The sequence below is a fragment of the Sinohyriopsis cumingii genome, chromosome 10, assembly GCF_028554795.1.
Source record: "Sinohyriopsis cumingii isolate HCF-2022 chromosome 10, ASM2855479v2, whole genome shotgun sequence".
Classification (NCBI taxonomy): domain Eukaryota; kingdom Metazoa; phylum Mollusca; class Bivalvia; order Unionida; family Unionidae; genus Sinohyriopsis; species Sinohyriopsis cumingii.
Genome location: NC_142970.1, coordinates 28,293,796 through 28,437,974, shown reverse-complemented (window position 1 = coordinate 28,437,974; position 144,179 = coordinate 28,293,796). Strand labels below are relative to the sequence as shown.

General features: G+C 37.4%; 1 protein-coding gene across 5 annotated transcripts; it reads left to right on the top strand.

Moving 5' to 3' along the window:
• Positions 1-28,744: 28,744 nt before the first annotated feature.
• LOC149789815 (uncharacterized) lies at positions 28,745-139,442 on the top strand. Of its 5 annotated transcripts, none has more exons than XM_089971810.1 (13): positions 90,642-90,782; positions 94,126-94,229; positions 99,688-99,786; positions 107,855-107,953; positions 115,029-115,699; positions 122,788-123,109; positions 125,325-125,435; positions 126,926-127,126; positions 131,838-132,134; positions 133,619-133,845; positions 136,986-137,128; positions 138,044-138,104; positions 138,904-139,442. In XM_089971810.1, exons 3-13 carry the CDS (start codon positions 99,699-99,701, stop codon positions 138,997-138,999), a joined length of 2,316 nt encoding a protein of 771 aa, XP_089827936.1. In that variant the 5' UTR covers positions 90,642-90,782; positions 94,126-94,229; positions 99,688-99,698; the 3' UTR covers positions 139,000-139,442. The 5 variants fall into 5 exon arrangements, with proteins under 5 accessions (XP_089827937.1, XP_089827936.1, XP_089827935.1 ...); XM_089971808.1 differs by having other exon boundaries at positions 90,645-90,782; positions 94,023-94,229; XM_089971811.1 differs by lacking the exons at positions 90,642-90,782; positions 94,126-94,229 and adding an exon at positions 28,745-28,810.
• The last annotated feature ends 4,737 nt before the right edge of the window (positions 139,443-144,179 follow it).

Genomic DNA, 144,179 nt, shown 5'->3' with positions numbered 1-144,179 from the left:
AATATGATTTATAGCCTGTAACTAATGTGAGCTGATTAAGAAGCTTATACTATAACTTACTGCCTGTAACTAATGTGACATGATTAAGCGTACACTTTACTTACACCCTGTAACTAATATGACTTGATTAAGCTTATACGATGACTTACACCCTGTAACTAATGTGATATGATTAAGGGTACACTATAACTTACAACCTGTAACTAATGTGACATGATTAAGCGTACACTATGCTTACACCCTGTAACTAATATGACTTGATTAAGCTTACACGATGACTTACAGCCTGTAACTAATGTGAGCTGTTTAAGTTTACACTGTAACTAACAGCATGTAACTAATGTGACATGATTAAGCTTACACTATAACGTACACCCTGTAACTAATGTGAGTTGTTTAAGTTTACACTATGACTTACACCTTGTAACTATTTTGAGCTGTTCAAGTTTACACTATAACTTACAGCCTGTACACGATATTATGCTGACATTAGAGAGCTTGTTTATACAAAATAGGAATTGTTGACTCTGAAGCCGACATAGGTGTTGCTACCCCAAGATATGATATATAATAACCGGACAAACCTGAGTGGGATACCAGCAACATGGCAAGAAATTTATCAGCGAGGGCTAGTAACTTTGAGTAGGGTGTGAACACCAGGGCAAGACTTTAACGGAGAGGGCTACTATCATACAGTGGGATGCCTACACCAGGGCAAGAAATTTATGAGAGAGAGGTAGTAAACCTAACACGCATTTTCCTCAGCAAACGAGAAAATATTTGGTGAACTTGCGAATTTAAGTTAACTTCAAACAGAATATTACTACTTTCCGGAAACTCTGATGTTCATTAGGTGTTTTACAGAGGATTGCGTGGACTTAACTCATTTATATTTGATATATTTTATCCAATATGTTTCCAAAAGTTGGATTTGGACGAAGTATTTTTACATCATCTTATTTGGTCCCCATGATGGTATACGTGACATGTGACAAACATGTGACTAAAAGATCATAAATAATGTAATAACCTGCATTAAGGGTGTGAGGTACGCTTGCGTTTATACGGTAAACACTATTCATACAAGTCGCCCAATTCGGTCAAGAGGTTTTTAAATCAGTGTGTTAGCAGTGAATTGCTCAAATGAGTTGACGTTCATATTTTATAGGTTCCTTTGTTTCGTTTACTTTGTCTATTAATAGTTAGTTGGTATAACCTACATGTTTTTGTTATAGCAAAAATAGGGATTATCGTGCCGGTGGCTGGCATCCATGATAATTCTATTAATGACTATTTCTATTTAACCGTTTAAAACTGTACAATACATACTCAATGAGCCTGTAGCCCCTGATGTTTCATTTGTATACATCATCGCATTAAAGTTTGGTTTTTCTCTTCTTTATTTCTTTGGTACATACACATGCTGACTGCCCTGTGATGCAGTACCTTGGTAATATTGTAAGAGTGAATAATACGGTTTCCGAATGATTGCTATGAGCGACAGCCTAACACGGTACGTGCCGCGAAATACATAACTGATTTTTTCTTCTTTTTTTACTTAGGGAAATATAATCGCAAGGTAGCAATGTGTACAATATCCAGCTGGTAGTTTCTATAAATAATCATTGTGAAAATTGACTAAATATACACATGTAATACTAGCTCATGCTTGTTTGAATATTCCAACAAAAATTGTGTGTTTTGTGGGTCTTGCTAGAACTGTGGGTTTTGTGGGCTCTGTTGGTTGTGGGTTTTGTCAGGAGTATATAAGGCTTTGTGGTCTGTTTTTTTGAGGGAGTTCAGTCAGCTAGCAACCTTCAAACTAGGAACATCACAGTTATTGTGAGTTCCTTTTTATTTTAAATTTTTTATTTGTTTTGTTTAGTTTAATAGTGAGTTATATAACTTAAGGCAATATTTTAGACAGTAAATATTTGTTACAGTTTATTTAAGTACAAATCAATTTTTATTTAAGTTATTTTTGTGTTATTTTTTAATCCTTTTCTCTCTTCCAAATTATATGCATTCTAGTCATTTCTAATTTATTTTTTACAAGCAAAGTAGATATTGTTATATCATTCGTTATATGAAATTCAGTTATATGGTGAAGTGAGTGTTGTCCTCATAGACCAATGATTTCATGTATTTATTTATCTATTTATTTATTTATTTAGTTTTATGAAGCTAAAGACATACAAAGAAGTTTCTCTATATTACAAATGTATAATTTCTTTTTCTTAAACTATACATCCCACAAAGTTCTTAGGGAAATAGAATGTCTAAGGTATTGTGAGTGTTTTCCTCATCGACTTGACATTCTAAATTCAATTCAACAATTCTTGATTATTCTAGCAATCTATAAAACATAAGTTATGTGTCTATTTTATAATCTACTAATTGTCTAAGTCATTGTGAATGCTTTCATAACCGACTTGACATTCTAATTTCGATTCAACAATAATTGATTATTTCTAGCAATCTATAAAACGTAAAGTAATGTGTCTATTTTATAATTTACTAATTGTCTAAGTCATTGGGAATGCTTTCCTCACCGACTTGACATTCTAAATTCCATTCAACAATACTTTATTATTCTAGCAATCTATAAAACGTAAAGTTATGTTTCTATTTTATAATGTATTAGATATTTAAGTCATTGTGAGTGTTTTCCTCACCGACTTGACAGACAATTTGCTTCCATCTATACCAGTTCACTTCCAATAGGTATTATGCTATAGTTGAAGTGTAAAGTTAAGCAAGTGTTTTCCTTGCAGTTTTACATTCACATATTACAATTAAGTCATAGTTTCTCTTCTGTAGTAAACTTTATTGCAAATAAATCCACATATGGTAACTCTAATATAACTTTTATTCATCAGAAGATATAATATAATGAACTAATAGTATAGTGCTAATGTGTACCCTGACCTTGCGTGAAATTATCATATACCATACTGTACCTCAAAACAATGATATTATTTTGGCTTAGTACAAAAACAAAAAGACTGTCATGGTTATGAACTGACTTTATTCACTGTTTCTTAATAACTGAATCATCTTGTGTTATTGTTGAAAAGAAATCAAAAGTTCGAGTTTACTCCATTTTCCCCCGCCTCAGTCAGCTGATTAGAATTATACTCATCCCTGTTGCGATACTCCAAGATAAAGTTATCAGGACCTAGCTCGGCCGTTACAATAATATTATACTAGTAGTTTTAAAAATTCATTTGTAGCAATAAAACTGTTCTGTATAATAAATAAGAATAATTTTTTGAATTATTTTGTCGTGATAAAGGAAAACTTCCTTTTATTATCATTAAAGTTTTGCAAAGATTATTCGGGTGCTTCCGTACATTCCTTACTGTCGGAAACTACCGATGTATCCATACCGTGAAAATAAAGTACTGTGATACGTACCATCTGAAAAAAAAATACCGCAATAAACCGTAATACTGGTAATACCGCACGCTTATAATAAACTGCATGTGTCTTTAGTGATCTTCACAGTGTCAGCATTATGCTATTGGTACATACAAGATTTAGGACAGATTTTAGTAGAAAGATTAACGGATATAAACTTTGAAAATCTCTTTTTTTGTTCTCTTTCTTTCTTTTAGTTGTCTCGTTGTTGCTCTAAATACTTGTTAAATGGATCACTGTGTGTTTTAGTTAATTTATATAGAGACATCTTTCTCCTAATAATTGCCAGACAGAAAGAGAAAACAAATATCACGCCATTATCATCCTGTTCTAGAAGGCTACCAAAGACATGATTCATTGTTCATCTCGTGCACTTATACTAAATAAGAGAATGAATTCCCAGTTTATACTAAATAAGACAATGAGTCCCCAGTTTATACTAAATAAGACAACGAGTCCCCAGTTTATACTAAATAAGACAATGAGTCCCCAGTTTATACTAAATAAGACAATGAGGCCCCAGTTTATGCTAAACAAAACAATGAGGCCCCAGTTTATATATTACTGTAAACATTTGCATGAAAAATTCATGAATTATTTCAAAGTCTTGAAGAATGTACATATTCTATTGTCTGAAATAAATATCTAAATAAATGTCCTTTAAATAAGAGAGAACACAAGTTTTTCAATTATATTTTATGTTAGTCTCTGTGTCCTTTAGTCTGAGTGAATACACAAAAGAAGTGTGATTTCATTGTTTGATTATTATTGCATTAAAATCCTGTCTGCCGTTAAACCTTGACAAAGTCATTATTGTACAGTGGAATGAAGTATTATCAGCAGGTAGTCAAACGTCCGGCATGTAAAGCAAACTATATTATGCATCAGAACAAAGAACATGCCAAATGTGTCCCTTCAGTAGAAACAAACTTGATCAAATCAAAAGCTTCATTATGTAGATTTAATTATAAAGAGAGATGAGATACGATAAATCAAGTTACATATATTGAAGACTTATCGATTAAGACTAGACTGTCGTCCCCATTCATAACATATACTTGGCAATAATATGGTTCACATCTGAATACCTGTATACAGAACCTTTATACCTAAGTAAATGTTGTAGACGTTTCGAAGATTACGAATTCATGGGCCCATATTTATATATATAACCTTGATCTATGTCGTTCAGTAAAAATATAAACACACCCACCCACCCCACACACGCCGCTGCTGCTTTGAATTTACGTCGGTTGTGGGGATGCCCTACCCTTTAATTTGTGATCGTTTGGGCACTGAATACTTTTTTCCCGATTTTTCTCTTATGCAGCCCAAGCTATTCACATGAAGAAAGGATGCCAACATGGACCCAACATGGACAAAACCTTCCTGTCTCCGGAAGATAAACGATCCGTACTGATCCCGCTTCCTCCACTCCCCGGATCCGAGTTCTTGTCCTACCTCCGTTCACCCATTCTCTCTTTTGCCTTTCAGCTGCTTCTCTTGTTATGCCAACTCTATTCCCAGTTGTCTATTCATGTGGGCACTCATTACCCTAACGCTGAAAATTGTACTAGTTACATCCCGGGATGAAATATTTGAGTTATGAATTTTCCTAAAAGTTTGTTTCGTTTCTTGTACTGAGCGTAAATATTATTGTCCGAAAATATACCAATCAGGTTGGCTCTTGGAGGCTGTATGATTGTTATGATCTTGATTGGTTTTCGCTTCGCCTTTAGGTGATGTCACCATCTTCATGCCAGTCGAATTTGTTTTTTTTTTTCAGGGCCACATACTTTCGCCTTAAAGAGGGCTTTCTTGAGTCACAATGACCAGTTTATTTTATAATTGTGTTGTGCGTGCTATTTTTTCTGATTTCTTTTGTGGGGTGGGTGGGATGAAATGCTATGTTTTGTATGTAGGTGTTATACAATGTGTCTGTTATATATATGTATGTCCTTTTTCTGTCTTATATTATGTGCGCTATACTCTGTGTGTGTTATTGATGTGCATGTCCTTTTTCTGGGTTTTGTGCTACGTGTGCTATACTGTGTGTTATATAGATGTTATATTCCAATGTGTGTGTGTGTGTGTGTGTGTGTGTGTGTTTGTGTGTATGCATTTGTGTGTGTTGGAGTGTATGTTTTCGTTGGTTTTTTGGTTTGGTCATTGATTCTATTTATTTGGGGTGACAATGTCTTTTCTGTTGTAGACCGCAGATGGAATATTGGGCTTTTCCTCTTTATTTGTGTTATCTTTCTAAATCAATTCGTGTTCTTTATTTTTTGTCTTCTCCCTTCTTCTCTGCTGGTTGTTTTCTTTTCTCTAGTTTCTTCCTTAGCAACAGTAACGGGAATGAGGGTCTCACAATATCTTTCATATATACCGTAACAGACGTTCATTAGTGGCTAGATGATAATATATACCGTAACAACAGACGTTCAGTAGTGGCTAGATGATAATATATACCGTAACAACAGGCGTTCAGTAGTGGCTAGATGATAATATATAACGTTACAGACGTTCAGTAGTGGCTAGATGATAATATATACTGTAACAACAGACGTTCAGTAGTGGCTAGATGATAATATATACCGCAACAACAGTCGTTCAGTAGTGTCTAGATGATAATACCGTAACAACAGACGTTCAGTAGTGGCTAGATGATAATACCCTAACAACACACGTTCAGCAATGGCTAGGTGATAACACCATAACAACAGACGTTCAGTAGTGGCTAGGTGATAATACCCTAACAACAGACGGCCAGTAGTGGCTAGGTTAACACCGTATCAACGACGTTATATATATATATATATATATATATATATATATATATATATATATATATATATATATGAATTACCTGCGAGTGTCATTCCCTAATTCAAGGATTCTAAAGTACTTAAGTCTGTTTTATTTACCAAAAACGTGCAAAGATGTGTAATATTTACCAAAGACATACAAAGGTGTGAACTATTTACCAAAAACATGCAAAGGTGTGCACTATTTCCCAAAGACAATTCGGTGAGTTTTTATTTTCATTCCGATTTAATGTATTCGTTCTTTTCATATGCCTTCAACACATCTTTGGAAGATTAAATGGAATATCGTTCTAAAATAGTGAGTAGATATAATTCATTTGTGACGATGAAACCTTGAAGCGCAAAGAGGGCAATATATGAGTAAAATTTATCGCACTTTACCTCGAATTTACGCCCTACGGGATTATCAATTAAATCCAAAGGTACGAAGAGTTTGTGATGATTCATTGGCAAATGTCTCATAAGACAGTTGAATTGGGGCCTTAACTCTTAAACATTTTGATGCCAAACAGTTAAATTTAAATTTCGCCAAAGTCCTTACGATACGAAACCCCAGTGCACAATCTTATCACGTCACATGCATACGGAATACTTCTGGCTATCGATTTGTGGCTTTATGTATCGGCTAATCTCGAAAGAGTCGATCGAAGTATTCGAATACATCAGAGCCGCTCAAACAGTAAAACAAGCCGAAATAAATATTTAATAGCTACTTCTTACATTTCGTAGATGCGCTATATCGTTTTTATAGTAATCATGTTATAGAAAACTTAAGAGCAAAAACTTGCTTTTAATAAGATGAGACATGTTCGATTCCAGTGAAGTTGGTGCCCATTTGTTTGTTTTTTCAGGCGTGAAATCGTGTTTGACTTATAAGTTTGACATTACAGTTAGAACCATGTTTTTCTACTTTGTTTTATGCATACTACGCAACCTAAGTTATCTCTGTTCTCTGAAATTGGTTCATTTTTCCTAACCCTTTTATTTTCCAGTTCCATCGATAAACTTAAAATTACGAGAAGCATCATAAACACCTGGTATCTTTTCAATCATAAACACGTGTCATCTTTTCAATCATAGACACATGCTATGTTTTCAGTAAAGTGAAGCAAATATAACTTGATCACCAGAGTTTAGATTTTATAAATGTATGCTACCTTTGATACAATATAACAGTAGCAGAGCTGAAAAACCACGAGCCCACTGTCTTGCAATACATACGAATGCACAGAGTATGAAATTTATATGGACATGTGACAGTATGAGAGAGACTGAGAGAAAGATAACGTGCAAGACTTGGTGTACAGAACAGGACAGAACGGAAGTTAAGAGGTCATCCTAAGCGAAGCACATGTATAACTATTCACAGACGTATGAGAATTACTTGTGTGATATATATATTGAAGCCATTCCTCTTTATTTCTCTCCCATTTGCTACGCATTATTGACATGCATTTGTTGTTTCTCAAAGGATATTTATCTATTTGTTTGCAGTTTTCAAGGGACGTACGTGTGTGTGTGTGTGTGTGTGTGTGATTTGGAATTTTAATGTAGCTATAATAATTGTTCAGCCATATCAAAACGATGTCTGCAGTAAGGGAATTCACATTTATGTCTAGGAATGGGGCATCATGCCGCATACATGTAGTATCATGCACCACCTAGTGACATTATTTTAACACCAGGCAGACCCGTCCTAACACCAGCGTCTTAATGCTGAGGCAGCTGTTTGTGAGTCTTTGGTATGACTCGGCCGAGGTACAAACCTGCGAACTCCCGCATCGGAGTCGAACGCTCCTAAGCAGTTAGGCCAGACGAGCAGTCTTCAAGGGAAGTAAACTGCACAAATCTTATTTTGTAGACAAATTATTTATCCTGCCACAATCTGCAGCGAATTTAAGATGTTTAAATATGTTGGCAACTGTTCTTAATGCAAGAGAGCAACGTATTATCGAAGTCCCACCAAAACACGTTTTATGTTTCCGGTGAAGTTCTACAAAATTAACAGGAGTTCGGTATAGTAACGATATTGAATATAAAGTTGTTATTGTTGTTGTTTTGGGTTTTATCCATTCTAAGTGCAAGATAATTTATAAATGACGGCCAGTGGAACTGGTGGAGGAATAATCATCTGGAATAATCATCGACCAAGGGAAGCTAATGGCAAGCTTTTTCTCACACCCACATTGGCCAATCAAGGGGTCGAACCCACGTGGATTGGGTGCGGTGGCAGGTAAAGGCGAGCGCTTTTGATCACTCCACCACACGGGTCCCTCGGATAGAAATATATCAATTGCTATAGATCAGTGAATTAGTCGGAAATGGAATTTTCAGAATCTTTTGTGACGGCGTATATTAGAGATTTGTTAAAAACATCACACTGCGCTCAGCTATTTTAAATCTTATCACAATTTCGTGTATTTTTCCAGTTTGTCATAACTTAAATTATTTTGGAAATATATAGACATCATTTATAATATTTTTAAGATGCTTCTTATTTATTGCACAAATTGGTCTGTCAAAGATATTTTCATTTATACATAATTATATACAATCTGTTACAGCTTATTTGATACCTGTATAATGTTTAACAATTTATATTTCTTGTTTCTTTTATGCGAACATAGTTTTTAATTACGCTCAAAAATATCAGTAAAATGAGAAATTCATTTCTCATACTATCTTTTTTCAAAATTAAAAATATATGTCCTTCCAACGTTTATGGTATTATTAAACTGCAATAGTTCGATTTAGAAGTCAGAATAATATTTTACAAAATGTTTTCTACAAAAGTTATGACAAGATATAAAAACGTCCTTTCTACATTCGGTTAATAGAACGTATGTGTGTGTATGTGCAAAACTTAGGTCCAAAATGTATGAAAACCTCGTATGTCTGGTTGAATGGAAAATAAACTTTTATTTCTTCATTTAGAGTGCTTTGACACCATTGTCGTATTTATGATATTTTATACCGTTGATGCAAAATTTTCAAATTCATTATTTTGAACCTACGTTCTTTATTATTTTTACAAACACGAGTCATCATGCGACTCATTCTATACTTATCTAGCAATTACAAATACGAGTCATTTTGATTTCATCAAGTGACTCTTTCCCCACTTATCTAACAATTACAAACACGAGACCTTTTGAATTCATAATGTGCCTCATTCCAATCTAATAATTACAACGAACTATGATTATTTAAAGTATTCATATTACCCGTTCCACACATATCTAAGGAAGACAAGGTACTAATTTCATATATTGTTAAATGCATTTAATAATGATATCAATATATTTAATTGCCAGAGTTTTTGTTTGAAGATTAGTTTTATACTATACACAAAGACACAGAGATCCCATTCAAGAGGCTCTCAAAGCTCACTTTTTCGACTGCAAGAACAAACTTAAAGACCTAATAATGTTTCCTACCTTAAATATTCTCAGCATGTTTTTTGTTTTCTAATTTCACGGTGTTTGTTTTTGTAATCATATCATTGTATATGTTTTTTATCTTATAGGTGTTGTCTAATGTGCTGAAGCGCTTAGAGCTTCGAAAGAGTAGGTGCTATACAAAATCCTCATTATTATCATTATTATTATTATTATTATCATTATTATTATTATTATTATTATTATCATTATTATTATTTTATTCAACGAGATAAAATATGGACTACCCAGCAAACATATCAATGTACCATTGCAGTTTTACTGTGTCAGAGTTTGACTGTCAGACACTCTAGTAAATATAATTATCTTTGCACATACGCGTTGTATTCTAACTCTCAAACGCTGTGTTAAGTTGAGTTATATGTGTACAAATGCATTGTAGTTCGATTGCGTTACAAACTGTGTTAAACAGAAGTATAGTTGTTCATATAGATTTTATTTGACTGTCAGACAATGTAGGAAGTAGTGTTAGATTTGTACATATACGTTTTATTTTGACTGTGTCAGACTAGTAAGTGGAGTTATATTTTTAATTATACTTTGTATTTAGAATGTGTCAGACTCTAATAAGTAGGTAAAGTTAAAATTTGTCCTTGTATGCTGTATTTGACTCTGTCAGACAATGCATTTACCAGAGTTATATTTTCTGCATTTACTTTAGCAGCAGAGAGGGTGAACAGACCACTTAGGGGAATGGTCACCCTTGTGTTTTACCAAAAAAAAATAGTGACCACTCATAGAGGTCAATTACCACGTCTACGATTATTGTTTGTCCCAAACAGAACCGTAGACGCCCCTCTCTGCTGCTATCAATATTGGGAATCATCATCTGAATCATGGGAATCTTCATCTGTTTCATCTTTATTTGTTTCATCTTTATTTGTTCTATGTTTCAAGTAATATTCAAGTTCTGATGGTGGTTTTTCTATTTTTGGATTTATGTTCTTTCTGTGTTTATAATATATCATCAAACTTCTGTATCGATCTCCACCGTAATTTTTACAAATCTGATATAATCCTCTAACGCCGTTGTTACATCCAACACATCTTCGTGGACCAGCATGAGGATTTTTCTTTATAAGATAATTATGTTTCTTGCAATATTCTCCACGGCATTTTTTATTACAATTGTTAGTGGTTCCTTGACGCAGCCACGCACAGTTGTTCATTATATTAATGATATCTATTTAATTAAATTTAATTTTATCATCACCCCTCTCTGCTGCTCCTCTTCTGCTGATATTAATTAAATTATTATGTTATAATAAAATGATACATCCAGAATCTCATACTGCAAGAACAGCACGAGAACGATTAGAAACAATTAAAAAATTTCTTCCTGTCAGAGACTCATTTAGAAAAAATCTGCAAGCGCAGCAAGAATCAAAAGTTGAGTACGAAGAAGACACTAAAAAACTATTTAAACCCGTCACTGCAGCTACTAAGAAAGCTGCATCGGCTGTTGAAAAAACTATATGGGGAGATATTGCGGAGGAAGATGAGAAGAGGAAAAAGGGTATTTTTCCGGTATTAGAACAAACTGCAGCGCAGGCTGAAAAAATAGCAGCGAGAACTAAAAAAACAAAGAAGATTTTACGAGACCTTCCAACTGACATAGCTGCGGCTCAGCCTCCACCTGTTGATGAGGAAATACTTGAAGGTATTGAAGAACTTCGTACTGAAGTCGCCGATGTGAGAAAAAAACTTGCATCTAAATCCAAACCAGCAGGAGAAAACGTAGAATTAATTGCAAAATTTAACGAAGGAGTTGTTGAGGAAATTAGAAAAACTGAAAGAGAGAGATTACCTGAAGCAATATTAAATAGTATATCTAATAAATCTAGTATTTTAAAACCCCGTTATGAAAAAATAAATGATGATAATTTCATTAAATGGATATATCGCGTATATTACAACAAAAAACAAGCTAGAGGTCCAGAATTTGAAAAACTTAAAGAAGAAGTAAAAAAACTTTATAGAGAGAGATGGGAACAACCAGAACAAGGCGAGTCCTACCAGTATCGGCTTCCTCCACCTCTGCAACAAATAGAACAACAACAATCTTCTTCGCCACAACAAAGGTTGATGTCGGAAATTAAAAAGGCTAAAGAGTCACTTAAATCATCCTCCTCGAAGAAAATTTCTGCACCTTTACATAAAATTCCTTCACATTTACGTACAATTTCTGCACCGAAAATGACATTTACACCGACAGGTTCACCACATGGATTTCGAGAAGGTGACTCACCCCCGGCCACCACTGAAGTACTTACTTCGGTAATGCAACCACCAGTATTTAAAACACCTCAAGATGAACCTAAAACAGGATCTGGTTTATGTCCTGATAATATCATCAATGACGTGTCACGGTTAGAAGTTCTCATAGGAGGAAAACGTGCCGGAAATAATTCACCAGAAATAACCAATGAAGCAGCTGATATTTGTCGGCGACTATTTCAAGGTGGTATCATGGATATTGGCGTTTACCGAGAACTTATTGATGAGCTCGTTGATGACTAGTTGTTAGATAAATGGTAAATAAAATAAGATGATTGTGCATGATAATCATCGTAAACCCACACAGGTTAGAGCGGTAAACTCACGATTACCAATCTATGAAGCAATTTACGGAAATGGACTTGGTGATGTCATTCGAGGATTATTCACGAGGATAGCTCCAAAAGTAGCACCTGTTGCAAAACAATTATCGATGAAGGCTATTGATATTGTTCGTGATAAAGCTCCTGGTGCAATTGTCAATGTTGCTGGTAAGGCGTTCTCGGCGATCAAGGAAAGACTAGCACGATTATTGCGACGAAAACAACAACCACCGGTGAAACTGGCAAGTACTGAGGTGATGCCCGCAGACGTAAGTAAAATAATAAATCAAGCTGCAAATCAAAAACTAGCGGCGATATCTGAAGAAGCAGAAAGAAATATAACAGCAAATTTAATAGCAGGAAGTGGTCTTCGTCGACGATGATCATCATTTGGAAAAATGGTAACTATAATAAAATGTTCAGGCGCGAATCAGACCCAGCATTTGATATGGAGGCACCTGTCCTTAAGTACGAGTCAGTACGTGATTATCAGTTTTATTCTTATGACGCAAGACAACCAAATCATCAGGGGAGAATCGAATTACAGGTTCATGATACAAGTAGATATTTCTTGCCCGCTGAAGCGTTTATTGAAGTAGAAGGTAGACTTGTAAAGGGGGATGATACGGCATATGGTGCCAATCTGCGTGTTGGTTTTGTCAACAACGGAATTATGGCACTGTTTGATAGCGCCACATACATGATTGATGGAAAAAATATTGAATCAATTCAGAAGGATGTTGATGTTGCTACAACAATAATTGGTCTGGCGAGATATTCTGACGACTTTACAAGATCAGCTGGTCCAACAATGATGTTTGCTAAGGATATTACCAACAACGCTGATCATGTTCAGTATATTAAGTTACAGACACCAGTAGCTACTGCAGATGATCCACAGCCAGTTGACTTTGAACACGCAGCCAGACCAGCTGCTGTTTTTGATATTATAAAAAGTGTTAGTGCGACTTACAACCTGGGATTTGCAGCACGTAGAAATATGTTGCTAGGAAATGATAGAAATTTTTCATGTGCAATTCCATTATCTCACATCTTTGGGTTTTGCAGAAATGTTAGAAAAGTCATCTTTGGAGCTAAACACACAATTGTGCTCGTAAGAAAAGGTAATGATAATGATGCAATCTGGCGAGGTGATGGTGTTGCTGATGCTGGTAAAGTAGATATAACAAAACTTTCATTGTGGATGCCAGTAATGACTCCATCTATTACTGAGGAACAAAAATTACTATCTTTTATGGATCAAGGCGGTAAATCATTGCTATCATGGTTAACAGTAACCACAGATGCTGCTCAAAGCAATATTAATGGTTTATTTACATGGCATATAGCATCACAACAGGGTGTTTCTGCACCACGACATATTTTTATTGCACTACAAGATAATGCTCGGACGAATAATCAACAACGTTCACATATGATATTTGATAACCTTGGAGTTAATGAAGTTTCCTTGCGAATAAATGGACATCAAGAACCAACAGAAAATATACAACTAAATTTTGTTCAAAATCATGTAGCGCGCGCATATCATCGTTTAATGTCATTCATGGGACGTGATCAAAATATAGATACCGGCTTGCAAATATCACAACTAGATTTTACAGGTCTATATCCGATTTATTATTTTTCACTAGAACATCTTGATTTATCCAAACAATCTGTTGTTGATATACACTTTCGAGCTCATGTTACTAACCCTCCTCCTGATATACCCGGTCCACCAATTGTTCGCGGCGCCTACAAAGCGATCGCGGTCATACTTAGCGACAAGGCCATGTTACTTGAAGGTGGCAGTGGTCGAATGAGGGTCGTTGATGCACCGGTGGAAAATCTTTAATCGTGTTATTTAGAAAAATATATTTTATATAAAAATGTCGTATAGTCATGTTAATGTTACTCTGACTCCTGGTCAGGTAAAAAAGCTTCAATCAAAAACCGCCAACAAATGCGGAACTAAAATATCACTAAAACGAGATCAAATTGGTGGTGGTCCAAACAAATTATCGTTGACAAATAATCAGATTAAACATTTCAATAAAGCCCTGGAATCAAAAACTGGAGTTCAATTTCATCTCTCCCCGAGCGCCATCAAAGACATGGTTAAAACAGGTGGTATATTCCCATTTCTTGCGGCCATTCCGGCATTACTAGCTGCAGCTGCTCCAGCCTTAAAAGCGGCCGCGTTAGGTGCTGTTGGAACAGCTGCTGGAATGGCACTAAAGAAAGCAACAGGGCAGGGATACAAAAAAAAGGGACGCGGTCTAAGATTACCGGGATCTCGTTGGGGGAGAGGCCTAAGGCTTCCAGGGTCATTTCGTTAGACGCTCCAGCATCAAATTTTGATTTACTTGATGCTGCTAAAAAATTAAAAATATCCGCCTTTAGAGGTGTTTTTATGCGAGATCAATTACCGAAACAACCAAACAAACTAGAAACAGGTATTATTAATCTTGACAAACGTTCCGGACCCGGTACTCATTGGGTATCATACGCGGTTGACCCGCGTGGAATTGTTTATTTTGACTCGTACGGGTTAGCTCCACCTGTTGAATTTATCAAGTATGTCGCACCACTCCACGCAACAACTAGCGGTTATAAAGTTTGGTATTCAACGCTACCCACACAAACAATGACAGATCCGCCAATATGCGGCCGTGAAGTAATTAATGTACTCGACGCAATATCAAAATCATCCAAGCCGCCACATAAAGTCGTGCACGATTATACAAGCAACCGATTTGTTGCGCGTAAAGCATTTTAAACAACGGATCTTATTATAATGGTTGACATTTACGGAAGATCTTCTACTGGTAAGAAAATAAAATCCGACGTTGATCTGTCAAAGTATGCGACCAAGGATGACCTCGCTGATATTATGAACCTTGCTGGAGTTGACCCAGATGAAGTTGTTATTTTTCAAGATCGATATGGTAAACTAAAAACCAGCAATATCAGATGGAATGATATAGTCCGGCGAGTACTCGGTGCAGTTACGGATAATATTCCCGTGTTTACTGACGGTGGTAGAATCAGAGATTCAAGTATGTCACTTAAAACCATCAGAGATGAAATTGCAAAAAGTGTTGCTAATCGCGTGAGAAACACCGGTGACACAATGACAGGTGAACTTAACATGAACGGGAACAAAATAGTAGCTGTAACAGCTCCAAAATCTGACAACGACGTCGCAAACAAACTATACGTCGACGACGTGGATGGAAAACTATCCACGCTACGGGCCGAGTATGACGTTCACACGGGCGCGTTTACAAGGCTTCGAAGAAATTTTCAGAAAACCGATGATGCCATAAATAAGTTCTTTGGAACTCCTTCCGTCATCGATATAAAACTTTCTGATATCAAAAGTAACCTAGACACGATCAAACGAACACAACTAGACATCGTAGCGGGAATTCCTGAGATTATCAATAAAACCAATCTGATTAAAATTCCAGCTGAAATAACTCCCGGGCATATCACAAACATCGTATGCACGGTATCATCGGGATTTGCAACATGGTCGCAGCAAAATAAAAATATCAAATATACCGCAACAGTCACTGGCGTGTACAGGCTATCTGTGTTTAGTGCTGCAAAATTTGAAATATTTACAACGTTTCCATGGCGTCATTCCACAGACAGGTTTTCCGGGGTTGTATCTGTTATATTAAATATCGGAACCGAAGAAATATTTATTCTGGAAGCAGCTGATAAGAAATTAACCGCAACATCTTACTGGTGGTGTTTGGAATTTGTAGCTGAAGCACATCAATTGTTTACTGTATAAAAATATATATGGACGGTGCACAATACAGATACAATCAAGCGCGTGAATGGCAGGCGACGCTAAAAGATCAAGTCGATCAATATACAGTAAAAGTAAAAAAATATCGACGACGATTGGTTATCGTTGATGTGATTGTTTATTCAGTATCCGCTGTTGTTGCTGGAACCGGTGTAATATTATCAGCGTTGACAACGATGGCACCAGTAGCTGTAACTATCTGTATTTCAGCAGCAACAACTATTGCAGGTGTGCTTGGTATCATCACAAAAAAAATATGTACTTGTACGAACGAAAAATTATCCGATTACAAAATAAAATTACACACAACGACGGTAGCATACTCGAAATTATCCTCGTTGTTATCAGCGAGTCTCAGTGATGGAATTATATCTGATTTCGAATTTTCAATGATGACCAAAATATACGACGAAGGTATTAAAGATACAAGTATCAATAATGACAGAATTACTCCAGCAGATCGTGACCAACACAACTCCGCCAAAGATAACAATGATCTCGGTAAGTTCAACTAATCCTGAATTTAGTGTTAATTTTCCTACTGCAATTCCAGTAAAAGAAATAGCACTAGCACAATTACGAGTATATTACAGCTGGCCCAATATCAGATCAAAATCATTTAATGGTACACCAGCAAATAATTCGCTTGTATTTACTAACAAGAACAAATCCGATGGAACACCTGACTGGGTTGTTGTTGGAATACCAACTGGCAGTTATGAGATCGAACAAATCAGTGAGGAATTTGCGCGTAGAATAAAATCAATAACGGGAAAGGAATCAAAAATATCAATTAATGTTCATGAGCCGACGTTGTCCTCGACGGTTGAAATAAACTCGCCTGATTATGCCGTTGATATTTATCAATCTTCAATCAGATCAGTGCTAGGATGGCCTGAAATTCTCCCGGTGCATAAAGGACCACCAGAACCGAAAAAGTCTGATTATGTCACGGATAGACAATCATATCATGAAATTAATCCATCATACGGGGAAAAACTACGTATTTTTAAAAATAAATTAATATTTAGCCATTTTCTCTTTCACGACTCCATGGAGGCATGGACTTTTCTAAGTCGGGAGGGGGAAACAGGACATGTTTTTGGTCTTCATCGAGGTGATATTATTGAATATTTTCAGGAAATCAATCAAGAATGTAAAAAACAACTAGATCAACTGAATCAATATTTTAACGAACATATTTTTGACATATCAGCGTCATCGCGTGAAAAAATCATCACGCGTGTGGAAATATTAAATCAGCTTATATCAGATATGGAATATTTTAATAACCGAATAGTTCAAGCGATGGTTAGTTTAGGATCATTTAAAAAATTTGATGCATATAAATGGTTAGAAAAATATAAATTAACAGAAGCCGATGTACCGAATTATAAATTCCCCGGGTATAGTGTAACCGAGTTAAGAAAATCTGTCAGTGATGTCATTGATGAGTTTTTTCCTAAAATACTCCATGCATGGAGAAAACTAGCACCATATCCAACCGTTCTCAGATATGATAATGATCCACATGGCGGCGGAAGACACGTATCCCCGCGGATCGTTAATATAACACCGACGGTCGCGGTCAATCTGGTTTGTGACGTAATCGATGGCAGCTATCAAATAGATCTCGGAAGATCAAATCAAGCTCAACAAGGATACATCCTGTACACGTTCACACCACAAGTTCCCCCTGGAAATTTAATCGTGCAAGAACCAACTAATCCCGTGTATTTGCGGTGTCACAATAATATGCTAACACGAATCAATTTTAAACTCACAGACCACCTTAATCGCTTGATTGACATACGTGAAGAAGAGCTTGTAATAAATCTGTATGTAAAGTCGTAAGACTTCCGTCGTAAGGACTTCCGTCGTAAGGACTTCCGTCGTAAGGACTTTTGTCGTAGATCTTCATGTGGAGGAAGGTTTTTACACACGAGGATTTCTTAACAGTTAGAAGAACATTTGTAACAGAGATCAGACTCAAATTCGATCAACTTAAAAAAATATTTTATTATTACTGGCACAAATTTGTGTTTGGTACAAATTAATCGGCCTAGGCAACTAAGGCCTAGGCAACTAAAAAAATTAGTCGATGAAAGTAAAATTAAAATTTCTATCACAAAAAAAATAATATTTATTAATTTTCCTGATTTTTACTGAAATTGTACAAATTACTTGATTTTGACTACCAACTACCCCCTCAGAAACATAAAAATGCACGAACTACTTGATTTTGACTACCAACTACCCCGTCAGAAACATAAAAATGCACGAACTACTTGATTTTGACTACCAACTACCTCATCAAAATCAAGAAAGTTCTAACCTTGTCAAATTGTTCCTAACAAATTTTATTTATTATAAATTAATTTTATTTATTAATAATATTATTTTTACTGAGATTTTTATTTGTTTTTTACTAAAATACAACGAAATTGCTCAATTTTCCTGATTTTGACTACCAACTACCCCGTCAGAAATCAAGTAGTTCGTGCATTTTTCTTTGATTTTGACTACCAACTACCCCGTCAGAATCAAGTAATTTGTGCATTTTTCTTGATTTTAGTAAAAAAAAATAAATTAATTCAGTAAATAAATAAATTAATTCAGAAATAAATAATTTGTAAAATTAAGAAATTGTACAAATTTGTTAAATTTCAGTAAAAAAAAACAAATTACTAACCCATCAAATTCAGAATAATATTTCTGATCAAAGATCTCAGTCATCTTCAAAATTACTACTTTGGATCGTTTCACCAGTAACGAAGTTACTCTGGATCGTTTCACGATCTGACATTATTTTTCTTAATAGTCTTATGCGAGTACTAATCGTTTTCTTTGCCTCGTACTCGTGGGATAATAACGACTTAATTCTTTCTACGGCGGTAGAAAGAGGAACGAACTCCTTCACATGATCATCTTCTACGGTAGCAAGCGACTGAAACATTGCCGATTGAATCCGTTTCATGAGACTGTATTCAGATGATAGTGTGTGTGTCCCCATGGTTTTACGTTCTTGTAAAATCTCAAAGTCAGAAACTATTTTTTCAGGATTAAGTTCATCAGATATATTAATTCCATCTTTTTTTAATTTTTTAATAGCGACAATTACATCATTGATATTTTCATGGTTCATTATATAATATATAAATCTTTAAAATAAAAAAAATATCCCTGGAACACCTATCGAGTGTATTAGCGAGTTCGTCGGGATGTTTCAAGGACAGCACAACCAAGAACTTGTAGCTTGCCACCGCAATCTACCAAGTTCATTAGGCAAATATTCCCTCTACGAGTGCCCCTAACCCGCCAAACAACGGTCTAGAGGCCCAAGAGGGAGGACGGCACAACCCTCATTAAACTCGTAGCTTGCCACCGCAATCTACCAAGTTTAGAGGATATACACATAACATATAACTAACTAAGGACAGCACAGTCCTCATTAAACTTGTAGCTTGCCACCGCAATCTACCAAGTTTATCGGACATACATACAATGAAATGGTTATATACAATGAATGAAGAGCCCCTATCGAGTGTATTAGCGAGCTCAGATTATGAATGAAACGGCACTAACTAAGGACAGCACAGTCCTCATTAAACTCGTAGCTTGCCACCGCAATCTACCAAGTTTATCGGACATATATACAATGAAATGGTTATATACAATGAAATGGTTATATACAATGAATGAAGAGCCCCTATCGAGTGTATTAGCGAGCTCAGATTATGAATGAAACGGTACTAACTAAGGACAATACAAACATGTACGCTCAGCAAAATCACACCCACAATAATTAATCCAGTGGGTGATACGAAAATATGTATCAACCACAAGTCAATATTGTGGTTGTGAATTTGCTGAGCGGAGGGGTTCTTGCGGTTCCCCCCACTATTATAAAAATCGCAATTATGCGCACCACCGACAAATTGTCAGCCATGGGGATTCGATCCTGGACCGCGAGCGCCACAGTCCAATACCATACTGATCGAGCTATCAAACATTGTTACGAACATATGTTTCGGAAGTTAATATATAGCTAGCTATATAGCTAAGGAACCAATATTTACACTAAAACAGCGGTTTCTGAATAATAACAGTTTCTGTATTTAACAGTTTCTGTATTTGTAGCGGTTTCTGAATAATAACAGTTTCTGTATTTATAACAGTTTCTGAATAATAGTTTCTGTATTTGTAGCTGGTTTCCTAAGCAGACTGAAAATCAATAATAACAGTAGCATTAATGCACCAGTCAAAGAACTTTCCAGAGTGTAAGTTCAGTGAACACACAACTGCAGGTCGATTACAATGAGTAACGGTTTCTGTTTCACACACAGCTTCCTACGGATCAATAATATTATCATGTGTTGTATGATGGGAAAATATTTAAAAAACATGAATAATACTTCTACGAGTAATTAGTTACGATGTAATTAGTTACGATGTAATTAGTTAAACTGACTAATTACGATCATAAAAAACCAACCATCTACGAAGAAAACTATATATTACAAAGTAATCTCCCCTTAAATCAAAAATTCAGTAGTGTATGGAGGACCTACTGTGACATAAATTAAAAAATTAATTCAATGTGGTGATGATAGTTAATAATGTGGTGATGATAGTTAATAATGTGGTGATGATAGTTATTGATACTGAAATGTAATTTTCTGCTTATATTTTTTCGAGAAAGTAGATCTGGTTATATTATCTGCGACGTATTTTACCACACGCGAGTCAATATCAAAATATGTCGCAGCAGCGTTCATAGACTGAAACATAATTTCTTCACCGGTTTCTATGTTTGTAGAAATTACCGCCCTCTTTCCGATTGTCTTACATCTTCCTGTATTACCACATGCAGAGTTCACGCTTCGAGTGACAACACGAAGGTTGTGTAGGGAGTTATTTTGAGTGTCCCCGTCAATATGATCAATAACAAGACCGTCTTTGATCAAACCCCTGTGACACTCGTATGTGAAACGATGACAATGATAATTTTTCTTTCCAACTACAAATCTAAGATAGCCAGTATTAGAAACATAACCAACTGGTCTCTTCAACTTGCAGTGTCTGATGATACCATTAATATTTGATTCATAGTTTGTTATGACAGGATGTGGGACAAATATATTTTGCTCCATTATAATAACATTATATGTTTAAATCATTGTTTGTCTGAAATCTTGATATATAATCCTTCACGGATTTTATAGCGTTTTCACCGCTATTATTTTTTTTGTCATAATATCTTTTAAGTTCTCTGAACCGTTTCCCGCCACACTTTCCACATAATTCTGTCTTTCCTCGCACTCCAATACCACACCGTAGACATGGTATTGGTCCTAGACTTCCTCGTCGTATGTTTTGTGAATGCATCCAACAAAATTCCTTTCTACAGGATTTGTTGCATCGATTTACTGAGCCGATCATCAACCATCTACATTGGGACATTGTATATATATATATAATTTTCTTTATTTAAATATTTGTTTTAATTATATGAACGAGTTTGAGAGATTATCCCAAACTAGGCCTGTTAAGTATAAATTCAACCTTGACAGATTATCTTCTGACTTGCCAGTACGAGATCTGGTTGATCCGAAAAATAAAAGTTTGATCTCGAAAATTCATGACGCTAAGAAAGAATTTTACACGGATGGTGCATCTCATACATGGTCAACGTTCAAGATTATACGCACTGACTTTGTCACGGACGCCACAATGAACGACAAGCGAGCGGCAACTATCATTAACTACATCGCTGAATACGAGGGCAATCAAAAATATTTCTTCAGAGTAAAATTTATTGTATTAACAGAAACAGATAGTTGGATTATCCGTGACAAATATGATCCTGTCCTTGGTAATAATAAAACTATCATATTAAGTAAAAATTCCAGACCGGGTCTATTGACTGGTATTGATAAACCGTATTATGAACGAGCGTATCCTGTAACAGCAGTTATTTATGGAATTTATGAGATAAATAAAAAACCCAACGTTGATAAACTAGCGCCGATGAAATTTTCAAGGTTAAATTGTGTAGCTGAACGAGTAATAGAACACTTTACAAACGCGATGCGTGGAAATGGATTAACCGATTTAAGGCGTGAAAAAATAAACTCGTGGGCTGATTCAGTTAAGGATACTGGTGCTACAATAAAAGATGTTGCTGAGTTAGGAAAAATATTAAAATTTCCAATAACCGTAGCGACAATAACGGGAGAAGTACTGTACCAGTCGAAATATAAATCGAAAGGAGCTCCAATAAATATTATTGATCATAACGCGCACGCATGGACTAACGCAGTAACAATATTTCCACGTGATCGAACTGTTAGATTTTACCCCACAGAATTATCTGTGGCAGATATGAGTATGTTTGATTTTATCAACGAAATAAGTAAAACCGATCCTGTATCGGTATGGTTATTCAAAAGTAATGAGGAGGGTGAATTTGATCAGTTTGTCAAACCGAACGGTGAAATATATCGCACAGAATCCCTCCATGACGAGATGAAAAATCTTGCGACGTTTTTACAGTGCAAGCACGCGGAAAATACTGACAAATTACTAACTAATTGTTTTACCGTTCCATCTGTTGCGGCTCATTTCGCCAGAGAACAAAATTCATGGAAACCAACACGATTTGATTTACTCGGTGACGTACGTGCAAGTTGCGTCGAATATGGACATGGCGGATTATGGAATACCAAATACAATTACAATGATGTTATTTCGGTTGATATGGTTGCATGTTATCCAGGAAGTTTTCTGGGATACGGAGATTGTTCTACGTACTTTGAAAGATTTGGTCACCCTACAAACGAGATGACGCGAGTGGCAATTAATGGACCATTACCTGATTTTGATCTGACTGGATTCGCCTGTATTGAGTCGTTCGAGTTTAACGAAAATCTTCACAAGATTTGTTATGTTTGGTTTGGCAGACATTTTTGTGAAAAACGTTGGGCACCTATAGTTTTGTTGCGATATATGCTAGATTGTATGATACTGACATCGTTGGTGGTCAGTGAGGCAATTATATCATATCATGCACAGACCAAAGTTTGGTTGCCCATGTCAGATTCTGAAGTTATCAGCGAGTTTAAGGATGATATTCCTAATAAACTCAAAACCGCAAAAGATCTCGGTAGAAAAATTATAGGTAAATTTACTCAAGGTGGTGCATATGATTATAAAAGACATCACGCACGATTAATTTTAGATGATGCCGAGTACGATTTTATAATCGCTGATACAACGGCGAAAAATACATTTGTAAATCGAGAGAGTGTTTATTTATCCGACGGAACAAAATTAGGTACGATCGTTAGTTACATAAATGACGTATCCCCGCAATATACTCATCTAAGATCTTCCATGTTGGCTTATGTTTCTATAAATTTATTATCGATGATTAATAGATTTCCTGAGACCGCAGACAGAGTCGCAACAGATTCGTTTTATATTTCAAGTAAATATTTAGAACCTGTTATGAAATTTACAAGTAATGATGAACGATGGGGTTCGTGGAGAATAAAAAAGGAACTATTACACAATTACACAGAATCAGCAGATGTTCCAGTGAGAGATGTTTATCGTGAGGGTAATAAAATATCAGAAATGTCGAAAGCACCATCGTTGAGTGATCCAATAACCAGATATAAGACAGTATATCTCAATGGACCTGGTGGATGCGGCAAAACAACTCGAACGATTAATGTTTTTAGAAATTCAGATATAATCGTGCTGACACCCACACATAGACTCGCACGTGAGATGAAACAGCGGCAAGTACAATCGTGCACGTATCATAGTTTCTTCCGATGGCGCGGGGATACATGGACTCCTGAACGGATGGGGGAAAAATATATACCTAAAATAATTATTTGGGATGAGATATGCACGGTCTCATTGGATACATTAAAAATGTTTCTTGATTGGTTGTTGACGAAAAATACCGCCATAATAATGTGTGGCGATCATGGTCAACCTCCGCCTTTTGTTGGACCATCTCCACATGATTGGTTAAAAAATTTCGTTGATTATTACGAAGAAATAGATGATGATCATAGAGCTCTTGATGCAAATTTGAAGGAGTTTAAAAAATTAATCAGATTACAATCAAACAAAATTCAGTGTGAAATAATACGTGGAGTGATCTCAGAGACATCAATGAGTGATTTTTTGAACTCATGGAGACCCACCGATTTGATCGTAGCAAGTAGAAAAATAATCAGAGACGCTTTACAACAACAGTTATTTCAACTACATAAAGAACAATATTCAGAACTACCCGTACCGTTGTGTTATAGACCATCAGATACACGAAAACAGAATATTAATGTTGATATTCCAGGACAGACAGAGTCAAGGAAACAGATTCTCGTATTAAATGATATTGTCGCCGTTGATATCAGTGTAGTCGAAGATGCATTACACGCTGACAAATCTCCATGGGTGTTGGGATACGCCATGACGATCCACTCGTCTCAGGGATTAACTATTTCTGATACACGAGTCTGGATTGTAGACGATCGCATCGAGTGGTCAAATTTAGTTTATTTAGCGGTATCGAGGGTCAGAAATATATCTCAATTACGTTGAATCATAATTCCTGAAATCGTTGATAAATTTAACATCATCGATGATGATATAATAAGAAAAAAATTAATCGGATACAAACAATCTGACAAAAAAAATAAACGTGACTTTGATCTTGATGTTGAATTTATTACCGAGTTAAAACAGCAGCAGAACAATCATTGCGCAAGTTGTAATTGTATAATGTTATGGCGGTATTCGAGTAATGATTCAAGACAATTCACCGTAGATAGAAAAGATAATAGTCGCGGTCATACACGAGAAAATACCATGTTAACCTGTCTCGAATGTAATCGACGTAGAGGCGCTAGTTAAGTGATCGAAATCACCGGAGTGATCGCGGCGGTAGTTGTGTATCCGCGGGAATTATTTGTAGTTGTTCACGTGTAAATCCACGTTGAGGAGCAGCAGAATCTAATCTGTAGATTGCAGGTCTGGAAACGCCTAAATTTCTTCCAGTGGATCTTGTCACGGTAGATATTTTGTGTGTGGTAACACTCCAAATAGGATCAGTTGCTCTCGCGCTACCACCTTCAAGTTCACCAGGCTCATATAAATATCTGACTGTGACATCACCTAATATTTTTTGTTTTCCAGCATCTTTCCGTTGTGTTGGTATATTTTTTTTTGTGACCGCGCTAATGGGTTTCATATTGGTTGTTCGTGTGATTTCATTATTTAATGCAGCTATCACGATTGGTAATCTTGCAACCCATTCACGAGATCTCTTATCCTGAATAAATTCCCTCGCGTATTGATATCCAAATAACCGTTCAGCAAGTGTTCGATTAAATCGCTCAACAATTGCTTGATCACGGTGAATTGCAGTATGACCTCGTCGTATTTTGGTATTATGTTGTTTCATCAACGATGATACTGGACCAAGAAATTCCTTACCAGGATCAACCTGTAGTAGCTGTGACCATCGCAGACCACCTTGTGGTCCAAGTCCTCGTTGATAAATTCGTTCAAACGCATCGGCTACTTCAGATGATGTGTTCGCCGATAGCGGCTCTGCTTCTTTATATCTACTTGCAACATCAACTACGGTTAGCGCGTACTTGTACGTTTTTCCACGCACAGTATCATGCCGTAAAAACAGAATATCAGCTTGATGAACTTCATTAGGAACACTGACATCGAAATACGAGTACTGAATTTGTTTAGGACGTGGTAGATAAATTTGCCATATTGCTTGTTTAGATAACCACGTTTTAGCAGTAGAATGTTTAACCGATGCTGCATCAGCGAGTTTACCAATTGCTGCTTTGCCTCTCCAGTATCCTCTCGGTGAATAATAAATTGATTCCATTATTAATTACCAGCCACAATCGCTAATTTACCTTTCATCGAGGATCTTACTAACCAATTAGCTAATGATTCTCTAATATTTTTATTTTTTATAGAATTTAATGAATGAATTAATTTTACATCTGCAATATGCCTATCTTGTAGATTTTGACTTTTATAAGCTACATCATGAGCATGACAAGCTCGATCAATAGCATTTATTGGTTCCTCGCCTGGTTTTGGTTGATCTTGATTATCGAGCCTGATATCAAGTCTGGTACCAGGACCGCAATAATTATATCCTGGTAGATGTTTTTCCCCGCTGTATTTAGCCCATGGAGCACCTGGAAACTTTGACATCAAATTAGCAATATCACCACCGCGCTTATTAGGTAAAAACGAAAATTTCTTTCTACCGCATACAGAACATTTTCCACCGTACGCTATTTTTTTGTTTTTTGTTATAACCGTAGCTAAATCAACAGTTGGAGTTTTAACTCTACAACGTAAACAATATAAATTCATGTTATAACATATATGGATATAACTGATTTCTCAGCAACTCGGCAACGAGAGCCAGTTAAGCATCATCCTGCGCTACCGAACTCCATCAGAATGATTATCATAGGACCATCTGGATCGGGTAAGACGCAATTATTACTTAATCTGATAATGAGATGGTTGAAATGGGATAAGTTGTATTTAGTAGCACCATCCGTTGATGATCAACGATGTTATGATGTACTTAAAGATTTCAATGAAAACGCGCGATTACTGGATGAAGATAATGATATTATAGAGTTTATAACCGATATTGATGAAGCACCATCCGTAGATTCCATAGACGGATTTATTAATAATTTAGTTGTATACGACGATGTGATGCTAGATAAACAATCAAATCCAGCCAGAATATTTTCCCGAGGGAGACATAAAAATACAGACGTGATCTATGTTACTCAACGATATACACAAATTCCGAAGGTGATCAGAGACAACTGCAACATTTTAGTTGTGTTTAATGGCGTAGACACACACACGTTGCGAAATATTCATCAAACCTGGTGTGGTGGTGACATGGATATAATTAAATTCAAAAATTTCTTCTCACGAGCGCAAGCTACCCCGCATGGATTTATAACAATAAATTTACATGATCCAAGAACAAGATATCGTGTGGGTATTGATAAAATATTTGGGTAACAGGGGGAGCAGCAGAGAGGGGTGATGATAAAATTAAATTTAATTAAATAGATATCATTAATATAATGAACAACTGTGCGTGGCTGCGTCAAGGAACCACTAACAATTGTAATAAAAAATGCCGTGGAGAATATTGCAAGAAACATAATTATCTTATAAAGAAAAATCCTCATGCTGGTCCACGAAGATGTGTTGGATGTAACAACGGCGTTAGAGGATTATATCAGATTTGTAAAAATTGCGGTGGAGATCGATACAGAAGTTTGATGATATATTATAAACACAGAAAGAACATAAATCCAAAAATAGAAAAACCACCATCAGAACTTGAATATTACTTGAAACATAGAACAAATAAAGATGAAACAAATAAAGATGAAACAGATGAAGATTCCCATGATTCAGATGATGATTCCCAATATTGATAGCAGCAGAGAGGGGCGTCTACGGTTCTGTTTGGGACAAACAATAATCGTAGACGTGGTAATTGACCTCTATGAGTGGTCACTATTTCTTTTTGGTAAAACACAAGGGTGACCATTCCCCTAAGTGGTCTGTTCACCCTCTCTGCTGCTACTTTGTATATTGGCTGTGTCACAAGCTGTAGTATGTAGATTCACAGTTGTACATGTACGATTTATTTTGACTGTGTCTGTAGTAAGTATAATTATAAATAAACTTCGTATTTTGACTGCTTCAGACGCAGTAATACGTAGAGTTATATTTGTTCATATGTGTTGTATTGTCAGGCGCTGTAGTAAGTAAATATATATTTGTACATATACGTTTTTTCGGACTGTCTGACGCTGTATTAAGGAGCGTTATGGATTAACATAAGGAGAAATAGTGGTAGCAGTAGTAAAATTTATATGGCAACACGAAAGAAAGTATGATTGATAGATGCAAGAACTACGCTTGACAAAAATAAACGGGTAGATATGTATAAAAATCTTGGAACCTTCTGTCATTAATTCGATCTGTATTCATCCCTCCGAGTGGTCTAAAGCGCTCTCCGTTACGGATCACTGCCATCTCACCTCTGTCTGCGTGGGTTCGAGTCCAAGGCTCGGCTAGCGTGGGTACGTGGGAAAGCCTGCCAGTAGCTTCTCGTGGGTCGGTGGTTCTTCCCTGGGTTTTTCAGGGTTCTTCCTCCACCATTAATACTGGCCGCCATGTATAGCCTATCGTGTGCTGAAAAATGGCGTTAAACACTACAACAACAACAACAACAACAATATTCATCCCTCGTTATTTTTTATTTTATATACCTTCATTTGCTTGAACGAAAACTAAGTAAACAAGGTATTATGTTATTAGATCGCAACTGAAGTTATTTGACTCGTTTTATCTCAATCGAGAAGACCGGGAAGTAATTGTTTGCAGCAGATAATCCAGCCAGATAAAGTGACATATTCATAACCTGGTTCTTTGCAAATTATATGGAATGTTGTCTGGGTTTGCTTATTGCAATAGGACTTTATCCAGGTAACCAGACACGAACCAGGCGTCCCAGTGAACACACCACACAACTTGGAAACTTACTTTTTAAGGGGTTTGAATAGACACTTTGTAAGTATCAATTTACTGTATAGTATCATAAGTTACACAAGTTTTTCTTTCTGTTTTTTGCTATAGTACAATACAAATCCAAATTCATTATCACAAGTTTCAAAATTATGGGAGTATGGACTAATCTGAAGTGGTGTACTGGGGAAGGAGGACTGATAGTATTAGTTCCAATTTTACAAGCAGTTCTAGCCAGACCGACAAAATCAAAGAAATGAAATTGATTGTCCAAGCACTCTGGCCAGGGACCAACTAGTTCCTTTTCGGATGAGTGGGTCGGGACTGGGATAATGATATTAGCAAAGCATTTTTTCTTTTACTTCCAGATAATATTTTTAACTAATATGATGGATGCAATGGGTTCTCCTTTATATAAATCTGGGTAAGAATATTCGTTCAAGCACTTTCAGAATTTTGTTTACAAAATCTCTCCCCACACCCACTCACTTGCCCACTAACATTAAATGGTGGGACCATTACCGAATTTTTAAAAAACAACAACAGGAAAGCATTTATATTCCTATTGGAATGTGCTGTTGTAATTTGATCTTATTTTCCGATCTCTTGCTGTATTCTATCAACCATTATTTGCTTGACCCAAAAGCATGAGAAAAAAAATACATGTTGCAACATTTGAGCTCTTATGATTGTTAGGGTAGTAATTGTGCTAAACTTCAGCCAGAAAATGTCACCTATTCAGACCCTTGCATTTTGCTATATGTCTGTAATGTCTCTGCAGTGATTGGTTGGTTTGCTATATGTCTGCAAAGTCTCAACAGTGATTGGTGAAGTTGCTTTTTGCCTGCACAATTTCTGTAGTGATTGGTGGATTTCAACACGTTTGCACAGTTTCTGTAGTGATTGGTGGTTTTGCTTGGTATATTATAATTCAAAGGCAATCATATTATCTATATTCACAATAGCAGATATTCATATTAAGTCGATTTAGTGACGGCAATATCGACTTGGGAAGATCTTCAACTGGGAGTGCGAGAAGATACGTGAACCCACTAGATATATTATTATTTGAATAATCTGATGTTACGGCCAATGCTAATATTTGCTTTCAGTCATATACTACAGACGATAAACGCTTTATATAAGTAAGGAATTATAAAAAATGCATTTCTCTACGCAATGAAACACTGCAATTTTGATAAAGAGAAAATGTTCCTCATTTTTAGCTGTGATATTCCTTTTGGTGTATATGCGCTTCTAATTTCTGCTACGATTGTTAATGTATCCATCTGGCTGTCATATAGACTTCATCTAAATTACACACACAAGATATATGCAGTGAAATCCATAATTTTCTATTGGACCATAACCTAGGAAATAATCAACTGCAAGGTCAAATACGTGGGTCATTTTTGATGACCTGTGCCTCTTTATCTCTTAATAAACAAGAAACGATTCAGACATGCTTTTGTGCCTGAAAAGTTTTCCGCGTTTTTAGTTCATACAAGCTCCTCTTTATAACCTACTTGTATATTTCTTTCTTTTCTTAATATAGAATATTAGATCCGATTTAGACCTGAACGACTAAAGTTGGAGCATGCCCTTTCTGTTGTTGCAAAATATAATTATATTTATACCTTGGCGCCATTAGAAGTGGCATTATCAGATACTAAATGCCATCTTCTATTGATACAATATTTGATATTGCGATAATGATAAGCAGAAAACTATGTGCTCTCTGAAGTCAGATGTTCACACATTGTTGCACATAAGAAAATGTTTTAAAGGCCCATTGCAAGAAAATTTCAATTAAAACATGAAAGAAAAAGTCATGTGGTGATTGTTCAAAAATTATTCTCTTCAAGAGTGTATGTTAAATCGTACTTGAAACTTTTTTATTTATAAATTCACTCCGTAGATAATACAAGCCGTTCGCCAATCGAATGAATCAATAACACTATTTTGTTTGAAAGTTTCATTTTGTTTGAGACTGTGTTAACGCTATCTACAACAGACCGCTCTTAAAAGACAATCGATATTATAAGTAACATAGGTGTCTAATGGCGTAATCGAAAATGTGATCTATATCTAGGGATGGCACTTTCATTAGATACAATTTCTACCCATGAATAAGCTCTACTGTATAGGGTCACTGGAATAGCTTAGCATATGGCTGATTGTTTATTCACTTTGTTTTATATTGCATTCAGCTATTTAAAAAGTCCATATATGTCTGAACAGCAGAAATCACTAAGATAAATAAGCATGGTTGTGTATGACGTGCTTACCCTCTAAAAGCCAGTACAACCAGCGGTGAAATAATGCCTTTCTGGCCTGATTACCTATCAGATCCAATACATCAAAAATAAATTAAGTCTTCGACCAATAATTGACATATGTTTTGACTTTGGGGTTTACTCTGATATCATGCAGACCCTGGTCAAAGCAAAATTGTGTACGGAAATAGACTGCGTCTAATAACTGACATCATTATTCGGAGCATTTCATATGTCAAAGTTCTGTTAATAGTTATATCCTGACATTACCAACAAAAGACAACACTGGAACACTCGACCTTCAGGATGAATAAAGCTGTTATAATTTTTCACAGATTAAATTATTGTAGCAAAATATGAATTTATTTGCGCTGCTATATCTAGCTAACATATAAATATGTTTTGTGTATTCACGAAACCTTATCTATAAGACATTAATTACTCTAACATCATTTTATAGACTGTTCTTTATTAGACCCTATTTGGAAAACAATTATTATTACAACACCCTTTGTGTGTGTGTGTCTGTGATATATCTCAAACACACTTTTTAGTTTGGGTTAAAGAGAAATAGGTTGATGTTGTGGTCATGCAATAAAAAGCAAGGTCACTGACTGAAAATAATGTTATCTCCTTCATAATGTCAGTTTACGTCACAGACGATGGCCGAAACATTGCTAATGTTATGTATTTCGGGTAAGGAGAAGCTATGTGATTGCGGAGTCAAAATGGACAAAGGTCAGTAACACCCCGACTTGAAGAATAAAAATAGTTTCTGAACACAAAATATGAGTTATTTGCATAGAGTACTTTTAAAATGGGTGGATGTGAAATGTGACGGGTTTGGTACCTGTCACGATCTCCGCTTCACACATCACCAGAAATGAATGTCTGTGTACCCTTACCAGCGGACCTATGTTCGAATCTCCGTATATTCCGAATTAAAAATATCTAACGTGTATGACAGTATTATTTGTATTAAATATTAATTCTGCTTACTATTATCAAGCAATCTCTTGTAGAACCCAAAATAGCACTTTCCGTTATGTTTAGTGGATATTTGTAATTCTATTATTAATCGTATATAACTTGATTTGTTTCATTGGAATCAAGAATGACTATGTAGCTATATGAGAATTAATTACTAGGTCGCCATGCAAGTGTGTCTGCATATAACACCAACTCAGTAGTGTGATTTTGGGGTGATGTGTGCTTAGTCGTTGCGGAATATGGGTTGGCGTACATGTAATGAGATGGGTGTCGTTTAATCGCGGGCCTATGTTCGAATTCCCGTAGAGTATGGATTAAAAATTTTCTAACCGGTACGAAAATAAATGTGAGTAATGGATTCCAACGGAGGTGATGAAATTGCGTAATTTAGCCACGTGGTATTAGACCTATTGTCATCGGATGCTAACATTAATGGCGACTTTGTTCCACTTGTCGACGAATATCTGAGTTTTGTTACCATACCCTTTAATACACTAAAATATAATCTTGTTCATAGTCAAATATAAATTAATACTTGGACCGATTCTAATGTACCAATACCAACTCGAGGTCAGATTGTGTAATAGCATTAGCACGTGAAAAGATTCGATTTCTTGCGGCACCATCAGGTGCGAAAACAAACAGGGATTGTTTCTACAATGCGGAAGTGGTAGTCACGACTGAATTCTCTTCGGTTACCTTTTACAACGAATTTGTTAAACCAGCAATAACCCAAATGAGAAAGAAAGGTCTCGACTTTTATTCAACAAGGACGCACTTGTTCGTATAACGTTTATTCGACAAAAACGAGAACGTTCGTGAATACACCAGTTACGGGTGTAACCATACATTTCTAAATGACCATGCTGCTAGGTCTCCAGAACGTAGACATGTTTGCAATCTTAAATACTCTTCAGGTATATGTTTTATAATTGTATGGCAGCTGTGGATGTACAATACGTTAAGCCTGTGTAACGTTTATCCTTGTACGTGATGAGTACGAACATTATCTGCATTTTATGCACGTGTACGATATTGCATTATTAATGTAACGGAACTTGTACGATATTACCCACTTGTAAGATACTGCATTATTAATATATCGGAACCTGTACGATATTGCAATATTAATATATCGGAACTTGTACAATATTGCATTATTAATATAATGGAACTTCGATATTACCCACTTGTAAGTAGTAAAGTGGGGCACATTAGGGACAATGGGACTTAGCATTAAAAAGACCCCTGGGTCAGATTAGGGACAATGGAAATTTAACATGGAGAAAAATCTTGGGTCACTCTAGGGACAATGGGAATTTAACATAGAGTTTGGGCTTGTCTAGGGACAAGGGAAATTAACATGAGGAATAGAGTTTGGGCTTGTCTGGGGACAAGGGGAATGGAACAGGGGACTATAGTGTGGGTCTGTCTAGGGACAATGGGAATTTAACATGGGGAATAGATCGTGGGACTGTCTAGGGACAATGGGAAATTTAACATTACGGAAACCCCTGGGGGATATAGCCTCAAGGGAATTTAACATATGGAAATTGAACATGGTGGATCTGTATAGCGTCAAGGGGAATTGAACATGGTGGGACTATCTAGGGACAATGATGTTAGAGGGTCAAACACAACAGAGACAGAAACATACATACACTAGTACAAGCGTTGGATTTATATATAAAGCATTACGAAGACCTGAAATCTTGCTGGGGTGTTCAAAAATTTACATAATTGTAATGATGCTATAAATAGCTATAATCAAGGAAATGCTCAACGACAAAATGGATGTGACTAAAAGTAACGTTAAAATGACGAAATTGTCCCAGAATTTAAAGGAAAATAAACATATCTCCGAAAATTAAGTTACAATGGTTTAGACTAAAATGGATAAAATTAGTAACTACTTACAATATCAACTTCTGTGACGATCGTGGATAAATACCTATGTATCTATAATCAGCTGAAATTCCTATGAAATCCCACTATCTATTTATAGCTCCAACTTGTGGGTTTTTCCTTTGGAAAATCCCACTATCTTTTTATAGCCTCAGCTTGAGTGACGTTCCTGTTTATGAATTCTAGTATATATGTATAGCTACAAAATGTGGAAATCCCCAAGTCGATATTTACAGTCTCAAAATTTCCAGCGTCAGTGACGTCACTGTACTGAACACTAGGGGATAAATGGCAACAGTGTTGCAAGTGGCTGACCTGAATACGCGCTACTGTAGGTAGGTAGGTAGAGTGTATCTGATAGGGATAAAGTGAGTTTTATAGGGACAAACAGAGACCAATACACACACACACACACACACACACAACATACGCGCGCAGACTCTCTCTCTCTCTCACACACACACACACACAGACAGAGGGAAGAGGAAAAAACAAACCCCAAAATATACTATCCACACTCGGGAGGAAGAAAAAAAAAACAACCAAATATACGATCTACACAACGTACGCGAACAAACACACACACACACACACACACACAACAAACGCGCGCAGACTCACACACACACACACACACACACACACAGAGGGTAGAGGAAAAAACAAACCCCAAATATACTATCCACACTCGGCAGGAAGAAAAAAAAACAACCAAATATACGATCTACACAACGTACGCGAACACACACACACATACACACACACACACACACACACACACACACACACACACACACACACACACACAACATACGCGCGTAGACTCACACACACACACACACACACACACACACACACACACACAGAGGGAAGAGGAAAAAACAAACCCCAAATAAACTATCCACACTCGGGAGGAAGAAAAAAAAAACAACCAAATATACGATCTACACAACGTACGCGAACACACACACATACACACACACACACACACACACACACACACACACACACAGAGGGAAGAGGAAAAAGCAAACCCCAAATATACTATCAACACAGAAGGGAGATAATACAAACCCCAAATAAACTATCGACACAAACGTACGCGAACGCATACAAACCCCAAATATACCATCAAGACAGAAGGAGATAATACAAACCCCAAATAAACTATCCACACAAACGTACGCGAACGCATACAAACCCAAAATATACTATCCACACAACGTCGCTAACGCATGCAAACTCCAAATATGCTATCCACACTCGGGAGGAAGAAGAAAAAACAACCAAATATACGATCTACACAACGGACGCGAACACACACACACACACACACACACACACACACACGGAGGGAAGAGGAAAAAACAAACCCCAAATATACTATCAACACAGAAGGGAGATAATACAAACCCCAAATAAACTATCCACACAAACGTACGCGAACGCATACAAACCCCAAATATACCATCAAGACAGAAGGAGATAATACAAACCCCAAATAAACTATCCACACAAACGCACGCGAACGCATACAAACCCCAAATACACTATCAACACAGAAGGGAGATAATACAAACCCCAAATAAACTATCCACACAAACGTACGCGAACGCATACAAACCCCAAATATACTATCCACACAACGTCGCTAACGCATATAAACCGCAAATATACTATCCACACTCGGGAGGACGAAGAAGAAAAACAACCAAATATGCGATCTACACAACGTACGCGAACACACACACACACACACACACACACACACACACACACACACACACACCACAGAGGGAAGAAGAAGAAAACCATTATACACTATCCACACGCAGTGAAGAAATAACCCTTTATATATATACTATCAACAGAGAGTGAAGAAAATAACCCATTATATTCCATCAACACAGAGTGAAGAAGAAAAAGTTTTTTGAAAGCACCTAAACCCTCACCTGCAATGACCAACTCTGCCAAACACCTACACCCCACCCATCCCCACTCCCAACACTACAAAACCCATTTAACCCGTTATTTTATGGCATCAGTGTGTGATTTAGGAAACATCAAGACACAAAATGATGGACGAATAGACTGACTATTGTTTACGGACTTGCATGCCTAAAGAGCGTGCGTGAAGGAAAACATCCTTCCATTTCAATTCTAACTAAAACATGATCCAGAGGGATAGAGAGAGGTGAAAGAGCACAATTTCATAAAGTGTGAGTAAAAACAAAACACGCCATCCTTATTATACAATGTCAAGACCAAGAGACACTTACGTTTTCTTTCTGGTCTATTCTCTTTTAGAAGGTAGTATGAAATTTCACATCAGGGCCAACGCATCGGCTCACATTGTCAATTTTTCCGTTTCCATGTTTTTACTGGCACAAGTTCTTCATCATCTTCAATTTCTTCTTCTTCTGAATCCCTCTTCTCTGTTTCGTCTTGTTTTTGTTTCTTCTCTTTTCTCGTAGGGCACTCTGAATTCCAGTGTCCTTTCTCCTGACAACGATATTAGGTATCTTGACTTTTGTCTCTCTTTCTTAGACGAAACAGGTATTCTGGAGACAAATACCCATTTACCTTTGCAGATATAGCAAACTTCATTAGCACTTACACACTTTCGTATGACTCTCATCAAATCAACGACAAAAGAGTAAGTTTTGTTGCCACTTTCGCATGTGAATTATGCTTTCGTATGACTTTTAGCAAATATTTGACCAGCAGGTCGATCTGTGCTGACTCTTCCATCTTCTTGATCGTTTGAGAGCGGAATGAATACTCTGACGCTAAGACACTCTCCTTATATACATGGACCTGCTGCGTATGAAACCTAGTCAAATGTAATTTTGCAATAAGATGAAACGATTTCATTGAGGAAGTAAAAAGCAATGATGTACCGTATCGTCTCACACAAAACTTGAAGTTTTAGTTCAAATCCGTGTCAGCGATTTCGAAGACGACATAACTGAGCTTTAATCAATGCTCTCCAATTATGCCACAAAACCACGAGTCCTGATTCACGCCAAAAGAAATTTCGTTCGGTCCATAAAAAATAGTATCACATCTGAGAAACGCAAAAACGAACTTCCAGAAAACTGAGAACGACGGCTTACACCTACAACGTAAATGTGTGAGTTCAAGTAGTGCGTAAAACTTAGTCAAATTAGATTTTTATAGTCAAGACGAAACGATCTCTTTTCGAACAAGAAAGCAGACACCAAGCGACAATGGCGATCCGTGTCACACAACACTTTTCAAAATGTATATTATCAGAGGTTTGTTCTAGCGATCTGCACGGTTAAATTAAATGTTGATGTATTTTGCAATAAGACGGACACAATTTCCATGGGATCGCCCATGGTACGGTTGTTCGTGCATTAGTTTAATTTTTAAAAATATTTTTTTATATAAATCGCCTATAGGATAGACCCAGTAAAGCATGGCCATTCTCGTTACTGTCTGAATAGCTACTCAAGTCAATTCGAAGCGAACGCGGTAAGAAAATAAGTATAGCCAATGAAATGGCTTACAACGGGTGATGCATTGTTTTGTTCTAGGGCTGTGTGGCATAATAATCCCTATGTTCTTGCGTTGTTACCATTACAGTGCAGACAGACTGAAATGTGAACTTACAAGCCCTCTTTGTGTGTGTTGTACCATTTCCTCTTACCACATCAAAACAATGAGCGTCATAGTATTGGTTCGCGTTTTCAAGCTGACCATTTTTTTATATCTCACTTAAACATTTCGACATAAACACTCACATCGGTAGAATCAGAACAGACGTGTTACAGTATTGAGGGGCATGTTATCTTTTCTTTTTCAAACTAATAAATTTGGGGTTTGTATGAAGTAAAGAACCGAAAGTACAGTGAAACTCAAGGATGATGACCCAATCTGTCTGTCTATTGATGCGTGTATTTACTTAAGAAGAAATATGACCTCTAAAACACAAAGAGATACGGCAAGCATGATTAGATTAAACACAACGATGTTTTCCTTCACGCCCGTGTAATTTAGAGTTTCAATCGTCTTTGAAGACAAACTTGGTCTCCTTTTGTAGGGCTTGAAATAATAAAAAAAACTGAAAAATCTTAAGCACTTTGCTATAGATAATTTCATCAACAGACCAAACAACATAAATACCGTTACAACAATAGAAAGCCTTAAATCTTCTATCAAAAAGAAATGCATGAAAAAAATTAAAGATTAACGATAACTAACCAATGAAACCGAATTTAACAAAGGCAATGACATGTGAAGAAATGCCTCTCACTTTGGAAAGGTAGGCGAATGTACTCTGTCATGCACCGTTAACTTGAAAAAAATTATAAACAGAGAGAAACCTGAATTCAAAATTCAGTTGTTTCTTTTTCTTCAAAATTATTTCGTTTCTTTTTTCTTTTTTTTTTGTGGAACAAATCTAAGCTCTAATATAGAGTGGAAAAGGGAAAATGCACATACAAGCTTTGATATTTCTGAAAAAAGGAGGGGATATTCCTAACGTTCATAACCACCTATATATGCTTGGACTTGTCTGTGACTTATCCACAAAACAAGATATACATATTTCTGGTCAAGCTGCAAGTGTGTGCGTGTTTTTGAAAATGGTAAGAATTGGATATACAATTTTCTCGTGACACTTATAAAGTGAAGAGTCTGTGCAAGTGTCAAAAGCCAAAGTCATATAAGTTTTGTATTTTGTACGGCTTGTAAAGATTTCTACTTTAGAAAATGTGAAGTATCACAAGTTATTATCACAAACAGAAGTGGAACATAGGCGCTTGCAAGAAAGAAAATAACCCAGACAGTTGGTGTCATCAAGAGTGCTAGAGACGGTACCCGAACTTGCTTGCCTACTTACTTGAATTAAAGTGATTTTCGCTCTAATGGAGCATGTATCACTGGTTTAATAACGCACCGCGTGATTTTTAATTACTCCTGGGGAAGGAAAGAGAGCCTCATCCCCCAGGCTTTTATGTACTCACAGACTATTTTTAAATTTAGCCACTCAGGTGTAGGACTAACTAGTCCTTAACAACCTGACTGAAAGACTTTAAACATGAGTGGGAATTGTCTCACCACACACTCATTTTTCTGTCCGAGCGTGGTAAAGGAGGAAAAAGGTGCTCAGCAAGACAGCCATGGATGTTAAGTACTCACCAAAACGCTAGCCCGTACTTATTTCAAATCAAGTCCCGTTTTTGCTAATGGACAATAAAAGGTACCAATAATGTGTTAACCACCTGTGCAATTAGTTCAAATCTAACGAGTCTGTTAAATTTCCTACTTCCTAACATATCTGTCTAATATTAGTACTTAGTGTACATAAAAATAGCCATACTGATCTTATTTTAAATTATTATGTCTAAGCGACATATACCAGTTTGGTCACTGTTAGGTTTAAAAAGTTAAGTTTGTTGTGGTGTTCCAATGGGTCAAGTTTGTTTCGAGAATAGTTTAGTCAAGGAGGGATACCAAGCCAAATATGGTTCCCTATTTAATAAAAAGCAATCTTTTGGAGCCCTAAAAAAGTCTGTTTTTTCTGTTAGAAGGTAACACGTCTCTCTTTTGCTTTCACGTTCTTTCCCGCACTCCTAGTCTCATGATTCTTGATATCAGGAAATGCGTAGCCATGATGGGCGGTAATGTAAGCAGCGGTTTCTACCAGTTGACTGAGGGGGTATCCAGTGTAGGCTTGTCTGTAGAATTGGGGAAGAACTCTGACCCCTAATCCCCATTGAGAAGGTCTTGGTTTAAAGGTGTCTAGAGATTTGTAGGCAACGTATTGTATGGCTGTCATAAACTGCCCTGCTATGTTGACGTCATACAATGCTTGATCTAGCCCCATTTCGGTGTACTTCTCAACGAGGGTCAGCGTCCCCCTCCTCCTCAACCGCCTCAATTTCCTCTTCTGGTTCTGATACTAATTCTTCAGTTGAGGTAGATAGTTTCAAATCCGCTGATATGGTGTCTGTCGCTGTTATTGTTGTTGTGGTTGTTCTTTCAGCTGAGATTGCCTGTAGTATCGGAGTGAGAAAAGAACGTAGTGCCTCCGATAATTACATTTGAGTTTGCCATACCGTTTGTGTAACATAATTGGACCTTTGTTTTGCCACCACTCTTTCCGGGACGGGTTGTTTGTTAGGTATAGTCAGCTGTTGACTAGCTGTTATTTGTGTTCTCGAGGTGGGTGGAGTGCTAACTGGCTAGGTCTGCATTTCTTGCTCCCGCTGCTGTTGCGTATATTTCTTCCCTCCACACCGAGTTCTGGACCTAATTCTTTAAATTTCGTTGTACCCGAACTTACATTATCCATATTATCACCAACAAAAGAAAACAAAACGCACAGACCTAAAAGAAACACTCATTCACTTTTTACAGAACATTACTATTTTTAAAATTTTGATAAGCGACGGAAACGAACAACTTAGAGTCACACTTTCTAACCAAGATAAAGAAATCATGTGCTGATAGACTCACTTCTGTATTTTTTCTTCTAACTGACTAACGTATCATAGGCAATGGAATGTGATTTCTTTTCGAGAGTATGGGGTAGCCCTGAAATTTCTTTTGGGAAGTTGAAGCTATGGCGATCGCTTAGGTTATAAGATGACGGCCTCCTCTGACGACAGGCTTTCTCACAGGATAAGGTCTGCTTCTTCGGAAAGAGAAGAAGAACTCTTTGGTGTCGATAAAACTGTTAACAAAGCCTCTGCCAGGTTCATGCTGCTGCTGCTGTTGCTGCTCTCTCTGCTGTTTATGAAGTCTGTACTTCTCCGTCCATTCTTCTTTCTCCTTCTTGAATTCCTCCTTGAAGAGCTCTTCTTTCAGGTCTTCAGTGACTTTCAACATTATGATATTGTCTATCTCTTCAGGTCTCGGTATCAGACTTGTCATGACCCTATGCAAATTCACATAGGCTTCGTTCAACTTGGCTTATCTTGAGCACATCAAAAATGTTGTGTTGTGTTGTGTCTCCAGTCTGTCCATCCATTGTCGACTCATCTTCCTACGAAGATGTGCTCAAGATAAGCCAAGTTGAACGAAGCCTATGTGAATTTGCATAGGGTCATGACAAGTCTGATACCGAGACCTGAAGAGATAGACAATATCATAATGTTGAAAGTCACTGAAGACCTGAAAGAAGAGCTCTTCAAGGAGGAATTCAAGAAGGAGAAAGAAGAATGGACGGAGAAGTACAGACTTCATAAACAGCAGAGAGAGCAGCAACAGCAGCAGCAGCATGAACCTGGCAGAGGCTTTGTTAACAGTTTTATCGACACCAAAGAGTTCTTCTTCTCTTTCCGAAGAAGCAGACCTTATCCTGTGAGAAAGCCTGTCGTCAGAGGAGGCCGTCATCTTATAACCTAAGCGATCGCCATAGCTTCAACTTCCCAAAAAAAATTTCAGGGCTACCCCATACTCTCGAAAAGAAATCACATTCCATTGCCTATGATACGTTAGTCAGTTAGAAGAAAAAATACAGAAGTGAGTCTATCAGCACATGATTTCTTTATCTTGGTTAGAAAGTGTGACTCTAAGTTGTTCGTTTCCGTCGCTTATCAAAATTTTAAAAATAGTAATGTTCTGTAAAAAGTGAATGAGTGTTTCTTTTAGGTCTGTGCGTTTTGTTTTCTTTTGTTGGTGATAATATGGATAATGTAAGTTCGGGTACAACGAAATTTAAAGAATTAGGTCCAGAACTCGGTGTGGAGGGAAGAAATATACGCAACAGCAGCGGGAGCAAGAAATGCAGACCTAGCCAGTTAGCACTCCACCCACCTCGAGAACACAAATAACAGCTAGTCAACAGCCGACTATACCTAACAAACAACCCGTCCCGGAAAGAGTGGTGGCAAAACAAAGGTCCAATTATGTTACACAAACGGTATGGCAAACTCAAATGTAATTATCGGAGGCACTACGTTCTTTTCTTACTCCGATACTACAGACAATCTCAGCTGAAAGAACAACCACAACAACAATAACAGCGACAGACACCATATCAGCGGATTTGAAACTATCTACCTCAACTGAAGAATTAGTATCAGAACCAGAAGAGGAAACTGAGGCGGTTGAGGAGGAGGGGGACGCTGACCCTCGTTGAGAAGTACACCGAAATGGGGCTAGATCAAGCATTGTATGACGTCAACATAGCAGGGCAGTTTATGACAGCCATACAATACGTTGCCTACAAATCTCTAGACACCTTTAAACCAAGACCTTCTCAATGGGGATTAGGGGTCAGAGTTCTTCCCCAATTCTACAGACAAGCCTACACTGGATACCCCCTCAGTCAACTGGTAGAAACCGCTGCTTACATTACCGCCCATCATGGCTACGCATTTCCTGATATCAAGAATCATGAGACTAGGAGTGCGGGAAAGAACGTGAAAGCAAAAGAGAGACGTGTTACCTTCTAACAGAAAAAACAGACTTTTTTAGGGCTCCAAAAGATTGCTTTTTATTAAATAGGGAACCATATTTGGCTTGGTATCCCTCCTTGACTAAACTATTCTCGAAACAAACTTGACCCATTGGAACACCACAACAAACTTAACTTTTTAAACCTAACAGTGACCAAACTGGTATATGTCGCTTAGACATAATAATTTAAAATAAGATCAGTATGGCTATTTTTATGTACACTAAGTACTAATATTAGACAGATATGTTAGGAAGTAGGAAATTTAACAGACTCGTTAGATTTGAACTAATTGCACAGGTGGTTAACACATTATTGGTACCTTTTATTGTCCATTAGCAAAAACGGGACTTGATTTGAAATAAGTACGGGCAAGCGTTTTGGTGAGTACTTAACATCCATGGCTGTCTTGCTGAGCACCTTTTTCCTCCTTTACCACGCTCGGACAGAAAAATGAGTGTGTGGTGAGACAATTCCCACTCATGTTTAAAGTCTTTCAGTCAGGTTGTTAAGGACTAGTTAGTCCTACACCTGAGTGGCTAAATTTAAAAATAGTCTGTGAGTACATAAAAGCCTGGGGGATGAGGCTCTCTTTCCTTCCCCAGGAGTAATTAAAAATCACGCGGTGCGTTATTAAACCAGTGATACATGCTCCATTAGAGCGAAAATCACTTTAATTCAAGTAAGTAGGCAAGCAAGTTCGGGTACCGTCTCTAGCACTCTTGATGACACCAACTGTCTGGGTTATTTTCTTTCTTGCAAGCGCCTATGTTCCACTTCTGTTTGTGATAATAACTTGTGATACTTCACATTTTCTAAAGTAGAAATCTTTACAAGCCGTACAAAATACAAAACTTATATGACTTTGGCTTTTGACACTTGCACAGACTCTTCACTTTATAAGTGTCACGAGAAAATTGTATATCCAATTCTTACCATTTTCAAAAACACGCACACACTTGCAGCTTGACCAGAAATATGTATATCTTGTTTTGTGGATAAGTCACAGACAAGTCCAAGCATATATAGGTGGTTATGAACGTTAGGAATATCCCCTCCTTTTTTCAGAAATATCAAAGCTTGTATGTGCATTTTCCCTTTTCCACTCTATATTAGAGCTTAGATTTGTTCCAAAAAAAAAAAAAAAAGAAACGAAATAATTTTGAAGAAAAAGAAACAACTGAATTTTGAATTCAGGTTTCTCTCTGTTTATAATTTTTTTCAAGTTGACGGTGCATGACAGAGTACATTCGCCTACCTTTCCAAAGTGAGAGGCATTTCTTCACATGTCATTGCCTTTGTTAAATTCGGTTTCATTGGTTAGTTATCGTTAATCTTTAATTTTTTTCATGCATTTCTTTTTGATAGAAGATTTAAGGCTTTCTATTGTTGTAACGGTATTTATGTTGTTTGGTCTGTTGATGAAATTATCTATAGCAAAGTGCTTAAGATTTTTCAGTTTTTTTTATTATTTCAAGCCCTACAAAAGGAGACCAAGTTTGTCTTCAAAGACGATTGAAACTCTAAATTACACGGGCGTGAAGGAAAACATCGTTGTGTTTAATCTAATCATGCTTGCCGTATCTCTTTGTGTTTTAGAGGTCATATTTCTTCTTAAGTAAATACACGCATCAATAGACAGACAGATTGGGTCATCATCCTTGAGTTTCACTGTACTTTCGGTTCTTTACTTCATACAAACCCCAAATTTATTAGTTTGAAAAAGAAAAGATAACATGCCCCTCAATACTGTAACACGTCTGTTCTGATTCTACCGATGTGAGTGTTTATGTCGAAATGTTTAAGTGAGATATAAAAAAATGGTCAGCTTGAAAACGCGAACCAATACTATGACGCTCATTGTTTTGATGTGGTAAGAGGAAATGGTACAACACACACAAAGAGGGCTTGTAAGTTCACAGTTCAGTCTGTCTGCACTGTAATGGTAACAACGCAAGAACATAGGGATTATTATGCCACACAGCCCTAGAACAAAACAATGCATCACCCGTTGTAAGCCATTTCATTGGCTATACTTATTTTCTTACCGCGTTCGCTTCGAATTGACTTGAGTAGCTATTCAGACAGTGACGAGAATGGCCATGCTTTACTGGGTCTATCCTATAGGCGATTTATATAAAAAAATATTTTTAAAAATTAAACTAATGCACGAACAATCGTACCATGGGCGATCCCATGGAAATTGTGTCCGTCTTATTGCAAAATACATCAACATTTAATTTAACCGTGCAGATCGCTAGAACAAACCTCTGATAATATACATTTTGAAAAGTGTTGTGTGACACGGATCGCCATTGTCGCTTGGTGTCTGCTTTCTTGTTCGAAAAGAGATCGTTTCGTCTTGACTATAAAAATCTAATTTGACTAAGTTTTACGCACTACTTGAACTCACACATTTACGTTGTAGGTGTAAGCCGTCGTTCTCAGTTTTCTGGAAGTTCGTTTTTGCGTTTCTCAGATGTGATACTATTTTTTATGGACCGAACGAAATTTCTTTTGGCGTGAATCAGGACTCGTGGTTTTGTGGCATAATTGGAGAGCATTGATTAAAGCTCAGTTATGTCGTCTTCGAAATCGCTGACACGGATTTGAACTAAAACTTCAAGTTTTGTGTGAGGCGATACGGTACATCATTGCTTTTTACTTCCTCAATGAAATCGTTTCATCTTATTGCAAAATTACATTTGACTAGGTTTCATACGCAGCAGGTCCATGTATATAAGGAGAGTGTCTTAGCGTCAGAGTATTCATTCCGCTCTCAAACGATCAAGAAGATGGAAGAGTCAGCACAGATCGACCTGCTGGTCAAATATTTGCTAAAAGTCATACGAAAGCATAATTCACATGCGAAAGTGGCAACAAAACTTACTCTTTTGGTCGTTGATTTGATGAGAGTCATACGAAAGTGTGTAAGTGCTAATGAAGTTTGCTATATCTGCAAAGGTAAATGGGTATTTGTCTCCAGAATACCTGCTTCGTCTAAGAAAGAGAGACAAAAGTCAAGATACCTAATATCGTTGTCAGGAGAAAGGACACTGGAATTCAGAGTGCCCTACGAGAAAAGAGAAGAAACAAAAACAAGACGAAACAGAGAAGAGGGATTCAGAAGAAGAAGAAATTGAAGATGATGAAGAACTTGTGCCAGTAAAAACATGGAAACGGAAAAATTGACAATGTGAGCCGATGCGTTGGCCCTGATGTGAAATTTCATACTACCTTCTAAAAGAGAATAGACCAGAAAGAAAACGTAAGTGTCTCTTGGTCTTGACATTGTATAATAAGGATGGCGTGTTTTGTTTTTACTCACACTTTATGAAATTGTGCTCTTTCACCTCTCTCTATCCCTCTGGATCATGTTTTAGTTAGAATTGAAATGGAAGGATGTTTTCCTTCACGCACGCTCTTTAGGCATGCAAGTCCGTAAACAATAGTCAGTCTATTCGTCCATCATTTTGTGTCTTGATGTTTCCTAAATCACACACTGATGCCATAAAATAACGGGTTAAATGGGTTTTGTAGTGTTGGGAGTGGGGATGGGTGGGGTGTAGGTGTTTGGCAGAGTTGGTCATTGCAGGTGAGGGCTTAGGTGCTTTCAAAAAACTTTTTCTTCTTCACTCTGTGTTGATGGAATATAATGGGTTATTTTCTTCACTCTCTGTTGATAGTATATATATATAAAGGGTTATTTCTTCACTGCGTGTGGATAGTGTATAATGGTTTTCTTCTTCTTCCCTCTGTGGTGTGCGTGTGTGTGTGTGTGTGTGTGTGTGTGTTCGCGTACGTTGTGTAGATCGCATATTTGGTTGTTTTTCTTCTTCATCCTCCCGAGTGTGGATAGTATATTTGCGGTTTATATGCGTTAGCGACGTTGTGTGGATAGTATATTTGGGGTTTGTATGCGTTCGCGTACGTTTGTGTGGATAGTTTATTTGGGGTTTGTATTATCTCCCTTCTGTGTTGATAGTGTATTTGGGGTTTGTATGCGTTCGCGTACGTTTGTGTGGATAGTTTATTTGGGGTTTGTATTATCTCCCTTCTGTGTTGATAGTGTATTTGGGGTTTGTATGCGTTCGCGTACGTTTGTGTGGATAGTTTATTTGGGGTTTGTATTATCTCCTTTCTGTGTTGATAGTATATTTGGGGTTTGTTTTTTCCTCTTCCCTCTGTGTGTGTGTGTGTGTGTGTGTGTGTTCGCGTGCGTTGTGTAGATCGTATATTTGGTTGTTTTTTCTTCTTCCTCCCGAGTGTGGATAGCATATTTGGAGTTTGTATGCGTTAGCGACGTTGTTTGGATAGTATATTTTGGGTTTGTATGCGTTCCCGTACGTTTGTGTGGATAGTTTATTTGGGGTTTGTATTATCTCCTTCTGTCTTGATGGTATATTTGGGGTTTGTATGCGTTCGCGTACGTTTGTGTGGATAGTTTATTTGGGGTTTGTATTATCTCCCTTCTGTGTTGATGGTATATTTGGGGTTTGTTTTTTCCTCTTCCCTCTGTGTGTGTGTGTGTGTGTGTGTGTGTGTATGTGTGTGTGTTCGCGTCCGTTGTGTAGATCGTATATTTGGTTGTTTTTTCTTCTTCCTCCCGAGTGTGGATAGCATATTTGGAGTTTGTATGCATTAGCGACGTTGTGTGGATAGTATATTTTGGGTTTGTATGCGTTCGCGTACGTTTGTGTGGATAGTTTATTTGGGGTTTGTATTATCTCCTTCTGTCTTGATGGTATATTTGGGGTTTGTATGCGTTCGCGTACGTTTGTGTGGATAGTTTATTTGGGGTTTGTATTATCTCCCTTCTGTGTTGATAGTATATTTGGGGTTAGTTTTTTCCTCTTCCCTCTGTGTGTGTGTGTGTGTGTGTGTGTGTGTATGTGTGTGTGTTCGCGTACGTTGTGTAGATCGTATATTTGGTTGTTTTTTTTTCTTCCTCCCGAGTGTGGATAGTTTATTTGGGGTTTGTTTTTTCCTCTTCCCTCTGTGTGTGTGTGTGTGTGTGTGTGTGTGTGTGTGTGTGTGTGTGTGTGTGTGAGTCTGCGCGCGTATGTTGTGTGTATGTGTGTGTGTGTGTGTGTTTGTTCGCGTACGTTGTGTAGATTGTATATTTGGTTGTTTTTTTTTTCTTCCTCCCGAGTGTGGATATTATATGTTGGGGTTTGTTTTTTCCTCTTCCCTCTGTGTGAGTGTGTGTGTGTGTGTGTGTGTGTGTGTGAGTCTGCGCGCGTATGTTGTGTGTGTGTGTGTGTGTGTGTGTGTATTGGTCTCTGTTTGTCTCTATAAAACTCACTTTATCCCTATCAGATACACTCTACCTACCTACCTACAGTAGCGCGTATTCATGTCAGTCACTTGCAACACTGTTGCCATTTATCCCCTAGTGTTCAGTACAGTGACGTCACTGACGCTGGAAATTTTGAGACTATAAATATTGACTTGGGGATTTCCACATTTTGTAGCTATACATATATACTAGAATTCATAAACAGGAACGTCACTCAAGCTGAGGCTATAAAAAGATAGTGGGATTTTCCAAAGGAAAAACCCACAAGTTGGAGCTATAAATAGATAGTGGGATTTCATAGGAATATCAGCTGATTATAGATACATAGGTATTTATCCACGATCGTCACAGAAGTTGATATTGTAAGTAGTTACTAATTTTATCCATTTTAGTCTAAACCATTGTAACTTAATTTTCGGGGATATGTTTATTTTCCTTTAAATTCTGGGACAATTTCGTCATTTTAACGTTACTTTTAGTCACATCCATTTTGTCGTTGAGCATTTCCTTGATTATAGCTATTTATAGCATCATTACAATTATGCAAATTTTTGAACACCCCAGCAAGATTTCAGGTCTTCGTAATGCTTTATATATAAATCCAACGCTTGTACTAGTGTATGTATGTTTCTGTCTCTGTTGTGTTTGACCCTCTACCATCATTGTCCCTAGATAGTCCCACCATGTTCAATTCCCCTTGACGCTATACAGATCCACCATGTTCAATTTCCATATGTTAAATTCCCTTGAGGCTATATCCCCCAGGGGTTTCCGTAATGTTAAATTTCCCATTGTCCCTAGACAGTCCCACGATCTATTCCCCATGTTAAATTCCCATTGTCCCTAGACAGACCCACACCATAGTCCCCTGTTCCATTCCCCTTGTCCCCAGACAAGCCCAAACTCTATTCCTCATGTTAATTTCCCTTGTCCCTAGACAAGCCCAAACTCTATGTTAAATTCCCATTGTCCCTAGAGTAACCCAAGATTTTTCTCCATGTTAAATTTCCATTGTCCCTAATCTGACCCAGGGGTCTTTTTAATGCTAAGTCCCATTGTCCCTAATGTGCCCCACTTTACTACTCTTGTACAATATTGCATTATTAATATAACGGAACTTCGATATTACCCACTTGTACGATATTGCATTATTAATATAAGGGAACTTCGATATTACCCACTTGTCCGATACTGCATTATTAATATAACGGAACTTCGATATTACCCACTTGTACGATATTGCATTATTAGTATAACGGAACTTCGATATTACCCACTTGTACGATATTGCATTATTAATATAACGGAACTTGTACGATATTGCATTATTAATATAACGGAACTTGTACAATATTGCATTATTAATATAACGGAATTTTGATATTACCCTCTTGTACAATATTGCATTATTAATATAACGGAACTTCGATATTACCCACGAAAGTAAATAATCGAAGCAGAACTGCAGCAGCGAGATTAAATAACGAAGATAACAGCGCTCCTTGCAAAGTATAAATGTGCATGTCTTGTCGCTTATGCAGTTTGTGGAATCGCTGTGGCATCAATTGTTTGTCATACGTCTGGCAGTAATCACGGCAAGAACAACCATGATAGGTGCCCCAATATGATGTGTTGTTGGAGGTATAGCAAGAATAGCGGTCTTAAGAGTGGTATTGGTAAAAAAAGTTCGATACAATTACACAAAATAGTCTCAATACTGTTAAGAAAGTTCTTTTGGTGGCTATCGAGATTAAAATAGTTAGGACAACACATTGATTAGTAAAATAAATGTTATCGGTGCATATATCTGATACATACTGCTTACACCACACTGTGAAATGCCAGAGGAAGTGTTCATATATTGTTTATTAGGTTTCTAAACAAAATATGTCAAGGTTACAATTTTGATAACTGCACTTTGTAAATCCTGCCAGTGACATAAAAAATAAAACATGAGAAATACTGTGTTTTTTGTTTGTCTTTAGTGCTGCTGCCTGAGATTCCTGACATATGTGAACTTAGTATTCTGGTATACTGTATGTCGGCATAGTTATGTATGTGAATTTACTCATCTGAAAATAAATATTAATTTTCTAAAAATGAACAGTAATATAGTTTATGCAAAGTCTATTCAATCCTAACTAATGAAGGCATTGCACCTTAAATGTCATCAAAAAAGCATCCAGAGGCCAGCCATATATGACATCGTACTCCGAAGGAGATCGAACAAGTATGATGATGGGGGTTGGGGTATTTAAAATTGTGATGTCACAAAGCCAACACCATCGCCAGCTACCAGAGAAATAATTTAGAATGCAATGTTGTATTGTTTTTCAAATACAAAAGTATGTCAAATAAATTTTAATTTTTGACAATTTTTATTGGTTGGGGGTGTCAAAGCTGTAATGTCATACGAGGGAGTTGAGTTTTTGTGACTGGGACACAGTACAAATAAAATCCGCCCATATTACGTGACATCATATATGGATGACTCCAGACTAAAATTATTGATCACTGTGTACAATTAAAAAGGTAGCCAGGTACTAAATCGGGTCAAGAGAAAAGGACCTAGAGTGAATTCAACAGCTAACATGATAATACGATTTTTATTTTCAACAGCTGCAGCTTTCATTGTAAGATTACAACGCGCTAACACCTTTAGGTTGACCTCATCGAAATATATCCATTTACGTAATTTAACATTTGCCGAATGTACTTCTCGAACACAACCGCTCCGGTGGCCTAGTGGTTAGAGCGTCCGCCTCGGATGCGGGAGATCGTGGGTTCGATCCCCGGCCGAGTCATACCAAAGACTTACAAAAATGGTACTAACAGCTGTCTCGCTTGGCGCTCAGCATTAAGAGGTTAGTGTTAGGACTGGTCGGCCCGGTGTCAGGATAATGTGACTGGGTGGGACATCATGCTACATGTCTGCGGCATGATGCCCCAGTGCTAGACATCACTATAAACTGCCACATTGCAGACATCCTAGCGATATGACTGAAACATTGTTAAAGCTACGTTAAAAATCAAAATCACATCACATCACATCACTTCTCGAACAGTGTATATATATAATTACTTTCTAAATGAATATGGATGTATGAGGATCCAAAAATAAAGTGATTACTCGCCATTTTAAAATATATGCAATCAAATGGTAAAACATAACACACATTGCTGAAATAGTTGGTACCGAATGCCTACATAATCTGCATGACTTATACTATAACAGTTGCCATTACTTTAGGGTATTAAACTTTTCAAACATTAAAAATAGTTCATAAAAAAACATTAAGTCTTACCCCGCTTTACATGAACGGGGGGACGGGGCTTATCTAGACATTTTTATCTATGCATTCACTCTTATAAACAGAAATACGTGAATAATGTTCCTTTCAGACTGGACAAGTAATGGACAATCTTGTCTATTATATTCACTACATATATAAATATGCGGTAGTCTGGCCGAAGAAATATTAGGTGGTCATACGAGAAATAAATATAAATAATATCTTCTTAGAACTGATGTGCATATATCAACTAATCCAAAGAAGTATTATAAACTATGACTGCGAAGGTAATTTGCCGATTCAGCCATTAATTTAACCCAACTCCCTCCCCACCCCCAAACCCCACCCTCCTGTCTGGTCTTAACCAATGGATGAAGACGTTGTATTGTTCTATTATCAAGTCCAATCTATATCAGCGGTTTTGCGACAATACCACCTATGTGCTAGTGAACACTCAGGAAGCAAGGACCAGATACAAAAACAAAAATTACATTGAAGTGAAAGTGTTTTATTACAATACGACAAGTATAGCATGTGGATTAATATGTTTTCATAGCATGTTTACACGTTAACTTCCACAAATACAAAATTCGTCGGTATCGCGTTACTTTCAACTGCTGAATTGTGGTATTCGACTCCATTCTTCGGCAAACACGATTCTATCAGGTAAAGTTAATAAGCTGGATTAAACGGATCAAAAACTGACAAAACGTTCGTTGTTAAGATCCATTGCCTGTGTATGCTCTTTCATTCTCTGAAAGGTTTTGTATGTGTAAAAAGAAAATAAATTTGTGAGTACAGTTCACTTTATTAATTATAATTATTATTTTATTTGCAGTTTTGCATTCTGATTTAACTGTTGAAACTATTTATTGGATGTGTGTTTAATTGTGTTGTTAAGTACATCGGAATTTCTTTTTGTAGGCATCTGAATAGAGACGTTATTCATGGGGCGCTAATTATATGTAACCACAGAACTAGAGAGAAACAGCATACCACTTTTCGCCATGCATAGTTCACATCCGTTACATTGTTAACTAATACACTTAAATAGATGGATATATCTACAGATGGCTGTCCTACAGGATGCAAGCTTCAAAAATTTGCCATTAACTTTCAAGAAATTCTAATTAAAAATGTTACTTTTTGTCAGCGGTCTCAATATGGTTTACAAGTAAGTTATATAGCATTTTAGAATCATCACTGATGGGCAAACACAGTTTGGAATATGAATATGGCACACTTAATATTTTTATAAGGGCCATGGGCATCGGCTATAGGATGTTTTGAGCCCTGGTATGCATGTAACCTCAGCACAATAGTAGCTATATTTGAGATAATTAATGTTGGAAAAATGTAACAATGCAAACATAATTTAAACCGAAACATGACTTAAAACAATTAAGCTGCAATGACAAAACCAAATATCAGTACACATGAGTAGTTAAGTGGGCCACTTTACCGTCAATGGGAATTAGCATTACAAGACCCCTTGGGCAACTCTAGCGTCAAGGGAAATTTAACATGGAGAAAAATCGTGGGCAACTCTAGGGACAATGGGAATTTAACATAGAGTTTGGGTCTGTCTAGGGACAAGGGAAATTAACATGGGAAATAGAGTTTGGGCTTTTGGGATTTTTTTTTTTTTTTTAAAAAGTTTTTTTAAATTTAAATTTAAATTTAAATTTAAAAAAAGGGGTAGGCAATGGAAAGGCTATCTCTTTTCGAGAAATATGGCTGGCCCTGAAAAGGGCCTTTGGGTTTTCTTCTGCTTCTAGTTTCTTCTTTTTCTCCACCAAGTTCTTATTTTATCTCCAACACTCTTTCTCTTCTTTTCTTTCTTTTTTTCTCCTGCTCTTCTTTCTTCTTCTCTTCCTCCTCTTCTTTCTTCCTCTTCTCATTTTCTTCTTCTTTTTCAATCTTTTCGTTCCATTTGCTTATTCTTATTCTTTCCTCTTCATCCTCCTTCTCCTCCTTTATCTCTTTCATGACACCACTAATCTTGTCCTTTACCTTTTTTAAGTTATTAATTTCCATCTGTACACGATGGGGACTATAGGAATAATGGTCTTCAGCCAGTCTTATCAACATCTGCTCCATCATTCTTAAGTTGTCTAAAACGTCTTGTAATGTTTGTATTTTGTCCATTTGGTTAGAAGCCATCTTCTTTTTTATTCTTTGCAGATTGGTTTGAACGACGAATACTGTGGGTTCTTATACTTAAAGCGCGTACGTGAAGGAAAACATCCCCCTAAAACGTAAAATTGATCTTACCTAGATCATGACCAAACAACGCGCGGACGTGAAGGAAAACATCCCCTACTTTTTCATTTCATATAATAAAACCCAAACTATACTCTCCACATACGCTAAGAAACAATAAACAAATCCATAATCTACTATCCACACAATCGTACGTGAGCGGGTACAAACACAAACACACAAACACAAACACACAAACACATACGCTAAGAAACAATAAACAAAATCCATAATCTACTATCCTCACAATCGTACGTGAGCGCTTACAAAACCCAAACTATACTCTCCACATACGCTAAGAAACAATAAAGAAACCCATAATCTACTATTCACACAAACATACCTTAGCTCTTACAAGCACCAACACACAAACACATACCCTCACACTATCTTAGAAAAGAGTTAGTGTTTATAATCACACTACTCTACCTACACATTGGCAAATTGATGGTTATTTCTTTTCTAGAGTATTGGGTAGCCCTGAAAAGGGCTGTTTTTTTGGAACTTCATGGACACCTGGTTAATGGTGGCACCTTCCAGGCCTGGCGCCACATACACATCTTATCCCCCAGTTACTTTTTACTTTTTTGGGGGAGAGAGCAGAGGCAGGATATGTCGCTTCAGAATCCCAATTTTCGCTCTCTGGGATTCTGAAATTTATTCTTCTTCTCTTCTTTTCCTTCTCCTCCTCCTCTTCTTTGTTTCTTCTCTCCTCCTCTTTGTATCTTCTTTCCTCTTCTTCTTCTTCTTTATATCTTCTCTCCTCCTCTTCTTTTTTTCTTCTTTCCTCCTCCTCTCTTATCCTTCCCTCCTCCACAATTGCTTCCGCGGGCAGTTCATTCAACAGGCGCCTGGCATATTCCAGATGCACATGAAGTTCCAACAGTTTAGACAGTCTCGTGTTCATTTTTGGTGTTGATCAATCAACAAGGGTAGCTAGACTGCCCAGCGAGTTTCAATTTATAGTGAAAGCGCGGACGTGAAGGAAAACATCCCCCTAAAAAACATAAAATTGATGCTACCTACATCATGACCAAAAACAACAACGCGCGGACCTAAAAGAAACACTCACTCACTTTTTTATGCTACCCATCACTATTTTAAAATTTTTTATAAATCACTTCATTAGACTATCCACATACGCAAAGCAATCCAATCTAACTCCAAATATACACCTCAAACACCAAAAAAAACCATGATTTTAATCTACTATTCATACCAACTTACTTAAGCACTTACTAACACACAAACACATACCCTCACATTTTTTAAAAAAGAGTTAGTGTTTATTTTCACACTACTCTACCTACACACATTGGCAAATCGATCGTTATTTCTTTTCTAGAGTATTGGGGTAGCCCTGAAAAGGGCTGTTTTTTTTTGTTTGCTATGGCAGTCTTTTTTTAGTTTCTAAGAATGCGATGTCCTCTGAGGATAGACTTTCTGGCGATAGGTCTGCTTCTTCGGAAAGAAAAGAAGAACTCTTTGGTGTCGATACGACAATCGACAAAGCCTCTGTCAGCTTCAGGTTGCTGCTGCTGTTGTTGTTGTTGTTGTTGCTGCTGTTGCTGCTGTCTCTGAAGTCTGTACTTCTCTGTCCATTCTTCTTTTTCCCTGTTCATTTCTTCTCTGAAGAGCTCTTATGTCAGGTCTTCAGTGATTTTTAACATTCTCACATTCTCTATTTCTTCTGGCTTCGGTATCAGACTGTGTCTGACCCTATGCAAATTCACGTAGGCTTCGTTGAGTTTAGCTAGTTTGGAGCACATCTTCTTAGGAGGATGAGTCGACAATGGATGGTTAGACTGGAAACAACCCGGTTCTTAAAGTCAAAGCGCGGACGTGAAGGAAAACATCCCCCACACGGTTTTTGAGTCGCAACGTTTAGTGAGTGTCATGAGAGGGATAGTAAGAAATGAAAGAGCATCAATCCAACATTCTTATAGCTAAACAAAAGACAAAGGCATTTTTTTACAAAACACAACATTTTTTATTCAAAAATCACTTAACACTAAACATCAACTCTAACACTTTTAACAATAATCCAACAATATAGCATCAAACAATTTTTTCAAAACACAACATTTTTTATTCAAAAATCACTTAACACTAAACAACAACAACTCTAACATTTTTTAACAACAATGCAACACTAAAAGTTTCTCCACTAGGTAAAGAGGGATAACAGTCTTCCATGGTTTCTATAATCTAGGATGACTTCTCTCAAACTGTTGATTTCTATGGTATTATCGAATTCTGCATACAGGATGACGTTCACCGTTTCATCAGGGTCTCGGTCTTTAAACTGAATTTCCACACGAATCTGGCTGGATTTTATAGGGTGGAAATGTCCCTCGTCGCTGCCTTGGTCTGGAGTGAAATCGAAAGCCCACAAAGCGTAGCCTCCTGCATAATCCTCGTACGTAATACCGTGACTGGTATTGGTTCCTAACTGGCCCGTGGCTTCGTACAAGGACAAGTACGATCTCAAGTAATTCTTCTTGGTAAAGTCAGGTTCGAAAGGTCGGGTACACAAGGTCTTGCCATCGCGACTGACTTCGATTTTGGACACGCCAAAGTGTTGAAAGTAGAAAGGATTTTTTTCGGCAGCTCCGTTGAAGGCTGTATTCTCGACGATACCAACGATCAAACGTTTGGGTAACTGTCCTTGGAACAGATGATCTTCGATCATGGATCGCTGTCCCTTGGGAATGGTGAAGGTTTTCACTTCCACGCGTCGTATGGGATACCTGGCGGTCGTTCTGCTCAACGTCTGACTGATGTCGTTTCCCACTTTAGGTAACACTTCCACACGGCGTACGTAGAGTCTGGCTTCTAGGATTTTGGTTTTGTAACCGTCACTATCAGCCATCAAATGGAAAGCGGCACTGCTACGATTCAGTCTCAGACGGACATCCACCCCGTTCAGCAAATACTTTTCTTGCAACCACATGTCCAAATGCAAACGATCCATCAGTTCTAAACTTGTGTCGGCTCCCGTGATTCTCTTTCTTCGTTCTACAAATCCATCATTGTTGTCTTTCTTTTCATCAGTTTCCAATATTTCAAACTTGGTAGGTTCGTCAGCTTCCCATACCACACAGGCATTGAGATGAGTGTTCTTGGCATCTATTCCGTACGTCAAGAGATTTTCCAGGTAGGCACGATAAGGGTAAGTATCCATGCTGCTACTGACCAGTTTGTTATTCAAATACAAGTCCACTCCACTGAATAAGGAATGCATGAAATTGTTGACGGGAGCTACTGCTTCATCGTCTATAGCACCTCCAGTCTTATCTAGAATTTTGACTTTCAGGTACAAGTAACTGCTATTCAGATCGATGTAATCTTCGGGCTGTCCTTTGATTTCAAACTCGATGGGAGCGGAATCGGTCAGTGAGGAGACGGGGTGAAATTCCACCCACTGGGATTCTTGCATCGTCATCATCGTGGGGGGCATGGCAAACAGGTCCAGTTCCGTCTTGGAACAAGCGCAAGATTCTCGGTGCATCATTTTTTTGTCTCTTTTCTCAATAATCGAAAACGTCTAAGTCTCGAACGGTTCTTCTTTTCTTGGCCTTTCTCCCTTGAAGCCTGGTGAAAGGGTGTTTTCTTCGTCGTCTCTTTCTGCCTTGTCCTTGCTGAATGCCTGACTCGGTAGCGTGCAGGGCATTTATAGGTGTTTCTCGTTGGCCTAAAATGTCTTTGCCCGTTTGCAGCAAGACATTTTTGCCTGCCCTCATGAAGGCTTCTTTAGGGTTTTGTTTGTCGATGATGACATTTTGGAGAAATTCTTTGCCTTGTGTCAGTGCCGCATCTTTCAAGGCGTGCAATCCGCGTGTCACCATCGGTTTCAACACCGGGGCCACCGAACGAAAGGCCGATTTTAACATATCTCCTAAGCCGTGTCCTCGCTGTCGAGCAACCCCTCGGTACACTGGATACATGACTTACTTACGAGTTGTGAGAGAACCGTTTTCGAAAATGGAGTTTCACCGTGACTTTTCCTTTGGTGAATGGAATATTTTGTCCCAGATCTCCTTTTATAGCAATGTTGACCGTGTCCAAATACGACTTACTGACAGGCAAATAGTGAGGATGTACAAATTCGCGGTGGACGTGGTAAGTGTTTCCACCTTCCTCGTCAGCGCCCGTGGCAGAATCTACTTTGAAAGGAATGACACGCAGTAACGGTACGGAGGTGTGTCCCACCACGTTATACTCCACCACATCGGAGTACACAAACATCAAATTCAGTCCTTGGTTCAGTTCTACCGGGGCACGAAATAACTTGCTAAAAGACTCGTTGTCGTAAACGATGGGTAATTCGTTTTTCTTGATCATGGTCTTTCTCATGTCCATGTCTCCGCCCAACATGTCAAACAATTCAGGACAAAATAAAATGGACATGATTTTACTCCGTTCAAATTTCATCAAGAAGCGACGAGCTGTTTTGTGGTACTCCATGGTGACACTTTTGTTGACATGCTCCAAAGCTTTCAGAAACACGACATTAAACCTGGAGGTTATGGTGCTGACCAAATGTTGACCACTAAAATAATAGCCTGGGGGAATGAACAAGTGATAGGTGGTGTACTTTTGATTTTGTGTACGGGTTTTCTTGTCATATTTGACATTGCTATCCATCCACTGTTGCATTTGCTCGTCATGAACTTCCACATCAAAAAAATTTTGATTGGGAAGGACATTGAGGACTTGGGTCGGGTGAATCATTTCTACTAAAGCCACTTCCCAATGGGCTTCGTGATCTAACTGGATGGCTTGAGGTAATTTGGCCGTGTAACAGCACAACGTGTTCTTGGGAAACACCTCCATGGAACTGTCACTGGGTAAGGTTAAGTAAAATTTGTTTTGGTGACTCATAATTCCAGAGTTCTGTGGCTGTCCGAGGGGATATTACTGGACGTCAGAGGCGTGTCTCCGTCTAAAATGGGGTTCTGGTTGTGGTTGAAGTGGTGACTGGCACTGGCACTGGACACAAGGTTCCCGGGGTTCCCGTTCGAGGTGAATTTCAGGGAGGGATTAGGAAGCAGGTAACCGATGCAACTGCTCAATAAAATGGTCCACAATTGTTTGCTTCCTTGTTGCAAACTCAAATTGGCGATGGCTGCCCCGATGACACAATACACCACGAAGATTTGGCAGAAAAAGACGATTTGCGTTTTAGGCACACGTTCTCCACACCACACCCACAAGGGTTGTTTTTGTAAATCTTGCACAGAAGAACTAGGTGAAGGAGGAGTGGTCGACGTAGCTGCGTCTGCTGTGTGAAAGGGCATGATGGTCACTTCTTTTTATAGTCGATGACTTGCGAAGCGTCGATCCAAGAATCGAAACTGGGTGGATATCCTTTCCAACGTACTTTGACTTCTTTGACACGTCGTTTGCCCACTTTATGGGTTCTGCGTTCGAGAATGCTTTCGATGTCGTACACGTCGTCTTCTTTTTTGGTGACACGTTGTAACTCGGGCAAATAAAACGTTCCTTTGAGCCCTTCTCCGTTCATGTCTTCCAATTTATAGACGGCAGGATGACGGCCATGCACTCGTCCAGTGACGCGAAACAATTCGGTCGTCCAGTTAGGTAAGTAACCTTTGTCGAAAGTGCGTTTGGTTTTGCCAATGCGCACCCAATCTCCTACGGCCAACATTCCACTTTTCTCGGGGACAGCCCTCGTCGGGGACGTACCAAACAGACGCTCAGACACCAACACTTCGTTGTCGGGAGTCACGTCTTGCGGGGCACGTCCGATGCTTCGATGGTAAGATTGGTTGTACGCTTGCACCAGGTGCGGTAAGATGTCGATGTACTTCAGAGTGTGGTGATGCGTAAAATATTTCCACATGCGTTCTTTCAAAGTGCGTTGAAAACGTTCCACGATGCTGGCTTTGGTTTCGGGATTCTCGGTGGTAAAAAAATGAATGTCACGTTTCTTTAATTCTTTTTGGAAAGCATGGTTCAGAAATTCGGTGCCTTTGTCCGTTTGCCATCGAAGAGAGTGACGACCGCATTGTTTCAACACCCGTTGCAGGGCTCGCACTAACTCGCTGCTCGATTTGGAAGTCAAGGGCACGACCCAGGCAAAGTTGAAAAAGACGTCGATGACACAAAACAAATATTTGTAACCACGATTGTAGCTGGCCAAATGAGAGACATCGGCTAAATCGGCTTGCCATTGATGATCGATGCCTTCCACTCGGGTGCGACTTCTGGCAAACATGCGTCGAATGGGTTTGTGTAAAGTGTAGGTAGCTTGTTCTTGTAACCATCGTTGCACTTGAGGTAAACGGAGACTTTTCAGTCGCGTTTTGGCAGGACGATACAATTTTTGAACTCCTGCGTAACCTGCAGGATGGGAGGGATCGTAGTAAATGCTGGCTAAGACTTTTTCCATTTTTTTGTGTTGGTTGGTGTGTTAATAAGACACCCACTCTTGGAGGATGCTACTCTTTTTCTCTTGGGGTATTTTCTTGGATTGCAATGCTTTGCGTGTGCGGCCAGCAATAGGTGTCGAAGAGGAGAAGGATGTCTGAGCGGGGGATATCGGTTCTTGTTTCACTTCTGTCTTCACTTCTGTCTTCACTTTCTTTTTCTCTTGTGAGGAAGAAGGGGTGGCCATCATCTTTTTAATCCATCCAATTCTGGAGGTAGGTGGTGTTGTTAACTTGCGTACTTTTTCTGGTGGAGTTTGAAACCCTTCCTCTTCTTCTCCTTTTTCTGTCTTGGTCACGGGTACTGGTGGTACTGGTACTGGTACTGGTGATGGTGCTGGACTTTTCATCAAGGTCTTAAAATCTTTCAGAGTGGGTAGAGCTGTTTCGTCTAAAGCTTTCTGGTGAAAGAGTTGCAGTCGTTGCAAGAGTTGACCGTACTTTTGCGATTTTTCTGTTTCGGACAAATCTTGGCGATCCATCAAGGACTGCAGTTCGTGTTGTAACTGGGACATCTCGCTCAAATGGGGATTGGGAGGTAAATGCGGGGTGTGTTGTTCTTGCCACCGATGGTATTCCATCCATCGTTTGTAAGGTACTAAAGCTAGTTTTCGTCCTTCCATGGGGTTGTCAGGGGTCGATTCTGAGATCTTGGAACTTCCGAGGCCTTTTTATCTTGCTCCCACCAGTCCTCCCAACATGGTTCCCAAGACTCCTTTCAGTATGGGGCCTAACAAGAGAGGTAAAATACCTCCACGTTGCACTAACATCTTCTTTTTTTGACGAATGGGAATTTTCTTTTGAACCATTTGGCAAAGAACGTGACGATGTTTGCCTAAGCATTGTTTCTGGTGTTTGGACAAAGGGATCGTGCCTTTCAAAACGTTCAAACAACATTCGCACACGGTATCGATGACCTCTTTGGAGGCTGTTTGAATGAGTTTTTTTTCGTAGGGGTGGAGAAGCTTTGGACAGGACAGATAACATGTCCCCATGTTTGGCTAAACGTGGTGGCAGTCCTTTCCTTTTCTTTCCTTGGGGTTTTCTGGAGGGTGACATCTTTGAGTCTTCAGGAGCACCAAAAAAAAACTCTGATACCCGACTTGGTCACAGGCCTTTTTATACTGGAACGCGTCGCCACTGATTGTCTTTACGTCGTATTAGTTTGAGGACAGGCATGACACGTCGTGCAGGGGTACGTAACGGACTAAATCGAGCAAGTTCTTGCTTGGACAAATCCAGCAAACTTTGTAACATGCCCGATCTTTCTTGAACTTTGATTTTGGGAGAAGGTACTTTGTGAGCAGCAGCCACTGCCACTAAATTGGAGGGTCCTGCCACTGGGGAAGTTCTTTTGGGGGTCATCAACGGAGAAGTTCTTGGTGTGATCAACGTCTGGACAAACGTGAAGCTGCCGGAGACGCAGTCACCGCCGTGGCAGGTCGTGGTTTGCGAGTGTAAGGTTGCGTCCTGGCCGAAGTGCCTCTCTTGCGACTAGTTTTCTGTGGACTTTTCTTTTTCTGGGGGCTTCTTTTCTTTTTCCGGGGTGGTGGTGGTGTCTGGTCAGAGGAGGGTCCTGCCACTGGAGAAGTTCTCCTTGGGGACCTGGTCTTTTTCTTCTTGGGGCTTCGTTGGACTTTTGTCTTGGGGATAACTTTGGGGGCATTAGGATCCCATCTTAAGAGTGAGCGAATGATGACCCCTCCTAGAGTACCGCTCCCTCCAGGTTTCAAAATGATTTGTTTTTTGGTTTGAGTGTCGATGCGGGGATCGGCCAGTTGGACCAAAGCGACTTTGTTTCGATCGAAAAAGCGTTTGGTTTGATGAGGAATCTGAATGATTCCTTGGAGTAATTGACGTGCTGTCACCGTGAACCATCGTAAGACTTCTTTGAGACTAGCTTCTAAGACACGAGCTCGTGTTTGTGGATCTTTTTCTCGACTGATGCCATACAAGGCACGAATCAATTTAACGGGAAGATGCGACTGAAGGGACGTCATGTTCGCACTGAGAGTGAGACAGACGAAAAAAGGGTCTGAGGTTTTTATAGATTTTTTTATGGGGAGTGAAATGAAGTCGAGGACGGAGACGTGTACAGGACAGGCCCTCCGTCTTGGCACCAGTGGTGAAACAAGTGGGTACGAAATCGCAAATCCTCGGGAGTCGTAGGTTTCAAATCGACGAGTAAATAGGCGTGTGGAGTTTGAGTGGCATCGTCGTACGCCTGAGTCAGCCAAGGCGTTCCTAACTGTTTGGCTAAGACTTGCACTTGCGATTTATCTCGAGGGCTTTTAAACAAGACCACGTAATGCGCATTGAGACTGATGGTGCGATGGGCTTTACTTTGTTGAAACAAATTTTGGGTGATGTAAACGACACTGGCATTACGGTGATGCCCTTTGCGCGTGAACCACAGTTTAATTTCTTCTTCGTCTTCTCCTAACATGTCGTCGAAAATGACCAAATGGGTTTGACGGGAGTCAGAGACGATGCCGTCGTCTTCTTTAGGAATGCCTTCCACAAACACGATGGAATCGCCTTGACTTTCTCGCAAGAGGCTGTACGCCGATTGCCACTCTTTGTAACACCACACGATTCGTTGAGGGGGTCGATCGATCAAATGATGTTTATGTTCGATCAAACGTTTGACGAATTCGGTTTTGCCTGAACCGCTAGGTCCAGCAATGAGCATGTTAAAGGGATGGCGAAGATACAAAGCCTCCCAACTGGCACAATCTAAGTGTTCGTCGATGACTTTGACAGTAGAGGAAGAGGGAGCAGAGACAGCAGAGGTAGCCATGGTGTGAGAAATGTCACTTGTGACACGAAAAAACAAACAAGACAAGAGTTTATATACTTTTTCAGAACACGTTTATTGAATGTTTCAAACATGAATACGAAAGACAAAAATGCATAATGGGGTAGAACAGCATGTTGATTGGCTTCCGTATTGAAAAAGTGTGGAAAGTACCCTTTAGCCATTTCTGTCATTCCAAACGTTTTAGGCATTCGGCTCAAAGGCATGGCCAAGTAACTCATCGAATCTTTAAACTGTACTTGTCCCACTTGCATAAAAATGATTTTGGCTCCGTTCAAAATCACTTTAGGACGTTCGGTGCCATATTCCGTATAGTACCTCAAAAGAAACTGTCCATCGTAGCCGGAGAAATTGTGAGCCATCACCGTGGCATGACGATGACAATCTCCGTAACGTTCGATGTCCTCTTGGCTCCACGTCTTGTCGATGGGGTCTAAAACCCATAGGGCGAAATCGGCTAGCGTGTTCGGCCCCCGAAAGATTTTTTCACGCCCGCCGGGAATCTTACTGCAGTGAGGGCAATGACTGAAGATAGGTTCTTGAATGCACTTTTCGCACGCTCGATGAGCCACGCAGAAATTAGGAATGTGAATGCCGGTCTCTTGCATGCATTCGAAATCGAAAAAGACGAAATTATCTTTATTCTTGTGTCCATCCTCTTTCTCTGGTTGGGGTTGGTATTTATGCAAGTAGCATTGATGTTCCAAGTCCACGATGTGGTGACAAATGTGACATTTTTTCTTTCCTGAACATATGTGTGCCCTGGCACTATTGGCACGTATGCCTTGTCCACATGCGGGGCACAATCTCAGGAGTTGACAAGCCCATTTCTTCTGTGAACCTTGTGTTTTCAAATGTTGTTGGTAACAGGTAGGGCTGACAAACGTGCGCAGACAAGTCGAACAAGGCACTGGTTCTTCGCTCAGACAGGGTGGAGAGGCCAAACATCCTGGGCATTTCCATCCACAATGCTTGTGTTGCTCTCGATTATTATAACCATAGTCACATTTCTCACAGTAATATCTGTATCCCAGGAATCCGGTGATACTGGTAATGGTATCGAAATGGTCATCGTGATGATAAACATGAATGTATTTTCCATCCTTAAAGTCTTGGCCTCGAAACAACAGAGACCCGCGCATTTCTTGAGGGTGCACTTTCAAGGTGTAGCGTGGAGCTAGGACATCTTGCAATTTTTGCATCTCAGGAATGCCACAGGGTGTGTCTTTGGACAGGCCAGCTTGTTGCAACAGGAGTTCTGCTTCGTTTCGTTGTTTGGCTCGGTCGGATTGTTGAATAGTGTTCCAGGTTCTTTTCCATTCTACCGTGTCGTTCTTGTTGGCATAGGTTCGTCCCACCACGATGGCCCTGGCTAAACACATCTGGTCTTGAGGGTTGTTAATTCGGACGAGACTCTTTTTGGTGTTGCGAAGGTCGTCCACCAATAACATCTTTTTGCGTCCTGTCCCTTGAGGAGGAGAGACGTGGGCCATTTTCAGTGTGGCTTTACCATCGGTGATGTCAAACTGGTCATTAGATTGTTGTACGTGTTGTATCTTGTCCATGACTTTGGAAGGGGTCAGTTCTGCGGGTTTGCTAAACTCGATCCAAACAGGGGATTTCAAACCGTCGTGATCTATGGATAGTGTCAAGCGATCGTCTTCTTTGGCTTGACATTGTCGCTTGAGTGCGGTGAGCAAAGAATCCCACATCTCGGTGATAAACCCTTCTGCTTTCTCCAAGGGTACGTCGGACTTGAAATCTTTAAACTTCACCGTGTAGGTGTAAGCCGTGGTTCTAAATTTTCTAGAGGAGCGCTTTTCCGTCTCTCGAATGGAATAGTACTTTTCAGGGTTGACTAAGGGTGGTGAACTTGGTTTAGAGGGTTCGGATTCTGGTTCACTCATGTCCTCTTCAAAATCACTGGCATGAATTTGTGCCAAGATTTCAGCCCTGGTACGAGGCGATAGATCACGTTTCTGCCTCTTACTTTCTTCTTCTTCTTTCTTCTCGAATGAATGGGATCGTTTCATCTTGAGTGCAAAACGTCAAATGACTCAAGTTTAAACACCATAGACTAATTTATAGTCTTGGCAAACCAGCGTATATAAAAAGGGTGTGTGTCTTGTCCTTTCACTATTCATTTCACTCTCAAGCTGAGCACAACGATGGAAGAGACTACCCAGATGGAACGTTTCGTCAGAGCTTTGCGAGGGGTCATTAGAAAATTCTCTTCAGACCAACCGACAGACTACTCTCCTTCCTTTCGAGATGAAAGTGAAGATACTTGCTATATCTGTCAGAAGAAAGGGCATTGGTCTTCAGAGTGTCCAGACCGTCAAAAAAGAACAAAAACAGGGGCTAAAAAAGACAAAAGTAAAGATACCTGTTATTATTGTAAAGAAAAAGGACATTGGTCTCCAGATTGCCCAAAAAAGAAACAAGAGGAGTCAGAAGAAAAGAAGGATTCTTCAAAAGAAGAGAGGGATTCTTCGGAAGAAGAGAGGGATTCTTCAGAGGAAGAAGAGGAAGAAAGAAGACAATTCTATTTAAAAGAGGCAAAGAAACAGGAGAAGAAAAGAAGAAGGGAAGAAAATGAGGAAAAAACGGTGAAGAAATTCAAAAAACAGAGAGACTAAACAAGGAGAAAGAAGAAGTGTACGAACTTTTTAAAGTGTTCTGTGGTGAATTGTGAATTGGATTGTAAAAAATGGATAAAAGAATACATGAATGATATAAGGTAAGTGTCTTTGAGTTTTGATTTTAAAATAAGAAGCTACACTCACGCACTCATACACAGACACGTACTATAAGGGTAAAATGGGTGGGTTTATTTTTGAGTTATTGGCAAATTGAAATTGTATTTCTTTTCGAGAAATATGGCTGGCCCTGAAAAGGGCCTTTTTCTTTATGGTGTAGGAGTGAGTTTAACCAATCAACTTTAACTGCCTTAAGCCTTTGCCACGGCCAAGGCCTACTTCTGATGATTGGGTTGAAATCACTAAGGTTGGTACGGTAGGCTTAGTCACAGGGTTGGCGTGTTTAGCTCGGGAAGGTCGTATTCTCTTCGGTCGTGATAAAGAAGTCTGATACATTTGTTTCAGACTTCTTAACTCCGCTAAAATGTCTAACCGTTTCTTCGCTTCGTCTCCCCACTCTGATCCAAGAGAGCTTCTATGCGATGGATCTCTTGAGTGGTTAATGGTGGACAAGAATGTTCACGCAAGTCTTTATACCACTGTTGCAACACGTCTTCTTCCGAGATGAGACTCCAAGCCTAGTCCAGATATTCGTCCAATTTTTCTTCTTGACTCAGCATCAGACGTATATCGTGTTGAATTTGACTGGGATGATCGTTGTGGCATCCATAGCAATCTTTCTTGATCAATTCCTTAATTTTGTCTGCCAGGACTGTAGCAAAACAGGAGACTAAATGGGCTTCTTGTTCTGGCCATCTCGACTTCTTCATGACGGCTTCTTCGTCTTTGTCTTGGGGTTTAACTTCCACGATCTCCTCACATTCCATGTCCAAAGTTTCTCCACTTTGTAAAGAGGGATAACAGTCTTCCATGGCTTCTAATAGTCTAGAATGACTTCTCTCAAACTGTTGATTTCTATCGTATTATCGAATTCTGCATACAGGAGCACGTTCGCTGTGTTATCTGCGGGTAGTGGATTCGCAAACTGAACTTCCACACGAATCTGCCCAGATTTTATAGGGTGAAAATATCCCTCGTCGCTGCCTTGGTCGGGAGTGAAATCAAAAGCCCACAAAGCATAACCTCCTGCATAATCGTCGTACGAAATACCGTGACTGGTGTTGGCTCCTAACTGTCCGGTGGCTTCGAACAGGGACAAGTACGATCTCAAATAATTCCTGTCCACAAACTTAGGCTCGAAGGGTCTGGTACACAGGGTCTTGCCATCGCGACTGACTTCGATTTTGGCTACGTTGTAATGTTGAAACTGGAAAGGATTTTCGTTGTGAAGTCCGTTGAAGGCTGAATTATTGACGATGCCAATGATCAAACGTTTGGGCAATTGTCCTTGAAAGATATGGTCTTCGATCATGGATCGCTGACCAGAAGGAATAGTGAACGTTTTCACTTCCCTCTTCGTATTGGATAATTGGCTGTCGTTCTACTCAGCGTGTGACTGATGTCGTTTCCCACTTTAGGTAACACTTCCACACGACGCACGTAGAGCCTGGCTTCTTGGATGATAGTTTTGTATTCGTTGGCATGGGTCATCAAATGGAAAGCAGCACTGCTACGATTCAGTCTCAGACGGATATCCACCCCGTTCAGCAAATACTTTTCTTGTAACCACATGTCCAAATGCAAATGATCCATCAATTCTAAACTACGTACTTGCAGAATTTTCTTACGGCGGTCATTAAATCCCACATTGTGAGCATCGTCATCTGCTGTCAGGGTTGTGTCGTTAAACGTGTTCTCACCCGCTGTGTCAGGTTTCCATACCACGCAAGCATCCAGATGAGTATTCTTGGCTTCTTTTCCGTACGTCAAGAGATTTTCCAGGTACGCTCGATAAGGGTAAGCATCCATGCTGCTGCTGACCAGTTTGTTATTCAAGTACAAGTCCACTTCGCTGAACAAGGAATGCATGAAATTGTTGACAGGAGCTACTCTAGCAGTGTCTGCGGGATTGGTGTTGTACGTTTTGATCACTTTGACTTTCACGTACAGGTAACTGCTATTCACATCGATGTATTCTTCCGGCTGACCTTTGATATCAAACTCGATGGGAGCTGAATCCGTCAAAGAAGAGACGGGATGAAATTCCACCCACTGGGATTCTTGCATCGTCATCATGGTGGGTGGCATGGCAAACAGATCCAGTTCTGACTTGGAACAGGCACAAGACTCTCGGTGCATCATTTTTCTGTCTCTCAATACTTTAAAAATCAACAACGTCTAAGTCTTGAACGGTTCTTCTTTTCTTAGTCTTTCTAGCTTTAGAAGTGTGAAGTCTGATGAAGGGGTGTTTTCTTCGTCGTCTTTTTCTACCGTGTCCTTGCTGCGGCTTTAGGGAAGTAGGAGTGCCTGACTCACTAGCGTTCAGGGCATTTATAGGTGTTTCTCGTCGACCCAAAATATCTTTGCCTGTTTGCAGCAAGACATTTTTGCCTGCCCTCAAGAAGGCTTCTTTAGGGTTTTGTTTGTCGATGATGACATTTTGGAGAAATTCTTTGCCTTATGTCAGTGCCGCATCTTTCAAAGCGTGCAATCCGCGTGTCACCATCGGTTTCAACACCGGGGCCACCGAACGATAGGCCGATTTTAACATATCTCCTAAACCGTGTCCTCGCTGTCGAGCAACCCCTCGGTACACTGGATACATGACTTACGAATCGTGAGAGAACCGTTTTCGAAAATGGCCTTTGGGGTATTGGTGGGTTTAAACAATCCACTTTAACTGCCTTAAGCCTTTGCCACGGCCAAAGCCTACTTCTGGACTGCGTACTGTTGATGATGATGATTTGGTTGAAATCGCTAAGGGTGATACGGTAGGCTTAGTCACAGGGTTGGAGTGTTTAGCTCGGGAAGGTCGTATTCTCTTCGGTCGTAATAAAGAAGTCTGATACATTTGTTTCAGACTTCTTAACTCTGCTAAAATGTCTAACAGTACCGTGACCGTTTGACTTTCACACCCTTGTTTCTTCGCTGCTTCTTCTTGTTTTTTCTTACCTCTTCTTCTTGTTGTTGTAGGAGAAAAGCTTGTTCCGCTTCCTTTTGCTGACGTATAAGTTTCTCCAATTCTTCTTTCTGTCTCTGTCTAAACTTTTCCACGTGTGGTAATGAAGGAGAAGGTGGCGAAGGTACTGGCTCCGGAAAAAATTCTTGCGAGGTAAGAAAATCCCCAAAATCCCAATTCACCTCTTCTGAAAGTAAATCCGGGTTCCCTTGGGTAGTCTCCACGGCCGGTGCACCCCAATTTAACGTTTTCTGAGTTTCCGTAATGTTGAAAAAACTGTCGCATGGATTGACTGCGCACAGGTGCTAGCGAATCTATATAGGGAATCTGACGTCACAGACTGCTCTCTTCGGATTGGACGTGGGCTGACTGAATTTTGTAACGCGTGTTTGGATTGGTTAACCAACTCAATCCGTTTCGATCCTCTCTTTCCCTATAAACAAGCGCAGTTCACTGCATTCCTTCACCTGTTCTCGTCACCTCAACATGTGGACCACAGTCGAATCGTCTACTTTAATCTCCTCGATGATGTTCCAGACGGACATACCGATGTATGTCCGATCCAAGTGGACTATTTTCCATAGGACAGAAACAAGCCTGTGGATGCGGAGGATTTACGTGGAGAGGCAAGGATGCCTAAAGAGGGTGTTAGTGTATGGCCCTGAAGTCAGACGTAGTTTGAGGAAAAGAAGAACACCTCAAAGATGCCCTCTATCTTAACAGTAGGGTATGTTAACATAAAACCAAAGGCCCTATTCAGGGCCCCTTCATATATCTCGAAAAGACCTTGACTTTCATGCCTACCCCTTTTTTTTCTTTTTTTTATAGAGACCCCTCCCTGTTCAAATTTTCCATGTTCAATTCCCATAGACCCCATAGGGTCGGGACCATATTAAAATAGGGTTCCATTCCCATCGTCCCTACAATGCCTATGATGTTTGTCATGTTTGTCAAGTAATAGGGACTATGGGAAAACTAGCGTTCTTTTCTCCATGTTTAATTCCCCTTGTCCCTATATTCCATATTAAAAAAGATACAAATTCTCAGGGACTATGGAAAACTAATGTTATTTGCCCCATGTTAATTTACATAGTCCCTATATTCCATATGACGCTTTTAATATTAAAGTCCCATTGTCCCTATACTACCTCACTTCACTACTATGCATTCTAACCCTTCCTTTCTTTCTCGCGTACATATTTTTCTTCATTTATTATTTACACACGTCTGTTTGATAACTTTAATTGAGGGCATATGATTTTAAGGCATAAGCGAAATAAAAATTAATCGTAGAATGAATGGAACGCAATTTCCTTAACTTCCCGTTTTATTCTGCCTAATGTTTAAACTTTAGTTGTGATATATTGTCATATAATGAGTCAAGCGCAGATTTCCCAAAGGCAACTTCAGTTCCAGTGAATTTGCATTGGGCAAACTAAATTATGACATTTGTGTTGCATTGGTGTCGACCTACATGTTTATAAATCTCATTTTTTATTTTAATAGATGAATAGAAAATTTAGATATGTTTAATATTCTTAAGTCGTTTTTTTGCACTATCTAGACTTGATGCATATTTTTGCTATAACGCTATTTCATATTTACCAACTGGATGGTAATTTTTGATTATGTCAATAAAAGAGGCCACAAAGTTGCAAAACAGTGCCTGATGCTTTGTTTTTGTCAAAATAAATTAAACTTATATATTAATAAGATTTGAACATTTAAGCTCGTGTATCTGTCTGTCTGTAGTTTTAATTGCAGATAAATTAGTTCCTAAGCTTTTAAATAAATATCTTATCATGTTTTTTGCAGGACAGGCGCAATAAAAAATATTCAGGTTCTCAGGTTGATAGTCGTCTTTGAATGTGTTTAATTAGTCCTCACAATGAGGTCCTCACAATGATGGTAGTCTTTGATTGTGTGTAATTAGTCCTCACAATGAGGTCCTCACAATGATGGTAGTCTTTGATTGTGTGTAATTAGTCCTCACAATGAGGTCCTCACAATGATGGTAGTCTTTGATTGTGTGTAATTAGTCCTCACAATGACGTCCTCATGTTGATGGTAGTCTTTGACTGTGTGTAATTAGTCCTCACAGTGATGTCCTCACAATGATGGTAGTCTTTGATTGTGTGTAATTAGTCCTCACAATGACGTCCTCACAATGATGGTAGTCTTTGTTTGTGTGTAATTAGTCCTCACAATGACGTCCTCACAATGATGGTAGTCTTTGATTGTGTGTAATTAGTCCTCACAATGACGTCCTCACAATGATGGTAGTCTTTGTTTGTGTGTAATTAGTCCTCACAATGATGGTAGTCTTTGATTGTGTGTAATTAGTCCTCACAATGACGTCCTCACAATGATGGTAGTCTTTGATTGTGTGTGATTAGTCCTCACAATGATGGTAGTCTTTGATTGTGTGTAATTAGTCCTCACAATGACGTCCTCACAATGATGTTAGTCTTTGTTTGTGTGTAATTAGTCCTCACAATGACGTCCTCACAATGATGGTAGTCTTTGTTTGTGTGTAATTAGTCCTCACAATGATGGTAGTCTTTGATTGTGTGTAATTAGTCCTCACAATGACGTCCTCACAATGATGGTAGTCTTTGATTGTGTGTGATTAGTCCTCACAATGATGGTAGTCTTTGATTGTGTGTAATTAGTCCTCACAATGACGTCCTCACAATGATGGTAGTCTTTGTTTGTGTGTAATTAGTCCTCACAATGACGTCCTCACAATGATGGTAGTCTTTGATTGTGTGTAATTAGTCCTCACAATGACGTCCTCACAATGATGGTAGTCTTTGTTTGTGTGTAATTAGTCCTCACAATGACGTCCTCACAATGATGGTAGTCTTTGAATGTGTGTAATTAGTCCTCACAATGACGTCCTCACAATGATGGTAAAGTAAGAGTAGTCCTCATAATGTTTAAAGAAGTATACGGCAAAAATGAAGTGATACAGGTATTGCCTGGCTTACAGTTAAGCTTACTTTCAAATTTCTAACATACACTTTCACTTCTTCTTATGGTCCTCGAAATGTAGTCAGATGTCTAGGTCCTCACAATTATATAAATACACGTATGTATGTGTGTGTGTGTTTGAGGAAAAGACAGATACTTGAAATTTCGTTTGCAATCGATTTATACTTCAACGATCGTTTAATATACAAGTTTTAAAACTGGGAAGTAATACATTTTCTACAGTTACCAGTGGCATGTGAACACGTTGTTTCAAGAAAAGTAGCAACTGTAATTACTGTTTTCTTCTTATTGAGTTACGAATTCAGCAAATTTATATAGGTATTTTAGTTTCAAAGGAATGAGAAACGCTAGTTGAAAAGGCATTGTCATTCGATTTATTCTAGATTGCCATGATATGCATTTGCTAATCTGTCGCATAAATATGATCTGTTGTAAGCGAATGGGCACATGCATGAAATTAAATAAATACAAACAAAGAAGCACAAAAATTAAAAATCGTTGATATAGTTATGTTTTAAACATTCGTGTATGTTCAAACATTGTGTATAATTTAAAGCAAATAGAAAACGTATGTATGTATGTATGTATGTATGTATGTATGTGTATTTATTTGTGTATGAATGTATTTTGGTGTATGCATGCATATATGTATGTATGTATGTATGTATGTATGTATGTATGTATGTATGTATGTATGCACATATGTATTGATGATTGTTAACGTATATCGATCGACCGAGAGGCTGGCGTTCGATCACAGTCAAACAATAGTACGTGTGCCCAAAGTCGAAATTTCATATTCTTAACTTAGAATACTGGTATTTATAATACATACTACTAATAGTAGTTGTGAACGTTATTTCAAAAAAAAAAAGCAAAGAAAAGAAAGAGGAACGGTTCATTTTATCAGTTTTTATCCATTAATGAAAACGCTAAATGTAAATATTGTTATGAGAGAGAGAGAGAGAGAGAGGCCATTAGCCTTAAAAACATGGAATGGATAAAATATTCCATGGAAGTGGACGGTTCACTTCAAACATGTAAAGAAAGAAAAAATTCATTATTTTTATTAGATATACGAATATTTTTCAATCGTGAAATATTTCACTGCATCTGTTTAAAAGCATTGTTGATATCCTTTATGGATAAAAGAATAATGATCCGATTGATCGATCGAAATATACAGTACTTAACTCATGCATGACTAATAAGTTCATAGAAAAACACATGTCTCGATGTTTTCAGTATTTAGGATGAATTTCAAGTTATGTGCGAATTCACTGAGCAACAATGGCGACGTACTCTAACAACAATGGTACGTCTTCATCTTGTTCTGTAATAAACAGCTATTCAATGAAATTCTGATACATGATGCCTATTAACAACTTTATCAATGATCTGGCTTGAGTATGAATTTTGTGCAGGTGTTGTCGGTTGAAGAACATTGCCAGATATCTCATTATATAGCTAAACCGCAATCACATATACACCAATAAAACGGTTTAATAACTCGGAGGATGAATCCAACGGTTTTTATCAGGTGTAACGGTACCAATTGTACAACCTAAGGTGGGCGGAGCTTAAGGTGTAGTTGTATTGAGAAATAAACAACAACACTAGCTGTGATTGGGGCATTATATAAGAGTGATACTTTCTGTTAGGCTTAAAAAATGTTGAACCTCATAGCAACATGTTATTATATGTTAATTCATATCTAGATCATATTTTGTATTTTTTTATGATTTTTTTAAAATGTGGTACACATGGCTGTAAATGTGTCTGTTGTGACTAGATAACTGTTACCCCTGTCTAGCAGCGGGGGGGGAGGGGGGCGAATCGGACATTTTGTCCAATCGTTATTTTGCTTAATTATTACTTCTGCACTCAGCGGATCCGGTGTAATCAGCGCTGGTAAAAAAAAAACGACGTAGGTCCATCTTACACGATGGTGACGTCATTTGGTTTAATTAATACCTTCTGCGCGCCGATCCCCAGCGTCGTCAGCGTCCGGTAAGCACAGCGACGAACGCGTCGATGTCATTTCCCCCCTGCTGCTAAGAAGTTATTTACAATGATCTTACAAACAGAGTAACCACTAACTCCTCCTCTTGTAGATCAATTAGGTTATTTGACTGATCGGTAAGTCTAAAATTAATTCTCGTTAAAAACCGATTATGGCATCGCATATAGACCGGATTAATCGGGCTCTCAACGATTAAGAATCCGGGAGGGGCTGTTGGTGAAAATGAATAAAGGATATACCCCTGTTGAGCTTGATTTGATTGATTGGTATCTACCTGGTAACTCCCTTCGATAACATCACACACTAGATTGATTGCTATCACCGATGCGATATTTACGTTGTATGGAGCAATATGCCTACCACCATCTCCGTTATCGTGTCTGAGGATATAAGTTGATGGACTGAGAAAATCATTAAGAGACTTTCTTAGTTCTGGCGCGTTGTATCCTGGAAACTTGAAATCGGGTAAATCGGCTTCTGTGATATTATACCCGGTTAGGAATTTTTGTTTATTATCATCGCTGCTATCGGATATTGTCTTAACGATTCGCTCATTAATATATTCCATGTCTGATATAAGTTGATTTAACACCTCAACGTGTTTTCGTGCTTTTGTTTTCCGTAGCTGTTCTAGTTGTGATTGGTAATTACGATTAATCTCGGCAAACGCACCAGTGATATCATCTAAACGAACTGTGACCTTGGCTGACAATTCAGGAGTTTTCTTATACGGAAAAAACCATTGCATGGTATTCCTGTCTTGAAATATAAACTCGCTGGGTAATAACGTGTTTCTTATAATAGACAAATCATCCAGATAACTGGGATTAATCTCATGATACGATTGCACATTCGTGTGCAAATACGCGGGGATTTCATTAGGTGGATTCTCGGGCCAACCTAGTATGGTTCTTATTGAACTGTTATAAATATCAACCATATACCCCGGTGTGCTTATTTCAATCGTCGACGATAACGTCGGTTCATGAACCGTAATATCGATTTTTGATTCTTTTCCTGTGATCGATTTTATCCTGCGTTGAAATTCTTTATTGATTTGTTCTACTTGGTATGACCCAGTTGGTATTGTAACCTCATTCCAGTCTGGGGTCCCATCGGGTTTATTTGTCCATGCAAAAACCAGCGAGTTATTAGGTTGTTGTCCGTTAAATGCTTCCGCTCGGATATTAGGCCAACTGTGATATATTCGCAATTTTGCCAGCGCTATTTCCTTTACTGGAATCGGAGAAGGGAAGTTTACATTGAATTCTGGCTTCGTTGACGTTATCGATATCATACTTGTTTGTACCGGAGTGGTGTTCTCCGCGATCCGTTGAAGCAATTGAAACCCTTCGGGGTTCAGCGACATTATTATTATTCGTCGTTTCTAGTGTTTAATTTCAACACCGAATATTAACAACCTGCTTGTTTTAAGCCCATTGAAGTTGTTTCAGGAGAATGTTTTAAGCCCATTGAAGTTGTTTCAGGAGAATGTTTTAAGCCCATTGAAGTTGTTTCAGCCACGTGGTTTCCAGCTTCCAGTTGAAAATCCTCGATTTTTGACATCGCGGAGTCATACAACTGGACCATCGTGGAGAATTCAGCATCGGATATAAACGAATTATCTATCGCCAACGAGATCAACCCGGATAATTTCGAGTACGCGTCGGATACTATTTGATGTTTTACTGTATACTCGTTGAGTTTTTTTTGAGAACACGATGATATCTTTCTAGTGATTGCGTTGGCGACTCCAGCAATTGTTGTCGCCGCGGAGATAGCGATTGGAACAGCGATCGGGGCTATCATGGTCACCGTGGATAAAATAACACCGGTACCGGCTACTATACCTGACACCGAGTACACGACCGCGTCGATGGTGGTTATTTTTCGACGGTATTTTTTTATTTTTACACGGTATTGTTCGGAAAGCGTTTTCAAATTCGCGGAGAATTCTTTTACAGTATTGAATCGATATTGATGTGACGTCGGTGATACCTCTGATTCAATTACCTTGGTGGTCATTTTTATTTTAAAAGAGCTAGTATTTTTAATTACTTAGATCCGCTACAAATTCCACATACCATGTAATGATTGCCCTGGATAAACTTTTATTATCGGTTTTAATTGTAAACGGTTCAGTTGCGTCCTTGTCTATAAATGTTGATATTATATTGTTAAACCCGGATGAACTCGACGATAATATATAAAACTGCATCATTGAAACCAGTGTCAATCGATAAATGCCCTTAACAGTTGCGGTGATATTTAATATATTTTGTGTAGGAGTCCAAGTTAATGATCCATGATTAATCGTGTATACTGTGTTGATGGTGTTTTCATGAGGGATTTTTATTTTTGTCACCTCCGGTAGTCTGTCTTTAATCGCTGTAACATCAGTTTTGATTGTTCATATTTCCTGTGTATGCGCGTCTATACTCCTTTTGTTCGCTGCAACATTAGTTTGACTGTTCCTATTTCCTGTATATGAACGTATAACCCCGCTTTGTTCGTTGCAACATCAGTTTTGATTGTTCCTATTTCAGGTCCATACGCAGTGATATCATTTATAGTTATTGTAATTTCTTCCGATCTGGTATTTTTTTTACCAAAGAATTTATCAATGGTGTTATCAGCCCTGTTAAAATTTTTTCGTAACGTGTAAAATTGGCCCGACAGCGTTGTAAACTCCGAAATAGTATTTTTTAACAAATTCGACACGGATATATAATTGTTGTCAAGTGTACTTATTTTTCCATTTATCGTCAAGATGGATTCACCTGATTTAAGTCGTCCGTCGCCGGTATACAGCGCGATAGTGTCCTCGGAGGCATCATTATTTCGTGTTAAAACGTCATTCAGCGACACATTACTGGATTTCAGTTTACCCTGGCGGTCTTGAAATACAACTATTTCGCCCGGGTCAACACTGGTTAAATTTAACGTATCAGCGATTTCATCCTCGATTAGTTTTTTTATGTCATCGGTGGCGGGCGTTTCCGTGGGCTTTTTCAGCGCCGAAACCGGTCGTCCCCAGATATCAATCATTATTATTGTAAAAAAAAAAAGCGTTTCTAATTAACCCGCCGGGCCTCTACGACCCCACTAGTGTATTCGTTTACAACCACATGAGGTGGTTTCCGCGATGATGAAATCGCCGCGAGTACGTTCAATACCTCACGGCCGCATATCGGTGGGTCACTTAATTGTTGTGTTGGCAGCGTGGAATAAAAAACCGGGGCTGAACACGCCCGGGCTGAACACGCCCGGATATACCGCATGAACTCGTTTGGCGGGGCTAACCCGTATGAATCAAAATAGACGATCGCACGCGGATCAATTGCGTATGCAACCCAATGAGTTCCCGCTCCGGAGGACCCATCGAGGTTAATTATACCGGTTTCAATATTCCTTGGTTTTGTCGGTAATTGATCCCTCATGAAAACACCTCTGAAGTTTTTTATCGCTAACGCGTTTGCGGCATCTATTAAATCAAAATTAGACATTGGAGTCATTAAACGGTTCCCGGTAGTCTTAGACCCTTCCCCGAGTACCATGAATACGGGGTTCCCGGTAGTCTTAGACCCTTTCCGGCTACGGGTCGTTTTTTTTTATAGCCTTTCCCGGTTGCCTTCTTTAATGCCATTCCAGCCGCGGTACCAACGGCTCCTAACGCCGCCGCCTTCGCCACTGCTGGGGCCGCCGCGGCAATCAACGCTGGAATCGCAGCTAACAGCGGAAATATCCCACCGGTCTTTTCCATGTTTTTAATCGCTGCGGCCGAAAAATCTATTTGAACACCCTTTTTATTCTTCATCGCATTATTGAAATGTTTTATTTGACTCGCCGTCAACGATATCTTATGATTACCACCTGCCATCTGTGACGTCTTCAGCGTTATTGTGGTTCCACATTGTTTAGCCGACTTTGATCGTAATTTCTTGACTTGACCATCAGTCAACTCTACACTGACGACACTATACGACATTTTATTGTAAACGCGTTTATGTTTTCAATTACATGTTTTCCACTGGCGCATCAACGATTCTCATTCGTCCACCAACGCCTTCCAACAGCATTGATTTATCGCTGAGAATGACAGCAACCGCTCTATAATCAGCACCAGCCGGGGCTATACGAGCTCTGAAGTGTATATCAACGACGGATTGTCTCGTTAAATCAAGATGTTCCAGCGAAAAATAATAAATCGGATATAGCTTTTTAAAATCAAGTTGTGATATTTGCAAACCAGTGTCGACGTTTTGATCACGACCCATATATGACAGCAATCGATGATACACACGTGCGACATGGTTGTCGCCGTAATTAAGCTGTATATCCTCGGATGGTTCCTGTTGTCCGTTTATTCTCAGCGAAACATCCCTGACTCCTAATTGATCAAATATCATATGGCTGCGTTCTTGATTACCCAATCGTTCCCTATTCTGTAGCGCTATGAATATATGACGCGGGGCTGAAACACCCTGTTTTGATGCCAGGTGCCATGTAAACGTATCGGCGACGTTATCCTCTTTAGCATCAGTTGTTACCGCTAGCCAACTCAACAACGATTTTCCTCCCTGTTCCATAAATGCTAACAATCGTGCTTCCGTGGTAACTGGTGGAGTCAACACCGGCATCCACAATGCCATTTTAGTTAAAACGACTTTACCGGCAGCGACGCCAGCAGCATGCCATATTGCATTGTTATCATCGCCCCTTCGCGTCATCGCGATTGTATGCTTAGCCCCATAGATAACTTTTCTAACATTTCTGCAGAATCCAAATATGTGATGGAGTGGAATCGCGCATGAAAACTGCCGGCGTGGTCTTTGCAACATCCCTACTCGTGTTGCGAATCCTAGATTGTAATCATTGTTGATACTCTTTATAATATTGAAATTAGCGCCTGGTCTTGCTCTGCGGTCTGGGTTATTTGCTTCAGCCTGTGGGTCAACTGCGGTATCTCTTTCCACTAGCACGTTAACGTACTGAAGATGATCAGCGTTATTAGTGGTGTCCTTTGCGAACATCATAGATGGGCCCGCCGATCTTGTATAATCATCTGAATACCTCGCTAACCCAATTATCGTCGTTGCAACATCAACCTCGCGTTCTATTGATTCAATTTCTCGCCCGTCAATAAGATATCTGGCGCTCTCAAATAACGCCATGATACCGTTGTTAACGAAGCCAACTCGAACACGATCGTCATCTGCGTATGGTGCATTATCGGCAGCATTTGTCACGAGTTCTCCCTCAATTTCGATAAACGCTTCACACGGCAAAAAATATTTACTGGTATCTTGGACTTGAAGTTCAATTCGCGATCGTAGGTCAGGTTGCGCTGCATAATAAGAATAATATTGATAATCACGGACAGAATCATCCCTGCGCACTGGGGCATCCATATCAAACGCGGGATCAGCGGTTCGCGCAAACATTTCTATTATTATTCATGTCGGTGTTTTCAATTGAAATCCATCAACGTCGTTTTCGTCGTAGACCACTCCCCGCTATCGCGTTAATGATCGCGTTGGTTGACGCATCGGCGGATGGCGAAGTCGCCGCCAACGACTCTAATTTTTCTTCCACGGCGTTATTTATTACTTTACTGACATTCGCAGGCATCACTGTCGTTGATGGCATCTGTTTTTTTCTCCTCACCAACGACATTAGTTTGTTCCGCGCGGCTGAAAGCGCCTTTCCGGCAACATCTCCAATAGCGCTGATTCCCTTATCACGAATAACATCAATAGCCTTCATTCCTAATTGTTTGGCTAACGGCGCTACTTTTGGAGCCATTCTTGTAAATAACCCCGCAATGGTGCTACCGAGACCATCTCCATAGTACGCGCGGTAAACAGGCAATCGCGAGTTTACCACGTAGACGAGTACTGGTTTATCATGGTTGTAGTGTATGATCATCTTTATTATAAAAACACCAGTGTTTTCCAATTAGTGATTGTGATCACCAGTGATTGATCAATCGCTGTAATGACCGTGGTCCACGAGTTCGTCTATGAGCGTTCGATATGCATTAATGTCCATAATACCGCCCGTAAATAACCGCTTGCAAATATCAGCGGCCTCATTGATTATTTCCGGAGAGTTATTTCCGGCTCGTTTTCCTCCGATTAGTATTTCCAGCCGTGATATATCACTGAGAACACTACCAGGACAGGTAACGCCGTAGGATTCTTTACCAACAGAGTATCCTTTTCCTTTTTTTGGTGTTCTACTCTTAACTTCCTTGTGGAATGTGTCGTAATCGGGATCACCACGTGGTACCGCATCTTTGTGTTTACTTGCTAAATACACTATTCTTGTCCAATCCTTTAACGTCTTTATATTTTTCTCGTAACCGCTATTGATATGCTTATCTCGTATGCTCTTAGCAAAATTAGAGACAATAAAATCAACTAATTCTTCCCTGCTGCTGAAGCCTCTAATTTTATCTATTGTGCTCTTCTTGAGTACATTACGGGGTATATTCTCCTTTTTCTCTATTTCTTCCGGTATTTCTTCCAGTAGTTCTTCCGGTATTTCTTCTTCTGGTTCTCTTGCGGTGGCGCCTGGTTCTTCCACGTCGGCCATTGTAACATAAGGTTCTTGTGGGTCCGTTATAGCGAGTGGTGGCGGCCTCCGTGTTGTAGCAGCCGCTATTTTCGCAGGGAGTGTTTCCAGAGACTTTTTTGTTTGCTCGGTCTGAGCCGCTATCTTTTCAAGCGCACCGAGGACGGGCACAGTTGCCGCCGTAACATCTTTAGTTACCGGAGCAAAGAGCTGTTCGCTTGCAACAGCAAAATCAGTTTGTAGTTGTTGCCGCGTTTGTAGTTGTTTTCGAACCCTGTCTCGTAACGGTATGAACTTTTTAAGCGCTACTAGCCGCTCTCTGGCTAGCCGAGTAGTAAGTGATTCGCCTACCATTATTGCAATTGCTCCGTAATTTCTAATTTCCCGCCGAGTGTGTCGGGGATATGTCCTAGGGGCTCCACGGAGTTTTCGTCTATAATCCTTCTAATGTTTTTAATTTTATTAGAGATTTCTCGACGTCGTTCAAAAGCCTGTCCGAGTTTTTTTTCGTACTGTCTCAACGGCAGTAAATAGTCCAATAAATGCATTTACGTCATTGCCATACAAGTTTTCATTGATCGTATATTGTAATCGCTTTATAAAAGAATACTCGCGTGGCAAGGTATATCGACCTTTCTTTGATTGCTCGTTAATAATTTCATAATCGGACAATATTTTTTGGTTATCAAGCTTATCAGATAATTCAATTCCTTGATTTTTTAATTTTAAAATCTCGGTTAATATATTATTGATGTCTTCGATATTCATATTCTTATAAAACATCTTATTTCTAATATCAAAAAAAAATGAAACCCCGCGTATCAATCCCGAGGTGTGTTAACCGTAGGATAATTTATTTTCTTCCGGAACAGACGTGACCTTGTCACGGTGACTTCGTATCTATATACGAAAATCGAATTCTGTGACCCGTTTTTTTTGAGATCGCTGTTTGATATACTCGTTCTGCAACAAATTGTATTGAGGCTCTACAAATATCGAAATATTTTCCTGCCTCATTCATCGACTGAAATATTTTTTCCTCGTGAGTTGTTGTATCAAACGATTTGACACCCCTTGCTTTATTTGCGTGTTTACCAGTTCCGCCTTTTTTACTGTTTTCACTCCGAGAGATAGCTTGTAGGTTTATAAGAGAATTATTTTGAGGACATCCATCAATATGATCAATAACGAGGCCGTCCTCGATTAATCCGTTAAACGCTTCATATACCACCCTGTGAACAAGATATTTCTTCTTTCCGGCACCAAACATCAAATACCCCTGATTATTTTTCCATCCAACTGGTTTTTTTAGTCTACAATTTCTAACAACGCCATCGCGAGATGCCTCGTAATTAACGAGCACGGGATGCGGCTGAAATTCTTGGTTCATTTGTATAATAATACTACTTGTCTAATTCATTATTTGGTTTAATTATAAACCTTGCAATGTAGTCCTGAGGAGTTTTGATGACGAAGTCTGCGGTGGGGTCAATGACGGCATTTTTTATTCGTTTATCATAATAACGTTTTAACTCTCTGTATCGCTTTCCGCCACAATTGATACACAACTGCGATTTTCCTCTTACACCAACGTGGCAAACCAAGCACGGGAGGGGGCCAAGAGAACCATTACGAACGCTTTGTAAATGATACCCGCAGAATTCACCTCTACATGATTTATTGCACGGGGTTATCGACCCAATCATCAACCATTTGCAGTGATTCATTATACTATATTCTTTCATTTAAATACTTGTTTTAATTATATGGATGAGTTCGAGAGATTAGCAGCAATTAAGCCCTGGAAAAATATTAAGTTCAATCTCGATAGAGTCCTCAAGGACGCACCAAAAGCGTTAATAAACGATAGAACCCTGTTGAATAAAATACGCGACTCTATCAATGAATTCAAGCGTGATGGTGCATCTCATAGTTGGTCAACATTTCGAATTGATGGTGTTGTTGATGCTACCATGAACGACAACCGCGCAGCAACGATAATATCACAACTTGACGGTAAAAGATATTTCTTCAGAGTAAAATTCATTGTCCGGGTGGAATCAGGTAATTGGATCATACGTGATAAATTTGAACCGGTTCTCAGCGATAAGAAAACAGTCATTGTTAGCCGCGACTCCAAGCCAGGGCTGTTAACCGGAGTTGACAGACCATACTATGAACGAGCGTATCCTGAAACAGCAGTTGTCTATGGAATATACCCGTTAAATAAGAAACCTGATATCGGAAAACTAGCGCCGATGAAACAGTCAACGGGGATAAATTGTGTAGCAGAACGAATAATAGAGCATTTTACAAATGCGTGTCGAGGAAACAAACTGACCGATTTACGACGTAGCAAAATAAACCAATGGGAGAAGACAGTGCGCGAGCGAGGAGCAACCATCAGCGACATAGCGAAATTAGAAACGTCGCTGAGATTTCCAATAACCGTTACAACGATAACCGGTGAAGTATTATATGAATCAAAGTATAAATCAAAGGGAGCCCCAATCAAAATTATTGATCATAACGAACACGCGTGGACGCCCGCGGTCACAATATTTCCAAGGGATAGAACAGTAAAGTATATCCCGGGGGAATTTATACAGGATGGTTTTCTCGCAGAGAGGAAACTATTTGATGCTATTGCCTGCTTGTGTAAAAACGACCCTGTATCAGTGTGGTTACTTCGCAGCGCTGAAAACGACATGGATACCTTTGATCAGTTTGTAAGACCAAACGGTGAATTATATCGCACTGAAGCGTTTCACAACAAGATGAAAAAAACCGCCATGGAATTTGAAGAGCATGATGAACAACTGCTAACAAATTGTTTTACGATTCCATCGGTTGCGGCTCATGTTGCAGCAAGGAAAAATGCGTGGAGACCAACGCGCAAGGAATTTCTACCGGATGTACAATCCAGTTGTTTGGAATACTATCACGGTGGACTATGGAACACTGAATACAACCGCGACGCTATGATTTCCGTTGATATGGTTGCCTGTTATCCAGCGAGTTTTCTCGGGTATGGATCCGCCGCTGAGTATTTCAAACGATTTGGACACCCCAGACATGAAATGACTCGTGTTGCTATTAATGGACCACTGCCTGATTTTGATTTAACCGGATTCGCTCGCATAGTATCATTTGAATTCGCAGCAGGACTTCATCGCTGTTGTTATATTTGGATCGGTAGACACATGGCTGAAAAGAAGTGGCTGCCAATAGCGCTGCTACGGTATATGATTGATTGTAAAATGCTTGTATCGTTGATTGCACTGGTCAACAGTGAAATCATTACTGACTTGAAAAGGCCCTAATCTGTAGTATTTTGGTGTGCCGAACACGAATATAACCGTGAAAAATTTGTATTGGCTCTCGTTTTGAAGATATTCATATACCTCATTTTCTATGTTTCACTGTGTAAATTTCTCCAGTAGGACTGCAGCAACATCCGGAATAATGATGTAACATTGCATAATACCATCATGCTCACATCATCCACAGTTGATTGCATCATTTTCTGATGCAATGCAATACTAATGCCATGCGGCTGCTGAAGTAAGTTGACGTCAGCAGTGTACTATACATGTGTAGGCCTATTATACTAATGCCAGGCGGCTGCTGAAGCTGACGTAAGCAGTGTACTATATAAAGCCCAATCAGATAGGTTCAGCATTTAAAATATTTTAGACGTTGTGCGAGACAGTTCAAGCTACTGTTACATAAAACTTATTATTTTATCCATTTACGTACAATAAAGAACAGTAATGCCTCGAAAGTGTGTTAATACCGCGGACAATTTTTGCTATATTTGTGGGGAAGTGACATTTGCCAACCAGAAGAAAAGTATCAATTCTCAAGTGAAGAAGGCATATCATCTTTACTTCGGATGCAAGGTTGGTGACCAAGACAAGCCTTGGGCTCCGCATATATGCTGTGCTACATGTACAACACAGCTTTCACAGTGGTTGAATTGCAAAAGGTCATCAATGCCGTTTGCAGTCCCAATGGTGTGGAGAGAGCCAAGCAACCACCTAAATGACTGTTACTTCTGCTTGGTTCCTCCTCTTTCCGGCGGAATAACGAAGCGAAAGAAGTCGAGAATAGTCTACCCAAACATTCCGTCTGCATTGAGACCAGTTCCACATGGTGAGGGACTTCCTATTCCAGAACCTCCAGCAGAATATTCTCTTGATTCATCTGACGAAGACAAAGGTGAGTCGACCTGTTCTTCTCCTGGTCCATCAGCATGCAGTGATCCAGATTTTCACTGTGGTGCATCATCAACCCCACACAGAATAACACAGGAAGAACTAAATGACCTGATTCGTGATTTGGACTTATCAAAGAACAAGGCAGAATTGCTAGGATTAAGACTCCAACAATGGAATCTTCTAGAAGAAGATGTCACAATTACTGCATATCGAAAGCGCCACCAGCAATTGGAGCCTTTCTTCAGAAAGGAAAGTAATCTGATATTCTGTTCCGATATTGAGAGCCTCATGAATGCTTTAAAAATCACTCATGACCCACAAGAATGGAGACTATTTGTGGACTCTTCGAAACTGAGTCTCAAGGCTGTGCTTTTGCACAATGGAAACATTCTTCCATCTATTCCAGTAGCGTATGCTGTCCACATGAAAGAGACATACGATAACTTAAGGCAGCTACTGAATTCCATTGAGTATAACAAGTACAGCTGGCACCTCTGTGGTGATTTGAAGGTAGTTGCCCTTTTAATGCGACTGCAGCAAGGATATACAAAATACATGTGTTTCTTATGCGAGTGGGATAGCCGAGCAAGGGAAATGCACTACATGAGGAAGGAATGGACTCACAGGCAGAATGTAGCCATTGGAGAGAAGAATATCCAACACCCAGCTCTGGTTGAGGCTCAGAAAATCTTGCTACCACCCCTTCACATCAAACTAGGTTTGATGAAGAACTTCGTGAAAGCCATTGACCGGACTTTGCCAGCATTCCGATACCTGCATGAAAAATTCCCTCGACTCAGCGAAGCAAAGATTAAAGAGGGAGTTTTTGTGGGACCTCAGATTCGAGAGCTTTTCAAAGATGACCGGTTCAACAACTTGCTGGAAGGTGACGCGAAACAAGCATGGAATGCTTTTCGCCTAGTTTCTACAAACTTCCTCGGAAATGTTAGGGCAGAAAACTATAAGGAACTAGTAGAAGACATGTTGATGAAGTATAAGAAACTTGGCTGCAATATGTCTCTAAAGATTCACTTCCTTCATTCCCATTTGGATTTCTTTCCTAGCAACTGTGGTATTGTTAGTGATGAACACGGCGAACGTTTTCATCAAGATATCGCAACAATCGAACAAAGATACCAGGGAAAATGGTCCACTACAATGCTGGCTGACTACTGCTGGACACTCCTCAGAGATGCTCCCGAACAGCTGTAAAAGAGACAGGCGAAGAAATCTAAGATGTAGTCAATGACTTGATTTTTTATAGGTAGGCTATTACAGTTGACCTTTTACTATTGGAATGCATTTCGTTATGTAAACATTAATTTCTTGCAGATTACAAAAAAACTAGAGCCAATTTTGCAATTTGACTGTCATATTCGTGTTCAGCACATAAAAATTGATAAGAATTGACTAATTTTATTTCAGTAACATGACTTTTGTAAAAATTTGTTGTCCAGTGTTGTCAGTGACGCGATTATATCATACCGGGCGCAGACTGAAGTCTGGTTACCAGAACCAGAGCGTCTAGATAGCATAATTGACGAATCCAGAAAACAGATTGATGCCGACGAGGAATATATCATCGAATGGTCCAGGAGGATATTCAACCAACGAAACCGCGAGGCAAAAGATCTCGGTAGAAGAATAATCGGTAAGTTCACACAAGGTGGAAAAAACCACGACTACAAACGATATTGCTCACGGCTGATTATAGATGACGCAGAATATGATTTCGTAATCAAGGACGCAGTGGCAAAAAATAGATACGTGAACTGCAAAACAGCTTTCTTGTCCAATGGAACAAAGTTGGGTACAGTTGTTACCTACTTTGATGGAGACAGCCCCGCGTATCCGCATTTGAGGGCGTCTATGCTGGGTTACGCCGCTATCAATTTATTCTCGATGATAAATAGATTTCCCGACACCGCGGTTAGAGTAGCCGTTGATTCATTTTATATAGACGTAAAGTACAAGGGAAACTTAGCCGAGTTTACTAGTCCGGACGAGAGTTGGGGTATATGGAGAATTAAAAATGAAATACGACGCGATTATTCCTCGTCAGCAGATGTCACCGTTGAAAACAATTACTTACGCGGTGATAATTTATCAGAATGGTCTAATGCACCACCGTGTTCTGATCCAATTTGTAGACACAAAACAGTTTATTTAAGCGGCTGTGGCGGGTCAGGAAAGACGACTCGGGCAATTGAATTATTTCGAACGCGGGCAAGTATAATCGTGCTTACACCGACCCATAGACTAGCGCGAGAGATAAAACAACGAAATGTTGACGCCGTTACTTATCACAGCTTTTTTCGATACAGCGGCGGTGAGTGGACTCCTGATCGAATGGGCGAAAAATTTATTCCTGAGGTTATCATCTGGGATGAGATATGTACTGTTTCGTTAGATACTTTACAAATGTTTCTTGAGTGGTTGCTGCGCGCGAATACAGCGGTAATCATGTGTGGCGACCATGGCCAACCACCACCATTTGTCGGCGAGGGTCCACATGATTGGTTAAAGGGTTTTGTGGACTATTATGAAGAAACCGATACTGATTACCGAGCACTTGATGAACAACTGCGCGAGGTTAAAAAATTAATCAGATTACAGCCGGATAGAGTTCAATGTGAAATAATCCGCGAGGTGATTCCGGAAACGCCGTTAAATGAATTCTGGGAAACATGGAGACCAAACGATTTGATTGTAGCGAGTAGAAAGATAGTCAGAGACACACTTCAGCGGAAGTTGTTTACGTTGCATAAGGAAAAGTTTCCAACGCGCCCAGTGCCGTTATGTTATAGACCCGCGGATACACGGCGGCAGAACATTGAAGTTGAAATCCCGGGCCCGACAGCGTCAGGGATAAAAAAACAAATTCTTGTGCTGAATGATATTGTGCTCGTTGATATCAGCGTCGTCGAGGACGCGCTACGTGCTGATAAATCCCCGTGGACGCTAGGATACGCAACAACAATACATTCCTCGCAGGGACTAACCATCACGGATACAATTGTTTGGATAGTTGATAATCGCATCGAATGGTCAAATCTAGTCTATCTTGCAGTGTCCCGAGTACGGAGGATAAATCAGCTTCGAAGAATTGTTATTGACGAAGTCAGTGACAACGATGACATTATTGATGCTAGCGTCATTGATAGAAAACTCTCGGGTTACCGCCAACAGGATAAAAAAAAAACAGCGGCGTTTTGATATTGATGCCGAATTAATAATTGCGTTACGACAACAACAGAATAATCACTGCGCGAGTTGCAATTGTGTAATGCGCTGGCGTTATTCGGATAAAGACGCTCGCCAATTTACCGTGGACAGGATCGATAACAGTCTCGGTCATGTCAAAAACAATGTGAGGTTGACCTGTCTTGAGTGCAATAGACGCAACGGCGCTAGTTAAGACCACGCGGGGGCAATTGAGTATCGTCAGGTATCACTTGTAGTTGCTCGCGTGTAAACCCCCGCTGTGGGGCAGTTGAATCCAGTCTATAAATCGGTGGTCTACCAGTTGATCGTGTTATCGTTGATATGTTATGTGTGGTAACACTCCAAATAGGATCAGTAGCTCTTTTTTTACCGCCTTCAAGCTCTCCTGGTTCATACAGATATCTAACAGTGACATCGCCGAGAATCGGCTTGGAAACGCTATCTATTTTTGATCTTCCGGGTATGTACTCGTATTTAATCGCGTCGCTGGGCTTCATGTTGATTGCTCGGGTAATCTCGTTATTTAACGCTGCAATTACGCCTGGCAACCTTTTGACCCATTCACGAGATCGTTTTTCTTGGATGAATTCCTTCGCGTATTGATATCCAAATAACCGTTCAGCAAGAGTCCGATTGAATCGTTCAACAATTGCCTGATCACGATGTAGCGCAGTATGACCTCGTCGTATCGCGACGCTATGATGTTTCAGCGTTGATAAAACAGCGCCGCGAAATTCACTACCAGGATCAACTTGTAATAGATTTGGCCAGCGCAGAGGACCCCTTCGGTAAATCCGCTCAAACGCATCGGCTACTTCAGTTGCTGACTTTGTTTTTAACGGCTCCGCTTGTTTGTATCGACTCGCAACATCAACTACGGTTAGCGCGTATTTGTAACCGTTGTCATGCGGCAGAAATAGTATATCAGCCTGATGAACTTCATTGGGTACGCTGACATCAAAGTGTGAGAAGTTGATTTGTTTAGGTGGTGGTAGATAGATTTGCCATATAGCCTGTTTGGATAACCAATTAGCCGCAACGGCCTTTGTTACCTTTGCAGCGCTTGCGAGTTTACCAATTGCGGCCTTCCCCTTCCAGTATCCTCTCGGAGAATAATAGATGGATTCCATGTTGTTATTATAAACGCTAGCGTTTTCAATTACCAGCGCGAGAAGCTCCGCTTCCAATCATTAATTTACCTTTCATAGCCGATTTTACCAACCATGAAGCCAATTTTTCTTTGAATGATTTATCAGGAATAGCATTTAAAGCGTGAATTAATTTTACATCCGCGATATGACGCTGTTGCAAATCACCGCTACGATAAGCTATATCATGTATCCGACATGCTTCGTCGATAGCGTTTATTGGATACTCACCGGGTTTGGGCTGATTTTGATCATTGAGTCTGATATCTAATCGTGTTCCGGGGCCACAGTAGCTATATCCTGGGAGGTGCTTTTCTCCTGGATACTTTGCCCACGGGGTTCCGGGGAGTTTTGATAACTTGGCTGCAATATCACCTCCTCGCTTTTTTTTAAAGCATCCCCGGGTCTAGCAGAAATAAATCTAAATTTCTTTGTACCGCATGTCGCACACTTACCAGTAAGCGCCGATCTGTTATTTCTTGTTGTAACGGTTGTCATATCATTTGTGCCAGTACGCACTCTACACTTCACACAATATAAATCCATAATTTATGTATAGAGATATGAATATAATTGATTTTTCGGCGACTAAAACGAGAGAACCAGTTAAGCATGTTGCAGCGTTACCAAACTCGATCCGGATGATTATCATCGGACCATCTGGATCCGGCAAGACGCAATTGTTACTCAGTTTAATAATGAGATGGATGAAGTGGGATAAGTTGTATTTAATCGCCCCTAGCGTGGATGATCAACGATGCTACGAGGTGTTGAAAGATTTTAACGAGAATGCATCAGCGATCGCTGAAAAAAATGTTATTGAGTTTATTACAGATATCAATGATGCACCAGGTATTGATGATATTGATGGCGACGTTAACAATCTAGTCGCGTACGATGATGTTATGTTAGACAATCAAAAAAACCCAGCTAGGATATTTTCCAGAGGCAGGCATAAAAACACCGACGTGATATATGTCACTCAACGATACACTCAGATTCCAAAAGTAATCAGAGACAACTGTAATATTCTTGCTGTATTCAACGGCATTGATACACACACGCTACGAAATATTTGGCAGACATGGTGCGGCGGTGACATGGACTTTAATGGTTTTCGAAACTTTTTTAGTCATGCTCAGTCGACCCCACATGGATTTGTAACGATAAATTTACATGATCCTCGGACACGATATCGTATCGGACTTGACCAAATATTCGGTTAGTTGTAAATAATTTTCATTGTAAATAACTTCTTAGCAGCAGGGGGGGGGGGAATGACATCGACGCGGTCGTCGCTGTGTTTACCGGACGCTGACAAAACTGGGATCGGCGCGCATTAAACCAAATGACGTCACCATCGTGTAGGATGGACCGACGTCGTTTTTTTTTTACCAGGCGCTGACTACACCGGATCCGCTGAGTGCAGAAGTAATAATTAAGCAAAATAACGATTGGACAAAATGTCCGATTCGCCCCCCCCCCCTGCTGCTTGTCTAGTTCCATTAGAATTATCTCTCTTCAATGCAATATAGTACCTGGCTTTGTCCTTGTCAAATTTACAACCTAACATTTTTCTCTATGATAGTGTGTGACATGCATGCTCAGGTAGGATAAAAAGTATATTTATTTCACAAAACATTAGCATTGAGGTCTTTGGAGAAAAAAAATGGTACTGTGATACCATCAATGGACATAGGTTGTAAAGAGTGTGCGTATGAGATTAGGAATTTTAACGTAGCTTCAACAATTTTTCAGTCATATCGCTACGATGTCTGCAGTGTGGCAGTTTATAGTGATGTCTAGCACTGGAACTTCATGCCGCAGACACGTAGCATGATGTTCCACCCAGACACATTATCCTGACACCAAGCCGACCTGTCGTAACACTAACCTCTTAATGCTGAGCGCAAAGCGAGGCAGCTGTTATAGTACCATCTTTTAGATGTCTTTGGTATGACTCGGCCGGGGTTCGAACCCGCGACCTCCCGCTTCCGAGGTGGACGCTCTAACCACTAGGCCACCGGAGCGGTTGTAAAGAAAATGTAAAAATAAAACGTAGGTACAAATAACACATATTGATTACGGGGTGTTCCATTTAAGCGTCATTGATTCGTGTTTCTATACATAATTGTTTGCAATTGTGTAGAACCTGTATGTGCCGTCCGATTTCTATTTACCTTTGCTTACTGTAACCATGGACAGTAATATACAACAGTAAATGAAAAGTCGATCAGTCAGCTCTAATAATTGTTTGACAATTTTACCTATGAGAGTCGCACTATTGTCACATTTTTAAATATTTATATAAAATAACATTTGTCGAATGCCGGGTATCAGTTCTTGGTAGGAAGGACAAGCGATATATGACCAGTTGCATGCATCCGGTAAGTGAGACAGAATATTTTTCAGTTAGCTTAAACATGGGGATGAGCAATAAATTCGGTTGCGGATCTAGACAGCTTTTTTTCTGCCTTACTTTTGGGGAGGGGATGACTACAATTGGAGTGCCTGACTAGAAGAATACGCTTTGCAGTTAAAATATTCACGCTTAGTGCCAAACAAATCAATGTAGTCATTTTCAAAACCCAACCATCCATAGTACGGTTAAAGGGAGAGTGAGGTTGTGGGTTGTGGTGCGGGCGGGGGTGGGGGAGATGGAAATGGAGGGAGAGAAATGGAGAGAGATTCTGAATACATATCTAAAATAATATAAGAACTCAAGAAAGCTGAACTTCCTGAATGTGTTTAGTCCTTTTCTCCAGTGTTTATGGTTCGCCCACACACGCATATATATGTGTGTGTGTGTGTGTGTGTGTATTGTATACGATGTATCAATGATATACCACAAGATGTATAAATTTTTCATTGAAAGGAAACGAGGCTTGCCGAGTTTCCTTTTAATGAGAAATTTATAAAACGAGAGTTATATCATTGATACAGCGTATATAATATTCATATATTTTATTTATGTCGGATGCAAAAACATATTTACCCTTTGAACGGAGATGACATATGCTGCGGGCAAGTGTGTATTGATCGAGTGAATGAACTCATCATATCTCTGTGTCCGCTACTAAATGTAGTTCTGTGCCTTTTCTTCTTGTTCACAATGACATTTGCTAATTGACAAGTTGATTGGTTTCTTTTTGAGTTTCTATTTTTCTTCACATTGATTAAATCAATATAATACATACTTACGATTTACACATGAAATATTGTTTTATGAAGAAAGTAGAGATTTACAAACGCTGAGGCATTAAGCCATTCACGGACTAGTGTATGAAAATTAGCGAACTGACGAACCATCAAGAGGTAATTGAAATATTTTAATATATTTACATTTGCTCTAAGTCATTATTCTGCTCTAATTAACACTACTACCGACCATAATTATTCTCTCTCTGTATTTCTTTGTCTGTCTCTCTGTCTCTCTCATGTTCCTTTGGATGGTTTGACTTAACTTTACCATCACTCAGACGTCCAGAGACACCGTCGTATGTCAAAAGCTAAAATCTCCAACGCTCGTATTTTCATGGATTTTCGTAAGTATCTTGCTACGATGGTTCAGAGAGAGAGAGAGAGAGAGAGAGAGAGAGAGAGAGAGAGAGAGAGGGTGGTGGAAGGGGGACCGTTTCGACATTTTCATATTTCATTAATCATAATCGAGTTTTAGAACATTATAATAGATGTAAGAAACAATAACAGGAACAACAACACAAAGCATTAAATACGCTACATGTATGTGTGCCTCGCAACCGGCAAATTTAACTTATAGCTTTGTGTGGACAAGCTATTGCAACTATGTATCATTTCTATTATGAACACTGTAGATAGATCCCAAGGAAAGTGTAAACATACCGTTACGATGAACCATTTTCTTGTAGGTTACTTGGTGCAAGTTCTATTTTAAGGTTTTCATCCAATGCAAATTATTTCTCTCTCTCACTCCATATTTCAGCATATGTTGCGCCTAATACACGATAAGGGAGAGAAGAACGGAAAAAAGAAAGAATTGCGATGAAATTGTGTACCATGTTAAATTTATTTAGAAAACGGAGACCATTTCAACTTTTTATTGTTATTTTCATACGTCATTAATGATTAATGAGTTGAAATTCATCATTGATCTATATTCCTGCTGTTAAAAGAATGTTTATATATTCGTATTATTGCGCCATGGGTGGATCACAATTTGATATACCAATATTTTCACGTTAACGGATGCAAGACTTTAACGATGTATTATATCCTTTTTAGGAGCACATAACATTAAATATATTGTAACCTCTGAGAGATTGATCGTTCAGAGAAGAACTCTTTCAAAACGATATATCGACATACATACATAATACCTACATGCATAGATACCTACCTACCTACCTACCTACATACATACAAATAATGATAGATAGAAGTATAATTAGTTAATTGCGCTACACGCTAAAGTCTTGCTAGACACATTTTTTGAAGCAGTTAGAAGCCTGCCATGGCCGAATTTTATTCTGTATTTTTAAAAGAATCGGAGATCTTATATAGTTAAATTTATTTATACTGACCGTGTGACTGCCTATAATCCACGAAAGCACACGATTTAAACCGTACAAGGATATATCAGTCGATGAATGTCTGCATAGTAAACCTCTCATCATCTCTTTCTAAGGTGTCCTTAAAGGATCAAAATTAAAAGGACTTCTAACCCGATCTTTGACAGGCCATTAGTGTTTCGAAATCGCAATATTTCAATGAGGTTTAAACAGATATTCTCAGCTGAAAATGAGATATTAAGCCACAAATACCACTTAGCCGCAATCCAAAATCCAGGCAATGTGGGTATGTGAGAAAGCTTGCCAGTAGCTTCTCGTGAGTCGGTGGGTCTTCCCGTTTTTTTTTTTCCGGGTTCTTCCTCCACCATTAATACTGGCCGCAATGCATAGCCTATCTTGTGCTGAAAAATGGCGTTAAACCCCACAACAACAATAACAACAACAGCAATCCAAAATCAGAAGGATCTCCAAGTAATAGCATATGTTAACAGGTATTTTGTAGAACTGACCCTATTAGTGTATTTCACAGGTTCAAAATCTTAGTTAGGGGCAACGGGTGGCCGAGTCGTCTAAAGGTCTCGCCTTCACTGATCACTACTGTCCCGCCTATGCCCGCGTGGCTTCGAGTCTTGGGCTCGGCCAATGTGGGTATGTGAGAATCCTGCCAGTAGGTTCCTGTGGGTTGATGGTTCTTACGCAGAATTTCCCAGGTTGATCTTGCACCAGCTATCCTTGTAGCCATATATAGCTTATCTTACGATGAGAAATGGCGTTAAAGGTCTACTAATGTACTCACACAACTTTCGTTTATGTGATACATTTAATCTTCTTGATGTGTATTGCAAATGTATTATGTCAAATACCTCATCATTAATGAATTTAATGACGACAAAACATCGAATCTTTCTCGAACATGACAGCACGCTCCTAGCCGATTTCGCACTCGGCAATATATGTAAGAAAAAGCAGAAGTGACGTAGTGTAGTGCATTTCTATTTTCGTTGTTAGTTGCATTCAGTAGTTGTTACCGTGCGTTATCCGACCATTATCATGATGGATAGTCTGTAGTGTCCATTTTAGAGACGAATATTTAGATACAGTCTACAAAATTGAGGAGTCACTTATTACTACGGTCATCAGACGACTCCTGCCAAATGCAGTACCAAGTGTGTTTTCTTGCCAGATAACTGATTCCGTGACATCAGATCATCAAAAAACAAGGGTTGCAGCAGGGCTAAAAAAGATGTAGACCGAGTGAAGCCTTTTCAGAAGCGAGAGCTACCGAAGGTAAAATATTTATACATCTTTACTTTGCTATATTATTGGCTGTGAGTCCCTACCCCTCGCCACAAAATTATCCAGCAAAAGAATGATCAATGGAAAAGGGCTATTTAAGTGGGAGAGTGTTTGCAAATCAAAATACCCCACCCCTAGCCCCCAAAATGAACTATGCTTTATCCTGACGAGTTTGCGCGTGTGTGTGTGTGTGTGTGTGTGTGTGTGTGTGTGTCCTATGAATGTTGATTTTGCCCACTCACCCATTATTATTTGTCCTTGAAAAAAATTAATGTGCATGCCCAGACTTATTTCATGCCTGTTCAACAATAATAATCATGACAAAACAAGTTTTATTCTAAAGCTCACATGTTGTGAATACTCGATGTATCGTGCCTAATTGTAAAGGCTAATTACCCTGTCGCGTTGAGGCAATGGAAGTGACTTACTTTGTTTGCCAGAAATACACCTCTTCGTCAATGGATTACGGTCTAGATCCGAGTCAAACACACAACACAATGATTGTGGGTGTAAATAGTAATATCCGTTAAATGTGGAGAAAATAGTATTATTATTCACAATATGTGCAGAGCCATCGTTAATCATATATATATATATATATATATATATATATATATATATATATATATTATTGTTAGGTGCTGAATGAGAATTTTGAGAACCAGCACCCGGAAGATAATGCACTAGACAGAACTGAAGACAGTAGATGGTGTGACATATCGTGTGGTGTATTTTGATGTCACAGTGAACTTTCCATTCGTTCTCTGTTTACATGGTTTGTATAGCTTCACAGTTCATATGGATTCCTAAGGCCTCACAGATTATGTCGGCATATGAGTCAATAATTAAGTTAAGCAATTGTTTATTGCAGAAAAACTACAATGTATTGGTAATATGTCAAACTTTATGGTCGACCCTTAGTTGTAAAAGTAAGGATAAAAGTTTGGTGCATTTGCCAACTATTTTTCTGACATGCAAAAGACGTCATGTGTGACTGACATATCTACTGCAAAGGCATGACACATTTTTCATACTCTTGTTGCTGGGACTAGATACTCCGTCATTCAGTAGTGCTGTTCAATGTCAGACAGACAGGATACTTAAGAAAATCAAACAAGCAAACCAAACATGTAACATTATATTAACTAAGCTCAATATGATTATGTAAACGTTTGACTCGGTAGACCAAGTACCTGTCAACTTATTATTTGGCAATGCTACACTTAATTGATACACATATTCATGAGAAATCATCATCTCTTTGAAAACCACGATGATCAGTATACACATGTCTACATTTTCACCTACTACACAGGTTGCCAAGTAAATGTCCAGTATGTAAAGAGAAGGAGCAAAGGCATAGCAAACTTTCACGTACTTGTCAGCATTCATACATGACACTCACGTAGGAAAATGAGCTTACCTTTTCGATGTTCCCTATACAAAAGTTCATTTTTAAAATGCTGGTAAACACCTTTAGGCTATGTACAGGTGACGTCATATTTCAAGAAATAGTAGTAATGTTAATTTTGCTAAACATTTTTTTTTGTTCTCTTTTCTTCAGAGCAATAAAGTGAAGAGTAGTTACCACATGGAGAAAGAGGGACTTTTTAGAGCATGCAAAACTGCAGAACCAGTGTGGAGGTGGACACTATTATTACAGACAAGCATGTTCAAATACAGAATTTGGATCAGAGAGAATATGAGAGGCACACACTATTTTGATTTGTGACATGTAGCCAAGGGTATGAATATATTGCAATTTTTACTACACCGAATGATAGCATTTGAAACTCGTATACAAGCACATATAGTAATATAACAGTTCTAGATTTAAAGTTATGTTAATGCTGGACAGTGAACATATCAATAGGAATACAGCCAGCCCACCACCATTAATATTTCTGCTCCCTCCTACACGCCACCGTTCATACACGCACATAAGGGAGAAACTAACTAAAGCAAAGCAACTCGGACTTGACAGATTTTAATCAAAACAAAGCGAACACAGTTTTATTTTGTAGCAAATATTCGAACTCACATATTGCAACAACAATTATTATTATAACTATTACTAGTCATTCATTCATTCATTAAATTATGATATACATGTATGATAAAATGAATACTGTTTAAGTCTTGTTTCCATTCTATTAATTCTCTTCAGTAAAGTATCAGTGTGAACATAGGCAGTGGATGACATCTTTCAGTTTCTTGAACCACTGGGTTAACAATTTTGTTTCAGACTATGTCGAAGAATTGAAGGCAACACTGGAGGAAGCGGTCAGAAGTCCAAGTCAGTTGACAGTTATTGCCACCTCTATGCATCCTTATATCTATTTTGACTGAAAAAAGAATGTACAGCAAATTTTTATACTGAATAAAGTTATGTTAGTTTATGTATCGCGGTGTTCTGTTACTTTTTTCATGTTTACAGAGTCAAGACCTTTTGCATAAAATTAGATTTTGCTACAACCAGTGTTAGGAAGCTAAATGAATCAAATGTAAACAAGAACAGACAGCAATATGTTTCAATGTCATAGTATAGAATTTGTTCAAGAAAGGAAATAATAGAGGATTACATGTCTTTTTTTCACAAGAATTTCCAAGATAATTTACAAATTATTTCAGCAGCATCTATTATCAACATAAAATGTATGGGTAAAAATTCCACACTCAAGTAAAGTAGTATATTTTGTCAATAAAAGAGGGACGTGATGAAAAAGAACTTTAAGCATAATTTTCACATGTGTATAACGCAGTCACTTGTCCCTAATTGACCCTGATAGTGACACCATGACTATTGTAAGAATATTTTGCCTACAAGTGTTAATGTACTCGGAGAGAATTTCCTTCCATTTTCCATATTGCTGTCTGTAGGCACAGTATGCTGCTTCCAGGACATATTCATCCAAGCAAACTGTCTGAAATCATGGTTGTCTTATCCAAAATCATACTGATCTCTTTACAGCATCTACACTTATTTACCGTTTCGTTACTGCTGCAATTTCCACAGGTACACCAATATTCATGGTAAATACACTCAATCATTCATTATTGTTTTAGACAGCAAACTTGTTGATAAAACATATGAGAAGATCTTGCATGTTAAAATATGCAGTTTATGTATATATGATGCATGGTTAGACTTTTCTTCTATCTTTTGTACCACAATAATTAACATTTAATCAGCAATGTATTATTCCCAAGATGTGTTTCCCCATAAATCTGCATACTTCCTCTGCCACTAGTATTATACGCCCAGACACTCAGATAAAATATATGCTTGCTAAACATTTGGATACAACAGGTCTATGATTACTTTTTTCTTTTTAATAAAGTTCTTCAATTTTACTATCTGTGGATGGTAGTAAACAATCACACTGAGGTCTGCATTTCATCACGGTTTAATAGAACAAACTTTAGTCATAAAATTAATAAAGTATTTATTTCCACACCTCTCACAGTCTGAATCTAAAGTGTTTAACTTTTAACACCACTAGTTACTGATGAACCAAGCCCACTCCAAGTTTCGCTTAAATTCGTGCCCTTCTCTTTTCATTATGAAATTGAAATAACATGAACGAAAGAATATTAATAATAATTGCCATAATGGTAACAGTAATTACCATAATGAATAGCCCAAACGCGGCTCAACCTCATTATGCCCCATGTTCTCATTAGGGTATTCGTTCTCGTCCACGTTCTCGTTTCGTTCGGGCTTAAAATGTTACTGTCTAACCTAGGGTAGCAGGATCTTCTTAAGATTCATTACGTCTATCATCTTCTGGGAGTTCACCTTCCTTACAAGACGGAAATGATCATGACAAATTTGAAGTAGATTCCGCCATCATCACCACATACGTTAAACTTAAGGGACTTCCCGACAGCACGTCACTTCCAAAAATCCTATTATCACCGAAAGTATAAGAATATTCCAGAGAGTAAAACATCGATAAATGCACAAATTATCTTCATTTTCTTCTCTTTTAGTTAAAATATTCATTTTTAATGCACATTTCTGAATTATGTAGCGAAAGATGAACATTCTGATATATAGTGTGTATTATACTATAGTAGAACTATATACTAAAAAAAAAAAAATAAGAGCCAATATACATTAAACTTGTCAAGCATGGTGAGTGAAAACAAAAATCTTATAGGAAAGATAATTCGAGATCAACTTCAGCGCAGAATATATGTAGTTATGGAAAGATTGTGATTGTTTAGTATCAGTATCATATGTTTCAATTTATTTTTAAATTCATTTTTGCAGTTGTGTATCAAAGTGTTCCATTTTATTTATCCATCTAAAGCAATTCAGTTCAACGTTGTTCCATGTCACTTGTGTGTGTGTGTGTGTGTTTGTATTTGTATCGTAGTTTCAACAATATAGAGTCATATCGCTACCATGTCTGTAGTGCGGCAAATTATAGTGATGTCGTGCAATGGGGCATCATGCCGCAGACATATGGCGTCATATCCAACCCAGTTACATTATCCTGACACCAGACCGACCGGTTCTAACAGTAAACTCTCAATGCTGAGCTCCAAGCGATGCCGTTTCTAGTACCACTTTTATAAGTATTTGGTATGACTTGACCGTGGTTCGAACACGCTGCCTTCCGCATACGAGGCGGACGCTTTAACTACTTAGGTCACCGAAACGGTTCATTTCACTTTTAGAACATGCATCTTTAGTTTGACTTTAGTTTGAATCTCAACGGATTTTCGTGCTTTTGGGGTCAATGTGCCTTTTCTGTAGAGAAATTCCATGTAGATAGACTAGACCTGAACTGGGCAGGGAGGGGTTTAAACCGTTATCATTCGGGTAGAGACCCAGAGAGCCACCTCACTTCCTGCATCCTGGGATACGCGGTAGCTCAGCTGGCAGAGAGCCCGATTTGTAATCCAAAGGTCGCAGGTTCGTTAATAACGAACAAGAACAGAACAAAAACTGAAATAATTGATAACCATCATCATCATAACATGTGTCTGTAACTACATGCATACTATTATTCGTCCCAATTCTCATTGTTTATTATACTATGTAGAAGAATATTTGAAAAGAATAATATTCAAAATGGAAAAGTGGCACAATGGCTATCTATCTATCTATCTATCTATCTATCTATCTAGTTCCATGGGAGATTTACACTAACTTTTCTAATATGACTATCTTTCTAGTTCCATGAGAGCTTTACATTAACGTTTCTAATAGAAAACAATAATAAAATTTAAAAAATACGGTATTATGAACAGTTTATATCACAGTAAGTATGTCACAAATGTGTTCTAGACAATAAAGAAAACTAAGCGTCCCATTCCGATTAGCCTTTTTCTTGAAAAAGGAGTATAACACATCAATACCCTAACCCTAAGCCTAACCTTATTTTGACGAAACCACTATTTAATCTGTACCACTTATGATCATTTATTGTCCTTCCAGATGTTATCAACATGGGATGTTCCGCATCACACTCATCGGGAAATCCCATCAACGAGAGGGCAATTTCGAACTTGTCACCGACTCCGAGACATAATAATGGTAAATGTACACGAACCGGTTCATGCGAATTTTTATGGTAGAAACAATAGCATGCACATATTGTCGGGGTCTGTTGCAATCCAGTTAAGCCTATTTCGAAAATGACCCCAAAGTACGCTGACAAAGAGTGAACCGGAAGTTTGGACTTTGGCCTGGGTAGCTGTTTACAAACACCATGTCCAAATGAAAGCAAGTTCTCCAATGTGTGTGTGTCTGTTTTGTTTTAATGCGATGCACGCCAGTGGTGTAAACCTTTTATTCGTCTGGTACCTTAATAGATTTAGAGACCAGTCGTTATGGAAACGGTGTTCATATTCTCTTGTGAAAGATTTTGATGAGTCCTTTCTTAAAATTCGGGTACTACATCGCCATTTGCTTGTGCAATATACACTGAAACGTTTCTAGAGTACTTGACTAAACTGGTAAACTGTTTAAATCCACAGATGATGATAGGTTACAAGCATGCATCCATTTTTTATGAAGTTATAAGCCTTTTTGTGTCGATTCCCCCTCGCAAAGGTTTGGCTCAGACAACGACCCGACCTGACCTTTCCTACTATGCGCGCAGCAGTTTATAAATATACCTCAAGAACACTTTACCTAACTATACCGTATTCATTTATTTAAAAAGAAGTCCTTGCATAATATTTTAGCAACAATAATGAAGCGCATAGTGACGTCATTACCTCAACAACGCTACATTGGTATGACCTCAATTGGCGAGAGATCACCCGGATGTAAGCTATCCGATGAATCGTACTACTATTTACTTTAATACAACAGTATGCTATTTTCTTAACAGTAACATATGGCAAACTAACTAGCACTATTTAAACAGAAATGTCTGTGGAAACGACCGTCTGTTCTGGCTGTTCGTTGCAACTTCATGCACAGTCAACCTTGAAAAACAATGACGTCACACAATGGTGAAAACTTTTTTCAGAGTGTAGTATACTTAGAACAAAAGGTCTCATTTAAACAAACGGAATAGAGTAAAGTTCTAATGTTTTCTGGTACACTGTCCTACCTAATAATTACGAATGTTGATTCCAAATATCGTAATTAATATTGTAATTAATCAAATGTCCCTCGTGAAAACAAAAGTAACATATTAAGGTTATAAATTATTCTTTTTTTATTCTCCAACAATTGCAGAAGACAGATTCTCTCTCTTTGTATGCACGTATGTGTATGTCTCTCTTAAAACACATTTAAACATACGCACATTCACACTGTAGATATTTATTCACACTAGCAATGTAATTATGTAAATATGAATTTCTAGGTGCAATGATGAATGCAAAAGTAGGACCATCATACTTTGTTTTAATAACAACGGAAATGACTAATTAAGGTGGGTGGTATAATGTGTGGCGCCATAACATAACGGTAACCTGCCTGATTTGATATCTCAGCCACAGTGTGTAGCAACGTTTATGGGTTTTATTAGAAATGTTTTCTAAACACGGTACTATTGACATAGGAATATATATATTCCTCTACTTTAATACACCCACTGGTTTTTCTCAGTTAAACTCACTTGACAAATTACGAAAAGGTTTCTATCGACACTTTTTACACCATATCGCCCAAACAGTTAAACACCCACTTTCTCACTGTTTACGAGGCTAGTAAAATTCGTTTCGGTACTTATATATATATATATATATATATATATATATATATATATATATATATATATATATATATATATATATATATATATGTGTGTGTGTGTGTGTGTGTGTGTGTGTGTGTGTGATTTGGATATGTAACGTAGCTTTAATAATTTTTCAATAATATCGCTACGATGTCTGCAGTGTGACAGATTATAGTGATGTCTAGCACTGGGGTATTATGCGGCAGACGTGTTGCATCATGTCCCATCCAGTCACGTTATTATGACACCAGGCCGACCAGTCCTAACACTAACTTCTTAATGCTGAGCGCCTAGCGAGTCACCTGTTAGTACCATTTTTATAAGTCTTTGGTATGACTAGGCTGTGGAACGAACCCGCGACCTTCCGTATCCGAAACGGACTATCTGACCAATAGGCCACCGGAGCGGTCTCATTATGTTTCTAAAATCAAAGTTTAAAATCTCCTACTGTTAAACAATAACATCTCTAGACCAATCATAATTTGCTTGTTATCTTTCTTTTCTCCTTCCTTTTTGAATCATTTAAGATAAAGAAAGCAAATTATGAGGGTGTGCAAAAAAGTATGTCAATTAAAAAAAAAAAAAAGCAAAAATAACTAACACACTAGTAACTTAGAATCGTGCGATTGTATAATAAATAATCGCATAATAAAAAGAGGACGAAAAAGTATATTAATGGAATTTTAGGAAAAAAGGAAATTAATAGAAAGACCAGTAAGAAAATATATATTATAACTATTGCTATTGAAATGTATGAATGATCATAAAATCCATACCGTACAAACTGGCGTATAAGTGGAATAATTTAGGAAAAAATAAAGACCTGTAAGAAGGGGGGTCAGCTTATCCGCGGGCCAATGTCTAAACTTGACAGTTTTTAGGTCTTTTTGTTGACTACTGTAACGGCTATAAATCTTGGGGCACAAAACAATAAAAAAAAATTCTGTGTCCTAAGAAATAGGCATGTAAAACGTAACTTTCGGTGACCTGACAATTATTAAACTATTATAAAGTACTATGACTGGTTTTATTATTGTTTTGCATGTTTATATTTTCTGATTTCTTCAACATGAAGTTAAATAAAGGTAAATACAGCCTTTTGAGTTCACCAAGGAGACCATTCTGAACTATAATGTACAGTACTTACGCACTGCAAAGCGTGCATAGCATCACATAAATCCTTACTTATTCCCAAACAATGATGCAGATTTTGCTTTATTCATTGTTTCTACCAAACTGCATTCTTCAAGATAAAATTTCAGCTAGTCCTTAATAGCTGTTTCATTTACGTTGAATCACGTACTCACGAGTTACTAATTTTCAATGATATAAGCGATCCTACAAATTGAGGTAATATTGACATAAAGGTACGCACGTTTATTTGTGCAAAGCACATAACCATCATACTTTACGTGTTCAAGGAGAGTGGTAATAATAAATGCCAAAAATCTCATAGAGATCAACTAAGATCAACATCAATCAATTTTAGTTTTGTGTTTTAGCTGAACAAACATAACTTTCCACACGATGGAAAACTTGATGCTTCGGTGTCTGCTATGTCTGTCTTTCGTTTTGCGACAGCAGTAGAGGCCAGTTAATCATTAAAACCCTGAAACTGGCTTGTGATAAGAATGTATTTTAACCGGTAACGATACCAGTTTAACATTGGTGTATACGGTATAAAAATGCCAAGTTACTCGTGTAAGTTTCTTTAGTGGGAATGGAGCTATATCATATGGAGTTACAGCATTCGTAGTGATCATTCTTGGGATTGAAATTAATTGTGTAAATTTTTGTTGTTGTGGTGTATCTTTTTGTTCTGGTTTATTTTTTATTTTTGTATTATAGTAGAGGTAAAAATAATCATTATTTTACGTGAATAATGTTTAAACTTAGCATTCATTTTAGTGAAGAAGCGAATGCTTTATACTAAAATAATTATTTCGTCACAACAATACTTCACAGGTGATACAACAGAACATGTAGGACTTTTCTTGTTTAGAAGAAATGAAAATTGAAGACATAATGTAATAAGAGGGAGTTCTCTTCAAAAATCGGAAGATATTATGAAATCGGGAGGTAGGCGTGGAGCGACCCAAAAAATCGTGAGTTTGTTTTTTCCTCCTGGCGTGAAAGTTGACAGGTATGGTGTAAGTTCGCTTACATCAAAGCAAACTACAACTCAGCTTTTACGGCATTAGCATAATTTTCGAAGCATTATTTCCAAAACTTCATAAGAAAACAGAAAATTAAATAAATTACTTTTAATAAGTTTATACCATTTCTTTTTAATAATCATGCACGCCAAACTCAAGATAAGTATAGATGTAATTTTTTTAACTACAAGTTTGCCAAAATAAATGCATTTAGAACTTATCTCGTGCATCTTGAGATGACTCGGAGTTGTAAGTCGGCTTATACGCGGGTCATGTACTTTTTAGTGTTTATACCTGTTCAGTTTGGGGTTCGGCTTATACGCGAACGGGCTTATATACGAATATATACGGTACTTGATTTACCGATCATAAATGCAGATAAAGAAAGGAAAACTCTTTTAAGAAGTTTCTCACTAAGAAAGATAATTGAGACGCATGAATAAGCAAACTTCAAGCATAATTAGCAAAATTAAAACAAGAAATATTTAGAAATTCATTTAATTTGAATGAGCGTGTATTCTGCGGTGGCAATATTCAAGCTATATCCGCATTTCAATACGTAAAATTTTCTTGAGAAATGACTTCGTTCGGATTATTTCAGAATCGGCTTCTCTTAAAGTATTGTTATACTTAATGATCAGACTAATGAGGATTCCGTTTCATCAACTATGGTAGGTCCAGTATTTATCAGTCTAACGAGGAGGCTCTCCCATGAAACCTGGCAGATACAGTGTTTTTATGACTAGTGAGGAAGCCCTGTCAAGAAGCCTGGCATGTCCAGTATTTATGGGACTGATGAGGAGGCCCTCTCCTGAAGCATGGCAGGTCCAGTATTTATCAGACTAATGAGGAGGCCCTCTCCTGAAGCCTGGTAGGTCCAGTATTTTCATGACTGATGAGAAGGCCCTAACATGAAGCCTAGCAGTTCCAGTAATTATCAGACTAATGAGGAAGCCCTCTCATGAAGCCTGGCAGGGCCAGTATTTATATCATTTCGATAGAAGACACATTAGCAAAATAAGGAGAATTGGGATATACCTAGTTGACAATTTATGTATTTGAACATAAAATAGACAACATTACAGACTGGCTGTTTGACAGAATTGAATATTTTATCTTTGCACATAGAGAGATAATAGCCAGGCAGAGGACATTAATACATTGATTTACCGAAATGGTTTTAAGAATAGAATAAAGCGTCTGTCATTGCAATAAATAAAGATAGTATGGTCTTAGGAACAAGTGTTATATAAAAAAAAATAATTTTTTCTGCAGACCATATAGATCCACTTTGGTTAGATACGGCTATTGATTCAGAAAATGTCTGGTAAAGAAAGAATATCAACGCATTTCGTATTAAATTGGAGATTCTTGTAAATCTGAATACAATACAATATTCAAGAATATGAATATACAACACGAAATAATATACATATACATATACAGTATCAAAGAAATTGAGAAAAAAATTACATGCAATTGATCAAACAACGTGCATAGATACGTTTCATCCGTTGTCATTTCACCTAAAACCCTCAAGCGCATGAAACCCCCCCCCCCAAAAAAAAACCAAACATAACGCTATGAGAACAAAGACTTATTTCCCTTCCAAGAAACATTGGTTAGATTAAAAGAGCACAAATTGAACTGTACAATAGCTATCGTGTACATTGCAAGCTAAAAACAATTATGTAATACGTCACATAATCTTTCGGGTTTAATGAGAAGAGAGTAAATTTGACTGAAAACACACAGATATATATATATATATATATATATATATATATATATATATATATATATATATATATAGAGAGAGAGAGAGAGAGAGAGAGACAGAGAGACAGACAGACAGACAGAGCGAGGGAGAGTGGGAGACAGCTATACAAGTTTGAGACAAAAACATGCTATTAATTTTGATAAATATGTCATTTTCCAGTTCTTGAATATTAAAGTATTCAGTAAGCAGAAGGAGTATTTAATGAAATGAGACTTGATTAAAAATATAAAGATTCAATTCAATGAGAGCAATCATAAATAAAGAACCAGTACACATCAGTTTCAAACAATAAATCGATATTATTCGCTAGTCAGTTGTGTATATAGTCCTATCAAATGAGTACATAGACCTATCAATCATGTACATACACATCTAAATCTTGTACATTGACCTATCCACTTTGTATGTAGACCTTAAAATTATATAAACAGAACTATCAAATGTGCATATAGACTGAACAATCGTGTACACAGACGTATCACTTGTGTATATAGACCAATCAGTCGTATACATGTACCTATACATGGCGAACAGACCTATGAATTGTTCGTATAGACCTATCAATTGTGTATATAGACCTATCAACTATATATATATATATATATATATATATATATATATATATATATATATATATATATATATATATATATATCTTGTGCATAGACCTATCAATTGTGTACATTGACCTATCAATAATGTATATAGACCTATCAATTATATACACCGACCTATCAACTTTGCATATAGACAATCAATTGGGAATATAGTCCTATCAATTGTGTATATTGACCTAACAATTTTGTACTGGGACCTATCGATTGTGTATATAGACCTATCAATTGTGTATATAAACATATCAACCTGTCAGTTGAGTACATGGAGGTATTATTTGTTTATATATATGTATCAGTCAACTACAGAGACCTTTCAACTGCGTATATAAATTTATCAATTGTGTACATATACCTGTCAATTGCGAATATAGTCCTATCAATTGTGTATGTAGGCCTATAGGTCGTGTACATAGACCTATCTTATTGTGCATATTAACCTATCAATCATGTATATAGACGTATCAATTGTGTACATACATATACCAAATGTGTATATAGACCTAACAGTTGTGTACTGATATATATATATATATATATATATATATATATATATATATATATATATATATATATTAGTTGTTTATATTAATCTGTAAATTATATACATAGACCTATCACGAGCTAATTGATCTATCAATTGTGTATATACACCTTCAGTTGTGCACGTAGACCTACAAAGTTGTGCATACAGACCTATAAATTGTGTATATTGTCCTATCATTTGTGTGTATTGTCCTATCATTTGTGTATATAGGCCTATCATTTGTTTATATATGCCAATCAAACGTGTACATAGAACTATCAATTGTTTATATAGACCTATCAATTGATTGTGTACATAGACGTATCATTTGTGTATATAAGCATATCGCTCGTGTACATAGACGAACCGATTGTGTATATAGCCCCGTTTATTGTGTATATAGACATATCAATTGTGTATATAGGGCTATCACTCTTGTACATAGACCTATCATTTGTGTAAATAGACCTATCAATTGTGTACATAGACCCACCAATTGTGTACTGATATCTATCAGTTGTTTATATTAATCTATCAGTCATATACATAGACCTATAAATTTTGTTCATATACTTATCAAATGTAAGTCAAGACCAAGGCTTTATGCATTTATGTTGAAATAAACAAAAGTTGAAATAGCATTAAGTTTGACACTAAGTTCTATGACATTTCTGACCGTTCATTTGTCAATGTGTTTAAAATGCTATAAAAATGAATGCCACTCTTTTTGGACTTTTGAAAGATGAACTAACCTGTGTACCAGCCATAAAGTTTAGTAGAATTAAGGTCAAAGCTCTATTGATGTTAGAGTAACACAGATGACAATAAAGATGAATATAAAATACTAGGGGAATAAAAAGAAATATGTTATAAAGAACATAAAGATATAGATGCGCAATAAGTGCTTATTGCATTGAAGGAAAATTACGAGGAAACTATTTCACTTCGATCATACTATCTTGTATTGAAACGGAAACCGAATTCTCGCTATCAATTTGTTTTCTTTGTGTGCTTACCTACAGCTTTCTTTGCATCCTATCTGTGACGAGACTGGTTTCAGCGAATACTTTTTATGACAGTTGTGTACTTGCTATTTATTTTGTCAGGTATCTTAAACTAATTAGATACCAAATCATTTGAACAATCATTCCCATAACTTCGTGTATCATACCGCCATTGTGTCTTGTAATATACAATGAAACGTTGCGTTCCGGTTGCCATAGTTATGAATAAAAAGCATAAGCATATATAGACAGTAAACCATACCCTAACTCTAATCTTTATCTGAAGAATGCAAGCAAATATATATTTCATTTATTAATTTACTTCTAGGTGATATCGACGTGGGATGTTCGGCATCACTCCCATCGGGAAACCCCGTGAATGAGAGAGAAAACTCAATTTCATCAGCCCCTCTGACACATACCAATGGTAATACATAATATTTATTTTTGCTATTTATGACAGAAAGAATAACATGCACATATTGACAGTGTCAGCGACAACCAAGTTGTGACTAGTAACGGGAAAACGTCCCAAACGTATGGTAACAACGAGTGAACAGGTGGTTTGGTTGTTCGCCCCGAGTAGCTGTTTACGAACAATAAGTCCATAAGTTCTTCAATGTGTGGTTTATTTTGTTTGTTTAGTCTGGTACCTTAATGCATTTGGAGACCATTCATTCAGGAAATGGTTATCAGATCATCTTAAGAAATAATCTAAACCGTCCTTCCCTTAACTCCATGCATCATACTGCCATTATGTGCTGCAATATACATTATAATGCCTCAAACCTATAGTCTTAATTCTGAACAAGGACATAAGTTTATATATACAGTAACCCTTACCCTAGATCTAATCTTATTTTGACGAGAGAAAGCTCAGATCTATTAAACTTATGGTCACTTAATTTACTTTTAGGTTTCATGGACATGGGATGTTCCACGTCACTTCCTTCAGGAAATCCCATCAACGAGGGAGCAAATTTAAAATTGTCACCCTCTCTGACAAATATAAATGGTGAATATTAAATACCATTTTAGTGGGAGATTTTGCTATTTATGAGAGAACGAATAACTTCCACATATTGTGACTATCTGCGGGAAATATAATCCCACATACATTAACAATGAATGAACAGGTGGTTTTGGTGTTTCCTTGAGTAACTGATTACGAACACTAAGTTCATAAGATAGCAAGTCCTTTCAATTGTGGTTTATTTTGATGTGGTGCACGCCAATGGTGTAAGCTGTCTACGTTGTCAGGTACCTAAATAGATTTTGAGACTAGTCATTCAGGACATGGTCATCACATTATCTTATAAAGAATTTGAACAGTCCTTCCCATAACGTCATGTATAATACCTCTATTGTGTCCTGCAATATATATATTGAAAAATGTCCAGACTGGTACTTGAATCAACTAGTAAGCTGTTTAAATCCCTAGGCAAGGCTGGTAAAATGCATGTGTCTATTTTATGCTTATCAGCCTTTGTTTGCTGTCACCCTCACAAAAGTTCGGTGCAAGAAATGACTCGATCTTACCTACAATGTCCGTAGCAGAGTTGAAAATGTTTTCCAAACACTATACCTAAATAGACTGTATAGGTTTTTGTTTTTACTTTTTTCATTCGCTAATATATAAAAAGCACCAGTGAAGCGCATAATGCAGTCAATACTTCAAAATAATTTTCTCGAGTTAATGATTGTGTGAATGATAACGACATAGATTTTACCCCAGCTTGTGGAGATCACACCAACGTAACTAATTCTAAAATTGTCACATTTAATATAACATGTTCCTTACACCAATACAGTCTCTACTGTCTTAAAAGTAACAAACTGCGAAGTAATTAGCTCTATATAAACAGAAATGTCTGAAAATGAGCTTGTTTTAGGATTGGTCCATTATTTAGATTCGTGCAATTTAATGTACGAAAAATATTGTCAACCATGAATAACCACCATGCGACGCCCTGGTGGAACCTTTTATTATAATCTAGTATACTAAGCACACAAGTAAATGTTTAAACGAACGGTAGCTGGTAAATGTATATTTTGTCTTGTGCCTTCTCTTACCAGTAATTATGAATGGTGATACCAAATATAATGATTTATTAAATGTTCCTCGTGAAAACAAACGTAAAATGTTATATTCTTAAATTGCGTTTACATAGTTTATTCGGCGATAAATGTCAAGATAAATGTTCGCACGTTTTCTTTGCATGTATGCTTTAATCTCTGTCTCTCTTAAACACTCACATGCACATTTATACCAAGGTATATGCATAACAATGTAAATTTATTCACAAAAGCAATTTAATTAGTGTGATTATGAATATATTTTTAAGACTGACTTTATTAAGGCTACATTTTCTGTATAGATGGCACATCAAATTGGCGGGATATAATTAGTGTCACTATCATATGGCGGTATCCTCTCTAAGCTGGTATTTCAGATAGGCCCCAGAGTGTAGTTACTTTTAAGGGTTGCATTCAGAATAAATTCTAAACACATTAGTATAGATATAAGAATAGAGATTTCACTATTTCGATAGCAACTGCTGATACTTTTCACACCTTATGGAGCAAGCAGTTGAAATCTCACTTTATACTTCGCTTAAAAATAAATACCCTAAATAAATACCCTTCTGTATATATGTAGCAGAATCCTGTGTTACTTGTGTAGCTATACTATATATGTAGCAGAATCCCGTGTCACTTGTGCAGCTATAAAATTGATATAGACTAGCCATAGTAGCTCAAGACTGGTGTTCATGAAGTAGATAAGCCATAAAAATATCACCTTAAAGAAGGCGCTTACTGTAGTTGGGACAGATTGGGTAAAGAGCAACTCACCTTATATTTCTAAAATCAAAGTTTAAATTTGGTACTTTAAACGAGAACATTTATAACCCATTCCGACTTTATGTTTTCTTTGTTTATTATTTACGGAGCATATTGACGTGGACAACATTCGGCAATACGATGGATTGATTAAATATAAAGTCTTTCCTCCCACGGACTTGTACCATCCCGTTTTACCTCACCATTGCCAAGTAAAACTGATGTTTCCGTTGTGTGGTACTTGAGCCGAAACTTGCAACAAAGACCAACCTTGTCATCACTTTAGATCACATCGGGAAAAACGAAGGAAGGCGATTGTCTGTTAAAATGATGTTGGATTGTTTGTGGGGACAAAGGGCACGAGGACCGTGTTTACCCAAGATATGAGTACTTGACATAACCTTACCTGTAACGTAGTCGAGCTGACCCTTTGAGACCGGGCAGGGTTTTAAAGAAACAATAAACACGTTTGTGGATGACAAATGACAATATATTAAACACTGGTACTAATGATATGAAAATAACACAGAAAAGCATATAAAATGAATATAAAACACATATGAAATATACTTTGACTAATATGTCACATTCATGTAGTCAAAAAGTTCTAGCAACTCCATATAAACTTCATGTATACAAACATCTCTAGCAAACTTTCATATAAACAAATGCTTGTTGCAAAAATATATAATCAACTACTGGTTGCAAACATTTATGTAGTCAGACACTACTGTCACAATTCACATGTAGTCAAACCACTACTTGTTATTATGCTTTTACTTGTAGTCAGTACACTACTTGTTATTGTGCTTTATTTGTAGTCAATACACTACTTGTTATTGTGCTTTACTTGTAGTCAATACACTACTTGATTGGAAAATACAGGTTGACACGGCCTTCTCTCTGGCACGGTCACTTTCCCCTCCGCACTTGTACCCGTACGTTGGCACTGAATTGGTGGGTTATACTAGTAATGGTACACCAGACGTCATGGTATCCACAAGCCCATCCGGCTGCTCATAACCGGCGAGCTGAATATGGAAAATAAACACACCTTTCCAATTGTCTAATTTAATTGGAATGGGTCTTGTTGCAACTACTTTAAGAATATACGATAGGTACGAAGTATGACATAGGAATGCTATGCAATAAAAATAAATATACGTAATGCTACGACATTAATACATGCATAATATGTTTTCGAAATTAGTCGTGATAGCGACTAGATGAAATTAACTCGCTACCGCATTGCCTAGGTTATATCTTAATAAACTGAATTGCAAATACGATAAACGATGTGACCACATAATACAACAATGAACGTGCTTTTACGAAACTGAATAATTATTGTAAATAATAAAAAGAGTTGACTAAAAAACATTCGACTCACCCAACTGTTTGGCTCTAATTAAATTACAATGATACCTGCCCGACAGCTGATATGTTTAGAGCTTCCCTCTATATTGGCTGTGCCCTTCAATATCTCTACTCGATATATATAGTAGTGCACGTGCCGCGCGAGCAATAAAAGCGTCACGCGATACGACGAAAAATTACATTTACAGAAATATTACGGCGCGTGAAACAAGACAACCTGATTATATGAAAAGTATGGAAGACTAAATGAGCCATATCGGGCATTTCGTAATATTACCACTACTTCCAGATGATTCACGACACAAATAAATACATGAAACACGTGGACATCCTTCGTGAAGACTCTATATTAGTCAATTACGAAGAAGAACTAGAGTGTGTACAAGCTGATGAATTTGGAAATGGTATCATTGCAGCCTCCTTGACAGCTCGTTTAAAGTTGTACGTGTGCTGTATTTTGATACGGGCAGTTGCATCTACATCGATCGCATTTGTCACAATCACCCTGACCTAGAAGGAAATCGTTTAATAGCCTAGACGGAGGAGAACTCCTACGACATAATTGTACATTTTGGTAGTGCCGGTTGAAAAAAAAAACGTTAAAACGTTAGGGTTACGAATGCCTTGACCAGCAGTGAGAAGTGCACACGGAGCGTTAAGTGAAAGGATTGACTCAAAATCATCGCACCTGTCAAGTGGTGAACTTTGGCGTACTAAAAGAAGTCTTGCAGACTTGAGAGGATCAACATTATAAAGTTACCACCTACGAACCACATAAGACTGTACGTTTACCCACTCACCAAATTGTCAGTTGACCCTTGGAAGAACTGTATCAAATCATGTGCTAGAATCGAGTGAGGCTTCCCAACCATTTCATTTTACCGTACGGACACGCTGATATTGGTTAGCATATAAACGGGAAAACGTTCAGGACCGATACTGCATTGTGACTACAAACGTCAAGATAAAAAGATGAATCGCTCCACACAGCAAGTGTCGAGCGAGAGACTCAAGTCCAGTGAGAAACTCGAGTACGATGCTGTGCCTCACGATAACATCACCAATACAATAATGTATATTAGTTGTTTATTTACTAACGCATTGTAAAACTAAGCGCAACCAGTGCAACTTCCAGACTACAAGACTTTACCTTATATACACACTGATATCACCGAGTATAAAAAGGGGACGACTTCCAAGAACGAAACTTCATTGAGAGGACAAACGCCATAACAGATGAATCATTCCACGCAGATGAAAAAGAGAAGGAACACATATCATTGACCTCATTCACTACCATACAGTCACAGCAAAGTGCGTCCAAGAAGGAAAATGATTCAGAAGACCTGAAGGAGTATTGTAGCATCTAAATGACTCAGACAGCGAACTTCGAGACAATTTAGGACGAGAACGTACACCTAGACGGTGAAATTTAAGGACTTTGCGTTGGACGTTCCACCCAAAGGAAAAGTACACCTGCATAATTAACTTCTTCCACACTTTTTAGGGCTACTGAAAACGTGCAGACGATGAGAGAAAGTTTGACATCACCGATAGAAAGTGACCATTCATATGACATACGCTATACCTTCATGGGAAAAAGACAATGACTGCACTTGAGCTACCTACCGATAAGTGCATATAGCAAATGGATACAACAGCAATTTACGAATGAATGGGAGTACGTCATAGGAAACATCTATGCTGCGACACAAGTGGTAGCTACACAGATTAGAAAGAACACGTGGCACGGATAAAGAGACAAGCATGAACTTTGTCCTATTTCTCTGTTTGGTTCTTGTTTTGTTTTACCTTTTCCTTAAAAATAAGCATTTAATTTGCGTGAAATAAAATGACATTCCTTTAAAAAATGCAAACACATTGTGTATGATGTGTTTTTTTTTTGTATGGCAAAACCGGTCATTTTTAAAAATTGTTTTCTAGAACGAACAACTAAATAACTTGTAAATAGGGTTATTTCGTGACCAAAGTTTTATGTATTAAATGGATAGTGCTTAGACCAAAACATAGGCCAAAGAGCCATGTATATATTTGAATAAAACGTTTGTACCCATACAAAAGACTTTTCTTTTTGAAGTCTCTATTCTTTCTGTGAATCTTTGTTTTTGGTACATCTCTGTCCTCTTGTATGTGTTTTTCATCTTCTTTGTTTGGATTTGTATTGTTTTTGTTGTATGTCTATGTTTGTTCCTATAAAACTTTGTCCCTATAAATGAATTTCACCCTATTAATAATTTTGACCCTATAAACCCAATAACGTCACGAATGTTCAATTCCCATTGACTCCAAGGTGCCATTCCCGTGTTAAGTTCCCACTGTCGCCAAAGTGCAAACATCCTATTTTAAGACTTATGTCCCATTGTCGCTAAAGCGCCTCCATATATTACTGTAATTGTAATAACTGCTTTAAATGTTTGGCCTGGCAAATATTGACCGTAACGGTCGTCTACATTTCATCAAAGAACAAGACGAATCGACGAGAAAAAACCGAAAATGAAACTTTTAAAATGAATTAGCCGCAATGGGTTAGTGACTTCAAAAATCATTAGTATACGTTTTAAATTTGTTGATGACGTATAGTTTGATTATTGTATGGCATCATTCATTACGCTTGCTTGAACATATTCATGTGCTTAACACGTGTCGATTTATGGCATATTGTACAATCTTAATTTCAGATTGTGCAAACTGTGTTCCCCTTTTATTTTAAACCAATAGGTCTACCAGTGTTTGAGAATAATTGACGTATCAGCAAAAGTGAAACCTACATGTTGATTTTCTTAATAACCACGGACATCTCCGACAGTCTAAATGACCACTTTACATTTAGCATCAGGTTTGCAATGAAACTTTCTTATGTTGTGATTATCCTTTCGATTGACAAATGTATTCCAACGTTGCTTGATTGTGGACGATACGTGCAGACTTTTCTCTGAAGTTTCACCTATGTTGAATACCAACATACATTGAATAATAGAACAGTGAGATACGACTAACGATAACCTTATGCGACAATACATTTACGATTATTTCCATTCGCTTTCTTGTGTGCGTAAACATTTTAAAGAATGCTCATGGAACCCTTTAAATCTCCATATAATTCATAATCTTATAGAAAGAAACGGTTTCTGATCTCAAAACTATTTTTACATATAAAAACAGAGACTGGAATACAAAAAGCCAGATCAATGTGTCATAACACTAATATGATTAGCAATATAGTATTGATATGTATCGCTCATAGTCGTTATTTTTACCTCAAGGTCATATCGAAGAAGAACGTGCCCAATCACCTCTGCTGCAGCAACCTGTCGATGCGGAGAAGATCTCAACAGTACCGACACATCCAACTGATATAAAAAAACAGCAGGAAAATGAAGAAACCTCAGACTTGGAGAAACAGGTGGATGATTTAGGATGGTTAAATGAAAAGAAAGACGAGGAAAGAGAATTGACAGACAAAGAAATTCAGAGAAGAAAAGATGGTCTTTTTCGGCTTTTGAATACATTAATAAGAAATATTCATCAAATTCTAGGTTCACAAAATGCAGAGGAGAAATGGAACGAACGTTTGGCGAAGCAATTTTTGATAATCTCTATCTTTGTCGGTTTAATTCGGAAAATTGGTCCATTGCCAGTTGATGTTGTTAACAAGTATAGTGTTGAGGCAGGTCAGATACTATCACTAACAAAATCTATCTGCGTAGTATGTAAAGTGGTAACGACTGGATGGCAAAAATGCGCTAAAAGGCCCGGAGTCAAGACTATAGAACAGCCTTCGGAAGTAACTCTAGCAGCATTGTCAACCCTGTGGAATTTTTCAGATTGCAGTCCTGAAGTCACTGATGATATTGTGAAAGACTCTTGTTTTCTCAACACTTTGAGGGAAATTCTGACATCCTATCTTGATGAACGTATCCGTGGGGAGGAATTGGTAAATTAATCTTACAAAGTATATGCAAAAGTTATCTTATAGACATAAGGAAAAATATAATCTAAATCAACGAAAAGTTTACAAACATACATGTAAATATATGCAAAAAGTGAGAGAAAGTGTACTTTAAATAGAAAGACATGATTCTGCAGTTTTAAAATGTTATGAGACATATGATCAAAGTACTACTTTGCAAATATAATATTTAGTAAACAGTGCAACAAATGCTTATCCACACAAAAGCTAGTAATGTCAACTAAAATGTTTAAAATATATAAAGTAAAACGTACTCAATTGAATCATCAGCAGCTCATATCCTCAGTATTACCCAATGGGGCGAGTGTTATGCTTTGTTGGTTAGTAATGCTTACTATCATTAATGGAGAATACGACGAAATTGCTCGAGGTGGCAATCCATCTTCATTATGAGAAAGGTTCAGTACATTAAAGCTTTTTTTATGTGCTGCAAATTACTTTTTCACTGCCTCCTGCAATCTTGTAGATTTTTCGTTACGTGTTGTATCTAGCATCCACTCCGTGTATTAAAAGGGTCATAATTCATAACATAGTTATAACAGTATCCAAATATCATTGCAACATTAAAGTTCGTTGATGCAACGGGCATTTACTTTATCGTTGCAAGGATACTATTTATTTTTCCAAGGGTAATTTTAAAACTTGTAATATCGCAGCGGGACATATATATATATATATATATATATATATATATATATATATATGCAACACACAGACACACAAACATATATGTGTGTGTGTGTGTGTGTGTGTTGCAACGGTATCCATACACCCTTGAAAATAATATACTCCTTCCCTTTAGAAGATATTCTCGTACTTGTGAGACGGCAGTTACGTTTGGTGCAACAGTGTATTGAATATATGCAATTTTATTTTAGCGTTGAAACAGTACAGATCATCTTAGCAATCGCTTAATTAATGTTGAGACTATATAACATAATTACAGAATTGCGAGATACAAATTATCGATTGGCGATTAACATAATCCCTGTTTGGGTTTGGGCTGAGACAGGAATTGTGTATTACCTATGTGTCTGAAGCTCTATCAAATAGCTGGATCTGTGTGTGTGCGTGCGTGTGTGTGTTTTAAAGTGTTTAATGTGGTTTGTTATCAGAATTAGGGAGACCTTTTGATGCTTTATGACTGAATGTATTTTTGTGTGATATATATATATATATATATATATATATATATATATATATATATATATATATATATATATATATATATATATATATATATATATATATATATATATATATATATATATATATATATATATATATATATATATATACGTATTTCTATATTACTGTTGTTGTTGTTAGATCTTGTAACAACTCCTTCAGCCACAGTAGCGGACAACGAAGGTTTTATTCTTTTCAAAGTAGTTCCTACCGGCTGGACACCATGACTGAGATAGCAGGTCTGAAATAACTGGACTGATATCGGAAAGGAAAGTTTAGATAAACAAATAGATGTCTCTGTAGCCTGGGTGTGAAACTGCCCTAGCAATGATAAAAGAAATCATTTCAGCAATACATAATACAGTGGAACATGTATCTGAACTAGCATTATAACGTTGGGTGAATGACATTTGTTCCAACTGTAGATGGGATACTATTGTAATGATCAATAATGCTGTTTACAAGACGGTTGTATAAAAAATACCATCAAAATGGTAAATTCCATTAGTCTATTATTGCAAATGCAAGAAAATCGCAAAATTTCTTCCGCTACAAAAATATACGGATATTCCTTTTACAAAACATGTCGTTTTTACCCTTAAGGTTAGATAAAGGTGAACTGGACATTTTTGTACAACAGAATTCCGCAGTATTTCGGAACATACTGTTAAAGTACCACGGCATACCGCAATTATAATAGGCACCAGTAATTATAATGTTTTAGGGACGGATCCTGAAACTTGTCTTATGTTACGTGTTTAGGCTCGAATAAACAGTAATACAAGAAAGAGTGAAAACAACAAACTTTGAAAAATATAACAATTTATTTCCCTGGAAAAATTCTGTAAAAATGAAAAAATACGAACTTACGGGCAATTCCAAAAATGATCCAAGAATAATCCACGAATAAAATTTTAGAACTCCGAATAACAAATTGTTCTAATGATTTCAAGTTCGAGTCTGACGAAGAATCCAAGATGGAAGACGATGAAATATGCTGTTATCTGTAGTGTTGAAATCTACTGTTCCTTGTAGAAACAAAAAATATCACTGCGGTTTTGAAATCTAAATAAACTTTAATAAAAGCTGTCCTTGTTCAACAATTTCATATCAGCACACGTATTTTCCAGAATAAAATGAAATAATAATTTCGAATCCAAAATAATCTGAAATAACTCCAAACAGCATAAGAGTCACGTTCCAGTGTAATAGCCCAACTATCTGAGAATATCTCTTCAAAACAAAGGTTATATAGTATTCTGAAAAGCAAAAAGGGGTCACGTGATCAAGTTCCAGAACCTCGTCAAAAGTATTTACTTGTCAAAGATCACGTACACCCAGTGTGGCTGTGATGAAAACCAACCATTTTGCTCTAAGAAATAAACAAAAAATGGTATAAATATTAAACCACGTAGTCCTGTCATGGCCTCATTTTGGTTGCTACTAATTTTGAATCAAGATCAGGATCTAGGTTAACACCTGATATTTACTAAACGAACAGTCAAGGTTAAACTATTTTCTGGTCAAAATATCATCTCTAGTGAATAAATTTACATTACAATAGCATGTAATGAAAATAAAAAATTAAAACGGACAGACAAATAATTAAATTGAAATGAATATGTATTAAATCAGATATAGTTAATTTACATAACACTTGTTTGAGACAAATGAGATATATTGCTCTGGTTTATGGTAAAATAGCAACATGTTATGTTATACCCATTGTATCATTTGAAACAACAATTGTCTATAAATGAAAGAAAAGAAATATTCCAGTTCAAAACAAATTTACATTCCTCACCCGAAAGTAGCTAATAATATTTGAATTTTATATGCCTATGTTAATAGTGTTATAAGTTATAATCTACAAATTATAACAAAAGTGGGATAGTTACACTATTGCTAAGACCATGTGAAATGCATTGCGATGGTATTAGAGTACTTGCTGATACAAATGTGAAGTGCTGACATTGAAGCCTACAGTTTACTAGCTATATCATTGCTATAAAAGACAGTGAAACCTAGGCCAAGACAGTGATATGATAGCAAGTAAAGCTCCAGTACACATGAAATAAAAGTACTCAAAATATTTACTGGATTTCAGAAATTGCGTAATATTCAAACAAAAGCAAAAGTTCTCTACTGTAAATCGTAGGATGATCCTCACACTTACAAAGAATTGCGTTTGCCTCACACATTATACATGCTAGTTAATATATAAAAGTAATTTCTTGTATATAAATCCGACAAAAAAGAATATAATTTGCAATTATTCGCTCACGAGAATGAAAATATGTTGTTAGTATACTAAATTTTTAACAAGGTTACTCGAGAAATTCAGTACATTCCATACTGATGTATACTACTGACGTACCGTTACACAACACATATATTATAGCTGTGAATACGTGTAACAGCTTCATGTTTAGATCAGGACTTGATAAACAAAACGATGATATTTGCTAAAAGATAGCCCCGAGAACAGTATGTCAATACGTCCCGTGCAAGTAATTATTAGACGAATGGCCAAACCAAAGTCGCAATATAGAGGCACAATAAGTTTGGTATAATCAGTCTATCGTAGCATAGGAAAGAAATGTACGATAAATATCAAACGATATAGTCTGTTTAAGATTATCGCAGGAAATTATTTCAGACGACATTCGGATATCGTAATATACATTAATAGTGAGAATATTTGCTATCATTCAATGAGACTTTATTGTGATTTCACAAGTCGGGAGTTTGAACCTGGTTAACATTGAAAGAGATTATATCATGTGCACACCATGTGAAATATCGCACACTATCCTTCGCGAGTCACTATTGCGATTTTCTGGATATTATTCGCGTTTTATTGTCATCACGTATGACGTAGTCCAAATGACATGCTGCAATCAATGCAAGTAAAACCATAACGTATTGGTCAATTTCCGTGAATTGTATATAAATATTTGGATCACTAGAATTTACACCTGAATATCAGGCATGAATTAAGCATCTGCCGTTCTTATCGTGATGATGTTGTCAAACCCCCATTTTTCTCTTCGTCCGTCCGCTGTGTGGCAATTTCCCAGACTTAATAGATAGGTTGCCGATGAGGTGACCAACTGCAAAAGGGGTATACCTTTTGGACCTAACCCCTGCAATACCCAAGTAATCGGTGTGTTAGCGTTCGGTAAATATTGAAGAAACCCCCAGAGAAAATGATATTCAAACTTGTATGAATAAACAATAAAACCCCATGACATCCAGGCAACTGGTCTATCAAATCACAGGAAAGACCAAATTCACTGTTTTTAAAAAAGTTAACTATTGCAATAAATGTTTTGACAACGGTTGTCATAATGTTTCAAAATTCAAACCTAATCGACTTATGCCACTGATCGTATACTTTCTCTGCAAACCATGGTGCTCTGTCGACTACTGTTCCATTGAATCATGTCCACTTTATGTGACATTTTCAAGACTTCTAATTTCAAATTTTATCCCCGTCCAAAGAGTGGTAAGTATCAACTGGTGAATGACACTAAATTTAAAAACTAACCATCAATCATAAAACATCTAATCCAATAGAACGTTCTATCAAATATATTTGATTAGTTAGCAATATTTTACGCCACGCAACATTTTGGTCAATAAACCTTAGAAAGCGGTAATGATGATTCGGTGAGTGGATATGCAGCATTCAGTCATAAAACATTTTGGCAAAACCAGTTAAATGTGGTATTATGGATGGCAACATCAAGATTTTTTAAATACCTATTTGACATTTATTCGATAGCAGCAGACCAGATATAGTAAAGTAAATATATGTAGATCATATATACTTTATGATACAAAAGCGGGTCTTCATGCCTAATACCATAGCCATCTGGTCAAAAATTTAGTTAGATAAAAGCAGCACAAATCTAAAAGAATTAGTAATATTAAAAATAAAGTATGTATTCGTCGTAACCCTGATTTGATATATACATATAAAACAAACTCAGTAACAAATGATAAATCGTATTGACAGCGGGCCGGTAGAACATACACAGCAACAAAGTCAAAATGTTAGTGATAATGAGCTAGTAGAAAATAATCACCAACGGAGGATAGATCTTATGGACAATGGGCCGGTAGAAGAATATCAGGACAAAATAAAAACATTATTGATAATGGGCCAGTATAACATAATCATCAACATTGGATAAATGTTATTTGACAATGGGTCAGTAGATCAAAATCAGCAACAAAGGGAAACATCTTACTGACAATGGGCCAGTAGAACATAGCAACAAAGAATAAATCTTAATGACAATAGGACTGTAGAAAATAATCAGCAAGAAAGGATAGTTTTAATTAAAAATGGACCGGAAGAGCAGAATCACCAACGAAGGATAACATTTTATTGACAATAGGAAGGTAGAACATAATCAGCAACAAAGGAACAAATATTCAGCTGAGAGATTTACAGGAAGTGATTTCAAACTACATTATTTGAAATATGACCTATGCTGAGTCCCATGCCTACCACCGAAAACAAAGTGAATAATTCAGTTATATCTGTCAAGATAAAAAGCGCATGCTACAGAATATTCATAACTCAAAGACTTGTAACTATTTATCCCAAGAACCACTAAAGTACAATTGGTTTGCGTTGTGTGGCACATTCACCGACATTAGTCCTCGGAGTCCTAAGAACACAAAACGAAGGATGAAGAACAGAAACGTAACGAAGACGTATTTGAGATTTCATCAAAAGAAGAAAAAGAACCTACTCCATCTGAGAAGTTTAATCCGATACACTTCTGTTATCAGAAATTACAGGAAAGAAGGCAAAATGAACCTATGAGAAATGACGTGTTTCGAATTTGCAGTTTCTATTCAGCAGAATATACCCAACACAAATAAGAATACAGTGATCTTGTATTGTTTGCTATTCGTCCTTTTTACTTTCTTAAATCGTATCACTGCATCGATAACTATTTGTATCTTTGTGATTATTAGAGTACATTTTCTTTCATTCACACATAAATACACGAATGTTTTCGGGGGATCTGGGAGTGGAGGTGGAGTTGAGGTGTTTTGTTTAGATTTGCACTGATAATTACTTATGTCATTTTGAAGAGATATGGGTAGCCTGAAAAGGTTTAACGGAAAAGGGACCACTACAGATTCATGGACTATCCATCTATAATTGACTTTAAATTTTCCTTCGTCCGAGTCTCATCGCTGCAGTCGTCATCTTCATTAACGATGTTATTTTATGTGCCTTTGTGGGTCATTTATTTTTAGGCCTGATCACATAGGCATGATATAATGCACTCATCGTTTTCGGTAATGACATTATCTGTTGTGATACATTAAGATGGATTATCTCAATGACATCTGACATTCCTGGGAAGGGGATGAAAAATAATCTAACCAAACCGTCTGAATTGTATGATACCATTAAAATTACATTAAATCCAGTAGGGACTTATAAGGTCATCCAGAACCTAATAATACATTTCAGTTATGCTCCATAGTGACCCAGTAATGTTAAGTCTCGTAGCGTCCAATACCGGAGCAAAAACAGCTGATTTTAATTGCCTTTGATGCCACATAGTGAACGACTAAGCACTCATGATGTGCATGTTTCATGAGTGAGAGCTATTTCGATTCATCGCCTTTATCGGTCATATTCCCTGTAGACTTGAATTTGCAAATTTAAAATTCCTGCAGAGTATAAGTACACACAAGAGTTTAGAAATGCTACGTGACCTTGAAAAAATGTATCGAATGGACAAAACATTTTCATAGTCAGATATTATAATGTTCGATTTTGTTTAACTAGGTATACACTCTTGTTAAAGATTATTGCTTATTTTACACAGAGTGAAGCAGAAAGCAAGATGGTTGGATCAAGCTTGTCAATTATTCACAACGTTTCAAAAGTGGATGAAAATATTACTCCTCTACGTGAATATGGATTTGTGGCAATCATCAGTCCATATATGGATTCTAAGACAGAACAGGATCGGTTTAAGACTCTAGCCTCCCTTGCAAACCTTATTGATGAAAAAGAAAGCGAGATTCTACAAGGAAAGGATGACTTATTGAAGATGTTCTTGGAAACTTTGAAAAAAGCTCTGCAGGATAAAGATCGTATATGCCCGGTAAATTCTGAAACATGGTCTGCATGGGAGTGTACATTGAGTAAGTTCTAATTCTTTCCACTTTATACCGAATCATAGGCTAACGTATTTGTTTCGCAGAGTTATAATTTTATGTATATTCCGGACTAAATCCTAATAAATTATTTTGCAGGAACAGTAACATTCTCAGTAAATCGATTATGAGATAAATATTTATGTGTTCAGAATATTCAGGATTCATCTATACTACGACTGTATGATCTTCATCGATTGTAACGGAAAGGAAGAGAAACCAACGATTTAAGTAAATTTCAAGACAAAATTCTTTCTTCATGTTACACAGTGATAATTTTAAGAGGAATTAACAGTATTGTGAAATAAATAAGTGTTCGCCAAATCTTTTATTATACAAAATGTCACCTAACCTATGACGCAACATACTGTTCCGGAAAACCATCATTTCAATGACAAAAACAAAAAACTCGTAAAGTAGGACATTTCTTGAACTCACATTCGAAAGAACAATATTTTCTAGAATTACGATCATAATTAGGCATTACATAACAAAAGGCAGCTGACAAATATAAATTCATTATAAATCCAACCCGAAAGGCTAAATGCACAAACCCTCTATGAACAAGTTGACACAAATGATACTATTAATCACTGACGGATATTGTTTTCTAAAGCAAGTAATATTTCGTGGACGGGCCATAGTCTCATTCTGAAACAATGTAGATGCAGAACAACTGCAATAGCTTGCCATCTCAAATTCAGCGCGATTTTCTTAGCATATCCGAAAATAAATTTTGTGAATTTCAAAGCAACAGTTTAAGAGAAAAATAGCAAAATGAACGATTTTCTAAAACCATTGGTGTCAAAATTAAATTTCTTTGAGAATAATATATAAGTGCAGTAATATGCAACGTACAATTCTTGGTGAATGAGGTCAGAATCGCACTGAGAGATAATCGTTTTTCAAAGGTAATTCAAAAGCGCACTGATGCAAAAATATCTTCTCAGAAACCAAGATCGTTAGAAAACTATTACAAACGCATGAAACATTATGCTTTTTTTATGGAACGTGCAATACTCAACCAGAGTGTCGTTTGGTACTTTGACCAATATATATCTAATATGAGACAAAAAATCGTCTTAACAGTTCATGATTGTTAGAGCCGCTTAAAAGGACACTAAAATGGAGACTGTCTGGAGATTTGGAATTGAAACTTTATAAAAATTTTAAGTCGCCGAAGATACTGCATACAAAAACCTTTTAAAGAGCCACTTTCATCGGTGAAAAATTATGTTTTCGATCAGAGAAAACCGAGAACCGTTATATTGAGCAAACCAATATGTATGTATGTATGCATGTATGTATAGTATGTATGTATGTATGTATGTATGTATGCACGCCCGCAGACACGTACTCACACACGTTCGTACGCATGTATGTATGATGTTCTATGTATGTATATATGTATGCATGCATGCATGTATGTATGTATATATGTATGAATGTATGTGTGTGTGTGTATGTATGTATGTATGTATGTTTGGATGTATGTATGCATGTATGTTTGGATGTATGTATGCATGTATGTATGTATGTATGTATGTATCAATTGAAACAATGCAAACGTGTTTTCTAAACTTACAAGGATAACGGACATACGAATAATTGCCCGACCACATACTTGCCATTACACATGTTCATATCCTTGAATGCAGTATTGAGACAAGTCAATGCTCTATTTCTGACTATGACTCAATTCATATATCTAACAAGGTCCTTTCAGGCCTAAATCAACTTCCATAAACAGATTTGGTTATATAAAAGATGTTTAGTCTAAAGAATCAAGATTCGATTCAAACTGAACCATGAGAACAATAATCCAATATGTTAGTTTCTATTCGGAAGAATATTATTACTATCAGGATTATTGGTTTAATTCCAAGACAAAAGAAACCATTTTAAATTATATAAATTCAGGATACAACGTTAGCAGTATTTAAAGAGGTTCTGAATTTTGGTATACTGTGCTCCAAAGTGCTTTGTATTGGAACAACAGGTCCATACCATCAAATTACTCCCCATGCAGTTCTGTACACGCTCTCAGTATGATTATCAAATTATTAAGTGCCATTGTTTATTTCACTTTGGGTATGTTGTATATACACTGTGACAGTACACCTATACGGAAGGGCAGTAGTATAGGAAATTAAGATTCATATGCCAAAAGACATCACTGAGAACAGTTAGACCCTCTTTTCAGCGATCCACCGCCTAGCACGAAATCATGCCAATAAAACACTTCTTGTACAGATGGGATGCCTTCGTCCTTTGGCTGAGCTGGCGAAGATTGGGACAGTTGAAGAAACAAAAGGTAAATTTAATTAATTTTATGATATCTTCTTGCGATTGGTCCATTTTGCTTATATTTCTGATCCATATTCCCCATGTAAAGTTGGGTAAGTACTGGGAAGAAGAATATCAGACGTACTTTCATTATATCGGACAATATGTGGTTTTGATTTTATATATATATATATATATATATATATATATATATATATATATATATATATATGCATTAAATAACCATATGATCTTCACGGTTTCTGATCTAATAGCAATAGTGTTTTAGAGTTTACGTTCTCAATTTGAAATAGCACTATCAATGTTTCCACATTGCATTGCGAGTACAGAACTAACTAAATTGGAGCTTTCTTTTCAAAACTAAATTTAGTAGCGTTTCATCGTACTACTGTCCTTCCTTATATTAACTTGTAAGCAATAAACAAATGATACTTGTCTGCCATTCATGTGCAGCCTTTATGCTCCTGTCATTTTATTATAGGGTTAAAATTATAAAATAGCTGTTCAATTTATGAAATATGTTTCATGTATGTCGAATTCTGGCTTCACAAAAAAGTGTCAGGTTCGTGTTTAAGCTTGATTAATCGCGATAGACGAAGAGAATATCAAACACAGAGATCCTGTATATAGAACAATCTCTTTGGTCATGATGAAACAGAGAAAAATCACAAAATAATCGTAATGGGATAAACGGGCTGTCATTACATTACAACGTGCTATCTTGAGCCACGCGAACCAGTCAGATGGATAGATATGGCTCGTGCCATACAAAAATTCCCATACAGAAAATTATCATGAAGAACCACAGACAAGATTTAAAATTTAGATGAAAAACAGTCCTGATCATAATAACGTGGTAAAGACAGAATACATAGTATGTATCTTTTCCTTCTCGTCCTTCAACATTCGTACTAAATAATTTAGTTGCCATAGTATATATTGTAGATCTGAATAAGTCAGCTATGGTATATTCTTGTTGGTATATCTGAATTGATTAGCTGTTCCATTGGTCTATTGATATATATGAATTGATTGGCAATCACATACGTTGCTCAGTTTACCTTAGAACTATTTCAGATGTTGCTCTGTATGTCTGAATCAATCATCAACTGTTTACGTAGCGCGTAAATATGAATCAATAAGCTATTTTATACATAGATTAGCATATCTGTATAATCATCTATTTACATCAATTGTGTATGCGTGTGTCTGTGTCGCAGATTGTTTTCAATGAAGCTAACTCCGTTATTGAATATTGCTTCAGTGTAAATTACCAACGTTCCTTTGTTGAAATCCAATCTCCTCAGATACATGCACAGTTTATCAACGAATGGTTCATACACACACAGACACACACACACACGCACTATATATATATATATATATATATATATATAGAGAGAGAGAGAGAGAGAGAGAGAGAGAGAGAGAGAGAGAGAGTAAACTTCTAGCACAGAGTGATCCTTATTTATTTTGTTAATTTGTTTCAACATACAGAAGCGGTGGGGGCAATATGGTTTCTAGCCTTCGATAAGGACAATCAGAACAAGATACTGGAGGATAAAGACCTAAATATTGTGGACATGCTGATCCATCTCAAGGAAAAATGGGAGGACAAAATCATCAAAGAGGCGGCGGATGGAACACTGTGGCTCCTTCGTGGACATTTGCAAAAGAATGAAAAATATAAACAAAAAGGTATTAATATAGTTAAACTTATCTTAAATGTCACATTGTAAGTAGTTATCGACAGAAGTACTCACATTTTCATGTTCATTAACACATATCGTTTCAGACCAAACGATCTGAAGAAAGTTCATCATTAGCAGATACATCTGGTGTGTGAGAAAACATATTTGTTCAAGTCTTTTAAGTGACTATGAGGTGTTTATTTTTTTAATGATTTGGTGTAGGAGACCTTTGAAAGATTTGACTGTCAGACAAGCGATTGATGAATCGAGGTTACCATTTAGGTTTATTTGAAGGTGCCAAAGTAAACATGGTATTTTATTTTTCTGCATCAGTCCAAGAGATAGTGTTACGGTAGACTTTGAGAAAGATTATTTTGGGTGTTTTACGATTTACTCCTAGGTACAAAATATCTTTTTGAAAGTTATCTAACGTCCGATTCTACTCTAAGTGTGAATCCGCATGTAACATTTTCACATATTCAAATCAAAAATGAGTTTACAGCAGTTTCAACAACAAATCCTGGATTTTTTTTTCTTAAGTAAGTTTAACACATGTTTATGATGTTTTATGGATAAGACATGTTTCACTTGAAGAACCTTAAGACAAGATATTCTAAGTCTTCAAAGAAACATCCTAAGAGTAACCTAAAACGATACAAAACGTTTGAAAGTGTTCAATTTTTTAAATCTCTTCCTTTATGTCAGCAAAAAAGGAAAGATCAATATCAAAGTATTTTTGAACAGACACTGACTGTGGATATTTATCAATTGATTAAACGCTAACACCGCACAGTGTTGCAATTACAAATATGGTCAAATAAAACCCTATCTCATGTGAAGATATGTTAAGCTGGCTTATCTGAGCATTTCAAATCAAAGGGTCCTGAGTTTCATTGCGAATGCAGTTAGTTCTACTGTGAGTAGATCATTTGAAAACAAATTGGCGAATTACAATGGAGATTAATGAGAAGGATTGAAGATAATCCGATTATAATTTTGCTTCAATCACTATTCACATACCCATTCTCGGAACAAAATATTTCAATGATACAGCCTTAGAAACATCATACAAATATATGGGCTCCATGAAAACCAAGATTTTGGTGATTTTGATTTGAATTTTAATCCTAACATTGTCGGATGCAATCCCTTCCTTTGTGATCTGTAGTTCTCGCAGACTTGGAGACACAGTACCCTTATGATCAGGACCGATAATAGCAAAGTTCTTCTCAGAAGAAAAAAAAACGGGTACCGAAACAAAAGGAAAGGTTTCAAACTCGACATTGGAAGAGTTGCAGATATAATGATTCAGTACATTATGAATCTATGGGTTCAAGAAAAAGAGACAGGACCGATCAAAACATATGGAAAATGTTTATTAATGAGATTCTGACTAGCACCCTTAAACAAAAGACAAAGTAAACAAAACGCTTAAGCAAATGGAAAAGTGAATTAAAGATAAAGATCACAGAACCTGTTAGCAAATGTAAAGTGTACAAAAGATATAGTACACAAAACCCGTCAGCAATTAGAACAATGAACAAAAGAAAATAAATGTGGAAAACTGCTTGTACAAATTATATTGAATTTCATGACGACGCTGTGGGACGAGTATTCAAACGAACAACACGTTTAAAGAGATGAAGAACAGTTTTAAAATTAGATGACTATAACCTTTTAAAAACTCTATTTATCCCATCAACTGTCAACTACTTCGAATTAACATAGTTCTCTAACAATGAATCATCTCAGCAGCATATCTGCAGAATACCACTTAACCCTACAAGAATTTCCAGTTATAGATCCAAAATGATAGATTTAATACTTGTGAGTGACATATTAAGTTGTTATGAAAAGGAGTCTAAATCCTCTTTTTCAGCGATCATAACCCCGTTTATTGTTCCACAAACTTTATGAATTCTCGGCAATATAGCGTCAAATGCAATTTATGGGAGTATCAAGCAGCAAAGATTCGTACAGAGACTTGTAGCATAGAGCTGATAGTTTTCGAATCGTTCGATAAATGATTAGGGATGTATAAAATCTATCTCAATATGCTAGAGGTAGCCCATTCGGTTATTCCCTCAACCTCTCAAAGAAAAGTAATTATTCTCAGAGATCCTTCTTTCACGCACAATAGTTTTAGAATACTGATTCGGCGAGGGAAAATAATATACTGCTTGATAAGAAACGTTTTTTTTTTACACCGAGCTATAATCAGCGATATTAGAAACGGAGTTGTAAGCGCAGTAAGTATTTAAACACATTAGCAATAAGCTCCAAGACCTCTTGGTAGCTAATAATGTCAATAAGCTGACCGTTTTATCACTTCCTGACATTGACCTTAACATTATTCAAGCTGAGATAAATAACGTAGAAGAGGTTCTTTCAAATTTCCACATTAGTAAAATATAGTCACATGATACGATCCTCCGTAGGTTACATAGAAATGCTCAAGAAATTTTTCGCGATATTTATCAGAAATGTTCAATACTTTGCACTGATCTTCATGTCATCGTACATTTTGGAAAGAGGGATATGTATACAAACATATGGGAAGAGCATGATGGGGACCTATTTTACTACTACGTTTGCCTGGGCAAAAATGTCAAAAATATATCTTCAAACACTTGTACATGTATCTGATTATCGCCCTAACAACAATGTAATTAGTAATCTTCAATCTGGTTTTACTCCAAAATATTTGCTCCCCTACAAGTGTGTAATATGTGCAATACATAACGAAGACAAATAAATATGGGTGGAATGATGTAATATTAATAATTCCTTCCATAAAACTTTATGCAAACTTTTTATTTCGTTCGCTAAATGTTATTGAAATTGGTACTTGAGGTACTTTTGGAACGTTTTGAACAGAATGCAACTTCTAATAGAAAGTTTAATTTTATAACATGGCTATATCATGGAAGGTGTGCCCAAGGGATCTACACTTGGAATACTGTTATTATAAGTTCACATTACTAAAATTGTCACTCATATTCGGTCAGAAATATCATCGTTTGCTGATGATATATCATTGCAAATTATTGCTGAGGACCTAATCCTGACAGGTGGTGTTTGAACGAACACTGACCTTTTAAAATAAATGTACGGGCTAACTATGGTCAGTTGATTTGAATCAAAACAAATACGATTTAGTGACCATGCGCAGGAAATCTCAAAGGAAACAGTACCTCAACTTTTAAAAGCCAAAACGGTAATTGGGATCGCCGATTCTTAAATATTTGCGCCTAACTTTAAAAGAAACCTTATCTTGTATTTCTACTGGCAAGAGCTGGAAGCGCATTGAAAAGGTTAAACAACCCAAAGAATCTGAAATTTAATCTTGATAAAAATTCATTCTTACTTCTTCGTTTCACCTTTATAAGACGTAGTTTTTAATATGGAAATATTATCTGGGACAAATGTATCAAGTATTAAAAGAGTGAAATAGAAACAATACGTATGCTATAATTTTGAAGGAGACGGACTGGGAAAGATTTTCACAAGGCTCTACAAACATAGCATGATAACTTTATAAGTTGTGTCATGGCATGACTGCAAAATACATGCAAACTTTGATCACGCCAACTGTTCAGAATGCACGTAACATACAGCATCATCACGGAAGGCAAAACCTCTACATACTCTCCGACAGGAGAAATCGCTATCAAAGTTCATCTGTACCAACGTCTGTTGCAGAATATTATCTTCTCTCAGTGGAAATGAGAAAGAACCCGTCTTGTACAGTTTTAAATTGCACCTAGATATGAATCTAGCGAAAGGTCCCAATGCATTACCTTCAAGGAAAAAATATTAGCACAAATTATGCTCACAACACTTCTTCTGGGTTGTAGGTTTTATTAACCGATACTCTTTTCAAAAACTTGTATCATAAATGCACAATCTGCTCATGCGGACAAACATACACAGCAATGCATGTTCTCGTAAACTGTAAACTATGATAATCTCAGCAACCGACCAATAGGAGCATTTATCCATATTAAATATATATAACTTCGATATTAATGTATCACCCATTGCAATCGGTTTAGGTCTACGATGAGATCTACAAGGCGGCCCATAAGTATATAATAACAAAGACATTTACCTGATCACTACACATATTTTCATTTTAATATGTTATACCTAGGTTATGTATTGGGTTTGTTAATAATTATATACCATCAAGTTCATTCTTTTATTATAAATTTATTAATTTGTTTATTTTTGGGTTGAGTGGGGACACAATGATCCTCCAGAATTGTCTGTAATATATAAAAAGATATACCAGAATTTTTGATGAAAAACATTCTCCAGATTAAAACAATAATTTTTAAACATCACACATTCAGTAGTGTTTAATCACGCTACTTAGCAATGTGATATAAGGATATAATGTTTTGTATATAGATGCATATTTGTGTTCAACTTTACATTATGTTGTCTTTCCCTAAACAAATATATTAAATATTAATCGTATTTAGGTTGCTTGGTTTGTTGTTATCATCTTACCCTTCACTCTAATGTAAATATATTGCACTGCAGATAAATATATATTTAAAAATTTCTTATCTTTGATATTGATTACGTGAAAAACGATGTTTTTACAATAAAACATTTCTCTATGACCACTTTTGTGTAATAACAAGTCTATCTACATGCGTCAGAAACATTTTGAATTTATTTATATTATATATTTGCCTTTTTGTTTCTAGTGAACTCATATTCTAATTGGCATAAAGTTAGAGATGCAGTTAAACGACAGAGCAGACTTGGTGTCATTGGCGCTAAAAGTAAGAAGGGACACATCATGATCAGCTACAACTGGAGTCACCAAAATGAGCTTATAAAGATAAGAGATAAACTGAAGGCCAATGGATACTCTGTGTGGATGGACATTGACAACATGGGTGGTTCTACCCTTCAAGCCATGGCAGAGGCTGTGGAAATGGCACATGTAGTTCTGATATGCATGTCACAAAAGTACAAGGACAGCAATAATTGTAGAAAAGGTATACCATGAAACAAAAATTTATATCATCGTAACGCTAGAAGAAAGAAAATTGATTAGTAAACCAGCTCAGATTTAATATAACTGGAAATTGGGTTCCACCAAATAATTCGAAAATTTAAGATGACTACGTTCATATACAATAAGTATAACATAAGTCATGTTACTAAAATCCAGACTGTACAAGGAAAGTCCATTGTTGAGATTGTTGGTACGGTAAACTATTGACAGTATTATATTTTTATGTTTATATAGAATTGACACCGCTATACCACGTGCTGATTAGTCTATGTTTAATATTCTCCTCAAGACCTCAGTTTAGAAGTGATTTACAATCCACGTGTTCACTTCAACAGTAGCAGGGTGCTCCGGCTCGTTAGTCGATGGATATATAAGGACATGCTAACAACCTCCGGACTGCTGTTGATTAGATCAATGAGGGCAGATAATTGTTAAACATGATATAAATTAAGAGCAAGCTTACAATACAATGACAAGCAAAAAAAGCCAAATCCTATGCAGGCATTTATCTTTCTCAATTTGATAATATCTTGCTCTTGCTGTTTTCGTATTTACTGTGGAGAGAAACAAACACGACCACGACCTCCTCAGTCAAACATCATTTTAAGGTCAAATTATTATTTCAAAGCCAGCTAAGTTTTAGTTATAAACAAACTGATGCAATATATCACGAACCATTATAAGCATCGACAAGGTGTCAGACAAGGCTACTAGACCTGAGAAACGAAAACAACGGTACACTGTTCGCACCAAAGGCATTTTCGTCTCGTTCTGTCAGTCAGTGAGAAAATCCATCTGTTGGACTTATGTTATTAGTACATTTGTGCGAACACCACATTGTATATAGTCAGTAAAGGCATATGATAATATATTAAATATACGTTCATATCACTACATAAATATTTACACATTTTACACCTTTCTAACTAAAACATTCTTAAAACGATTACACAAAACTACATGAGATAAGAACGGAGGCATGTTTGTATATTTTATGCAGATGACAAGATTAGAGTTCCAAGATATTACAGTGTTTGTTCAATCTTTTCTCACATTTGTGAATCGTTTATACTTAGTTTTTTGCTCTGTATTTGAAATAGATTTGTCTTATAAAATCGAAACTAGTTTCATTAATCATGAAAATTATTGAATGGTTTGCATTGACAATTGCTATTTAAACGCAAGCCGAGCCAAAGTATGTCAAGAGTCAGAATTAGTAACCAGAGCAGATTTGTCACTATGTAATCATTAGAATTTGATTATACCAGCCCCCATACTCCAATTTAGATATTTACTCGAAAATAAGCATAGAAATGCCTATAGTTCCATATAATGGATGCAAGGATGTAGATTATTTAAAAATAACGCAATGTCTATTTGGGAGTTTCATGGTGGTTTATTTTGTTACAACTAAAGATTTCACTGAGCATACACAGTAAGAACCTGTAAATTTGTGTATTTCAGAGGCTGAATACGCATACCAATTGCAGAAGAAAGTAGTGCCACTTAAAATGGAGAAAGGCTACAAACCAAATGGATGGCTTGGATTCATTGCTGGAGCAGAACTATTTTATGACTTCAGTGGAAAGTACGATTTCGAAGCAAAGTTTAAGGAACTTCTCAAACGGATAGGAGTCTTGTTTTATGAAGAAGGATCAGAAATAAACGATGTTACAATCATCAAAGAAACTGTAAGAAACTACATTAGATGCCTCAATACATTTGTAAAACATACTGAAACACAGATAAAGTTCTTTCGTTAGGACAAAACTTCGGCAACGTCCTATTTGTGTTCCTTTCTTTATTTTGAAGCAATTTTTTAAGTCTTCATTATGACAGGATAACTACATTTATACATAATTTTGCAGTGCATGCGCATTTTGTCATCTATCACGTCGTTGTACGTGATCAGTTATTGCATATACATGGAGAGACCGTGTCCAAATTAAAGCCTGTGTATTATTTTCAGAATAGTCATGCTAAGATATGGCGAACCCCGCCTTCAATCATTCACAACATTATGTATGTATGTATGTATGTATGTATGTATGTATGTATGTATGTATGTGTCTATGTATGCATGTATGTATGTATGTATGTATGTATGTATGTATGTATGTATGTGTGTGTGTGTGTGCGTGCGTGCGTTGCGTGCGTGCGTGTGTGCGTGTGTGTGTACGTGCGTGCGTGCATGCAGGCATGAAGGCATGCATTTATTTATGTATGTATATATGTATGTATATGTGTGTGTGTGCGTGCGTGCGTGCAGGCATGCAGGCATGCATTTATTTATGTATGTATGTATGTATATATATGTATGTATGTATATCAACTGTGCATTAACATCAGACGTCTGACATAACTGCACAACATAAATCTGACTTTCCTTTTAATCAGGATATTGTCATGGAAATTCATATCGAAACTTGGCTATTTATGTTTCGAAAAGAAAGAAAAAACTCACTCCAAACTAATTTTATGCGCAACTGTTGCTAAAGTGCACTTGACTCAAAATGTATATAAACAAATAGTGATCATATTAAACCAAACATTTGAACTAATGTTGTACTACCGATATTTTGGCGAAAGTGTTCCCGATTGCATCTAGTATTCCTTTGAAATTGTCTTCAACCTTGAATAAATTAAATGTATTTGGACGCCATTTTCTCTTTCATATCGACTGCGAAACCTATTTGAAATATGATCATATGTATTTGATTATGAACTGTCATACATAATAGGATAAAGTTTGACTAACAATCACTTCATGCACAACACAACATACAATGTCATAAGGTGAATCATTCTGAAGTGAAATTTATCACCAGATATCCTACTGCGCAACATTTATGAGTTGGGTTTGAGATTGGGGTCTTTTCAATGGAATTAAAATAGCGATACCAGCGCAGCCGAGTTAGATAAGAGGGTAACACATGCAAGATCGTCGGGTCTGTTTCTAAACTGAAACCATGTGCGGTGGCAACTTGAAAGGTGATCATTTTGATTGAAATATCTTTCCTTTTATAGGACAAAACCGCTGTAAATGTAAAAATTGCTCTTTGAACATAACACTGTTCCTTGTATATGCATATGATGCCAAGTTATAACATGTAACACAAAAGTAGTTATTGCAACACAATGCTTCATTTAGCTTGAATTTAGACATGCGATCAACTTGTGTGAGCCATGCAGTAGGTTTGACATGTTTCACTATGTTCGAATATATAATAACTTGGTTTACTCTATTATTCCTATATTTTAGCGATGTGGGCATTGTCTGATGGTCCTTCCGTATGTTCGAACACATAACTCATTTTAACTGCTGTGCAAATATGTTTTGTTGCTAACCTTGATACATTTGTTGCCCATATGTTTGCCTGAATATCACTGATAGCTCATGCGTTGACCTAACAAGCATCGACGGCAAAGGTGTTGACCTAGCCATCAATGGAAACCCATGCTTTGAACTGACCATCATTGGTCGCCCATTTATTGACCTGATCATCATTGTGTATTTATCTGAATACCTGACAGTTATGTGTTTACCTTACAATAATTAATGGCCTATGTGGTAAACTATCATTAGCAGCACTTTTATTATTGAATTTACCATGATTAGTTGCCCATATGTTGACCTTACCCTCATTGGTTTTCCATGTGTAGTAATGATGATCATTGTTACCCGTATGTTGATCTGATCACCTTGAGTTGCCGATGTGTTCACCGTACAGCATTGGTCGCCTCTGTGTTGGCCCTACCGACATTTGTCACCCAACAGTTGGCCTGACTATAATTTGTTATCAATGTGCTAATTTAACCATCATTGGCTGCGCACTTTTTGATCTTACCATAATTGGTTTACCATGTGATGTCCTGACTATAATCAAATTCACATAGGTTGAACTGACTATCACTGATTGCCCATGTGTTGCCCTGACCAACATTATTTGCTATATGTTGACCATGTCACTGTTTTTTTGTCCATGTGCTGACCTTACCATCATTGGTCACCCATGTGATGAACAATATTCGACCTTTTAAGCATTGGTCATGCGTTTATTGACTCGACCATCAATATGTTGACCTGGCACTCACTGGCTGCAAATTTGTTGACCTCGCCATATTTGTTTTCCATGAGTTGACTTGATCACCATCGTTTGCTCATATGTTGACATGAAGATCATTCATTGTTATGTATTAATGTTACCATCTTCACTGTCCATGTGTTGATCTGAACATCATTAGTTGTCACGGGTTGCTCTTGCTACAATTGATGCCAAAGCGTTTAAGTGACGATATTTGGGTGTCATGTGTTGACCCTGCAATCATTGGTTATCTTTTAACATGCCAACAGTGGTTCCGCAAGTGTTGACCTGAAAATTATTGGTTACACGTTTGACCCTTGCCAACCCTGGTTGCCCATTTGTTAATCTTACTATAATTGGTAACCCATACGTTGAAATGGCGATATTTTCTGTCAATCTGTGGGAGGGATATGAAATCTTTTTCTTTATCATGTGGTAACGTGGGATGAGACAATCGTATACTATACCTATGTTGTAATTGACGTGCTATTTTTAAATATTCGTTTTATAACTCCTTTACACGTGGCTGGAGAACTCATAAGATGAAAGGAGTTTGAGTTACAACCCTTGTGTCACGGTCCGTAAGATCATCTCTTGTCCCAGGATCTTGTTAGATGGGCTATATAATAAAATGTGTGGGAGATGGCCATAGTGAGCCATGAATGTGGCTATGAATAAGATTTATTCAATGGCGTTTGTTATATAGAGATAAATACTAATGTAAGTTTTTCTTAATTTTTCTTCAGTATGAGGACACCGTTGATGCAGGACCCGTATCAATCATGCCCAGGTCTGTTGCACGAGCCAATCACCAATCATCGTTAGCTAACTTAAGAGAATGGACACAGAAGCAAGTGAACGATTGGCTTGATCAGTACAACTTGTCCAAGTGAGCCAATCATTTTTTAACTTACGTTTGAGATTCCTATTTAACTTTTAGCACTTGAAATAGCCTTGATTCATTGTTTCGTACCGCATGTTTCAACGAAGCATTAGTAATTTATATTTCCTACATATCAGAAATTATTTTAACCGATCGCAAATGTACTGAGAATTATAATGTTATGAATGTTTCGTCATGGTTCTTTTCGACATATCTGTCTTTTCGGAGTTTATCATATGTACGAAACTAGGTAAACAAGACAACTAAAAGACCACCGATATGTATGGTGTTTCCGAAGCGTGGGCTTAAATCAATGCTCACGATTCTGAGCGCGTTTGTTTTCTACATCGATTCTCTTACATATTTGTTAAAATATTTTTAGCTTAGTTCCTGTCACACCGCTTTTGGACAATCATGAAACGTCTATTTGGTATTTACCTTCGTGGATACTAACTACTAGACATTTTCTCGTTAGGATTGCAGTGAACCTTATGTCAAGCTCAAGCGAATTACGTCTAATGATGCTTAGTTTCTCCAAACTTTTTGTATTTAGTGGCAATACCCTTTAGCTTTGTTTTGGCAGTGTGGTATGTACTCTCATTACAAATTTAGAAGATAACCTCCAGTCTTAAGTGATAGTATATCACAGTAATTTAGTTTTCAAGCTATTACAATTTATTTCAAGTTTCTGAATTGAGCTTTGTTCTGCCAAAATCAATGTCTTTGCTGTGCAGCTCACAAAACATTTACATAGTTAATGAAAGCATAATTCGGTGATCCTACCATTTGGACATTGTGAGCTAGGGACTTACTATTAGGTGACTTCACTGTATTTCTTTGAGTTTTGCCAAGTAAATGTACCTTACAATCATCGCATAATTAGCTGATATTGGTTTAACATGATTTTTTCCTTTATAACAGGGAAGTATTCGGACATTTGACCGGGAAAGACCTTTCAGCCCTGGTTAGAATGAAAGACAATGTAAACGAAATTGCTATGATATGCATAATATATATATATATATATATATATATATATATATATATATATATATATATATATATATATATATATTTTTTTTTTTTTTTCTTCTGTATATTCTTCTTCTTCTTCTTTCTATTATTATTATTATTATCTGAAAATGAGTTACTTTAATTATTATGTTACGAATATAAAAAGGGAAACATATTTGTCGTGCTATCACATGCGCATGGGAATCTTAACCTATACATTTCTAAGAGTAACTCGTTCTATTAAATGGTGTCAAATATAATTGGAAGACAACCCGAATTATCGAAGTGAGTAAAATCTCATATACCTTTTAATCGTATTTAATGTCATATATTCTTCTGAGTTTCACTTGCGCGTTTATTCGCAAAAGTAATATGTTGATTTAAGTTATTTTTATATCGCATCTAATGACATAATAAATTCAACACAGCCGTAAGACAATAAGGAATTCCTGAACAGTTTCCTTGACTTCATGACATTATAATTCCACATTTTAATAGATTATACCATAATCCAGAAAAGGGAAAATAAAACAATCAATCCGATGTAATGTCATAAGATAACAATCACGTAGTCTGTCTAAGTCCTTGCTGCTAGGGCATGGTTTCAAAATAGGATATACTTTTTGCAATTTGTCCTGTCCTACTGGAGCACATGCTCTCCTATCTGTAATTCATCCTGTACTACTGACTCACCTCCCCAGTTTAGATATGAATTGGTTTAATGAGGTATGTAACGGTACATAGCTTTATTTATTTATTTGTTTCAGGCTTCTGAGTATTTCTATCGATGTCTGGAAAAGAAGTTAAAGCTAGAAAGTTTGTCAACGATGGACACGTTCATAGATGCCCTTGAGCATATATAATTATTCCCTGCAGATATATTCGCGTGTGTATTTGTCACCAAAATGACAGGTAGAATCGGCAATGAAATAAGAAAGTGAACTAGTTTTAACAATTGTAGTACAAACATTTCAATCACAATACGAAGAGACATTGATAGCATCTGAGACAGAAGCAGAACTTTATGATAATACATATATTATTTCCAAATTTTATATTATATAGATATAACATTGTTTTCAAAGTGTTTGTTTAAAATAAATTGATATACCATTACATTTGGTATATCAAATTGTGATCAGTCAATGGCGCAACTATATGTATATTTAAACATTCTTACAACTGTGTGCTGTTGACTCTAGATCAGTCATGAATTTCCACTCATTAATCATTAGTGACGCATGAAGATAACGGTAAAATGTATTAATACTCCCCGTTTTCTAAATAAATTTAATATGGCACACAATGTCACCGCAATCTTTCCTGATTTCCGTGCACAACCTCATCTCTGATACTTATGTTACACAATACACGAAAATATGACGTGATAGAGAAAACAAATTTGGACTGGATGAAAATATTGAAACAGGCTTTACTCCAAGTAACCTAAAAGAAATATTGTTCATCGTATGTGTACACTTAGTTTGGAATTTGTCTAGATTGCTTATATAATCAATGATACAAAGTTGCAATATCCTGTCGATGATATAAGGTAAATCGCTTTCTTACATGGCACACATAATGCAATGTATTTAATGCTTTATTGTTGTTCTTGTTGTTACTTCAACCTCATAGCCATACAAGTTGAATTCCTCTGAACGTAATCATCATGTCATAAAGGTAAGAAACCCTTTATCCATGGTAGCTGTTGCTAATTTTAAGTCCAGAAAATATATTTTCATCCTTTTGAACAACGTTTTGACTATGAAAAACTACGTGTTTAACGATGAATACAATCTGCATCAATGGTCACAAGAATTTGACTTTCGTATGTGAACATGTAAGTGGAAATGCAGAGTATAAACGTCCGAATTAAGGTCGTATCAATGTACTCTTGAATTCTCTCAAATCATATTCCAGTCAGTGTATAGCAAGGAACACATAGATGGCACATTCTTATGCCAACGTACGTATGAGAATGAATATCTTCTTAAGTACCACACAAACTCCATAGCTAGTGTTTATGTATTGATAATGTGGAAACAATGGGTACTAATATATGAGTTGCTGACATTACCCACTCCACCATCAGAACATGGAGTAATCATATAAATTCAACAATTGACAAAATAATCGATTCATTTTATGAACAAGGAACATATTAAAACTCACTTGTAATGCAAAACGACTAATTCCCGCACATCCCATATCTCTTTTCAACCACCCATCATATGAAACATATCAAAAGTCTTCTATCCGGTCCATGTGCTCACTTAAAATATATTTCTTAACGAAGAGTGCTCAGTGAATTAAGGAATTCAATGGATACTAATATAGCAAGGGTATACACCAACAATACTATCCAGCTGACAACAGAAATAGCCGCAGTCAATGACCGAAGCAATTTACACATATAATAAACCAACAACGACATCTCTTTCTAAAGACCCATACCACCTTGGACCGAACATTTCATATATCATCTAGAGAAGCAGGCACACTCGTGTCTTCGCTTAAAATAGCCTTCTATTGTCGCTTATCGACGACGAAGTATTTATTGGACAACCATATGTTCATTCAGTCGAACTCAATGTATTAAACGAATGAAGGAAGTACATATGCAAGGACAACCGTTTTGTAATACTATTTCTGAAATCCCTGTCATCATGAGTCATTAAAATGCCTGCCAATGGTTAGGATCTGAAAGTAAAAACACCATTTACGTCCCCTCACAAGGTACACATGGACCTATCTGGCGAGACCTTATTGATACTGCAGATACGTACACATGAAATATATGACTTAAATAAATAACAAGTTCAAAATTGCTTGTTAACCCACCGTGTGTCATTTTCTTTCCTGTCAGTTTCATATCACTCATATCACTCTCACTCTCTTGTAGTGAGAGCATGTTAGTAGTAATAGTTGTTGTAGTAATATTGGTACAAAAGCATAAACATTAATTCCAGTTCGTATAAAACTAATTACAACTACTTTGCATAACAAAAAGATATTTGTTGGAGAAAGAGTACTTTGTAACAAGAACAAGCAGGTTTAAGATAAGTAATTCAAATACTGATAATAAGTTTACATCTTTATGCAATAATCTATAAGAATGTACGAAACTGAAGTTGTACATTATACGCTGCATCCAAAGATTTTAAAGAGGTTTACAACTGTGTGGAAATTAACAATTTTATGATAAACTGATAAACACACTATACTCATTATACGTATATTTAGAGTAATGCATCATTACTCTAAATATACGTATAATGAGTATAGTGTGTTACTAGAACGTGAAGGCTACTGCCTATCATGAGTAATGTATCGTATTATTCAGACTACGGAAAGGATGAATTTGCGTCGCATTTACTTTGCTCTGTTTTTGAACTACCAGAGACATGACATAGCGGAGGATGGTAATGAAACATCACTAGAAAAAAATCAGTTGTTGGTTTAATTGCATGCATATAATCTAAACTAGCGAACATAATATGACAAGTTTAAAATAGTTAAATTAATTTCAAAGAGTATTGATTTGATGCGAAAATAGCAAAATCGTTGTATTTCGTAAAGGAGGTTACCTAAGTTGCTTTGTGGAATGCTAGACAGGGCTGCAAACGCTCTACCTGGATCGCATTATATTCATTCAGGTCGTGTAATTGTTCCAGTAACTCACGATACATGTGTCATGAAACACTAGGCTCAGCAGCTTCAAATGTTTGTGTATTATTAGGAAAGTAAGTTATTGTGGTTTTGGACTATTGTCTGGCGAAACATTGTTGCTTGATATCTTATATGAAAATGTATATATTCCTAATTATGAATCATACGTTTGGGGTTCTTGTGTAGCACCAAATGTTAAAATCGTTTCAAGAGTCATATATGAAATATTAAAACACAATCCAGATGTAAATGTATCTGTCAATTATAGATAATATAATAAGATGCTAAATTAATACACAAAATTATATATATATATATATATATATATATATATATATATATATATATATATATATATATATATATATATATATATATATATATGTATGTATATCTCTTTATGTGACGTGTTCTTGCACATGTAGAAGAGGGGTGCAAGTTATGTCAAAAGAAATTGAATGAAAACACATGGTTCTGTATTATTAACTTGTTTCATGAGATTGTAAAATTAGATGTGCATACACCAGCCTACTCTTACCGACATTGATAGAGTCGAGAAGAAGATAAGAGAGTGAAAAGACAGAATTCCATAGGTCAGTGGTGCACATATTACGGAGTCAAAGTATATGGGTACATAATTAAAACAAAGACAAGTGTTGTGTTTGATGCTGGTCACTTTCATGACTTTGTATTGAACATATATGATATTAGTGAACCAAACTTTTGCTATGTATTTACAGCATAACCTAATTATTTGGACAATGTCTATAGAGAAAACGTGCTAAGAAATTGAACAATGAGACATAGCGTATAACACAGAAATATTTGGAGGCTGTAACCGCCATAAACAGAAGTACAGCCAATAGAGCGTGCTGCATTTCTGGCAGAAACAAAAAGATGGGTGGGGCAAAGAACAAATATGTCCAGCATTAAAGAAAACAAAACAATCAATGTTGATCACAATTAAACGGATGAATTATGTAGTGCCGTGGTAGTAGAGCATCCTCATACTCCCCGGTAATTAGGATATATCCAGCATGTATGGAGGATTGGGAAGAAACTTTAAAACAGATGCGCGTTCTTCCAGAAAAGTGATTGTAAGACGCTTGTGAAAAAAAGTGACTTGAGATACTTGTATCAAATTATCATTCTGATGTGCAGTTGTTTGCACTGTAATCTCTCCTATTCTGAGAAAGGCACGGAAAGCCAATATAAACATGGCCGAAAACATGGTACGCCTGGAAAGGGCCAAATTGGTTATTGGAACTGGGAGAGAGAGGACTCAATCAAAGCGTCTGATGTAAACTCTTTATATAGCGTCCAAGCCCGTTCATATTTGGTTTGTATAGCTGGGTGTAGGGTATTTTTAAGCAAATGGTCAAGAGTGCTCTCTAGCTTGGGCAGGGATGGAAGAAGCGGAATTCGATGAGGGTGTGAGTCAGCATAGAGAGCCATGGTTTGGAAACTCGAAATCTGTTGGCCAGAAAGAGCATCGGCGAGTCTGTTACGTATACCCGGTATGTGTTTTGCCATGAACAACATATTTCATTTAAGGCAGGATAGTACAAATTTACGAATGAAATGCATGATTTGTGTGTCCTTTGAGGACTGTTTGTTTATGATTTCAACTAAAGCTTGATTGTCAGTGTGGAAATAGATACATTTATTTGACAAGTGTTCTCCCCAGGTCTCAACTGCCAGAACAATGGGGTAGAATTCTAGAAGCGTTATATTTTGATATGCCCATGTCTTATCCCAAATGTCACAGAAATAGTGTGTGCCTAGGATCGCACCGTATCCGACTGAGGCAGAAGCATCTGTGTACAAGTCCAATGTGTCGGAATTCAGCCACATGTCAGGTAAGAATAAAGATCTACCGTTAAAACCGGTTAAAACGTTTTGCCAGGACCATAAATCTTCTTTTCCTTCTTTTGTTAGTCTAATGTGGTGATGCGATTTTGAGAGGTGACTAATCAACATGACAATTGGCATAAGATAAGCTCGTCCCGGCAAAACTACTGCGCATGTAAAGTTAAGAGCATCTATGAGTTAATGCAACTCCTTGAGAGTAATTTTATTTCGAGCCAGATATAAATGTATAAGTTCATTACATTTTTTTAGTTTGTCTGTGGGAGGGCGAACCTCCATTCTCACGGAATCCAATTCATATCCGAGGTACGTCTTGGTTGTTGACGGTGGAAATGTTTCATCCGCAGCCATAGGAACACCGATGTCGGCACATACAGTCATGAAGAGATCAAGCTTGTGCTGTTATTGGACACGAGTTGCATCTAGTATCACAAAATCGTCCAAAAATATGTGTCCCGTGTGTTATAAATAATTTTGTGTTCGCTATCCATTGGAGAGGATTGCT

Excerpts from the sequence above, each read along its gene's own strand:
- LOC149789815 (XM_089971811.1), top strand. The coding sequence starts at position 99,699 with ATGGGATGTTCCGCATCACACTCATCGGGAAATCCCATCAACGAGAGG. Across the intron at positions 137,129-138,043 it reads GATCAGTACAACTTGTCCAA|GGAAGTATTCGGACATTTGA; the intron begins GTGAGCCAATCA and ends CCTTTATAACAG. Across the intron at positions 138,105-138,903 it reads TGGTTAGAATGAAAGACAAT|GCTTCTGAGTATTTCTATCG; the intron begins GTAAACGAAATT and ends TATTTGTTTCAG.